General features: G+C 33.5%; 4 protein-coding genes, 2 long non-coding RNA genes and 1 pseudogene across 7 annotated transcripts; 4 read left to right on the top strand and 3 right to left on the bottom strand.

Annotated features, from left to right (window-relative positions):
• Positions 1 to 21,883: 21,883 nt before the first annotated feature.
• On the top strand, positions 21,884 to 25,545 carry LOC128185354 (uncharacterized). The gene is made up of 2 exons (XM_052854992.1): positions 21,884 to 24,089; positions 24,335 to 25,545. Exons 1-2 carry the CDS (start codon positions 23,857 to 23,859, stop codon positions 25,515 to 25,517), a joined length of 1,416 nt encoding a protein of 471 aa, XP_052710952.1. The 5' UTR covers positions 21,884 to 23,856; the 3' UTR covers positions 25,518 to 25,545.
• Positions 25,414 to 31,012, bottom strand: LOC128185455 (uncharacterized). Its single transcript, XR_008243824.1, has 3 exons — positions 30,916 to 31,012; positions 27,008 to 27,119; positions 25,414 to 25,547 (listed from the first exon to the last, which is right to left on the bottom strand). It is a non-coding gene; the product is annotated as an uncharacterized LOC128185455 (long non-coding RNA).
• A 12,724-nt stretch (positions 31,013 to 43,736) lies between these two features.
• On the bottom strand, positions 43,737 to 52,763 carry LOC128192579 (uncharacterized). Its single transcript, XM_052865400.1, has 4 exons — positions 52,697 to 52,763; positions 45,908 to 46,330; positions 45,540 to 45,752; positions 43,737 to 44,959 (listed from the first exon to the last, which is right to left on the bottom strand). Exons 1-4 carry the CDS (start codon positions 52,748 to 52,750, stop codon positions 44,471 to 44,473), a joined length of 1,179 nt encoding a protein of 392 aa, XP_052721360.1. The 5' UTR covers positions 52,751 to 52,763; the 3' UTR covers positions 43,737 to 44,470.
• A 3,490-nt stretch (positions 52,764 to 56,253) lies between these two features.
• LOC128157880 (uncharacterized) lies at positions 56,254 to 60,263 on the top strand. Of its 2 annotated transcripts, none has more exons than XR_008239874.1 (3): positions 56,254 to 56,318; positions 57,348 to 57,448; positions 58,409 to 60,263. It is a non-coding gene; the product is annotated as an uncharacterized LOC128157880 (long non-coding RNA). The 2 variants fall into 2 exon arrangements; XR_008239872.1 differs by having other exon boundaries at positions 56,259 to 56,517.
• Positions 60,264 to 68,424: 8,161 nt separating this feature from the next.
• On the top strand, positions 68,425 to 69,828 carry LOC128166197 (uncharacterized; annotated as a pseudogene).
• Positions 69,829 to 96,947: 27,119 nt separating this feature from the next.
• On the top strand, positions 96,948 to 120,072 carry LOC128183415 (cytoskeleton-associated protein 5-A-like). The gene is made up of 45 exons (XM_052852406.1): positions 96,948 to 97,077; positions 97,443 to 97,530; positions 97,673 to 97,866; positions 98,079 to 98,205; positions 98,679 to 98,758; positions 99,114 to 99,285; positions 99,497 to 99,638; positions 99,947 to 100,035; positions 100,174 to 100,287; positions 100,601 to 100,705; positions 100,995 to 101,084; positions 101,533 to 101,697; positions 103,209 to 103,337; positions 103,481 to 103,618; positions 103,837 to 103,881; positions 104,059 to 104,157; positions 105,173 to 105,283; positions 106,023 to 106,115; positions 106,243 to 106,428; positions 106,772 to 106,863; positions 107,206 to 107,263; positions 107,385 to 107,510; positions 107,834 to 107,973; positions 109,439 to 109,613; positions 110,823 to 110,936; positions 111,269 to 111,397; positions 111,525 to 111,719; positions 111,979 to 112,221; positions 112,331 to 112,435; positions 112,563 to 112,712; positions 113,066 to 113,269; positions 113,515 to 113,650; positions 113,850 to 114,046; positions 114,377 to 114,510; positions 114,806 to 114,976; positions 115,084 to 115,207; positions 115,346 to 115,525; positions 115,843 to 116,106; positions 116,391 to 116,579; positions 116,874 to 117,008; positions 117,130 to 117,222; positions 117,317 to 117,479; positions 118,060 to 118,187; positions 118,333 to 118,413; positions 119,012 to 120,072. Exons 2-45 carry the CDS (start codon positions 97,474 to 97,476, stop codon positions 119,144 to 119,146), a joined length of 5,997 nt encoding a protein of 1,998 aa, XP_052708366.1. The 5' UTR covers positions 96,948 to 97,077; positions 97,443 to 97,473; the 3' UTR covers positions 119,147 to 120,072.
• A 19,593-nt stretch (positions 120,073 to 139,665) lies between these two features.
• LOC128159359 (uncharacterized) lies at positions 139,666 to 142,841 on the bottom strand. The gene is made up of 3 exons (XM_052822426.1): positions 142,226 to 142,841; positions 141,993 to 142,134; positions 139,666 to 140,090 (listed from the first exon to the last, which is right to left on the bottom strand). Exons 1-3 carry the CDS (start codon positions 142,808 to 142,810, stop codon positions 139,690 to 139,692), a joined length of 1,128 nt encoding a protein of 375 aa, XP_052678386.1. The 5' UTR covers positions 142,811 to 142,841; the 3' UTR covers positions 139,666 to 139,689.
• Between the last annotated feature and the right edge of the window lie 1,338 nt (positions 142,842 to 144,179).

Genomic DNA, 144,179 nt, shown 5'->3' with positions numbered 1-144,179 from the left:
GAGTTGTGCGGTTATATTTCGAAATGTCTCAAGAAGTTCAACTACATCCATGATAAAGATTTTCTGTACCACCCTAAAAACTTAAATAAAGGATTTTCAAAAGACCTTGACCTTTGACCTTTATGTCATTTTAATCGGCCAAGGTAGACGCTTCAATCTCAAGTGGTCCAAAGTCTCTATGACAAATAATAAAAAGTTGGAAGTGATTTTATAGAAATTTAAATACTTTCAGGGACAATAACCACTAGTAGGGGGCCTCGGATCCTTTAGGTATGAATAGATTGAATAACCCTCTAAGTGTACTGAAGACATTAGTAAAAGTACCAAGTTTCTATCTCTTTCGGTTTCAGGGGCTCGTTTCATAAAGGGTCGTGGCGCTGCGCAGGTGTAAATAAGGGACTACTAGTTCGAATATTTGCGTTTCATAAACGAGCGCATATTAACGTCCGATTAAAGTTAAGCAAAAAATTTTACGTCCACTCATAAGTAGGCGTAAGTTCGGACGTCCAAATGAAGCCCAAACAGAAGTTTCTTTTCTGTTCATTAAATGGTTGCACCTTATGCTCTAGACCGTTAAAGAAAACAATAACACGTTGGGAGGGGGGCGTTTATTTCATTTAAATACATTGTCCATCCTCACCTTTTTAACGGCAGATGAGGAACATCAACTAAAATAATTACCAGGTATATAAAAATCATCGATATAAACCTATACAATTTATATTCAGCTGGTTTTATTGCATGAACAATGGTTAAAATTTTATTTTGTCTAACTACAATTGGCGTTCCAATATATATTCTTCCCAACATATTCTAATGTCTTAAATCCAGCCGAGTTGTGTTTAAGAAAAGTTAAAATTTTATTAAAAACAGAAAAATTCACCGCACTTTAGTTTTAGCCCAGAATATAAAGGTTGCATTGTATAGCCCATTTAGCGAAGTTAATGTTCCCGACACGTTGTCATAATTTCGAGCAACAGACTACTAGTATATAGATGTTTGATTTTTAGATGATTTATCAAACGATAGTTGTAGATGTTTTTCTGACTTTGGTTCTTAATCATTCTGACAATTGTATATTGTTATGAATAATTAAGGCAAACTGGAGTTAAGACTGGCCACGTGTTGATATCTACAAAAACAAGATGTAGTAAACAAAGAATATCATTCACCCCTGCGAATGTGTTCGGAATGTTTTTTTATCGTTGTTAAGTATGTAATAAATCCAGAGGTGCTCGAATGAAAGTTCAAAAGACTTCACTGAGATTTGTTCAGTTTCTGTGAAATTTCGAGCGGAAGTATAAGTGTTCGGATAATATTCTCAAAATACGTAAGTACTGGTCGATTTTCATATCATTTTCTACTTTGATTTATGTTAAAACAACAACATCTTTTAAGATGTATGTCTTATTTCACCATCTGGCGGTTTTTTAAATTAAACGATGATATTCAGAACAGAGTTATCGTTCGTGTTCAACAACGTGTAGAGTGGTTGATAATATAAACATTGGGTTGCTTAATAAAATCATAGCCATGCTTGATGCTTTTGGTGTGCAATACCATGTTTTTAAAAAATTAATGGGTGAATGTTTTGCATAAAGTGTAGTGTATCGAGCCATTTTCAAGGAACATTCTGCATAAAATAGTACAGTCTGTTTCACTATTGTTGTTATTACTAGGTCAGGCACGGATCGAAAATTAATTCTTAGAGGTGATCTCTACTACGCATGTTAATTGTCGCAACAGCAGAAAAAAAAACTATTTTCTGTACTGTCTCGTTTATTTCTAGAAAACATTGTATCCACCATTCAATGAAAAGAGGCAACAACGGGTGAAAAAAATGAACGTTCGGAATCTTCTGAGCCGGATGATGAAATAGTCATCAAAGGGAAGACGAAAAGAAAGAAAAAAGTAAAGAAAGGAAAGGCTAGAAAGAATAAATAAAGTGGATACACTTATTTTCATTTTAATTTATACCTGTGTTAAGTTAGTTACTTCGTGGAACTGCAATGGTTTATCTGTGTTTATAAAATGAAAATTTTATTTAGTTTGTTTGTAGAAAAAAAGTATGACATTATTGGATTGCAAGAAACACACTGGAAAAATGAATTTATACAAAGATACCAACATTTATGGAATGGTGAAATAATTTATAACAATTATGATCAATCTGCTAGAGGTGTTGCTTTTTGGGAGTTGATTTTAATCACCTCTCCTATGCAGTTACTCTGGCAAACCGAAAGTGAAACAATGTTTGGACCTAAGCACACAAGACTGACAAGACTAAGTTCTTGAAAATAATAGAAAAAAATTCGATGTTATGTATGCTGAAGCATTGTGTTCAAGGAAACTTATCTATAAACACTTTGAAAATAGTCAATTTTTTTTACTACGAACAATTTAGATATTTCTGTATTCTCATGTATTCCTACGCCAGAGTTAATATAGTCTCGTTCAACAAGACTTTCTGCTGTCTCATTAAATCTGCGACAAGCAGAGCGGGGCTCTCTTGCTTATCGGATATTAACGGAGACAGCCGATCGTCTAGTAAAACGACACTAGAGTTCGATATCAATAGTGCTTTGATCCATACAATTTTTAGAATTCTTTCGATAACTAATACATACTAGTCGTTGAAATCTATCTTTAAAAATTACAAAACATATGATTCATATGAGGTTTCTCAAAATTCTTGTTGGAAAAGTCTAAAAATTCATATTATAAAAAAGTGCGTAATTCAAATACAAACTAGAAACTAATTGCCATGCAAGATAAATTGATTTTTAAAAAAATGATAATCGATAAAATCAACCCCCGTCAGTACTTTAGTACTTTGATTTGATAAGGAAGGATTTTAAAGAAAATGTAAATTTGGTAAAGGTTTGGATGGAAGATTTTATACATATCAGATATAAAGAAAATGAAGATGTAATTGATATCATTAATATATATGTACCCAACAAGGTAGCAGAGAGATCGTCGTTTTTTGATGTTATATCAGAAAAAAATACCAAGGTCAAATAATCTTATGATATTGGGAGATTCTAATAATACACTAGGTGAAATTGATCGGTGTGGGAAAAAAGTTCACATGTCTGATAAAAGTTATAAAGCTTTGTTTGAATTAATGAACAAACACTGTGTTGTTGATATATGGAGGAATAGAAATGCGACGACAATGTTTTCTAGAAAAATGGTTGTTGAAAATACCCTTGTTCAAAGTAAAATAGATTATACAGGTGACACTCGATGGCTCGAACTTCGATCTCTCGGAGTTCTTGATCTCTCGAAGTGAACTCACGGTCCCAATTTTTTTCTCTATATAGCTAAGCAAATTTACTCTTGATCTCTCGAACTCCGATCTCTCGAAGTTCTTGATCTCTCGAAGTAACACCTGGGTCCCGTTACACATATTTCATTGTTTTTCACTCTTGATAACTCGAAGTGGTTGCTGTGTACACACGCGGCCGATCAAGCGTATAATTATAGCTACGCGTGGACCTTACCTGGATGGTTGAGTGAACTCATGGGGGCTAGCGTGGTAGTGTTAATTGGTTGATAAGTGACACTACCCCTTGCTTTCTTCAAAGGGTAGATAGGTAATTTGTAAGTGATCTATTAACTTTAACAACTTGTGAAAGTTACGGTAAATGCTCTTTATTTAAAATATTCTAACGTAATGATTAAGAGAACATAAGATGCTTAAAAGATTTTTAACATGAAAAAATACACTTAATAACCACACAAGTAAGTTCTATATTGTTTAAATTGAAGTAATGTAGCAGAAAATACGATTGAAATCATGTCAGACTATCCTTCCATGTTATAAATATAAATTTCCAGCTACTATAATTTTAGAACCAAAATGACCGGAACAAAAATTTCCGGATTTTTTTAAACTTTCGATCTCTCGAACTCTTGATCTCTCGAAGTTTAATCATGGTCCCCTGAAGTTCGAGTTATCGAGATTCACCTGTATATTGATATCTCAGGAACTTAGCAAGTTTGTACGAAATATATATTATGTTGAAACTACCCTGAGTGGTCAATCAATGGTTGTACTTTAGTTTGATAACGAAAATGTAGAAAGAGGTCCTGGCTTATGGATTCTCAATAATGAACTATTATATGATGAAAAATAAAAGGAAAAAATTATACGGTTGATAGAAAAAAACAAAAAGATTGTATGTTATATAACACATGTTTTTTTAGTATGGTGGGATAATTTTAAGTACAATATTAAGACATTTTCGCAGTATTAAAGTAGAAATAGAATTAAGGAACGTAACAAAGAATATTTTGCTCTACAAAACAAAATAAAAAGGTTATCAGAGAGAATTGTAAATGGTGAAAAAATAGATATTGATAGATAAGAAGCATTAAAAAGTGAACTTTTAAGAGTTTGAAATGGAAAAATGTAGAGATGCATTTCTTCGATCAAAGGCTCAATGGACAAATGAGTCAGATAAATGTACAAAATATTTTTTGAATTTGGAAAAAAATAAGACAAAAATCAAACTCAATCAAAGAATTAATAGATGAAAATGAAGTGGTAAGAAATAGTACAGAAGACTTATTAGAAATTCAATACAATTTTTATTCAAAATCATATTTATCTGTTAGAATTGAAGAAGAAAGTAAAAAAGAATTTTGATCATTTCTTAAGAAAGGTTTAGATGAGAGTGACGTTGAAATGTGTGATAGAAGTATTTATAACGAGGAAATTGTAAAATCTGTTAAAGAAATGGAAAAAAATAATAAGAGTCCAGGCTCTGATGGATTAACTGTTGAATTTTACAAAATATTTTTACCATATTTAGGAGATGTATTATTTAAATTGTTTAAAGAAATAGAGACAAAAGAAACACTTTTTTTGTAAAATTGGATCAAAAATGGGAAGGGATATGAAAACTGATTGAGGAAATTCTTTTTTTTTTAATTGTTGCTGAAATCTTAATGCTTTGTACTTATTAAGTGTCACTACCATTTATTAACTGTATCTTATTTTTCAAAGTGTTTTATTATTTGTAATAATTTTATAATTAAGAAATTTCAATCGTAGTGTAAAATTTTATGGGATTTTTCTTGAATTTTCAATAAATATCCAATGGCCATTAACTCAAAAAGTAGGTCATTGACCTACTTTTGTGAAAGTAAAAAATAACACTACAAGCAAAGGTCTATAACACACAATAGATTGTTTGTCATTATCATCAGTGGATTTTTTTTTTTCATTCAGAGTAAACGTCATCCTTCATGTGCAGAGCCATATTTTTGGTTCATTTTAGAATATACTGTGTCCGCAAATTTTCTTATTTTCTGCTTTCGTATTCTTTAAAATTTAAAAAACTGCATGACTGTAAATTAAGATGTTTATACATGTTTAAGGCCACATTTTTCTTTGTTGTCGCTGACTGGGGAAAAAAGCAAACTATCTTTTTTTAATTTCAAACCATTAAATGAGTATTTATTCTAAATTTCTTTATTCTAAAAAACTGCGAACGCTAACGCCCGTTTCCCACCTACATTTTACATCCAAATATTTCGGAATTTGTCAGATATTCAAAAACTAAGTTTTCCACTTAAAAGTATAATCGAATCCTAATCAATTTATATCAAAATAAAATTTGTAATCAAATTATTAATTTTTAAACAAAAGTTTTGCTAACGCGGGGTCTTAAAATTTCATTGAAATCGGTCTTTATGAGTGAGGAAAATATTATTTAGTGGCCGATATGTTCATACAATTTTAATAATCACATGTTTACCTTGGATATTAAAGTAAATTTTCATTTTAATTCATATTTGTTAATTTTATTTTGAAACGTCACAAAGCAAAATGCTTTGTCTGAATATATTTTTTCGTCGGTAGACATATCCCCCCCCCCATTATGAAATGAACTATTTTAACCTAAAATACATAGTTATCTCTCTTTGTTAAAACAATTCATTTATATTTTAATGAAAATATACATAATTATAAAAAAAATAAATTTAATTAGAAAATTATCAAAAAATGATTTTTAGTTAGGCGGCTAGACAATGCTATCGTTAGCAGTCCTTTTGTTGTTTAGGACAAATTTCACAATAAATTTATGATTGTTCCACAAAAGAATTTTATTTAAACGATTGTTTGACCAAAAAAAAACCCTACCCTTACTCTCCAATTCAACTTCAACGTTTTACGCATACATCATTTATTAATATAGACATAGAACACATCCTGTTGATTGTTTGCAAATTAATGCATAAGGTTAACTACCAATCTAAATCTTGTTTACTTGGTCTTACAAAGGCTAAATTGGAGAAAATAAATCATAACCTGAACGAAGTATGGATTAAAGCTGAAGCCAGAAATTGTTATTTATGCAAGCGAGTGTTAATCATAAGTTATGTTGTATCAAAAGACGAAGTCTTGCCGAGTGCGGAAAATGTCACCAAATTATTCTTCAACGGCGTTGTCCTGAACATTTGACTGGAGGCAAGCACTTTCTCGGAATGGTTGATTACGACAGCCGCTTAATAAATACTTTCTATGGATAGCTAGCCCTAGTGAACCTCACAATGAAAGAATCATATTTTGTATAGGACACTCAGTGTGCGAAGTCCTTTAAACATATGGACAGACCATAAGAGGAGTGCTTAGCCAAATCCAAGTTGGAAGAGAGAGAGAGAGAGGGCCATTAGTTAAGGAATCTGCACACTGACAGATCATAAAGCATTGGTTTGGCTTTTTAAATTAAAGGAACCAAAAGATCACATAGCAAGATGGTTTGAAATACTATCTGCGTATAACTTTGAGATACAACAGATCTGGTCAGAAGCATGGGAATGCCGATGATCTGAGCAGATGGTCTAATCCTTCAAAATGTAAATAAGTTAATAACTGTCAAAAAGACTTCTGGTAAACCTTAGGTTTGGGCATGGTAAAAAATACTAACAAAGAGTGACTTGAATGATGATGAATGAGGAAACTCAGCTTCCTATAAGAGCAGTGCAAACCAGGCTCCGGGGCCATCAAAGGTAAGATTTTCTCAAATCTGAGATTTCTCAGAAAATTTTAGTTTTTCTCACCAAACTGTGCTACAAGTAAAAGTTTTCTCAAACTCAGACTTGTTTTTGAGCTTTTTCTCAAACGTGCGTGCCACCAATGTTTTTTCCGACTCAAATGAGAAAAAATTTTGAGATTTCTTAGAAAAATCTTGAGATTGGTATAGAGTAACCTCAAATAAAATCTCACGTGAATTCACTCATCCAAAATGGCTGTCAGACGACGTCATCAACGTCGCCGTCGTAACAGAGTTCCTAGACGTTTTAACGATTGTTCGAATCCCCTAAAGACCCTCAATGAAGCTGAGGAATTCGAAAGGTACCGATTTGTCCCGGAGACTATAATGTTCTTTGTCAGTTTAATTCAAGACCAGTTAACATACCAAGTTTTAGTAGCGCTCCGCAATTTCGCTACGGGGTCATTTTATATCACCATTGGGGACACGCTGTTAGTATCAAAAAGTTCTGCTGGGAGAGCCTTTACGTCGGGTGACCAACCTTCTCTGTCATCATGTGAAGGAATTTATTCGACTGCCTGGGAGAGATGAGTTTTCTAGCACCAAAAACAACTTCCATAAACTTGCAGGTAAATACAGCGTCTGCATTTTGTTGACCTTCACCCCAAAAATAAAGAATCCTTAACCCTATCACACATAGACCTACATTATTTCAAATATTTTACCGGTATATTACATTACTTGTTTACTTACAGTACACATTTGTATAACACTGCTCATGCAAAAAAAATATTCAATAAAAATCTCTACATACAACAGCATTACATTATGAATGGCTGAAGCAAATCAATGTTACAGCAACGTATGCGCGGATCTAGAGTTTTATCTACATTAATATCGAAAGGTACCCCATACCACTTTAAATTCACGACATGAAGTGCTCCATTAATAAGCCTCCTGGTCCCCACTGCAAACAAGTTTATCCCTATGACCCCAATGGGAAAAAATTATGAATCCGCGCATGTAGTATAAGGATCTTGATAAGAACAATAGTGGTCGATCAAACGACTTGTCAAAATTTACCGTGTTTCATTACATTTGTTTCTTAAATATTCAGTGTTTTTAAAATTTTTAATTAATTAAGTCAAATGTTTCTTATTTAAAATTTTCGGTATCACAAGAGCAGATAAAAAGATCTAAAGAAAGTGCAAAATTGAGGAATAACCCCCCTCCCCCAATCTTAAAATAACACGTGCATACAAGTAGATGTTCATGCAATTTAATAATAATATTTTAGGCCAAATAAAAAAATATCTGAATGAACACTTTCATATGACTGAAAGTGTTCATTACTTTCATCTAACATTGGATTTGGTAACCAGTTCAAATGTTCACTGTCCATTTTTTAAGGCAGGCAACAACTTTCATCCGAACATTTCTTAATCTGGAATGTATACGTTGTTTCTAGACAGTGCTTATTTTTCCATTCATTGTATTCTTTGCATTTCTTTGTATGGATTTTTTGCAGCTTTGTCAGATCAAGGTTAGGAAATAACTCTCGTGCACGTCTATTTCCTCATCATTAGCTGGATCAACACCTGTCATCGGTTCATCTTTTAACGAGAGTTTTTGAAACCGGTTTCTTATTACTGATTGAACTGGTTCAATAGATTCAGTCCATTTTCCCTCAATTCAGGATGTTTCCTTAGCTCTGCCATAGAGTTAATTTTCTCTAACTTTTCTTCAGTTTTTTCATCTTAAATCTTCCTTTCTGTTTGCGCAGTTCTGGAGACCATAGTTAAGTACAGACATTACACGCTCTGCAGGATTTCTATAGCTATGCCCAGGTGTACATCTAGCTGTAATGAGCAGGTCCAAGTCAAACTCTTTGAAAAGACAAATAATTGCTATTTTAACAGATGCCAATGTGTTACGTTGGTCTGTGCCACCATCAGTATACTTAAAAAGAACACTACGTATCTTCTCTTTATACTTTCCATCGATAATTTTCTTCAGCATTGTTGCATGTCTAAATAGAGATGAAGCTTGAAATACTGAATCATTTACTGCAATATATGCCTGCCCTCGAACAAATGATGTTTCTGTGTCGTCAGGAATAGAACAGTGTAATACAACACTTGGTGTAAATGATGCAGAAGTCATGTCAAGATCCAATGCTACACGTTCAGTTGTCACAGGGATTATACTCCCTCTGACTCCAGTTGATTCAGGACTTCCTGGATTCCCCACAGGTACTTTCGCTTTGTCGTGAAAAAAGAAAAGCATAACATCATCTTTCATTTCAACTGATTTGCATTTTAAGTATTTCAAAATCGCAGCAAAGTAGTGATCATCTGATGTTGAATTCTCAACTGTCTTCTCTGAATTTTATGTTGACATTAACATTGAGGCGAGAAGTAAAGTTCATTGCAGTTTTGGTATATGGGTTTGTAAGTGAAAATTGGAGTCGCACGAGACTTTTGGATGGAATCAAGGTGTCTGAGGGACAGTTGTCTGTTGCTTGTTTTATCATATCTGATAATGATATCCATTGTGCCATATGAGCAAATCCATGTCTCCTATCATACGCAACTGTGACTTCTCCCACCATTTTTCCCAACACTTCAAAACAAATGTCAAATTCATAAGAGGGACAACCTGGGTTTAAATGACGCAAATCTGGTATAAGTCCTTGTTCTCCTAAGAAAATCAATCTGAGTCTTTGTTGCATATCAGGGTGATTAGCACTTGACCGATCAAGTGCTAATTCATTAAATATAAAGTCAACAATGTTGGGTTGTATTTTGGCAATGTTCTTTAGTTTCATTTTGAATGCATTTTTCTGGCCTCTTGTGTGATATTCCCTTAGATGGGGCTTCAATTTTTGAACCATCCTGGCTCCTTGTGTTAAAAGTTGAGCTTCTGTTCGGTTGGGTGCCACCTGCACTAAGGAAACTGTTGTTATTATTGATCCACCAGGACAGTATCTGATGATATCCACTGGGAAAGATAACTGGAGTTCACTGAAAAAACGGTTTCTCTGCATGTTGTTTTCAAATGGATTCTCCACATGCTTGCTTTCATCAATACTGGATTCATCTCACCTGCCTCTTTAACTTCTTTTTCAATGATTGAGTATTTGGATTTCACAAACAATGCTTCTTTTCTGTGTTCAACTGGGGCATGTTTATCTACTGTTCTTACTGGATGATCACTGTTCCTGTTTTCCTCCGACTCCTTATCTTTTCCATCTAAATACGTTTTATATCCTAAAAAAAATTCAGCCAACAGTTCTAATTGTTTAGCTATTTCCTTCCATGCAGGCGAAGGCTTTATAACTGGTCCTTTTAGTAAACTGAAAAGTGCTTCAGCATGAGATTTTAAAAGCCCACTTGATAGGGGCTGACTTTTAATCTTTTTCCTTTTTGTATCATTATAACCTGTATACTGATCAAATGGTGGTGGGACTGATGAAACCTGGTTGTAGCGAAGTGCTGCATCATTTATAGTTGTCTGTTTGTCTGTTATATACCGTAGGCGTTACTCATGACCTGAAATAAAAACAAAAGTTTGTGAGTTTCTGAGGGAGACTAATGCAACTGGCATTTACATATACATGTATATTCTGCTTTTGTTTCTATTGAATATATATATATATATATATATATATATATATATATATATATATATATATATATATATATATATATATATATATATCTTGGTGCACATTTACTAACCTCAGAAAGAGTTATATGCAGGATGATGACAGTGATATGAAACAATGGCTAGTGATATTTGTCCTGCTACATAGGGGATATAGTGTAAAGGGTTGAAAAAAACCTCTATTATTATAAATAGAGCAGTGGTATAAATAAGAATTACAACTCTATAGTGAAAATAATTCTTTTATATTTTAGCAATGCAAATTTATTCTCAGTATGAATTCAAAGAACACCTGCAAATGCATTTTCACTGAAATCCTTTTAGACTAATACACATTCAGTCATAGAGCATTTATTTTGCTTTTTGATATTATAATTATTAGGGCAATAGTTTCCATACTGTTTAAAATTAACCATGTCATTTTCTATAAACATGTAAAAATACCTGAATGAAGTATGTCCCCTCACTGTCAGCTATCGTTTTTGGAAAGTCAAGTTTTCTTGACTTGAACTCTTTAACTGGATCATTAAAAAGTTAATCTTTTCTTGATAAGCCATCCTCCACTCCAAGATTATAGTTTTTAAAGAAAGAATGCAAATACAATTATCTATGTACAATCTCAAACTTGTATACTCAACATACCTAGAACATCCTGAAAACTTTTTAAATGCTTTTCTTTTATTTTTATATAACAGGTACAATATCCATTTTCATATTGCTTTCTCCAGTAAAATTTTTATCTTCCCATATCTTGCAAAAATATTTCATGTAAAACCAAGTGTTTCAAAGAGGGGTACTGGACATATTCTACACACTTTAAATACCAGTAGACAAATTTTTCCACTTTAAATTTTCATTTTCCCCTAATTAGGTCTTACTAATTAAATGCAGAAAATAGTGTTTTAATAGCAATACTGATTTAATTGGTATTGCTATTAAAACACTATTTTCTGCATTAAATTTATCCAATAATTGGTTTTCTAGGAAAATTTCCGACAGCCGATAAAAATTAAAGGCCGGAACGGCCACAAAGGCGTCTTTTATTTGGATTTGATATCAATAAATTGAATTTATGTACTAATATATATAGTCGTTTATCAAATACTATTAGAAAAAAAGGAAATAAATTACGTTTTGTGCTGTTTCAAAAACAATAATCAGTATATTTCGTTATAAAAAAGGGTAGTGATGAGTTTGTAATACAATAACTCATCATGGTTACAAAAATCGAAGAAATTTCAAAGTTCAAAAAAATTTATTATTTTCTTTCTGCTTTTAAAAATTCTTTGCACATTTCACAGGTTCATAATTTGAATACATTAACAGTGTGTCCCTAATTATAATAATAAAACATACTTTTATTTATTTCAATTCCCGTTTGAAACATGATTACCTATGCTATGGTTGTTTACAAACAAATCCACAACACGTGCTATCTAAAATCCTCGACCAAACCGAAGAGGCAGAGAAACACAAACTTTGTAAATAAATTGAAAATTTACAAAATTCAATTTCAGACACACCTGTTATTTTCTAAAATTAGCCACAAGGCGTGCGTGTGTAAAATTATTGCTACCGATATAAGGCATATACATGTAGTATTAGATGTGCAATATAGTGGAATATGCTAGTTAAGTGACACTGCATTTCACTTTAAAAACCTGATTTATTGCTGCATGTAAGTTCTTCAATAATATTTCAGAGGCACGATTGAGCAAACATTTGGCATTTTGAAAAAGAGGATCCATGCCCTCCACAGTGGCCTTTGGACCAAGCCAGAAAGATCATGCCGAGTAGTGACGGCCTGTGCTATTCTCCACAATATAGGGATTTAACGGAGGGACATTCTAAAAGACACTGCAGACTTGACAAATGCAGTTGAGCTAAAAATAACTCGGAGGAAGAACATGAACAGAACCCGACACACAAAAATAAAAATGAGGAAAGAGAACAACTCAAGAATCCTGTGTGGCGACAGATTATGAGTAAGTGGAAAATGGACGGAGACTTGATAATTAAGCTTTCGGAATTATGTCACCAGCCATCAGACATTACTGGCACATTTGTCATCAGTTGAAGATATCCAATTGAGTACTTAAATAAGTTAATAACAAATCAAGTTATACATTCAGATCCTACCTCCTAATTTATTACAATCAGAGGCACGAAACCAGAGGCCCAGGGGCCACATCGCTCACCTGAGCAACATTTGCCTAAACTCTGAACAAATTAGCATTAAAGTATCAGAATATCGTGATAACTAAGTACAATAGATCTTGCTCAAATCTTTTAAAAATCTGCCGAGTTTTATCCACATATCTCTTTGGTAAATATCAAGCCCCTTTTGTTGTTGTACCTGTAAGACGATTTTTCTCTATACCTATATACCCCCATCCCTCTTTATGGCCCTACTATTCTCTAGGGAATCATTGTTTGATCACATTTTATTGTGCACGACTCGTGCTTTCACACAGTTAATGCTTTTTGACTGAAAACTTTCAAAGAATAATTTTAAAAGATTTTCTCTATATATTTCTATGTGAAAATTCATCCCCCATTGTGGCCCCGCCCTACCCACGGGGACCATGATTTAAACAAACTTGAAACTTCCCAATCTGAGGATGCTTCCACTCCAATTTGAGCTTTTCTGGCCTTATAGTTTCTGAGAGGAAGATTTTTAAAGATATTCTCTATATATTTTTACAGTACCGATAAGATTCCACCTAACAGAAAGTAAACCCCAACAAAACCTTGGTTTACTAGAGTGGACCCAGAGTAAATCCAAAGTAAACCCAGAGTGGACACAGAGAGTAAACCCGGTCAGAAGTATGATACCATACCTGTGAATTAGGAATATACAAGTGTCAGGAATTACAGGCATTGGGATGGTAAGATAGAAGACAGGTCTGCTTCACACTTCAATGCATAAATTTGACTTCAATAGCAATTTCCAAGTAAACCCAAGTGAACTCCGAGTGGACCCAAATTTTCAAAAAGTAAACCCCAAGAGTAAACCCAGGGTATAGTTGGGGTTTACTCTGGTGTTAGGTTGGGTCTAATCGGTAACGTATGTAAAAATTCATCCCCCCCCCCCCCCATTGTGGCACGTCCTACCCCCAAGGATAACATTTTAAACAAACTTGAATCTACACTATCTGAGAATTCTTCCACTCCAATTTTAGCTTTTCTGGTCTAAGGACTTCAGTTTAAGCTTTTCTGCCCTAATAGTTTTAAAAGAAGATTTTTAGAGATTTTCTCTATATAATCCCATGTAAAACTTGAAACACCCCCCCCCCCCCCGGCCCATTGTGGTCCCACCCTAACCCCGGGGACCATGATTTGAATAAAATTGAATCAACACTACCTGTGGATGCCTTACACGAAGTTTAAGCTTTTATGGCCAAAAATGTTTTAAGAGGATTTTTGAAGATTTTCTCAATACATTCCTATGTAAAAATAAACCCCCCATTGTGGCCCGCCCTACCCCAAGGGACCATGATTTGAACAAACTTAAATCTACACTACCTGAGGATACTTCCATTCAAGTTACAGTTTTTCTGCCCTAATATTTTATGAGAAGATTTTCTAAAAATGCCAACAAAATTTCAATAATTCTGAATTATCTCCCCTTAAAAGAGGGTGTGGCTATTCATTTAAACAAACTTGAATTCCCTTCACCAAGTGATGCTTTGTGCCAAGTTTGGTTGAAATCTGCCCAGTGGTTCTAGAGAAGAAGATGAAAATGTAAAAAGTTTACAACAACGACAACAGACAACGGACAAATTTTGATCAGAAAAGCTCGCTTGAGCTTTTAGCTCAGATGAGCTAAAACCAATGGGACGCCGCTTGGAAGACGCTTTGGTCTTCACAAGACAAACTTAAAAGAAAAATATTTTGGCATGGCACGAAATAATGCATAAATATCCACACAGTAAGGTGCAAGAAATGCCTAGAGAAAAAACGCTAAGGAAATCATTCATGTATGTTTGAGCACCAATGGACAGACTCTCCACAGATATCAATGGCCTTTACCACTGACTGCCAAGAATAGATACATACTGACCATTTTACTAATTAAAGCTGCTTGGTCCGATTTTTTGTTATTACAGTATCATTTTTTTTTCTATACAAACCATTTATCTTAGAAAGTTATGGACTTTCTCCTATTTAAAACAGCAGAATCAGTCTCCTTTCAAAGTTAGAAATATTCAAAGTAAATAAAAATCATTTCTTTTTGGGCAAACGAAAAAACAAACCAAAATGCATCACGGGAATGTTTAGAAAAGGAAACCGTTTGGTTTCGTCCCCCGAATAATTGGGGTTATTCAACCCGCATGCTATGCATCGATTGTAAAGAAAGCAAACTTCAGAAATATTAGCGAACAAAACGTACACATGTTTATTTGTAATTTGTCTGATCATATCGATCTTTACTGAAACCGATGTCACAGTCGTAATGCAACCATATCCGTCTCGTCGTCAGGGGTGAACTTTAACATGAGGCGAAATAACGCGGTACCCTTATATGTCGTTTGTTTTGTTAGCAAGCTTTGTACGTATTTTCCTTCATTGAAATTTGGCTTGATTGACTTGGAAAACTACTGCAATGTCTATTATTATAGAGATACTTAGCATAACAATCGTTTAAAAGTGTGCATAAAATTTGATATAAAATCGGACCAAGCAGCTTTAAAGAGAAGTCTTTGACATAACAGACCAAACATAATTTACTGTTCAACGGGGTACTGAGTGGAGAAGGCTGTCCAACGAGTATACACTTTTATACAGTATATACTTGCTTCAATTCCCATGTATTTCAAGAAATGTGTTAGCTTTTCCAAATTAAAAACACCCGCACCAGTCAAAGGCATCCAACTGGCAATAGAAAAACAAGGTGCTTCGACAGGATCCTCACATCTATGATCAAGTGTTTTATTAAAGATGAAGAAATGTGATGGGACAGGCATATACATCAAGTGTGCACGAAGCCACATAAATGACACCGAACCTTCTAATGCTAGGACGGGGGCCAAGGATGCCACTGAACATAGTCAATGAGGCTTTATTTTAGAGCTAAAAGAAAACGGAGAAAACTCATGACATTGCTCGTCAGAAACTAGGAAAAAAATTCATAGACATTAAGATCATAATCATGTCCATCTACTCATTTCCAAGGCAGAAACAAAGTTTTATATTTACAGGAACGCATGAGGGAGGGGAAGTTTACGATCACTTTTAATGAACCTCATGAAGTCATAAAGAAACTTTTAGATTTTACTTTATTCGTGTGAAGGCAAAAAAAATTATAGGATCGTGCATCACAACAAATGATTAAAGCAGTCTTATATAAATATATGATGCATTTGATATAAAGTTCAACCTTCGTGATCCCTCTCACTCCTATACTGTAGAATCATTTAAATTCGTGGGGGCCAATTTTCGTGGATTGACTTTTTTGCTGATTCGTGGGAATGTAATTTCGTGGATGAGTCGGTTACTGTTTCGGCAACAAAGGTTACTCTACCTAAAATTGTTTTCGTTGAGGATTTAAATTCGTGGGGTAGGGCTACCCACGAATACCACGAAAATTGAGCCACCACGAATTCTTATGATTCCACAGTATATATTTGGCCATACTTCAAGAAAATATTTTATAAAAGTTTTTGGCAACGATTTAAAAAAAATCGAATTTAATCAAAATTATTACAGATTTTGAGATGTTCGCTAACCGGTACCAGGACTGTCAGGAATATGAGGGTGAAAAGCGCTATGTTGAGGCCCACTACCACAAATATCATCCCGCATTGAATACAGTACCTTTCTAATGTAGTCTGTGTCTTTTAATTGGCAACAAAGGAGAATACTCCGGCACATCAAAGTCTACCGCCACCACAAGCTGGCTGAAGAGAATCTCATCTTTCAAGGGAAAAAAGAGAGGATTTTTTCGTTAACTTGGGAAGAGAGCCAACAGAAATGAACAAGAGGAACGAAGTAATCTATATAAGAATGAGGTTCTACAGCCAGCGAACATCAAGAGGTCCAAACTGATTTTACGGTACCTGACGCGTTGACACTTCCTCCAGAGCCGTTGGAGAAGACGAGCCTTTGGTGCCAGTACCAACCCTTTGAAAATCCCCATACCAATAAACCTAGACGATGGGAAGAGATGCAACGTTCTAAACGAGATTCTCCAACAGAAATGCATCGATCAAACTGAGGTGGAAAGCTATACTCTGTCCCGAGGTTTTGCTTTCACCATTTTTTCCTATATATTTCGATAATCATAAATACATCTACCTTTGTGCTCAAACTACGTTCATCCACTAATGTGAAAAATGTCCAGGTTATCTATTTTGAAACGCCCCCTCTACCGCTTCAGGTTTCAATACACATCCGAAACTAGATAGTCTACGGGGCTTTTGCACTCTATAAGACATTAATAAGCACAGATGATAACGTTAAAAAATTGCGCAGGCATCCCGAGTACTTCCGAATGAAGAAAAGATGTAAACATTTCCCCATTATAAGTCTCCGTAAGTTATTTGTTTTCGTTACTATGAACTTTTATGAGTGAAAAATGATAATTGTTCAATGAAAATATTTTGGATATATTTCTTTTACAGGTATGTGTTGTTTTTTTAATTAAAAATCATCAAAAAGTGATGGAAGCAATAACTTGGGACAGACTAAAATAAGAAGGGTTGGAGTTAATGGGAGACAGAGTGGTGAGAGATCTTAGAAACAACAACAAGAGGCAAATTGGCCTTAACGGTCACCTGAGTAGCATATAACCCATACAAAAACTTGTCGAGGAGTCTCATATATGCATTTAATTAATTAGGTTTCATTCTGGGGTAGAAAAATTATAAATTTGTAATGACGACCACCTCCCTGTCTGAAATCTTTCAAAAAGAACTATGAAACCTATAATTTTTGCAAAAAACTTAGAGATCTGGCCTACAAAATCATGAATTCACTTTTCCTTTCAGGTGTGTGGGAGTAAAGAAGATAATTTTTTAACATTATATGCATTAACACCTATGCATCCATTTTGGCCCTGCCCTAGAGTCAAAATCCATACTCCAGGGAAAATTAAAATTTCAGTAGAGGACTTCCTGGTAAACATAATAATAAGTCAGTTTTTAATACAGATGTGTGAGAATAGAGAAGAACATTTTTAAACATAATATGCATTAACACTATATTGCCATATCCCCCCCCCCCACCTCATGTCCTGAACCCCTGACCCGTAGGCCATGAATTTTACAATTTAGGTAAAGGAGTTAGTGGACATCATAACAATTTATTCAGTTTTTTGCCCACATGTCTGGGAGTAGAGAAGAACATTTTTTAAGATTTAAAACAGTTTTACAATAGGACCATATTGGCCCCACCCTAGAGCCTGAACCCCTAACAAAGGGGTCAAAAATTTTACAATTTTGGTAGAGGGCTTCATGGACATTATAACCAGCATTTAGTTTTTAACAAATGTATATGGAATTAAAGAAGATTTTTTAAGATTTAATACATTTTTACTATACGGCCATATTGGCCCCACCCTAGAGCCTGAACCTCTGACCCAGGGGTCATGAATTTCACAATTTTGGTAGAGGGCCTCATGGACATCATAATCATGCATTTAGTTTGTAACAAATATATATGGGAGTAGAGAAAAAGATTTTCTAAGATTTAAAACATTTTTACAATATGACCATATTGGCCCCACCCTAGAGCCTTAACCCCTAACAAAGGGGTAAAGAATTTTACAATTTTGGTAGAGGGCTTCATGGACATTATAACCAGCATTTAGTTTTTAACAAATATATATGGAATTAGAAAAGATTTTCTAAGATTTAATACATTTTTACTATACGGCCATATTGGCCCCACCTTAGAGCCTGAACCTCTGACCCGGGGGTCATGAATTTCACAATTTTGGTAGAGGGCCTCGTGGACATCATCATCATGGGAGTAGAGAAGAAGACTTTTTAAGATATTATACATTTTTACTATATGGCCATATTGGCCCCACCCTAGAGTCTGAACCCCTGAACCAGAGGCCATGAATTTCACAAATTTGGTAGAAGGCTTCATGGACATTATAACCATGCATTCAGTTTTTTCCTCACATGTGTGGAAGTAGAGAAGATTTTTGAATTTTTTTTTAGCATATTTGGCCCCGCCCATGGCACCCCAGGGGTGGTAGAGCCATGAATTTCACAATTTAGATTCTTTTTACCATAGAGATGCTTCACGCCAAAAATGGTAACGATTGGCGCGGTAGTTTTCAAAAAGAAGTTAAAAATGTAAAATTGTCATCGCACGACGCACGAAGACGGACGAAGACCAATTGCAATGGTCAGCTTTTAACAATGTTAAACACAGGAGTACGGAAGAAAACTATGGTGCTAGGAGAATTAGCAGGGAACACAAGAGAACGGAGAAGAGAAACCTAATTCACCAGAATAACCACTCCAAGACCACCCCTTTTAAGATCCATAGTGCAGAAAATTGTCCGAAATTATTGCGACATCGTGTATAAGTATGTAATTTGGTTATATTGGTTTTATATATGTTTTAATGTGTTTAGGTATACAGTGATGTGTGATCAAATTTCTTATTTATATTGAAAATCTTGTCTCGGTCAGATTTACACCTGAATATAAAGTTTAATGCTAACTCTTTTTATTCTGATCATTACCATAAGCTTTGGTGAGGAAACCAAAGATTTTTACCGAAGAAAATTCTTAATTGTGATGTGTTCATTATATGCATTTGTTTTGCTGTGAGTTAGAGCACTTATGAGTATAGTAACATTGAAATTCTCATACGCATTTTGCCGAAAACGAATCTGACTTCACACCACAAAATTTTAACAGGAAAGAGACTTTCATACAAAATGTCCCTCGTTGTTGAACGAAAATTAGGTCCGGAGCTATGAACCCTAACGTTAACATTACTGCTTATGGAAAATGCATTAGTGGACTATATCCACTTTGTGTGACTTTAAGCATTCTGAAACTATTTATGATTTTTAGGAGTAAAAATTCCAAATGCCCTGCTGATGGCAGGCTTAAAACTTTTGTGAAAGCTGCTTCAAGAAATCTTCGGGTGCAGTAGCATTTCGAAGAGATGCATTGTTAATAAATCAACAGGTGAATTCAATGGAGCGCACCAAAAGACTCCCTAAAACACCTTTATCTGCATTAAAGAAAAATGTGGCAGAAAATCTTCTAGACTCGGTGGAAAAACTAAAAAGATAAAAGATTAGCAAAGATAATGTTAAATCCAAAGAATCTAAAGCTCGCAGATGTTTGACGGCAGTCATCAGTGAGCCTGAAGATAGAACTTTACATTCTCTAAGCATTCCAGACCGTTTATTTGACTATGGTCCAAATTGTTACATATGTTCATAATATAAAATTCAAATATTTACGCTTCTTAGCTGAAACCAATTGTGCAAATATTATGTTGTTTACAGTACTGTTATTCTAGAATAAGTTTGATATTTATAAATACAATAAGTTTAATAATTATAAATACATGTTCATGTAATATTGTAATACAGACCCTTTTCACCATCAAAAAGTTATTATTGATATTATTATACTCTGTCCCCGGTTTTTGCTTCCACCACTTTTTGCCAAATATTTCGATAATCATAAATATCTCTTTACCTAAAAGTGTTTCATTCACTAGAAGGTAAAATGCCTAGATTATCTGCCATAAAATTGCTTCTCAATGTCCACCTAGTTTATGATACGAGCGAAAATTGAAACTTTACGGGAATTTAACATTGCAGAAAATGGCTGCCACTTCGGAAGGGGCCTGTAATTATTTGAGGATATTCGTGAAGAATCGTAACGTTACGTCGATGACGTATGCTGACGTCGAGCACGTTGCCGTTGTTCGCGCAGACTTTCGGGATGCTTCGGTATTTGTCCAAGTTTAAAACATACAACTTCCGAGGATAACCAAACATATCCTATAGTCTGCTTTTTGACTATAAACTATAAACCATATAATTCTAAAACATATATACCTATCGTATACATATATCATCACACAAAACAAGATGCCAAGTTCCAAGAAGGCGAAGTCAGTGAAGTCTATGGAGGTATACAATAATTCGTTGTGTCAGTCATATCATTTCAGATTCTTTACGATGACTGCAATATATTTGACTTCACTTTTTCTTTGTATGAACCCTAACGTTAAAATCCTATGCCTCATACATATGCAATCCTGTATAAGTTTAAATGATAACTCTACTGTACCTGATATTAAAAATGTAAACGTCCTGTAATTTCCAAATGGTGCACAATACATTTTCACAAAATTACAACACAAGGATCCATGATCAACACACATATCATAGTCAGTTTGAAATAATGTCCCGAATTTATGAATGCTAAGAATCCAATTTTTCATTCAAATCAAACCTTTCCACTGCTGTCTGCTTCGTATGATGTCACTATAAAATATTTGACCTTGCCCTTAAAATACAAATGGGTGCCACGTCATTTTGCACCCCGTTCAATTACATCCATATGTTTATTATATATTTAGGCTAGCACTGATTTTGTCTTAGGCCAGTTTTACACTACATGATAAAGTGACGTCAAAAATTTCAAGTCTATAATAATATATCATTAGCCATTCACAACTTGCAATATGAATATAGGTGTGAAAATTAAAATGGGAAGATATATTTCCAAGAACATTTTCTCTATTTTTAAGGAGGAGGGGCAAAAGGGGTGTGAAAAAAAATGTAAATTGTGAATGGACGTTTATGTGCAATATAGTTTAAATGTGAGCCTTTTACAATTTTCATATCCCAGAAAGTTGTGAATGGACAAATTTATGGGTGTGAATATCATATGCAAGTATTACACTATATTGTAGGCCATTTAAAGGGGGTGTGCAGCAATCTTGTTCATTTAAGGAGGATAAGAATTATGAAGTCCTACGTCATTTTGTTTGAAAAGTATGCATACAAGAACAGGACAATGTCTTTTAAATCACTTGGAACGACTGTCAAACTGCGCAGTTACAGACTTATTTTGAAGATTTAAAAATCTGGAAAAATATGAACGGGGTTCATTGGTATCCCTTACACAGTTTGAAAGCTGTTTTAAGTGATTATATAAGGAATTATCCTGTTCTCGTACGCATACTTTTCAAACAAAATGACATGTTGAACTTCATATTTAATGCTTTTGTATCTGTTGGCAATAGTTTTGGGCAGAAACAAGCCAGTTCAAAAAATGTTAACATTCTTATCTTCAAAGGAATAAGATGGCCCCACATTCCCCTTAATACAGAAATACAGTCAAACCTCGTTATCTCGAACTAGATGGGACTGGTTAAAAACCTCGAGATATCCGAGTATTCGAGATATCAAGGTAAATCACTTAAAATTTAATTGGTTGGGACTTAAAAATTACTTCGACATATCCATTGTATTCAAGATATTGGTGTTCGAGATACCGAAGTTTAACTGTATATACAGTATACACATACAAGTCATGCACTGAGAAGTTGGGTTTGCATAATCAGATTAATAAAGTACAGGTAAATAAGAGTTTTACAATTTATTTCCCAAATAATATGTAGGTAACAGCTATACCTTTGTAGCCATTTAAAGCAATTCTGCAAAATAATGTATTGCTGTTATCCTTTTCATTGCGAAAACATTGAAAAAAAGCACCCCAAATCAGTATTCAACATTCAAATATGACTCTCGGGTCAATTTTAAAGCCAGATCAATATTCTTTGTTCCATCCTATTCTGGCAAAATAAGATTTTTAAAAAATTACTCTCTATTCCTCTGTAAAAGTTTAACCAAGGAATAATGAAATTTGCAATTAAGAAAAATTAATATTGATGTGAGATCTTGACAACCTTTCAACTGAAAATGATTAGTGGAAAAGTTGGGCTAAAATTAGTGCTCCTGGTAGAGTCTGAAGTTAACCCTATACCTAGGTACAAACATTATACCAGTATACTAAATGTTACCGGTAATTATGAAAGCTTGTATCAGCTTACATAGTATATTACACATGTGCAATATCAATTTTCTTCCTCAGGCAACAGACATTTTAAAGATGATTTACATCCAATTTCAAAAAGAAAAAGAAGGCCATGTGAGAAATATTGACGACCCCATGAAGAGATTATCTTCAGCAACAGGTAACAGAAATAAATTTGCATAAAATGGCTACATTTATAGCTATGGGAAAATAGTGTGTTGAAAATCAGACTTTCATTATTTTTTAATCATGGTACAAAATGTATCAAGTGATATATTTCAATACTGGTATTTCTGTCATACCGTAATGTTAAATTTGAATATTCTGGGTGGGTGTAAACACAAAATTTACAACATGACAACTGTTGAAATTACTGTGTTTTACCTTAAGTGATTGTAAAATCAGCATTTACATATTGGTTGACAATACTCACCAGAACAATACTGTTACCAGTATGTTCTGGTGAGTATTTTGCTGCATGTTGTAATATATAGCTTATTACAAAGCTCATCGAGACGAGGCATCAGCTTTATGAGACCACCTATATCATATTATATGAAAATCATAGTTAATCTTGGATATCAGAAACGGTAGTATGGTTTGATACAATATTGAAAATCGTATGATACATTATCATGGGATACAATAATATATTATGTAATACAATATCATATTATACAATAATATCTCATATGATACAATATACAAGTAATACATTATAATATTATATAATACAATATAAAAACATATAATATCCAAGTCTTACAAGTCCCTAAGTAGTAGCATCCGTGCAAGTTTGGGGAAGATACATGTAGTAATAACTTAGATACAGGACCTAGTGCACCAGAAACTTGAACTAGGTCTGGACGCTGACGCCAACGCCGGGGTATAGCATAAGCTCCCCCAGACTTTGCCTCGGTGAGCTAAATACACTTGCCCATGATATTATTTGAAAACTGTTTCTATAGATGATTTTTGAAGGATAGTGCACAACAATAGACAAAAATCAACATCAAAAAATAACATGTGAGGCTGAGTGACTCAGGTACATGTAGCTTAATAAATACAAATGGGTAGTAGAATATTTTTTAACATCATTAGGGATAAGTGTTAAAACACTGAAAAAGAAGGTTGTTGTCGACCCTGTGGAGATGATGGTGGAGGATCTTCAGGCAGCTCCTACTGTCCCTGTTCCTAAGAAGAAACGTGGTCCCTGTAGAAAGCTTGATGACTTCGATGCAGATTTTGTGAAGAGGACCATTCATGATATGCAGTTGAAGGGCCAGTACGTTTCACTTCGTCGACTGTCAGATGTACTAGTAGAAAAGGGAGTCAGGATCACCAAGTCTCCATTGGGGAGACTTGTGAAGGATCTTGGGTTCAGGTAAGCACATAGAGATGAATCTCATTTTCCTACTGCAATACTGCCAAGTCACCTTCAATCAGTCTAATAAATGTGTAAATCATTTGAGAAGATGCCATGTTCATGAAAAAATGTTTCCCAAATTCAATCAATCAATTAACATCATATAAAAACAGATCATACCATCAATAATTCGCTTTCATGTGATATTAATGAAAAGTGGTACTAGTATGTGTATTAAAAATATCATGTTTATTTTTTTCCAGATTCTACAAAACTCGTTCCAACCAACGCTACATTGGAGACAGGAACGATATCGTAAGTATGCGACATACTTACCTGAGGTCCATTAGGAAGTTTAGAGAGGAGGGTCGTCCTATTGTGTATTTGGATGAGACTTGGTTGAACACCAATCATGTAGCGAGGGGAGATTGGGTGGACTGTCCTAGGACATCTACCTCTGCCTTTGAGTCGCATCGTGGAGGTCATGGGCGTTTTGTCCCATCTGGGAAAGGCTCTCGTCTGATAATTGTGGATGCAGGTTCTTCGGCTGTGGGTATGATCCCGGGATCTGCTCTCATTTTTGAGTCGAAAACAGGCAACCAGGATTATCATGACGAGATGAACTCAGAAAACTTCACGAAGTGGTTCACAGAGCAGTTGCTCCCTAACCTACCGACCAATTCAGTCGTAGTGATGGAAAATGCTTCCTATCACAGTCATCTGGATCCTGAGTCTAAGTGTCCGACTTCGTCGGCATCGAAGGCCGAGATCCAGTCTTGGCTTGATAGAAAGGGTATTCATTACACTCCGGGAATGATCAAGGCTGAATTGATCACATTGGTGAAGCAACATAAGCCTCGTCCTAAATATGTAATAGACGATTTGGCTTCGAGGGCAGGTCACACAGTTTTGCGTCTACCTCCCTATCACTGTGAGCTTAATCCTATTGAGTTGGTCTGGGCTGAATTAAAAAGTTTCGTCGCCAGGAGCAATGTCACATTTAAGAAAGAGAAAGTGAAGGAACTCTTTAATCAGGCTAGATCAACTTATGGGGTTGAGAAGTGGCGTAACGTGGAGAGTCACGTGATAAGACAGGTCGAAGAAAAACTGTGGAAACTCGACGGAGTCCAGGATGAGGAGGTTGCTCCTGTGGTCATAGACTTGACGGACTCGGAAGACAGTGACAGTGACATGGACACAGATTCTGGTGATGACGAAAATGACTCTGACGAATCCATGGGCTTCGTTGAGGAGTCTGACGACGAAGTCACTTGTTGCAGATGTGGTGATTACAATGCTCCTGGAAAGTCTCGAAAGATTGTATGGGTTGAGTGTGAAGTGTGTAAGAGGTGGAGTCACCGCATATGTAGCAAGCCCTCTCTAAAGTCAGGTAAGTGTGTCCAATGTTGGAACGCTTTGTATGGTCTGAATCCAGCTCCTTCATGAGTATTCCCATGGTGTCTGGAGAACGGCTCCCTTTTAAAGGTAAAAGAAAGAAAATTAATCACTGATTTACACATAACTTCATAAATTATTATCAATTTTCTAAAATGGCAAAACAGTATTCTACACATGTAGTCCGATATAAATTTTGGGGAAAACACGTTTGAAAATGTATATTCATTAATGTTTTACTTAATGCATCATACCTTTTATCATTCTGACAACAAGACAACATTAAAGATAAGACGCAACACATCTTCAATCATTTTGTAAAAAGTTTAACACTTTCTTACCCTTGCAATGTGAAGATATCCACTTCACAATTCCAAAATCATTTTTCTTCCATGACATTTTCTATTTCAATATATTGTTTGAATGGAAAATATTTTCTATAACTTAATCTATAATCGTCCATTTGTATTTTGCATACTATTATATAATAATGAAAATGAAACTCAAAAAATAGCAAGGTAATGTGCCTTGAAATTTTGGGCAATAACAGGTTTCAATGCAAATACCGGTACACAGAAATTCTTTGAATTCATGAAAAATTATTTAAAATTGAGGAACATCTCGTGTGCCCTTTATTTAATCAAGATATCAATAAACTCTACAGGTATTTACAGGAATATATGTATTATTTAATAAGTTGGTAATTGAAAACTTGTTTGAATATTTTGTATCAGTGATTAGTTTCATTTCTTTATACTTGGGACAGCTTTATATAACTAAGCATTTTGTTTTTAATTCCCTGTGGGTTTATTACTTGTTGTAAACTTGACAGATACAATGACTTGCTCTTATAACGAAGCAAAAATGTCCGTCCCTGGCACTTAGTTATAAGCATGTTTTACTGTAATTAGTTATATGATATTTGACAGGTATATTTTACCTCTCTTTCAAACTATATTTTAATGAATAAAATGATGCACAAAATATGTTCACAAAACAAACGAAGAGGTACTGCGTTATTTCGCTGTAAAACAAAATTTGACCCCAATGTCGAGGTGACTATGATTTTATTACGACTTGGACATCACTATATATAAAGGTTATAATGTTTTGGCAAACCAGATATAAACGGTTACCTGTGTACATTTTATTCACTTATAGTCTACTTCTAGAATCAATGCATAACATGTGGGTTGAATAAACCCAATTATTCCGCAGACAAAACCAAACGAATAAAAGATGATAGATGCATTCGAGGCCTATTAATAAACTTACATTTTCCAGGGGGTATGGAATCCCCCTTCCCAATCAGTCTGTTGCATGATGACTACAAATGTATGACTAATTCAATTTGCTAAGAATGCACGCTTGTTTAAGGTGACTGAACCTAGTACAACTCCCAAATAAATCTTAAAATGATTTCTACTTGTAAATATGATATTTTCCATTCATTGTTAATTCCTTTTCATTGATCTTCAATGATTATATATATATTAAGATGGTAAGTTATAAAAAGCAGTCCCAATACTGAACTAGTATACCTGACTTTTGAGAAGTGAAACTTGAACTATTCTTCTTCTGCATGTTATGAATGGCTTTGTCAGCAGATTGTCATCTATAGTATCAATCTTTCTACTGTGATCATCTTTCTCTCTGGAATAGGGAATTCAATTGTTACTAATATTCATGTTTTAAATCAATTTGAAATTTAAAGAAAATTTTTTTTATTCACAAGCAGTGTTCAAATATAGTTTTCAATCCATCCATTTTCTCACAATGTGTACATAATAATTTGTTGTTAAATATGAATAATAATGCAGGTGACTTGTATAATACTTTTGAATTCATTAATTTCAAATGAATCACATGTGATAACTGTAATGTTGCCTATCTGTGATTTGTGGCATATTTTACAAATGTAAATATTACATGTATAATACTTTTGGATTCATTAATTTCAAATGAATCACATTTGATAACTGTGATATTGCCTATCTGTGATTTGTTGCATATTTTACAAATGCAAATATTACATGTATAATACTTTTGAATTCATTATTTTCAAATGAATTACATTTGATAACTGTGATATTGCCCATCTGTGATTTGTTGCATATTTTACAAATGTAAATATTACATGTATAATACTTTTGGATTCATTAATTTCAAATGAATCACATTTGATAACTGTGATATTGCCTATCTGTGATTTGTTGCATATTTTACAAATGTAAATATTACATGTATAATACTTTTGGATTCATTATTTTCAATTGAATCACATTTGATAACTGTGATATTGCCCATCTGTGATTTGTTGCATATTTTACAAATGTAAATATTACATGTATAATACTTTTGAATTCATTAATTTCAATTAAATAACATGTGATAACTGTGGTATTGCCTATCTGTGATTTGTTGCATATTTTACAAATGCAGGTAACATGTACAATACTTTTGAATTCATTAATTTAAATTTTATCACATGTACTGACTGTGATAGTGCATATTTTGGATTTGTTGTATATCGTACTTAAATATTATATTTCATTTTTGAATGGAGATTGCCTACAAATGATTGCATATAATTCTTATTATGATCATGAGAAATACAATTGTGGGATCTATCTATTTCAAATTAGTGTATTATACACTAAAACTTTTAAAAAACTGCTAATTTGAGAAACAGTTTATCAGTGCCTGTGTAGATGTGTTCATTTTGGAGAAATTATGTATCACTAGTAAAATGTTTGTTATTGATTTTTTTCCTGGAAAATGAGCTGTAATTTGATATCATGAAACTGTGATTATATCAACATCTGCAATTAAAAATAACAAACATCTTATAATTATCAAAAAACTATTAAAAATGATAAATAATAATGATTATCTGTCATGTTATGAGATCCATGAATGAACTTTTGTGCAAAATAAACATTATAAAATTATAATTACATTTTTTTAATTTAAAAATACCATCATGATGCTAAAATCAGATCAATATGGATATAAAAGGGGCTGTAAATTGCAAGCTGAGCAAGAATACATGAAGGACCCATATACAGTTCTATCCATATACTATTACTGTTCTATTTATCAATATTCTCGAACACCGATATCTCAAACACAATGAATAAATAAGTGATTTATAAGTCCCAATTACTTATCTTTTAAGTATTTTACCCTCAATATCTTGAATACTTATATATCTAAAAGTTTTCAAACAGTCCCATCTATTGTTTGAGATAACGAAGATTGACTGTATTTCAACACCAATCTTTACTTTGAGAAGTGAAGAGAATTTAACCTACTTATGACTTCTACAAAATATTTTTATTGATGAATGAATATTGGAACTCTCCAAAAAAGCCGATATAGTGATTATTCTATTAGCATACCAGGTAGTTTATATTTGATAAACTATACTAAATTCAGTAAAAAGCATAGAGTGGTTTCATGGAGCTTTATTATGATATACATTTCTGATAATATGGACTTTAAAATTGAGCATATTTGGTTTTCTGAAAATATTTTACTCGTATGATGTCACAGTAAATTTAAAGCTGCTTGGTCCGATTTTTTTGTAATTACAGTATCAAAATTTTGTCCACACAAATCATTTATATTAGAAAGTTATGGACTTTCTCCTATTTACACCAGCAGAATCAGTCTCCTTTCAAAGTTAGAAATATTAAAAGTAATCAAAAATAATTTCTCTTTGGGCAAACGAAAAAATAAACCAAAATGCATCACGGGAATGTATAGAAAAGGAAACCGCTTGGTTTCGTCCCCCGAATGATTGCGGTTATTCAACCCGGCCTGCTATGCATCGATTGTAAAGAAAGCAGACTTTGGAAATATTAGCGAACAAAACGTACACATGTTATTTGTAATTTGTCTGATCATTTCGACCTTTATTTAAAGCGATGTCAAAGTCGTAATACAACCATACCCGTCTCGTCGTCAGGGGTGAAATTTAACATGAGGCGAAATAACGCAGTACCTTCTAATGTCGTTTGTTTTGTTAGCAAATTTTGTACGCATTTTTCTTCATTGAAATTTGGCATAATTGATGGGTAAAACTACTAAAATGTCTATTATTATACATATACTAAGCATAGCCATTGTTTAAAAGCGTGCATAAAATTTGATGTAAAATCGGACCAAGCAGCTTTAACCTCCTGAATGGACTTTATAATTGAGCATATTTGGTTTTCTGGAAATATTTTACTTGTATGATGTCACAATATATTTAACCTCCTGAATGGACTTTAAAATTGAGCTGTTTGGTTTTCTGGAAATTACTCGTATGATGTCACAGTAAACTTAACCTCCTAAATAGACGGTTTTGAAATAATCATTTCATGCATGTAAATTATATAAAATAAATTCATGCACTTGGCCATGCAACCAAAAGTCAAGTTCAAGGACATCATATGAAGATATTAAGGTGGACTAACACACCTGGAAAAAGTCACTCAAATTAACAGGAATTTTCTTTATAATGAAAGATATAATGATAAATAAACTGTACAAATGTAAAATAAGCGAAAAAATTGCATGCAGTTTAGGGATAAAAAATCAATATCTAAAATAATTTCTCCAGTAAGTAACAACAAAAGCTCCTGCGAGATTCGAACTCGTGATGTACGGATCATTAGTCCGACATGTTATCCACTAGGCTATGAAGTATGTTACATGTTACTGTCCATAAAATCCACTTAATAAAACGAAATGTCGTTTCGATCAGCGGTCAGCCATTTTGTGATGATGTGTTAATTATTCCACCTTACTTTGATTATAATTATCATGGACATAATCGAACACTGCTAATATCATATCGTGAATTATTGTCTGATACTTGGTTATTCACGGGACATATCCTAGTAATGCACATAAGTGTATGTCTGGTTAACCTTTTTGAAATAAATGAAAACAATAACGTTACACAAATAATAATACATCTTTTTAATCAAAATTATATAAAATTGTACCAATTGATTAACGAATAATTCAAAAACATTTCTAAGCGGGAATTACAGATGAGTACATCTCAAAACTGGAATGATTATAGATATTCCTTTCTAATAACATTTTGGGTTAATCTCAATGTTCTCCACCACTTCCATGGCCCCACCAGAGACATAAATATGTCTCTGGCCCCACCAACCACCCATTAAATAACTACAGCAAACACAATTTATTTTTCATTACTAGGTGTCACATTAAATATGAGGGTGTTACCAGAAACGTTTTTATTTGGCTGTCACAGATCAAGTTGTCGTGTGTTGATGTTTTATATATTCTGCGGTTTCACAATGAGTCCTACTTTCGCTTTACAGATTCATAAAGATACTCATAAAGATCTATTAAGTACTGATATTATGAACTGCTATTATATATGTTAAATGTCCCAAATACTATAGAATAATTACAGTTTACATACCTTTATTCCAGATGCGCTGATATTTCGACGAGAGTATATTTGTAAACTTTAGACACGTCAGTTCGAGGCAAGCCATGTGCATCGTTGGTTGTACCGCGTCACACTCGGCTTGAATTTTATATTTTCCTGACTTTAAATTGTCTTATGATAGTTTACAACATTACCAAACAGCTGAGTTATCAATTACATATGCAATGTTGAAATTAAATATTTTATTTTATTTTTGCGCTTTATTTCGATGCGCAACAAAAAAATAATAACCACTCCCTGGTACGCTTGACTGCAATGGCCGAAATTAACATTGAAAAATCCCGTAGACTTCAGAAATCGTCTCATAACATAACAGCAGAAAATATTTAAGCGGTTCGGTAACGGTAATTTTGTCTGGAAATTTTATAACCTTAGAAATATCTACATTTTAATGAAATATTATCTTATTTTCACTGATAATATTGTCAAAATATCGTGGAAGCGAAAACCCGGGACAGACTATAATAAGCAATATCAGATTGCCGTTTATTAAAATTACTGGTATATTCCACATTTTATTATCTGTTAAAATGAAAATCCTTAGGCCTTATGGCCTTCATGCATTTTTCACAAGATATATAAATAAGTCAAGGCGGGGCCACTAAGCAATTTACCCACTTTGCAACCAGCAACATGTATTTTGAAGCTTAGGAAAGGAATCGAACCTTCGAATCCGAGTCATCTTCATCCTGTATACTGTAATTGGTTTGCTTTTTCAGTTTTAGTAAGTCAATGATATGGGGCTTACAAGTTTCTTTAATACTCAATAATAAAGGACAGCCAGAAATACATCAGCTTTTGAAAATGATAGTCTGCATGTATTTACTATGACCAATCTTTGAACAAAGCAAATAACTAAAATTTTGAAGTTAAAAACATGAAGTGTTGTGTTTATTTCAGTTAAACCTCCAAACCAAAAAATATAATGAATAGATAAACTGACTTCAAATATTTCTTAAGGGTAACCTCTTGCGTTAGATTTTTTTCATGCACATATTAAAGGAAAAATAAATCCATCATAGAGCATGTTAGGTCCTGTTCAATCACTAGATTTACCTACATAGCTTTATTTAGCTACCTTTATGCAGCTTTGCTTTTTATGTAACAGAGAATAAGTCACAATGAACTGTCAACCTATATTAGTGTAGTGTAGATTTATAAAAGCAACCCAGAGCAAAAAAAAACACTGCTTTTGAGCAGTTTTAAAGAAAAACAGTCATTTCTATTGTTTCTATTTTATTGAGTAACTGTATGGCAGCTTGTGTGCAATGAGGATGAAAAGTGTGATTACTTCATATTATGCCGAATTATCACTAATTAATTATTATGTTAACCAAAACTGTTCTTCTTTGTCATTCCATTTAAGAAGTAGCTCTTTGGTAATACATAAACAGTTAAACTTAGCCCTAAAACATTTTAATTGAACTTTGACTGTATTTGCGCAAAAAGAGCAACATTTTAACTCCTAGCTTTCAGATCTGTTCCGAGTTGAAAAATATTGCTTCACTCGAGTGCGACTTTACCCAATTAAAACAAAAGTATGATTGAGTAGCTAAAAAAACTACTTTCGGTAGGTAAATAAAGCTATGGAGGTATATCAAGCTATGCGGCTAAATGTTGTGATTGTTCCGGACCTGCATATATTTGTGTTAACTTATAAAAACTATGAATAAATAAATATCTTTTATGCATGATGGTATTAAGGGCGAATAGTATCGAAAGATAGATATTTCTGTAGATCGTCTCAGGTATAATAACTTTTGATATATGAAATTTATTATGCTAAAGTAAACTTGAGAACTTTTGTTCATTGTACAACCAGTCTCTGGTACAAGTCAACACATACCTTTTGACCGCATCGAAGGTTTAAACACCTGTTCCTTCAATATTAATATAACAGGCATTTATACCAAGGTTTGATAGCGATCGAACTTGATCCTGCATGATCGAATTTAGAGGCGTGACTATCAAAGCTTATCATGGGTTGCTGTGGATCGAGTTTCCTCTGAAACAGGAAGGGAAGGAGTTGATATATTTTACTTTTACCATGTTTACCAAAGCCAGTGGGTAAAACTGCCATTGTATCATGTCCTTCGTATAATGATTTTAATGTCTGGATCCGTTTCTTTAGCAAATTGCAACGCTTCATCAAAATTACATTGTTCACTGAAGGCAGCCATCTTTACGCGTAAAACCACTGAGTAAGAAGGCAGTTTCCGGCGGAGAAATGCATCGATTTGATGCATATTCCTACACCAATCACATCCGAGGTTTGTATGGAGCATAGCTGAATCAGCCGAGGATCGCCGATTGAGCTAAACAGGGAAAGGGGGGGGGGGTCACCAGATTCAGTGGATTCGTGGTTTTGCTTTCAGATAAAAGGGTTTTTTCTTTATAACATTGACTATTCTATTTAGAATTTAGCAGATTCTGAATAACTATTTTTTATTTCATCGTGTTATTACCGGTTAATCTCGTTTACATGAAAGAGAATTTCAGACTACATGTTTATACAGACAACACAATTCAATTTTAACGGTAAGACTAAAGGATAATATCTTAAGTCTTATATTACATTAAATAATTAGCAAACGTTAATACTTGTTAGAAATTTTATTTTTCTAAATCATCGATATTTGATAAAAATTGTTAGAGTTGAGATAATATATACATATATTCTAATTTATCATAGTAAATAATTGGTATAGTTATGGTTAAACAGTGAAGTGAGATATTGTTTGGTAATTCAAGATTCTTTTATCGTTTTTTATTTGTACACAAACGGGTCATTCTCGTTTAGTGCCTCCCCCTCCTCCATTTAATTGAATGACTAGACACATGGAGGTTGTGCTCACTTTGTGATAAGTGTAATTTCGAGTTATCAGTGAATTTCATTGTAATAGCACTTGTTAATATTGATCATTAATACGTCTCGCTTTTTTATTGTTGAATAATAAAATTACATAAATGTTGATTGCATTTGAGCAAAAACCTTTAAAAAATAAATAGTCATTCAGTTTCCTTCCTCTACTGCGGATGTAGAGAAGACTTAAATACATTATCGCAATATGGCCATATTGGCCCTGCCGAAGGGCGTATATCCCTGACCCAGGAGTCGAGAATTTAACAATTTCGACGGGCGGGTTTATGAACATCAGATTCATGCAGTCAGTATATCTCCTACTACTGTTGAATTTGGGAAGAAGATTTTCTAAGAGATTATATTTTTCATTTGGCTATCTGGCCAAATTTGCTCCTGATTTCCTGACACAAGTTTGGTTATGAAGAACTTTAAAACCATTTTAACGTGTATGCGAGTTGGGAAAAGGGGTTTTATGTGACTAAATACATATTCACGTTATGGCCTTATTCGCCCCATCCTTTTGCGTGAACCCCTGAGGACTTCATGGACATCATGCATTTGTAGTCTGTTCCAAGATATTTATGCAGCACATTTGGACGATTGTTAATAAAAATACACATACTTGTGAAAGAAGTGCAATTGAAATAGTTGAAAGGGATAATTTTCAAGATAATTTCATTGACAAATTATTATCTTTCACTCTGAAAAATTCACAGGAACGAAAACAGATTCCTTACGGAGATTTAAAATGAAGAATGTTTACATCTTTTCTCCATTCAAAATACACTCGGAATCGCGCAAGTTTTAACGTTATCATCCGGGCTTGCTGCAATACAAAATCCCCGTAGACATAACATTTTTTAGCATTATATTGAAACCTGATAAGCTAACAGGGGCGTTTCGACTGAGAAATCTTGGAAATTTTTCATACTTTTGAATGAACATCGTTTGAACCCTGTGGTATTTATAAATATCAAGCAATTAAGGCAAATGTGAATCCAGGATATCTTGGGACAGTGTATAGTTCATCAAAATTGTACTGAACAATTTGCCCGTTTGCTTCTGTGGCCCTGGGGTGGTATGATCATAAATGTGACTATGTCACAACGCACATCCTTCTTATCCTTGAAATACTTGAAACCAAAAATGAGAACTATTGACTCGGGTGACCTAAACAAAATCCACACATTTTTTAACATTAATCAAGCAAAGTCGCTAGCATCACTATCCTCGCACCGATGATTTTCTCTTAGATTGATGCCCCCATTTCGTTTCTAAAATTAAAGCAAAATTAACATCCAGTGCTTTGTAGATGTCAACTTGAATATATAAAAACATATTTTAATGGGAGGGGGCTAGACTTTAAAAAATAAGAGGGTCTTTGGTTATGTTTATGTATTATGTTATGTCATGTATCAATTATTCTAAGGAAACGTTAAACGGATATAATAATTATATTATATAAACACTGTACATGCTGTTATTGTAAACGTATAATAATGTTCCTGTATATTCATTGGGCATTTGCCAATCATTGTACTTGTGTTTGAGCCAATTAAATATTTGTATGTGTATAAGTTTGCAAAAAGTACACCAGTTCCGACGCGTATGCTAATAATAATAACGAATTTAAATTTGCACAGTATAGCACTTTTTTAAAATTTTCACCAACTTTACTAGCACTAGTTCTAAATCACTTACGTCAAAAACACAGTACCGTAAACCACTATAAATATAATAAGCATATTTTCTTCAGTATTTTTAGGTCACCTGAGTCACTCAGGTGAACTATTGCAATTGGTCTTCGTCCGTAGTCGTGCGTTAACAAAGAATGTGGGCGCTTAAGATGTAGATTCGGCAGGAATCTGGGCGCACAAGGAGAGTGAAAATTTCATCAATTAATTTTGAATATTTTTCGAATTATAACCGTTATTTGGTTTCTGTTGGATGTGGAATGAGTGGAAAAATATTTGAAATGCTAAAGGTTTTATCATAATATGGGTCTAAATATAGCAACACGATGCAATTCATGCAAAATCCTACTTATTTACAACTGTTTTTAAATGATTTTGTTGTCTCTGGGTCTTCTCTCCACAAATTTAAAACGTGTAAAGGTAACATATTTCAACATTAAAAATGTCGCATTTTAAAAAAAGATGGAGAGATGACCCAGAGATGACTAATTATGTACTTTTCAAATTATTTTTTGAAGGATAAAAAACAAAGTCCATTGATATGACAGTGGTGTTTCAAACAGTACTTTATAGAGCATATATTGACAAGTCTCCGTGGCTCAGTGGTTTCGTCCTGGATTTAGTGAATAAACACATTCAGTGTTTTGGGTTCAAATCCAACTGGTGGTCTTTTTAAAAAAAATTAAACTTTTTTGTTTTAAATGTATGTTATTATAACATGATGTTGAATTATAATATACCGGTATATTTTAATTTGTTTTTATTGATTTCTAGATCTGCTGTATGAACACTATAAAAAAATGCTTTTCTTATTACTAGTTTTTTAGGATAACACAATATAACTTCATTAAATAATGTTTTCATTAACATTTCCAACTAGTTATCGGTTTACCTCTCATTGCCATTTTTTGAAAGCTTTGTGAGTTTTTCAATAACCGGAATAGCCATGTACTTCGACTCTCAACATAATATATTTTTGTTGAAACCTGTACATAGCCTTTCGAGGTTATAGACATTTAAATCCCAATTGATTCGTGTCGAGGATTCCTGCAAACTTACAATCTTGTGCGCTCACTTTCTTTACATTTTTAACTTCTTGAAAACTACATGGCCAATTGTAACCAATTTTGGCGTGAAGCATCTCTATGATTAGGGAAATCTAATTGGGATATTCATGGCTCTACCTCTTCCCTTGGGCCTCAGACGGGGCAAAGTATGCAAAAAAAGGCCAAATTTCAAAAGTCTTCTTCTTTACTCCCACACATGTGAGGAAAAAATTGAATATATGGTTGTGATGTCCATGAAGCCCAATATCAAAATTGTGAAATTCATGGCCCCTGGGTCAAGGGTTCAGGCTCTATGATGGGGCCACTTTGGCCATATTGTGAAAATGTATTTAGAAATGTATTATTAAATGTATATCTAACATCTGAAAGATAATCCTTTAACGTGCTCATGTTCTTCACCCTACAACTATTGTCCTGCCAGGCACGTCATTACTGGTGATGTTAAATTAGTTAACAACGAAGACCTAAAATCACTTATTATGATAGAACAATTAGGGAGTCTAGATCCTTCATATTGCGTCGAAATTTTATACATATCATGAATTCTGTTGAAGATTACGTCAAGCGATGGGCAAAATCTGAAAAAAGAAGAGCTTGATACCTTGTCAGAGTGGGTTAAAAGCATCAGATGTATATTTAAATCTCATATTAAACGACTGCGAGGTCAAATGAAAACCATCTATCCTTCTAGTGAGAAAAGAACTAGACAGATTGCACGAACGGTATGTACTGGTCCTTGCTGGATAAGGCAAGTGACAATATTGTCATTGTTTGTAAAGCATATGATATTAATTGCATTTTCAAAGAATTTGGTTTTGATTCTACACATGGTAATCCTACTTACACCCATAGCAGCCTTTCCAAGCAGTAAATACTTCAAAATCATAAATCGGTTATGGATATCTATAATATCCCTAATCAACAAACTAAATTTGATTAACCTTATTTGTACAAACGTTCTTACAAACAGAGACATATAGCAGGTTCCAGTAAATATTCTACCAAACTTAAAGGTCACAAAATCTTACCAAAATCAATAGCATCAAAACGTACAATTTTTCAACGCTTTATACAACCATTCCCCATGACAAATTAAAATCTAGGCTCTTTAGGGCACCTGAGTCACTCGGGTGACCTATTGCAAGTGCGTTTACAATTTTACATTTTTAACTTCTTGAAAACTACCAGGCCAATCGTTACCATTTTTGGTGTGAAGCATCTCTATGGTAAGAAGAATCTAAATTGTGAAATTCATGGCTCTACCACCCCTGGGGTGCCACGGGCGGGGCCAAATATGCAAAAAAAAGCCAAATTTTTAAAAATCTTCTTCTCTACTCCCACGCATGTGAGGAAAAAACTGGTGGCATGGATATGATGTCCATAAAGCCCTCTACCAAAATTGTAAAATTTATGGCCCCTGGGTCAAGTTCTGGCTCTAGGGTGGGGACAATATGGCCATATAGTAAAAATGTATTAAATCTTAGAAAATCTTCTTCTCTATTCCCATATATATTTTTAAAAACTAAATGCATGGTTATGATATCCATAAAGCCCTCTACTAAAATTGTGAAATTCATGACCCCTCGGTCAGGGGTTCAGGCTCTAAGGCGGGGCCATTATGGCCATATAGTAAAAATGTTTTAAATCTTAAAAAATCTTCTTATCTACTCCCACACATGTGAGCAAAAAACTGAATACATGGTTATGATATCTACAGGGGCCTCCACTAAAATTGTGAAATTCATGACCCCTTTGTTAGATGTTCAGGCTCTAGGGTGGGGCCAATATGGCCATATAGTAAAAATGTTTTAAATCTTAAAAAATCTTCTTCTCTACTCCCACACATGTGGGCTAAAAACTGAATACATGGTTATGATATCCACAATCTCCTTTACCTAAATTGTGAAATTCATGGCCCCTGGGTCAGGGGTTCAGGACATGAGGGGGGGGGGGGATATAGTGTTAATGCATATAATGTTTAAAAATCTTCTTCTCTATTCTCACACATCTGTATAAAAAAAAACCGACTAATTATGTTTACCAGGAAGTTCTCTACTGAAATTTGAATTTTCATGTCCCCTCAAGGATGGGTTTTGACTCTAGGGCAGGGCCAAAATGGATGTGTAGATGTTAATGCATAGAACGTTAAAAATTATCTTCTTTACTCCCACACACCTGAAAGGAAAACTGAATTCATGATTTTGTAGACCAGATCTTTTAGTTTTTCACCAAAATTATAGGTTTAACAGTTCTTTTTGAAATGTGGTCGTTATTACATATTTTTAATTTTTCTACTCCAGTATGAAACCTAATTAATTAGATGCATATATGAGACTCCATGACAAGTTTGTGTATGGGATATATGCTACTCAGGTGACCGTTAAGGCCAACTGGCCTCTTGTTGATATCATCGACAGCTGTTACTTCAATACAATTGGAAGTTGCAAAAATGCTCACCTTTTCATCGGAAATCTAAAAATTTATTTTGTTAAAACCATTCTGATTGCAGACACAAGTACTCTGAAGTTGACGTTATAAGGGCGCTTGAGTTTCTGATAGTTGTAATAAATGATTGACGAAAAAGAAAAGTGAAAGAAGTAAAATTGTTAACGAACGACGCACGATGACAAACGACGACAAATTGCAATAGATCAAGTGGGTGACCTCAAAAGACAAGAAAAAAAGATGAAAAGAAGTCATGTTTGATAAGTGATGTTCTATGTTTGTTGGAAGAAATGATTTCAGGAAAGACACTCAGATCGCTCATTGGAAAAGTTAAGCACACACAAAATGTGCATAAAAATACGCTTTAATATTCTCTCCTTTTGTGTTTGTTGTATTAGTCTTGATCACAAAAACACTGTTTCAATGAGGCAAATATTCTAATAGACTTTAATAATACTATACTGTGCATTTTAAATGAAAAAAATTTACTCATAACATTATTCATAAAAATCGTAAAGTTGAAATTCGTAATAGATATTCCATACATTTTTTACTGATTTATGGTGTTGTGTAAATTATACCATGGTTTGGGGTTCACGACCCTTGGTTTAACCTAACGAGACGAAGTCGAGTGAGGTTACCCAGGGTTGTGATCCCCAAACCATCGGTATAATTTACACAACACCATACATCAGTTAAATTATGTATGTAATATCTGTTTTAACCTATGATTTACCAAAAAAATTTCATTCAATGTTATGGTGTTTTCTTTTATGAACATCGCAAAAAAAGTTTAAAAATGCAATAAAAATATTCCATTGAGAGCCAATTTTGACGTGACCGTTCTTGGATCATTTTCGAAAAGTGCGGCAAAAATTGTCACATGCACCGTCCACTCCTAATCATTTCGAGACATGCGGTAGGAGTGTCAGGATGGAGGTTAGCGATTTAGATTTTTTATCGGATATTGCGCCTTTTGACATTTTAAGCAATGAAGAGGAAAACATTCAGCTTAGTCAGATTGCAGACAAGATAGAACAGGATAACATTAAAGAAGAGACGATGGTTTCCGATTTTAGCGAACTGAATTTCAGTCTTGATTACGAGTATTCAGATATGCATATGGACATAGCTGTCGAGCAAACCCCGGGAGAAGTTAAAACTGATTTGGTCAAAAACCCCGCCAGATTTGGAAAACCCGTTGATGACGGTGATTTGAATAAACTTATTTTAGACGCTATTCCAGTAAACACAAAGAAGAGCACATCATGGGCCATGAAGGTGTTCGACGAGTGGCGAAAATCCCGAAAAAAAAATGGCGAAGTTATCCCTGAGCTTGCAGTGTTTACCGTGGAAGATGTTAACCCACTGGCTTACACGATTCATTGTGGAAGTTAGGAAGTTTAACGCGGATTTTATCCCACAAAGTCTCTGTATTTGCTTATTACTGGGATTCTACGAGGCATGCGTGAGCAAGGGAACACCAACAACTTTATGAGTGAGACGGACGCCCGTTTCCTCATAGTTAGGAAGACGCTAGATGCACAGATGAAACTGCTGACTGCTAAAGGTAAGTGATCATTTTTATCCATAGGTTTCATTACGGACGTGCCATTATCTGATTATTAGGATAAACTTAAATTATCACCCCCCCCCCCCCCACACACACACACACACACTTTTATCTTTAGCAATGCATAACGTTAATAATTCGGTCGCGGATCCATAATTTTTGCGGGGGGGGGGGGGGGGGGGGGGGGAGTCAAGGTATCGGTAATATAACTGTGAATATAAGAAACTTGGAATTTTTTCTGGAGAGGTCCTGAATATCCCCCCCCCCCTTTTATAAGACTGTCTCTATATCCGCGCATGTAAATCCAACGTATCCTCTTTAGAGCTCTTAATAATAAATAATGTGTTGTGCAGCTGTTTTAGTCCCTTACCTTTCTTTGCCTTTGCTAGGTGTCTGTTTTTTAAAGCAGCCATATAAATAATTTTTGTTCTACTATAAAATGAACTCATTTATTTTACTTTATTTCTAGGTTATGGATCAGAAATTCGTCAGGCGGATCCCATTAGAAGGGAACAGGAGGAAAAGCTATGGACGTCTGAAGTTATTGGGTATTCTACAAGCGAATCTCTACTCCATGGGGTTTTCTTTTACGACTGTAAGCTTTTGGCCTGTGAGGACGAGATGAACACATGACTTGGAAGTCTCTCAATTTACCATGGGTGAGGATGAAGTTGGTCCCTTCGTTCAGTTTATTGGTCGTTCGAACAAAACATTCAAAGGCGGTCTCAAACATCGCAAAGTAGAACACAAGAACATAAAGCATTACTTCACAGATGAAGACATTGACCGGAGCCTGCAACGCTTATACTCTACTTACCTGAGGATGATTGGTGAGGGGAAATTTTACAAGCGACCTATAGCAGGAGTTCGCAAATTTTCGAAACAGAATGTTGGTATGGACAAGCTTGAGAATGTGATGAAGAATATGTGTGAAAAAGCTGGATTGGAAGGCAATTTTATAAACTAATCACGAAAACGCACGTGTGCCACTAGTTTATATCAAAGTGGATTAGATGAGCTAATGATTATGCACAGAAAAGGTTTCCGAAGCATAAATGGAGTCATTAAATACAAGAGAGAATCCAAAGAGCAACTGAAGGACGTGAGCAACATTTCAAATCCTCCATCGAAAAAAATGAAAACTGAAACCGATAGCAATTTATTTAACCTTGCAACAGTTACTCCTTCATGCGACAGTGTGCCCATTCCTTCTTTCAACAAAGAAAATGTTTCTGTTCCTTCATCAAGTTCAGGCAACAAATCTTACTCAAATTGCAACTTTACTTTTAAATTTACCCTGTAGGGCCCTCAACTCTTGCATCCCTGATGGCAAATGAGTTTATCAACTCCAAAAGATGTGTGTTATTTATTTATTTTTTTGTATGTGTACTAGTTGTACTTGAATCTTCTTTCAAAACGAAATAAAGGTTTGTTCATTTTCTGTGTTTTTTATTTTGATGGTATGCAGTTATCCCATATGGGATAACTGCAATTTGTAAAGGTTTTACTGATTTATCCACAAGTGCCTTTAACATAGGGGCAATGGAAGCATCATAGGTTAAGTACAAGTAAGTATCATAACAAGTTGCTGTCCTTTAAAAAAGGACTACAATACGTGGACCATTGGCATGTTTTTAATATAAGAAACTAATTAAGAATTTTTTGTGAAACACTTATGCCCCCTGCCTTACAATATCTGCGAAGAAAGTGAAAAGCTGTCAATGTGACAGCAAACCGGGTTTTTTCTATCCATAAACCATGTCAACTCTCAATTAATAAACACTAATCTACCTACCGTATCCAATGAAATGGAGTACGATAAATGCAATATTTTGCCAAAAGAAGACTAAGTTAAGAAGCTGGTATTTTTTCATAAATTATCAGAAATCAAAATCCTAGCAATAAGCAAACCTCTGATATATATATATATATATATATATATATATATATATATATATATATATATATATATATATATATATATATATATATATATATATATATATATATATATATATATGTACAATTGATCTGCAAAAGAACAACTCCTTATTTTGAAAACTGTAAGAGTAGTTGTTGCATTGTACAATGAGGCTACCCTATATGCAATATTTTGCCAAAAAATGAATAAGTTGACTGTTCAAAAGGCGGTATTTTTCATAAATAATCAGAAATTAAATCCTAGCAATATGCACACCTCTGATATATGTGCAATTAATCTGCAAAGAACAACAATATTCTTTTGGCAGCCGCCCGCCCGCCATTTTCATAATTTCAATAACCCGATTTTATGTTGGAAAATCCGACTAAAAATGAACAGAAACTGCAAATCATTTGAATTTGTCCAAGTCCAAAGCACATTACTCTATCAAAAATTGTTAGATTGTACCCAAAATAAAACTTGACCTATATACTATTACATGCAAGATAAATCTGTCTACCAAATTATATTTCAATACGTGCAACGTCTGTGAAGATGAACGGATACTGCAAACCAATTGGAATGTTTCTTTGTCCAAGGGGTATATAACTCTGTCGAAAAACATATAACTTAATTAAGGTGGAATAACACATCGTCACAAAATGGCTGACCGCTGATCGAAACGACATTTCGTTTTATGAAAACGATTTTATGGACTAAAACATGTTGCTTACTCTATAGCCCAGTGGATAAAGTGTTGGACTTGTGATCCGTACATCCGGAGTTCGAATCCCGCAGGGCCTTTTGTTGTTACTTACTGGAATAATTATTTTAGATGTTCATTTTTTACACCTTAACTGCAAATTGCTCACTTATTTGACATTTGTACAGCTTATATATCATTATATCTTTCATTATCAAAATATTTCCTGTTAATTTGAGGGAATTTTTCCAGGTGCGTTATTCCACCTTAATCAAATCCATAATCGAATTTGACGTAGATATTATTATGGTAAATCTGTATACCAAATTTTATTTCAATATGCACAACCGCTGCAAAGAAAAGGAACGGAAATTGTTGGGTGACCAACCGACCGAGAAACAGATAGACAGCAGCAAAGCAATACATGTATGCCATTCTTTCTTCAAAGGAGGGGGGGGGGGTATAATGATAATCCCCCTCCCAGTTGTTGTGCAATATATTAATTTGAAAATTGCACATATTTCTTGTTTATTTTAATAATTTTCTAATTTTTCATACACAATATTATAAACCATAATAATGAACATCAAAGGAATAGCAATGTTCATTCTCATTTTTGTGAATTGAGTGACATTTCTGTTAATTTTCAATTAACTTGCTGATGTTCTGATATGAACCTGAAGAACAGACTTCTTTCATGTTGCTATTCATTTCAATATCTCCTGATAATGATATTATACTGCATAATAGAGGAAAAAAATTAAATAAAACTAATTGTACTTTATTAAGAAAACTTAAAAACTTGATTGTGAACTACACACAATAAGAAAAAAAACATTTGTTATAGTTTGCATATCAATCATATTAGATAATAAACAGCGATTACTACACTGAAAAAAAAAGTACACTCAGTACATGTACATCAATTGTAATCAAGTTGAATGTTGATACAACTCTTTTGCGTGTTTGTGAACAAAAAACAAAACAATAATGATATTTTTCCAAAGTTCATAGTGGTATAATATCAACTGAATATAAAAAAAGAACTGTGCAAGTCACTGAACAAATTTGATACTTGTTACAGCAGTTGCAGTGCAGTTGAATGTTTATGCAACTCTTTCGCAAGTTTGTCAACAATAAACAAAACAATAATGATACTCTTCCAAGTGCATACTCGCCATACTGGTATAAAATCGATCAAATAAAAAAAGAACTGTGCAAGTCACTGAACAAGTTTGATACTTGTTGCAGTTGAATGTTTATGCAACTCTTTTGCAGGTTAATTGTTTGATAGTGTTATTTATCATGTGAAACTTGATGTCAACTGGAATTATTTCAAAGAATTTGAGGAGAAGCTCAGTTTGGTCATTGCTGGAAGGAAGTGTGAAACCCCTTGAAGTGAACAGCTTTTCAATCTGAGGCTTAAATATTGCTACTTTCTGGGGAGGTTTGTTAGAATCTTCTACTTCAATCATAACAGTAGCACGTATGTAGTTATTGCAAGCGCTCTCCCCATAGTTTCTCCCGCAGTTTTTGCATTTCATGCATTGGATGGATTCAGCTGGGGCAAGTTTCGTGTTATTGCATGATGTAGTGGGACACGCTAGGTATGGATCGACATCGAACACTGCGGTGATGGTTCCACTCTTGAAATCAGAAATGGGGGTGTTACTCCAATTTCCATTATTGTCCACATCATCATCTTCATCGTCAGACACCAGCAGAAGAGTTTCATCATATGAAAGTTTCTATAATTTAATAAAAGTAGTGAGAAATATTAAATTTCCTGATGATTACTGTTACTTATATTTACTGGTATGTTATATTTCCTTTTCTTTCTATGCATCCTCATAAGATTACATTTCGAAGTTTCAGATTAAACAATGAGCCTAGGGGCCACATTGCTCACTTCAGCACACATGACCCACTAACATGAGTGATTGAAGTAGGTTTATGATGTCAAACACAAAAAATTCAAGTAGGTAAATAATGTCTTATACTAAAGTATTAGAACAATATTGCAGAATACACTGTTTTGGCAATTTTCTAAACCAATTTTTGGGCTTTAGTGATGTTACAGTGATCATTATTTTAATAACTGAAAATAAAATTTTATGAGGAATCTTTTATTAGAATATCACTTCATGACAGAGAATTTCTTCCAAGATTTCATTTTACAAAACATGGTAAATTTGTAATTGTAATTAAAAAACTATACTATTGACTATATGTGTACAACAATATAATTTCATTTTACAAAACATGGTACATTTGTAATTGCATGTAATTAAAAACTATACCATTGACTATATATGTGCAACAACGAACCTCACATTGGGATGATCTTGTAGTGGTAAGGCGTTTCTGCTCATTAAACAAACGGACCCTGCACTTTGTAATGGTCACACATTCTCCCTTTTGTAGTGTATTCACCATCTTGTCCCACACTGCAACTGTTGCGTGACTGTCTGTATCTTTCAACATGACCTCTTGGAAATCTACCTCGTTTTGTTCTACCCTTTTCTTGCTTGCTGGTGACAGCTGTATGAAAATTAGAATACATAATTATAGAAAATGAAAGAATTTTTAACAAGTATTTTTTATTTTATGCTTTAATGATTCATATTTATGTGATGATTAAAAAAGATCAATTTAAATTCTAAATAATATATTTCACTCTTTAAATATGAGAGTACCTTAACAACTTTTCCCTTTACGGTAAGCAGCGTTTTTACAGGTGAAGCAAGTGCATTCTTTAAGGTCATTGTTTGTCCAGCAAGGGTTGGAGCATGAAGCCTGATATCATCAGGAATAGTAAATGGTCTGCAAATGCCTACATCTGTTTTGCTTGTAACAGCTATAAAATTTTGCTTCGTAAGAATGTTCATCAGAACTACAGCCATTCCCTTAATAAATTTGTTTTGTTTCTGTACATCATAGATTGTTACTGATATCGCTGCGGTTTCATCAGCAATAATTGCATAGAATTTATCTTTGTATTGTGAATTTTCTGCTTTTTCAATGTCACTGACTTCAAGCACTACCCCTCGCACTGAAGGGGATGGTGGCAGAATGAGATCTTTCACTTCTTTGTCTTTAATGTCTTTTATTTTCAGCATCTGCAATTTTCACAATATTGCATCATAATTACATATCATACATTTTGCAACTATTTCTTTGTGAATATAAATGAAATGTGAAGCTTACTTGCAGTAAGAGGACAACTGATCTTACATGTAACAGTCACCAAGCATTTTGGCCTCGCCCTAGAGTCAAACCCCAGGAGACATGACATTTACAATTTTGGTAAAAGGCTTTTGTACAGAAGAATATTTTCATTACCATTGTTGCCCTGCCCCTAGGACCGTTATGGGACAATAGTTATGAAATTTACATTTTTTGTTCCTCTAACACCTAAGATGCATTTAACAAACTTTAAAAAGAATTAAGCAGTTAGTTTTAAAGAAGAAGTTAAAAATGTTCAATTGTTAACACACGACAGACATATTATATCAATTGCAATTGGTCATCTGAGTGACTCAGGTGACTTAAATATTAGACAATTATTTGTACATGTATTCATATTTTGAAAAAATAATTGTCAAATCATCATCTGATTTATGATATAAAATAGTCATTTCAATTTCCAAGTAAATTCAAACTGTTGTGTTGAATTATCAATACTGTTGCAGTGTTCATTTAGTGCTGCTTGTAGCCATTTTTGCTTTTAATATAGGCTAAGAATATATACCAAACAATACCCTAATATTGTCACGTTATGAAATAATGTAAATTTCTATGTTATTTGAAAAGAAATTCAGCACGCTCACACGAGTTATAAAGAGTTAAAATTCTGGTATTGGTGATTAAAGATAGGTCTAGTAACATCTTTAAATTCTATATAATTATGCATGTTTAAAAATTGAACTGGGATAAATTAATTAAATGTCTGTTTTTTATTGAGAAGTTTTCAGCACGCAGGGAGACAACTTGCCAATAGACACAAGTGCAAATACAGGCTAACAGCATTTAACTTAAAGATTAATTATTCTGTTAAAGAACGAAGTCTTGTATACTCTTCCAAAGCTTTGACAGGGGGTGTAACTTTCTGATAATTAAATGCCAGCAAATATAAACCTGACAATTTTTTGATTCTGCTTAAGGCAACATAAGCCATTCCATTTTCAAACACATTGTTACCAATTGAAATGACTGCTTGTGATAAAGATGCACCCTGGACTTTATGGATTGTCGTTGCCCATGCTTGAATGAGAGGAAATTGCTCCCTAACAAGTATTCTTCCATTGTAATAAAATTCTTGACACAAGGGCTCAATAGCTATTGCATTATTATGCTCAACCCTTTTAAGAATACCTCCAATATGTGGGTCATCAAATTTAACATATATTAAGTTAACTTCTCCTGTCATTTCTTGGTGCATTTCTATTGACTCTACAAACCCAAGAGCTCCATTTACTAGTCCTTTTGATGTATATATATTTTTTATTAACATAACCCTTGTCCCAATTGATATTTGTAACTGGCATGGTAACCCACCTGCATTTCTATCATCTACAGGGATATCATCATTAGAAAGAAGCCCCTTTTTTTCTATGTCATCTTGAGAAAAATAATGTTTAGCTTTGACCTCAATGCATTCTCGGCTTAACAACACTTGCATCTTGTTGTTATGTTGTTGAACTTCTTTAAGTGTGGGAAATAAATGAAGAAGGGAAGAAATATCTCTTTGTGGGGGCTTAATTAACCTCGACTGTAGAATTTTGAGATCATCTTCATTCAGTAAGCCAACTCTAGCTCTATTTAATATTGCAGCATATGTAACATTTTCAGATTGCCGTACATTTTCTTTGAGAATAAAAGGCTTAAAATTTGACCATAGAATTGCATTTTCAAAGGCATATTTGCCTTTAACAGGTTTCAATTGAAGGAAATCCCCTATGACAATAACATTTACATTTCCGAATGGTTTATCATTATCTTTAATTGAAGTTAGCCTTCTATGAATGTATTCAAGAGTTTGTGCACTAACCATTGAAATTTCATCAATGATCAGTGTATGAACATATGAATAAGTGGATCTTAATTTCTTCAAACTTTTCCCAGATAATTCATGAAATTTGGGTTCATTTCCATGTTGCACTGGTAAATATAGTGCACTATGGATTGTAATTCCCAAGATATTTCTAGCTGCTGTTCCAGTTGAAGCACATACCATTACTGGAGATTTTCCACAAACAATTGAGCAACAGCAGTTTAACCAGTCAATAATCAGTCTTGTGAGGTAACTTTTTCCAACTCCTGCCCCACCACTAATAAACATGCAAAGTTGCTGAGAATTATCTTTGTTTTTATAATGATTAAAAATGTAATGCATAACAGTTTTTTGACACCTTGTTAACCTTGCTATTCTGCTTTTTATCTCGTCAAAAGATATAGATGATGTACTAATTTCATTGATGTGCAGCTCATCACTATTTTCACAACTAAGTTCATTTCCTACTTCTCTACTCAAATGAACATCAACATCATCCAAGTTATGAGGGTGTGATATTGATAATGAGGGATCTTCCAAAAGACAGTTATCATCAACATATACATGTTCAGAAGTAGATGGGGCAATAAAAGCCTCCATCTCTTTTACAGAACACCGAATAAATCGAACTGCATTTTCAATTTCATCTACTAGTGTTGCTGATTCTAAAAAGTCTAATTGCATGTTCTGTCTTTTAGCAATAAATGCATCTCTTGCTGTGCTATATTTTGAGGTTTGATTTTTTTGTATAAGTTCTTCTTCATTTTGATGGGGTAAAAAGCACATCAAGAGACTGTAAAAGTAATCATCAGATGACAATGGCAACTTTGGGAGGCGAATTATCAAAAATTTTAATCTCTTTCGCATTATGACATGTTGAAACGGAGGCCTTAATCTTATACGTGGTTGCCTACTTGAAGAAGCGACAGATATATCAACATCTTTGTCTGCACACTTAACATACCATTGAGAAAATTCAAATAAGCATAGATTGAATAGTTCAATTGGACGTGCATGATAATAATCTATCATATTGTTGTAAAATATATCTGTACTTGTATTATCTAGTTCCTCTCGTTCTTGTTTTGATTTAAGTACGCGGAACCTCTTTTCTGGTGGTTTTGTATTTAGTGTCAGAACTGACCTTGAGGAAATTATCAAATTCAAATCAGGGAGAAGCCTATAAGCTGCTTCTTGTGCACTTAATTTTCTTGACTTTAAAACACAATATCCAATTTTTAGCATTCTAGAAGACTGAGACAAAACAGGCATTTGATTCAAGTTGTTAATGACTTTTGACAATTCAAATTTTAAATTTTCAGGCTCTGCTTTACATAAGTAAGCACATACATAATAAGCAGCAGATTCACAATTACCTATCACTTGTATGTCCATGTTTGCTTGCCAATGATTCAAAATAACTGGGTTAAAAGCATTTATATAACAATCATCTGTAGTGCGTTCAGTTTCATAAAACTTGCCTTTGATAATGTTTGACTGTAAATCCACATTACTCAAAATGCATGTTTCCTTCATTTCTCTAAATGGAAAACCAAAGCGACAGCGGCCAGTTTTTCTCAAACAGTAGTCAGAATGACGATGAGTTTGAAATTTTGAAGCAAACTGACTTGTGCTGTGTTTTGTGCTTATAACATCATTGATATACTTTACAAGTTTTTTGTGGTCACTAAATATTTCTGAAAAATTTTCAATCCAAAAGAAGATATGAAAATGTGGGCTTCCGCGATTTTGGAATTCTACACGCACGAAGTAATCAACTACTTTTCCTAAAGGCATTAAGGGTCCGAGAATAACATCTTTCAGTAGGATCCTAAACCGCCGTTGAAAATGAAGTGCTGTCAAAACTGGGTCATTTTTCACCAACTGTAAACAGTTTGTCATGTTACATGCTTTTTCGTAGCTACAACAGTCCAGGGACATTATTAGATCGGGCCAATGCATGTCATTAGCTGATAACGTCACAAATAAGCTAGGAGGTCCCAGACATTTAAACATTGCTAATAAATTTAATAAATTGTTTTTCCAGTAGGCAGCTGTACCTTTCATGAATTTCATAAACATGTAAGAGTTCTGCAACAAGTCAGGATTACTTGAAATGTTATTTACATCTGATGCTGTTAGCAATCCAGTGCTTTTTCTCATTCTCATGTGAATACTGACAGCATTTAATAATCTCTCTTTTTCGTAATAGTTAACTGCATGCAGTAAATAGGAAATATCTTTTCTAAATCTACCATCTTTATAATACATTCTACACTTAAAATATTTGGAAGGAGTTAATCTTGCAGGTCTCTCATGACCAAATCAATTAACACCTTGTGGAAACAAATGAGGGAATGCCATTTCCTCACCTTTTGGAGTGTCATATGCATTTAATGGAGTAGACCTGCATCTTTTCAATGACAAATGAGGGATATCACTATTCAACAAAGTTTGAATATCAATGTGTGGCATTACATAATCTGATGGAATAACAGCATACTCTTCATAAGTATTATCAATGACAGCTAGTTCATTTTCTATGTTTATACCCTCTGGGATATGGTCAAAATTTAAAGAAATGTTGTCATATATTTGATTATGTGCCTTTAACCACAACAAGGCTTTTAAGAGTTTTTCCTTTCTGACTAGGTGAGTTGGTTTTAAAATGTTGTTATTCTCATATGACACGGTGATGACATTTGAATTTTTAAAGGTTTGAGGAAGTACTGAGACTTGATTTTGTAATTCTATTGGAAAATCAATAGCTAGTCCCTTTTCTGCTAATTGTCCACCTGGTAAAATCACCACTGTCATGAACACTTGAATTTTGCAAAGAAGTCTTTTTTCCATGTAAGTTAGGTTTTTGAGATAAAAAGGGATATTTCCTGGATCTAAAGCATTTAGTATACTATTGAATGGAGGCATTTCATTTTTTTTAATATGACTATGACAAAATGAACAAACAATGCTGCTAGCATTTATTTTATAAGCTTGTGTAAGTTGAAAATCATCTTTAAGTCTGTGGACCTGGTCATGATATAAAATTCTATCACAACTTGAACAAACAAAGGAAGGAGTCTGTTTAATTTCTCTGAAAAAATTTTCCGAAATTGAATTTTTTGACAGATTTGAAATTTGTTCAGAACTAATTTCTTTTTCTATTGTGTTAACCTCCACACTCTCAGAAACTAGTGTGTAGTTTTCATCAAAGTTTGAATTTAGTACAACAAATCTTGGTGAATTTGCAAGCAAACTGGAATTAACAGATGCAAAATTATTGCAAATTCTTTTATTTTTCGTGTATCTCCCCTTCTGCTTCCTACGTTTACATTCAGCAGAACAACAATAACTATGTTCCAATAAAGATCTATTCAAATGATTTTTTAATTGTTTTTCTTCATCAATCCTTTCTTGCTCTAAAGTTACAGCTGTTGTTAAATTCACATTTTGTATGAAATGTTGCAATATTTTTTCACTTTTAAAATAACTTTCAACAAAAAATTCTTCACTGGTATATTTTTGCTTTACACTAGAACAATTCAATGTACTTTCACTTTGTGAATAATTTTTGTAGGAATTTAATGAAATGGTATCTTCTGTACTGACATTACTTGTACTATAAGTATGTATTGGTGTCTGGTCCATGGTTTCCCCATGACTTCCCACGATTTCTGACTGGTTGTGCTCTAATAATGATGGTCTTTGATGGTTGAACAAAACAGGAGAAATGTTATAAACAGATCCTGTGTATTCACTTGTTAAATATGCCAGTAAAGTATGTATATCAGTAAACTCTAATAAAACAGCAGTTCCAAACGGATTGTGTTGACCAACGATATTTCTGCTATGAGAATCAAACACAAAATAATGCTCAGTTGTTCTGTTAAAATTAATTGCAATACTCAGCTGTTGGAATGTTGCCAGTAAATGATCTGAAACGTAAAACCCTGTCTCTAAAGCATCCATTAAGTTAGTTGCACCTACATCATGTGCCAGATTATTTTCACCTACAACACCAAATAGTATGTCAGGATGTGTTATAGCATCCAATGCGACCCCATCTACTACAACAGTGTTTGGCATTTCATAGTGTGCAAGATAAGCATTATCCCTCTGTCCCAAATCTCTAATTATACTGCCGTAAAGGGCGTCTCCTCGAAATAAAATATTGTCGATATCCACAGAAGAGAAATTGCATGTGAAATCGTAAGAGAAAAACAATGCTAATGCAAAGAATGCTATTGCAGTGCATTGTGAGCCACCATTAACAAATACAGAACTACCTTGATGCAATGATCCCTGTATTGTTCTTATGAGAGACATTCTAAATAATTTTCTTAAATATTGCTTAGTCTTTTGACAAAAATAAGACTTTTTTTTTTTTTAAATGCACTCCCCTAAAATTGAATTTTTACAAGTTCCTACTTACCGTTGACATCTTGATCTTCACTTCGTCGCAGTTCGCGCCTTTCAGCTCTAGCATGTGCTTCTACTAAGTTCTAGAAATTGTAACGGGTGGTTTCGCTCCCATCACGTGTTCGCACTGAGAGGTTTCGGGCCGAATGGTTTCGCCCCGTTTTAAAACATGATCATATAATTAAATGTACAGCTATATATGATCTTACAAATAAACGATCAAAGATTAAGCCGTTGTTTGACCAGTTGTAGTTTATACTACGCATTGGGACGAAATTGCTTGTGACAAAACATGTACACGGGGCGAAGCTAGCCGTGACCTCAAATTGAATCCCAATCCCGATCAACATTATACGGAGCCAATCGCAACTTCTCGGGCCTTTTCCGCAGGTTTTTCCGAGTCTGCCGAAAAGGGCCGAGAAGTTGCGCGTGCCTTCTGGTTGCATCACATCGTAGCTGGTTGCATCATAGCCACCGGGCATGCGCAAACTAAATTTTCCCCAGTGCATCCGCTTTAACCTCGCTTATATATTTTCTGCGTGGACCTCAGGGTCCACGCAATAACGGAATATCCATTGAAAGACGAAACAAAATAAATTGAAATCTCTGAACAGGTATTTCAGAAATTTTCGATCATCGTGAAAAATTCTCCTGTGTCTCGCTGTAACATCACACATACGCAAACAACACATTATAGCCGATCGTGCAGTGACAGTATGTACTAAAGAAAACGGGGTGTTTTTTAGAAACTGATATAAGCGATGTTACCATGTTTATATATTTCTGGATTTAATCTCACTTATCTAATGTATTGGATTTAGTGCGACCGTGGTCAACAATAGGACGCAGAAACTGTGAGGCCTCTCTTCGCTGGTGATTCCAATGATTCCTCTACCAACGACATTTGAGGAACATCCTTGTCCGCAGTTGAGCTGGTCCTACCGTAAAAAATTAACATGCCAGCCAGGGTTGATGAAGGATCTATTCGGCCGAGTATTCTCTGACTCTTGGAAAAAAATGCTTCCAACTAGTCCATTGGCAGTGTTTGAAACACGGAGAAGATGAACCTTCATATCGTACCTTTGACGGCAATCTATTTTGCAGAGATATACCGGACAAGAGTAAGAGACAACTTCAGGGAGGTGGTTTTCTGACCAATGTCGTTGGTACTTCGCCTTAGTGGGAAAGACGAGAGCTGGGGGACATACGTCTGTCGAACAAGACGTGCCTGAGTAGAAGAAAAACGCTGGGGGTTTTAATATCCATAGATGAACTTAGGACACGTGCCCACTTGTGCCCACTTAAGCTTGTAGCTGGTGGTCGGAAAACAGGAGTGTCTTCGTGGAAATCCATCTCTTGATCATCAACTACATTTAGAAGATCTAGGGCAAAGTCCTTAAAATCTATACTGTAATAAAACAATAGTAAACATTAATTATTAACATTTGAAATAATCAAGTTTAAATACACCCCTCTCTTCCTAAAACAGAAAAGGAATCTGATGCATATATTAATGTCATTATTTTTTTATTTTTAGGAACATCATAATGTTCCTCCCTCTCCTCTGTACTAACTTCTATTTAATGGTCTACATGATCAATTTTCCTCAAGCTTTATTTAATATGTAATTTCTGAAAAATCACTAATAATCTTCCTCTTCAAGCTTTATTTAACATGAAATTTCTGAAAACTCACTAGTAATATAATGTTGACTATTCCTGCCTAACCAATAACTCTTCTTTTGCCGGAAGGAGGTACCAACGAAGATCGGGGGAACTAAATTCAATCGCTTCAATCTCTTGACATTTGTATCGTAAAAACGTTTTGTTTTTTAAAACTTAAATGTCCATGAACAAAATAAATAAAAAGAAGATTGCATGGCAAGCGGGTTTATTTATACTGATTAGTGATTCTGCGACCATTACATCAACTGGTAACGGAGTTTCCCTTTCCAACATTATGCAGTTTGGAGTGCACTTCTTACCGTCTTGGGCGGACGTTCAATAGGCTGATGTTCAATAGGGAAGATGATCATCCCAATCATCCTGATTTTGGTTGAAAATCCTGATTTTCGTTTACAAACATTGCTAGCATTTGTTGTAAGATTCGGTTAAACCTCTCCATCATGTAATCCACTTGAGGTTTGTAAAGTGTAGTTCTTCATTTTTCAATTTCTTATAAGCGGCATAATTGAAAAATAAACGCGATTTAAATTCGAGTCTTTGGTCTGTATGTATACGCGTAGGTGTATCGTATCAACATTTAAATTCCGTTTCAAGTTTAATAGTGACAATTTTAAGCAGAATGCATAAGCAATCCGTATGCCTCAGTCCATTTACTAAATTAATCACCAAACGACCATAATGTACAGGTTCCCGTTTTCTGTAACTTGCAAAGGACCAATGAAGTCAAAAGCATTAGTATCTTACGGCGCTGAGACGTCGACCTGTCTTATTGTGGGATTTTCCGATTCCTGGACCTGGTTTCCGTTTCTGGCAAAACATTCAGTTTTGACACCATGTACGAACATCCGTAGACTTACAAGGCCAGTGAAATCGCGACTGGATTTTCTTAAAGGCTTTCTACTATTATGTATTTGATTTATGGTCTCTTTTCTAGTTGATTTTGAACGGTTAATTGTAAAGGGGTGTACTTATCATCGTTTTTGCACAGTAAAGGAGGTTTTTTTTTAACTTTAAGTAAAGTCCATTGTTTCAAAAGAATATCCATTCTTATAATATATGAATCTTATAATGATTCTTATAATAAAGAATATATATTCTTTGTCTGAAGTAACTACTGTAGGACAATCTCCGGAAGTAAGCATGATGTATTGCCTTAATTGCTCTATCCTCCGATTGTAAAATATCAATATCTACATTACTACCCAACCAATTTGAACTTACCAGTTTAAGATCGCTTTTGGTTTCCTGTTTCTGTTTTTCTTTTGTAACTGCAGATACTGTTTCGCTGGTATTGCTGTAGGCACTGTTTTGCCTGTCTGACTTCTCTGTTATTGCCTTTCTCATTTGGCATCGTATCGCAGCACTGGGTACAATCCATCCTTTTACATCGACGCAAAGGCCGTCTAGACAACCCATCTGTATTTCCATGCAGAGTACCTTTCCGATCTTTAAAGTCAAAATCGTATGTCTCTAGAGGAAAAAAGCCATCAAGCTAGCATACCCTCCGGTTCTCTGAAGTGTATTTTAACAAAGGCAGAGACGATTGATCGGTGCCAAGAGGAAATGTCACCCATCTAAGCAATGTTCGAAAATCTTAATAAAGAGGACAACAGCAAGATGTTCGCGATATGTTTTACAATATTTGGGTTGAGGTTTTGACAACGTTTCGCTTTCGTAAGCTATCACTGTCTTTCGATCGTTTTGTATCAGTGACAATACTGCGCCTACACCTAACGCGCTAGCATCGGTGTCTTTTGTGTCAGGGTATGATAATACCGGTCAGGATACTCTCACACCTCACAGCCTTATTAGCATAATCGGAACCTTTCTGGTTTTTATATTCACGAAAGAATGAAAAAACCCGAGAAGTCAAAACTTCGTATATCTCGGGATTTTAACGAGACCAGTCTCATACTCGTGAAAATCGAGAGAGGAGTTTAAATGGAAAAAGTAATTAAAAGTTTTTGTTTCTTATATCGGCAAGCTTTTAAATTATTTAAAGTTGCTGAACAATTGTTTATTAATGTGAAGTCGAAGTTTGGGGTGATTAGCCTTATCTCGTATAATATTGTTCAGCATGAAACAGTCTGAACAGCAATCCTCGATTTAGTCAACAATCTAAAACGTGCTAAGGAGTAGTCATTCGTCGGTAAGAACATGCTTACTTACATTGTTAAACTACCCAAAAACTATTTTAAAAGCCTACAATGCATTAAGTTAGTACACATGCTACAAAAATGTCGATAATTAATGGTCGTTGTGAAATGTGACTTGAAAGACATGTTTTAGTATGAAATATGTATGCAGGTGTATTATAGTCAGTTTTTACACATATTGTTACGCATCATACGTTAAAAAAATATTGTATGTTTTTCCTAGAATATTGAGTTTGTGTCAATCATGCTTTCAGTCATTTCCATACAGAATTTCCTCGACACGTACAATGTACACTGTACATGTGGTTTTGATATCTGTATCTCATTCAAACTGTTAACTTGATGTCTTATTTATCTTTTAACGATGAGAGTGTTTATGATTCAAGGGTCTGCATTTTTTATGTAAATATAACATTATACAATTGAGAGTATGAGAGAGAGAGATAGACTCAGAGAGAGAGAGAGTGTGTGTGTGTGTGTGTAATTACAGTGTACATGTAATTGTTATTGATTGCCTTGCTTCCATGAACCATATATATATTTCAATAATGCCACATTGCACTAGAAATATTGCTGACAAAGATGTTGAGAGAGATCATGGAGAGAGAGAGAGTATGAAAAGCCATAACAAATTTTATAATTATATGTCATTTCCCACTTAATGCGTTGTTATAGCTGTTATCATGGTAATGTTTTGACCATGTCTCAGATACTGCATGTGCCCATAAAAAAGTGTAATCTAGGACACACCCTTTTGTTTTGATAAAGACAGCATTTAGCTTTGTAATGATAGCTAGTGTATCTTTTTTCTTCTAATCTATAGATTTACCTGCGGCTTCCAGATGATCTGAAGATCGTGAATATAGAAAATATTGTCAATTTGATATTGCTAATGACCCAGTCATGTCTGCTGAAGCCCAGAAGGTACTTCTTTGTCATGTAATAAACTTACAACTTGTCTTCCATCTGTAGATATGTTTGGTTTAAGCTGATTGAAAGCCAAGCAAGGTCATCTAAATAGCTACAATGTCTTGTGTAAAAGGGAAAGGTTTATATGGGCATCTTGTTGCAAATCTGCTTGATTATCTGTATTTTAAGGGGTGGGAACCTCTGAAAGGAATACCAGGAGTTTGAAAATATTATAAACTTTAAAAGATGTTTAACACTCTCTGAGAAAATGGGATTTGCAGAAATGCCCTGAATTTCTTATGCTGGAAATATGTTTTTCAGATTAGTTTTTGTTATTGACACAATCATATTTTGGTGTACATAGAATGTTGATAGTTGAAACTCATACAGACAATCATATGTTACATAAGTGTTTATGACTTTGATCTTTGTTCAATATATCTAATATCTTTCTGTCCACTGGATATCTAAATATCTTTGAAGTTACACCATTGAAGTTACACATTCATTACATTTATCATGTGTGTGCAGAATTGATTGAGCCAGGTTTCCTGAAGTTGTCATATAAGGGAAGTGATACATTGTACTGCTTTAAAAAGTATATATCACTTGTGACTTACTGGCATATTAGTACATACCGTATTTCATTTGTAAAATTATTTGACAAATTTAAAGTGTTTTGTAGTACTGAAATGTTTTTATGGCTTTTAAAATTACTGAAAGTACATGCACATGATGCAACTATCTTTTGACGCTGTATATATATAACAAAAAGAAACTGTCAGATGGGTTTTAAATTAGTGGCAAAATGATGTAATACGTGTTTGTACAGTATTAGAAAAGATTACATTGTTAATAATTGCACATTCCATAAATAACTTCATTGAATATATACATGTAAGTATTTGATGAGTGCACAATGTTTGCAAAAATTACATGTAATTCTCTTAACACTTTATGTTTATTCTATTTTAGTTTCCAGACCATGACATTAATGAATATTTCTTGAATGGAATGCATGAGGATTAGAATGGAACCTTATTCTGCCTTTTTACCAACTCATACCATCTTTTCAAGATTTATGGAGCCAACCACAGAAGAATTTGTTCTATACACATCATTCATAACATTCTTATTTATGTTGCATAACTTTAAATGTTACTGGATGAATTGTGTTCACATAATGAATACCAGCAAACTTTTTATCGAGTGCACTTAATTTGTATTTTTCCTACCCATCCATCTAACATATGTTTTTATATAACATATTCATATACATGTAACATTTTTGGAAACAGCCATTTTTTTTAAAATTGGAATTTAGCCTTACTATTTTATACAAATTTTTTTAATATACTCTTTTGTATACAAACAGAACAAAAATACTTTGTTACAATGGGAAATGGACATAATATATATAAAAGTGTCTGATAAAAGTATAGATCTTGTTCATGAACAGAAGAAATCGACAGAAAAATATTCAGTTTCAGCCATGAAATACAAATATTAATATTTTTTAAGAATATTATTTAATCTAAATAAGTTATAAAAGTTTTTTTTTCCCTTTATTCCAATGTTTGGAAACAAATCCAATATATAATTAAAATTGCTGTACAGTATATCCTATTGATACTTTTAATATATCATTTTAGTTTCTTTAACTGCATGTTTATTACTTATTTTCTTAAAATGATGTATACAAGGTCATTAATTTATTTTCATTATATTCAACTAGATACAAATAGGCCTTCTGCAACCTTTTCATTGTTAAAATGGTATGGAGTTTTAATTACCTTTCATATGAAAAATGACATCTAAATCTTAAATTGCTGTACATTATATCCTATCCATCTAATGTATCACTTTATTTATGTTGAACTATGTGACTATTAGTATTATGATTTTTTTTTTTAGAATGATATATGCAATTTCATTAATTTATTTTTCATTTTAAGAAAATTCATTTTAAAAAAGATCTCTTGCGACCTGTGTATTTTTTTCAGTTTACATAACACAGTGTATTAATTGAATGTAGTTGTGTAGATTTATACATGTACCTACAAGCAATATACAGTTAATATTCACCAGGTACATGTACCAGCCTACTATATTTGATAAATAAATGTACTTCTTTCATGTCATGCCTTTTTCATGCCTTTTACTCATTGTTATATGTATTATTTATAATTAAAATACTTTGAAAACTTTTTTCAATTTATTTATTTTAATAAGATTAAGAAACGGACTATAGTTAATGCACGTTTTCAAGAGTTGTCTCTCTTGGGGACAATAATGAATGCTCCCCAGGGTTCATGACCCTGAATATTGAGTAGGCTGTGAGGTGTGACTCTGTCAACAGTCTTTTTAGGGTATTGAAGGCATTTTTCTTTTTTCTCTGTCCATTCAAAATGTCTGTTCGTTTGGGTCAATCTTGTCAAAGGGTAAGCAATTTGCAAGAAATTGTATATTAATTTAGGATAATACAGAGCGAGTCCTACAAAACTTTAAACACCCGAAATATTTTCGTGTACTGGCCATTCGATTCCTTGATCGGGATGTAATTCTTTGTTCGCATAGGATGAATTTGCAGAGACAGCGTACCTAAAAATATGGCAGTTTGTCTATGAAACAGAAAACATTTCTTAGGTTTAAGTTTTAATTTTGTCCATTTAAATTGCTCAAAAACTGATCTTAGATTCGTTGGAGTTTCTGAAAATGTTTTCCGTAAACTATAACATCGTCGAAATAGACAAAGCATCAGAGGGTAGAACATTGCAGTTTTTTTTCGTAAAGCGGGGATTAAAATAATAGTAAAAATCACAGGGGCCAAGCCCGTTTTAACATTAATTTCAATGTAACCATAAATAAAGAAAGGGGTCGAACTCTGACCCAGATAAAAAACTACCAGCTCGCTTCAAAGCCTAATAAATCAATTATTTTTTAAAATACTTGCAATATGCATGTATTTTTCAGAAAAGTAATGTCTAAGATACACTCATCCCGAATTTCAAGTTGATGGGTCTTAAAATAGCGGAGATATACGTCATTATTCTCTCGAAGTCGGCAGTTTATTTTTACTCGGACATTTATCGGTCCAGGGCTCACGATGGGATTTTGCCTATGACAACAGCAGTATTGCAACAAGTCGAGAAACATTCGCACTAATCTTTTAAAATCTCACATCAAACGCACGCTACTTACATCCTTAAATTCCGATAATATTCCTTAAATACTCTCCAACTGAACTTTTATTCTGCAGCCACATCAACTTCTGGCCAGACCGGCCATTGTGATAGAAAATGTTCAACTCAATTTCAGTGGTTGATATTCCTGATGGTCGAATCAGAATCAGTCTTTCTCGAAGACGTCAAAATGGCCGGTAAAAATGTATTTTTAAAAATGTAAAATGTAAATGTAATATAAAAAATGTATTATTAAATAAAGGGAAGTTTTTATGTGAATTTTTATAAACTAATTTTTTAACCTGTTTGAAGTGCATTTTTAAAGACACTCGTTCAATGGATCGCTAGTCTTCCGTAGAATAGTATACAAACGAAAAAGCGCGTATATCTCGCGAGAGCGTACGAGAGGTAAACAAAAGATAAACACTGTCGAAATTCGGGGTAGCAAGACTTTTAGGCCTCAAGATGTTTAGGCCCTTCATTGATAAGACGCTTAGGCCCCAAGATGTTTAGGCACCAGCTTACATTTTTCTAAGTTAATTATAATTTTCATTTTATCTTTCAAATGAATAATGGTTTAGGCACCAGCATACATTTGTCTAAGTTAATTATAATTTACATTTTATTATTTAAAACTTCATTTACTTTAAAAATTTTAAGGAGTATAATCTGCATCTTATGCATAATTTGTTATTTTTTAAATATCAAATTATTTTGTCACATATTATTTTCTATATTTAATTTTCTAATTGCAGATCACAGAAACGGTAAAAACTTTCATTTACTTTGTGTATGACATGATTTAAATTGTTAAAACAACACCCCCTCCGTATCCTGCTCCCTCTCTAGATAGGTGCTAATTAGGAGAAGATAATGAAGAGATCCTCTAGTAATACAATGAGGGTTTCACACCTCACTTTGGAAGTAAACCATGAAGAGACGGGTCTCCAAAGGAAGACAGGACATGTCAGGTTAGTAAAAAATATAAAACATTAAGTCAAAGTTACTGATTACATGAAATAAAAGAGTGTTCAGTATCTTCAATCTTATGAATTACCACAATACATGGTCTAGTAAGATGCGACTTCATTTCAGAAATCTTCGTATAAGTGCATGCATTTAAGTCACTGAAATTGCTTAGATACATTTCTCTTTGGAAAATTTCTGTTAAGCTTTAATTTAAATGAGGCAACTGAATAACAGTTATCTCTATAGTGTCTTGTGGTAATTCACTCCAAGCTTTGGTTTAGTTAAGTTTAGTTTAAGAAAGTATTTTATACATGAGTGTTACTATACATCTTTAAAGGGGCATGGTCACGATTTTGGTCAAATTTTATTTTTTTGTTTTTATTATTTACAATGCTTTAGGAATGCATTTCTAATGATCAAATGAGTTTTGAGAGTCAATCGTAGAATTATAAGCAAGATACAGGGCTCACAACTCTTTGTCATGTAAACAAGGCTCGTGCCCTGTTTTTGTTTACACATGTTAAATATACCAGTAAAAATCTTTTTCAAACTGATTTGTCTATCTTCTTAATATTCATTTTAAGCATAAATAAACAGTTCCTAACGTTTAACAGATTATTTTGGGTCTAAATATGTAATTTTCACTTCATCATTCAAAATGTTGTATACATAGCAAAGAATTGTAAGCTCTGTAACTCGCTTATAACTCAACAAATGACACTCAAATTTTGGCTGTATATTAAATACGCCTTACTTAAGCATTGTAAACCTTAAAGTTGGAGAAATAATTTTTGACCAAAATCATGACCATGCCCCTTTAAGGTCAAGATCTAGTAAATGATTGGTGCTTACAGGTTAATTGAATTTAAAAATTAAAACAGAGTATTATTTGAATTTGGAATTATTTTATTATTGTGTCAGAGTCTACAAATACAAAAAGAGATGTGTACATGTACATGTATATTACAACATCACAATGGATCTTTAGCACCAAAAAGACTCTGAAATCAATTAACTAGATCTTGACCTTAAAACTGTTGAAATTTTGTGTTTAAAAAAATCTTTCATTGGAAAAATATTTCTGTCTCTTACATTTCTTAATAATTCAAACAGGAAGACAATAAATGCATTTGTTATTTTTATCTTTTATCATCATAAAAAAGATATCAATAAATTTCATTATGAAAAAATCACCAATGATTTAAAAGATCTCATGTTTTTTCTTTCAATTTAACGAATCATTTTTTTTTCATATCTGAATCTATTCTTTTTTTATACAAAGATATACTCTTGTACTTTCCATTAATTGGATTGATTGTATTCGTCATATTTTTTACTCATGACTGGTTAATATCAAATGTTTGGCATAGTCAGTTTTTAAATATTGTTAACCAAAAATGGTTTTCAAAGGCATTAAAACAGAGATTACAAGATCAATTTATTTAAAAGCGGCATGCTGATATAAATAATTCATCAGAAGGAGTTATGATTTATATAAGTATTTCACCGGTCATTTAGATCTCAAAGTATTCTGTCTTTTTTGAAAGCCCTCCCCTTACAGAAAAGAATGCCATTGAACCACAGGGGCCAAGCCCATTTTAACATTAATTTCAATGTAACCATAAATAAAGAAAGGGGTCGAACTCTGACCCAGATAAAAAACTACCAGCTCGCTTCAAAAGCCTAATAAATCAATTATTTTTTACAACACTTGCAATATGCGTGTATTTTTCAGAAAAAATAATGTCTAAGATACACTCATGCCGAATTTCAAGTTGATGGGTCTTAAAATAGCGAAGATATACGTCATTATTCTCTCGAATTCGCCAGTTTATTTTTACTAGGACATTTACCGGTCCAGGGCTCACGATGGGATTTTGCCTCTGACAACAGCAGTATTGCAACAAGTCGAGAAACATTCGCACTAATCTTTTAAAATCTCACATCAAATGCACTCTACTTATATCATTAAATTCCGATAAATTCCGTAAATACTCTCCAAACTGAACTTTTATTCTGCAGCCCCATTGACTTCTGACAGGGCCAGCCATTTTGACGTCTTCGAGAAATACTGATTCTGATTGGACCATCAGGAATATTAACCAATGAAATTGAGTTTAACATTTTCTATCACAATGGCCGGTCTGGTCAGAAATTGATGTGGCTGCAGAATAAAAGTTCAGTTTGGAGAGTATTTACGGAATTTTATCGGAATTTAAGGATGTAAGTAGCGTGCATTTGATGTGAGATTTTAAAAGATTAGTGCGAATGTTTCTCGACTTGTTGCAATACTGCTGTTGTCAGAGGCAAAATCCCATCGTGAGCCCTGGACCGGTAAATGTCCTAGTAAAAATAAACTGGCGAATTCGAGGGAATAATGACGTATATCTTCGCTATTTTAAGACCCATCAACTTGAAATTCGGCATGAGTGTATCTTAGACATTATTTTTCTGAAAAATACACGCATATTGCAAGTGTTGTAAAAAATAATTAATTTATTAGGCTTTTGAAGCGAGCTGGCAGTTTTTTATCTGGGTCAGAGTTCGACCCCTTTCTTTATTTATGGTTACATTGAAATTAACGTTAAAACGGGCTTGGCCCCTGTGCATTGAACTTCCATTATTTCTGCAGTTTATTTCTGACCATTGAAACCCCATTGCTTTTCCAGTTACCAAGATGTCACATAAAATGGCATTATATATTGTCTACCAAGTAAAACCATTGAATTTCCAGTTTACAGTTAAAACACAGTGAAAACTCAGTGAAAGTCAATTGAAACACCATTGAAAATGAATACTTATGCAAATTAGTTTGCACCGAGTTAAATGATGTCATCTTTAAATGCTAAATTAATGGAAAACAACATTTTCTGTGGTGAATATTACATGTACTCTTAACTGCTCCTCATGGCACTGATACATTCAAAATTTTCAACCAAACTTCCTGTTATCTCTAATCTTGATTCTGAGTGGTCAGGTAAGCTGAATTCAATTTAACATATATATATATATATATATATATATATATATATATATATATATATATATATATATATATATATATATATATATATACGTTAAATTATAAAAATAAATAGTTGTGGTAGTAAATAATCCAAAAATAACTAGTAGACTAATTGTTCTCGAACAATTAGAGGTCTTTCCACCTCATTGTTTTTTATGTTTGAAATAAGATTGCTTCAATAGAATAAAGTATTTTTTCTGCGTTACTTCATAAAAAAAGTGTCAAACGATTAAGTTTGCAGTTTTTTATTGCTTGAACTTGACCTTTGCCCTTTATGTCATTTTCATCTGACAAGATAGACACTTCAATACCAAGTGGTCCGATGTATTTATGATTATTGATTCAGAAGTTAATATTTGTGTTTTTTATTGAATGTTCGAAACTTTCAGGGGCAATAACTGCTAGAAAGGGACTTTGAACCCTGTCGGTATGAATAGATTGAAGAAGCGTTTAAGTATACTGAATACATTAGTAAAAGTTTCAAGTCTCTATCTCTAACGGTTAACGAAGAGTAGCGATAAACATGTTGTTCAATAGGGGCAATAACTCTATAATTGTAATATGGAAAGGGTCAAAGGGTGATATTTTGAAATGACTTAAGATGTCCTACTACATCCATGAAAAAGTTTTTTCTCTACCATCCTAAACAAAAGAGATACAACAACTCATTAATTAAGAGATTTCCAAATGACCTTGACTTTTGACATTTATGTCATTTTGTTCGGCCAAGGTAGACGCTTCCATCCAAAGTGGTCCGAAGTCTCTATGATAAGTAATGAAAAAGTTGGAAGTGATTTTATAGAAATGTAAATACTTTCAGGGGCAATAACTACTAGAAGGGGGCTCAGATCCTTTTGGTATGAATAGATTGAAGAACCCTCTAAGTGTACTGAGGACATTGGTAAAAGTATCAAGTTTCTATCTCTTATGGTTTCAGAGGAGTTGCGATAACAAACTTTTCGTACAAAAGGGGCAATAACTTTGTAACTATTTAAAAGAAGGAGCCAAGGGGATATATTTTGAAATGACTAAGGATGTCCTATTACATCCATGAAAAAGTTTTTTCACTACACTAAACAAAAGAGATCTAAAAACTCATTAATTAAGAGAGTTTTAGATGACCTTGACCTTTGACCTTTACGTCATTTTGTTCGGCCAAGGTAGACGCTTCCATCCCAAGAGGTCCGAAGTCTCTACGTCAAATAATAAAAAAGTTGGAAGTGATTTTATGGAAATTCAAATACTTTCAGGGGCAATAACTGATAGAAGGGGGTCTCGGATCCTTTCGGTATTCGTAGATTGAAGAACCCTCTAAGTGTACTGAAGACATTGGTAAAAGTTCCAAGTCTCTATTTCTTATGGTTTCAGAGGAGTAGCGATAACAAGCATTGCGTACAAAAGGTGCAATAACTCACTAACTATTACAAAATGGGAGCTGAAGGGCTACATTTTGAAATGTCTTAAGACGTCCTACTGCATCCTTGATCAAATTTCTCTATATCACCCTAAACAAAAGAGATACAAAAACTCATGAATACACAGATTTTCAGATGACCTTGACCTTTGACCTTTACGTCATTTTGTTCGGCCAAGGAAGACGCTTTCATCCCAAGTGGTCCGAAGTCTCTATGACAAATAGTAAAAAAGTTGGAAGTGATTTTATGGAAATTGAAATACTTGCAGGGGCAATAACTGATAGAAGGGGGTCTCGGAACCTTTCGGTATGAATAGATTGAAAGAACATCTACGTAAACTACTGACGTTAGTAAAAGTTTCAAGCCTCTATCTCTTATGGTTTCAGAGGAGTAGCGATAACAATCACTTTGTACACAAAGGGCAATAACTTTGTAAGTTCTGGGAGTGATCAAGCAAAGGGTCATTTGGTACCATAACTTTTAATGGTCAATCACATAAAGAAAATATTGCTTCAATATCTCTTAAAACAAAAAAGCTGTCCCTTGGAAAATAGAGAAGAAAAAAAATAAGAACTAGTAGACTAATTGTTCTCGAACAATTAGAGGTCTTTCCACCTCATTGTTTTTTATGTTTGAAATAAGATTGCTTCAATACAATAAATTATTTTTTCTGCGTTACTTCATAAAAAAGTGTTAAAAGATTAAGTTTGCAATTTTTTATTGCTTAACCTGGACCTTTGACCTTTATGTCATTTTCATCGGACAAGGTAGACGCTTCAATACCAAGTGGTCCAATGTATCTATGATTATTGATTCAAAAGTTATTTGTGTTTTTTATTGAATGTTCGAAACTTTCAGGGGCAATAACTGCTAGAAAGGGACTTTGGACCTTGTCGGTAAGAATAGATTGAAGAAGCGTCTCAATATACTGAATACATTAGTAAAAGTTTCAAGTCTCTATCTCCAACGGTTAATTAGGAGTAGCGATAACAAGCATTTTGTATAATAGGGGCAATAACTCTATAATTGTTACATGGTAAGGCTCAAAGGGTTATATTTTGAAATGTCTTAAGATGTCCTACTACATCCATGAAAAAGTTTTTCTCTACCATCCTAAACATTAGAGATCTAAAAACTCATTAATTAAAAGATTTTCAAATGACCTTGACCTTTGACCTTTATATCATTTTGTTCATCCAAGGTAGACGCTTCCATCCCAAGTGGTCCGAAGTCTGTATAATAAGTAATAAAAAAGTTGGAAGTGATTTTATAGAAATGTAAATACTTTCAGGGGCAATAACTACTAGAAGGGGGGCTCAGATCATTTCGGTATGAATAGATTGAAAAACCCTCTAAGTTTACTGAAGACATTGGTAAAAGTTCCAAGTTTCTATCTCTAATGGTTTCAGAGGAGTAGCGATAACAAGCTTTTCGTACAAAAGGGGCAATAACTCTGTAACTATTTAAAAGAAAGAGCCAAGGGGATATATTTTAAAATGTCTGAAGATGTCCTATTACATCCATGAAAAAGTTTTTCTTTACTACACTAAACAAAAGAGATCTAAAAACTCATTAATTAAGAGATTTTCAGATGACCTTGACCTTTGACCTTTATGTCATTTTGTTCGGCCAAGGAAGACGCTTCCATCCCAAGTGGTCCGAAGTCTCTATGATAAATAATAAAAAAGTTGAATGGGATTTTATGGAAATTCAAATACTTTCAGGGGCAATAACTACTAGAAGGGGGTCTCGGATCCTTTCGGTGTTAGTAGATTGAAGAACCCTCTAAGTGTACTGAAGACATTGGTAAAAGTTCCAAGTCTCTATCTCTAATGGTTTCAGAGGAGTAGCGATAACAAGCTTTTCGTACACAAGGGCAATAACTTTGTAAGTTCTGGGAGTTATCAAGCAAAGGGTCATTTGGTACCATAACTTTTAATGGCCAATCACATAAAGAAAAAATTGTTTCAATATCTCTTGAAATAAAAAAGCTGTCCCTGGAAAAAAAGAGAAGAAAAAAAATAAGAATAATAATAATAATAAAAAACATAAGAAAAACAAAAGGTCTTTCACCTGAAAGGTGGAAAGACCTAATAAAAAACATAAGAAAAACAAAAGGTCTTTCACCTGAAAGGTGGAAAGACCTAAATAGTTGTGGTAAATAATCCATTAATATCATTATTAATAATGCACCACCAGCCAGTCTACCAAAGCCGGCCAACTATGATCAATTAATCAATTAAAACATAATATTTATTTTATATATATATATATATATATATATATATATATATATATATATATATATATATATATATATATATATATATTATCTTTCATTGTGTTATTGTCTGTTATTGTGGAATATTTATTAACAAAGACATTTATATTCTACTTCAGCTTGACAACAGCTTCTTGCAAGAAAACATGCCCGAATTTAACTCCATCGATGTGGATGCCTCTGGACATCGACATCTTCTGTTATACACAGATCACCAGTTGGAGCTGCTGGGAAACGCAAAGACTTGGTATATGGATGCCACATTTAGAGTAGTGAACCGTCCCTGGGTTCAACTATTTACCATCAACTCCTTTATCAGAAGTGGGACTCACATGAAGCAAGTCCCCCTAATGCAGCAAGAGAAAGGCTGATTATTATGAGGTATAATCATTGATGTAATTGATAAAAGTGATTGCTTAAAAAAAAAATTGGAGGTTTTAATTTTTTTCTAACAATGAAATTATATACTGATCATTGTAAATTTTAGGTTTTGAGGACAGTTGACCACCTGCTTCCAGACAAATCAAACTTCAGTCATTTGTAGTGGATTTCGAAGCTGCTCTGTGGAGGGCCCTGCAGGACCGCTTCCCCGCCTATACTATCCAAGGATGCGTTTTCCATTGGACACAAGCAGTGTATCGAAAGGTCCAGGAATTGGGTTTGGAGGTAATTAAATCCTACTGCATTAAATTTATCAAAACTTTTGTTTGCAGTATATAAAGAAAGAAAACACTTCAATATCTTTGATATTTGCAGGTTTATGTAGAAAGATATAAAGTATAATGAAAAATCCTCACTAAATTATCTTTGACATTTGCATGTTTATGTACAGAAAAATTTTACATCATGAAAAATCCTCACTTATATATCTTCAATATTTGTTTCAGAGAGCGTACAATGAACGAGGAGTTGTCTTTTTATTCATCAGACAGGTCCTTGCCTTGCCTTTCCTGCCACCGGAGCATGTCGAGGAAACATTTCACCACCTTGACAGAAAAGCTAACAACGACCAGCTAGATTCCTTATTGGAGTATGTGTGGCGTCAGTGGATCCGTAACCCAACCTTCCCCGTCAAGAATTGGTCTGTGTTCATGCTTTCAGTCCGTACAAACAACGCCTTGAAGGGTGGCACAACCGGATCAATAGCAGAGTTAATCGCTCGGGTAAAGTTCCGTTCTACCTTCTCCTTGTGGAACTTTACGGTGAAGTAAAGAACATTCCATTGATTGCCAGACTACTGTCAGAAGGAAAGATGGAGAGGATCAACAGGAAGAGGTACAGCAAGCTAACTGGCAAGTTATCCAAGGCGTGGGAAGACTAGAACAACAGAGTGATATCTCTGATGCTCTGCGAGCATGTGCTTCTCTGTATGGGCCTACCACCGAGTGAATGGACGCGATTGTTCTCAATTAAGTCTGTGCATGTTTATCAATTTATGTGATAGTGAGACAACTTAGTGCTGTGCAAACTTATAGTGGTATGACTTTTTATAAGATGGTTTATGTGTATTTTTACTGCATATATATATATATATATATATATATATATATATATATACTTAACATGATATGCTTAACATGATTGCTTGTTTATTCAATGATTTTGTTTTTCATTGATGATAATAAAAGAATATAAATGAACTCAATGTGTTTTTGTTTTGCCTGCCAAAGAAATACCAGAGAATAATGTTAATAATTTATTTGTTAAAATATACATCTACATACCCAAATACAAGTTCAGCTTCATTGGCAGAAAAATCACATAATTTTGGGAGATATCCTTTAATTGTACAAATATGATCACAGAAATAATATTTCACTTGTATTTGGGTAAAAAGTAGGTGAATTCTTTTGGGATATATAAGGGCTCTTAAAAATATTATGTAAACCAGTTGCCAAATAAGCTTACTGAACAATTTTATGACATTCAAGTGTTGTATAATTCCAATAATAGAAAAAAATACAATAATTTGTTTTCTTTTCTTGAAATATCAATAATGAAATACTTCCCCTTATATAACATTTGTTCGTTTCTTTGTGATGATAGTATGATTTGATCACGGTATTAACTGATTTAAAGCACGGACACATAACCATGCTGGATGATACTATCATTGATAGCGTGTGCATGCAAGTTTATAGCATAATGTTTTTCGTGATTAAAGTTTTTCAAGAATTTGTATATAGGGTAAACAACGCCATGTTAGCGTAACGATTGTTAGTTTACTACAAATTAAAGTAAATTGCATTTATTGGCTCAAAATAGCTTAAAAGCCATGTTCTTTCAACTATCAGTTATTAATATAAACAACAGGTGCCTAAACATCTTGGGGCCTAAACATCTTGGGGACTAAACATCTTACCTAGGGCCTAACCGTCTTGGGGCCTAAACATGTTGGGGCCTAAACATCTGCAATTCAAATTCGGACCCTGTTGAAATTAGGACCCCCGGCCAAACATTTGCTTGGTTTCCATTATCAGTTACGGGAATTCCGTCTTTTCTGGCGATAGTAACTTGAAGTTCACTGGTATGGTGTGACTTTAAAAGTCTTTAAAGATTTCACACGAAAGAATTTGCATTCGTTGAAATCAAATGAACGGAATTCCTGCAAATTTTGCAGTACATCATGCTACTGTAATCGAAATATTGTACCAAAGGCCACATTTCTCCCACGTTTTGACGTTACATCTTTTCTTTTTGTCTTTTGGGTTTTTTCCGTATTTAGCATGTTTTCTATCGTGTTTTATACTTTTCCTCTTCGTTTTTAATAAACTTCTCCATTGTCAAGCTCTACTAGACATAATTGCGCCACATATCATAAATACACGGTTATTTTTATTTAGTTATTTGTTAACTGCGCCTGACCTTTTTTTTTTTTAGAAACTTGAAAACGTTTTTGTGAATGAATTAGAAGTAATTGAATGTTAATTCGTACGAAAAGTAACGGGGTTTTTTTTAGTGTTGTCGATGGTTATGTACAAAAATACTACCTGCCCTCGGCAAGTCACTACTTATTTACTTGCAACGGCGCAAATAGCACTCGCCCTGCACTTCAGAAGGATATACCGAATACTCGTAGTGTCGAGGCTCTGTCAGGATCCAACAGAGCACTACCAATATGAGCCTAGCAAAAGACCGGAAAAAGGAAAAGGGCCAACAGAAAAACTAAATGTATCAGATCAAAAAAAAACACCTGATTATGTTCCCCTGCCCTAGACAAGACTTTCACCAATCTCAAACTTATTTTATGCTACCAGAAATGTTAAAGCGAATTAGTACGCAAGGTAGAACTGATGAACCGGAAGCGTGCACTTCCGCGATAACTACGGAAAAGGTAGAGGATATTTTCCGTTTTCTGATGATTTAGACTGTATGGACCAGAATGATCTTTTTCTTTTATAGGCAATGACCCATAGGTCATATTTGATGACGAAAGTAGTGAATTTTCAATGCCCAAAGTTTTTAAAGGTGAGACAAAAAATTTTCCCCTAGTGTCGGATAATTTAGGAGTTCGTAAAAATAGGCAGCACTCAGAGAGCAGGTTTAACGAAAGATCTTGACGAAATAAAAGTTCCAAAAAACTGCAAAAATAACTAACGCCACTTATAAATTCAAAAATATGGAACTATTTATATGTTAATGTTCATGATCAGCAGAGAGATCAAACAATTCAAGAAGCAAAAAAAACCAATTCTGGGTTTAGCTATAGTTTCTATGACTAATTTGGCTAAAATATTTAAGAAAAACAAATTGTTTTGAATTGAAGCAGGCAAAAATATATTTTTCTGCTACTATAACGCTTGCGTGCAATGCAATGTATGAGACAGTTAAAGGGGCATGGTCACTATTTTGGTCAAAAATTATTTAATTTAATGTTTATAATGCTTCAGTAAGGCATTTTTATTAAGCAACCAAAATTTAAGTGTCATTTGTTGAGTTATAAGCGAGTTACAGAGCTTCCAATTCTTTGCTATGTAAACAAAGCTTTTGTTTACATTTTGAATGTTGAAGTGAAAACTCCAGTTTTAGACCGAAAATGAATGTGGTAAATGTAAACATCTGTTTATTTATGCTTAAAATGAACAAGAAGACGGAAAAATCAGCTAGAAAAAGAACTTTTACCGGTAATGTAAACAAAAACAGGGCACGAACCTTGTTTACATGACAAATAATTGCGAGCCCTGTATCTTGCTTATAACTTCACTACTGACTCTCCAATTTCATTCGGTCATTGGAAATGCATTTCTAAAGCATTGTAAATAATAAAAACAGAAAAATAGAATTTGACTAAAATCGTGACCATGCCCCTTTAAGTGTAGGACGCAAATACTTTCAGCGCTCATATGTTCATAAAAAAATTCAACAACTCTGATTGAGGAGAAAACATTATTTCCGTTGTTGACATTAAACAGTTAAAATGTTGACATTAAAAAGTTGACATTAAAAAGATGCTTGAGTTTCTGATAGATACATATAAGATCTATGGAAAGCAAGTCTTCCAACAATCTGTTTGAATTCCCATGGGTATAAATTGTGCCTCGTTGTTAGCAGATCTATTTCTGTATTCTTATGAAACAGACTATTCAAAAAATTGTACGTGAAAAATGTAAACGACGTATTATCAATAACAATTGTTATTTCCATACTTACGTCGACTCGATATATCCCAGTGAACTTGAAATAAAAGATACCACAGAGTCGGCGTCATGTTTCATATTTGGATATTTTACTGTAAATGGACTTTGATGTAACCTAACAATAAAACTTTATGATAAACGCGATGGCTTTCATTTTTCTATGGTCAACTTTCCTTTTTAGCTCACCTGAGCCAGAGGCTCAAGTGAGCTTTTCTGATCACAATTTGTCCGTTGTCTGTCGTCGTTGTCGTTGTCGTCGTCGTCGTCGTCGTAAACTTTTCACATTTTCATCTTCTTCTAAAGAACCACTGGGCAGATTTCAACCAAATTTGGCACTAAGCATCACTAGGTGAAGGGGATTCAAGTTTGTTCAAATGAAGTGCCACGCCCTCTTTAAAGGGGAGATAATTGAGAATTATTGAAAATTTGTTGGTATTTTTCAAAAATCTTTTTCTCAAAAACTATTCGACCGGAAAAGCTCAAACTTGTGTGGAGGCATTATCAGGTAGGGTAGATTCAAGTTTGTTCAAATCATGGTCCCCGGGGGTAGGGTGGGGCCACAATTGGGGGATCAAGTTTTACATAGGAATATATAGAGAAAATCTTTAAAAATCTTTTTCTCAAAAAATATCAGGCCAGAAAAGCTCAAATTAAAATGGGAGCATCCTCAGGTAGTATTGATTCAAGTTTGTTCAAATCATGGTCCCCGGGGGTAGGGTGGGGCCACAATTGGGGGATCAAGTTTTACATAGGAATATATAGAGAAAATCTTTAAAAATCTCCTTCTCAAAAACTATTTGGCCAGAGAAGCTCAAATTAAAATTGAAGCATCCTCAGGAAGTGTAGATGCAAGTTTATTCAAGTCATGGTCCCTGGGGGTAGGTGGGGCCACAAGAGGGGGATCAAGTTTTACATAGGAATATATAGAGAAAATCTTTAAAAATCTTCTTCTCAAAAACTCTTAGGCCAAGAAAGCTCAAATTAAAATGGAAGCATCCTCAGGAAGTGTAGATTCAAGTTTGTTCAAATCATGGTCCCCAGAGGTAGGGAGGGGCCACAAGAGGGGGATCAAGTTTTACATAGGAATATATAGAGAAAATCTTTAAAAATCTTCTTCTCAAAAACTATTAGGCCAGAAAGCTCAAACTTGATTGGAGGTATCCTCAGATAGAGTAGATTCAAGTTTATTCAAATCATGGTCCCCGGGGGGAGGGTGGGGCCACAAGAGGGGGATCAAGTTTTACATAGGAATATATAGAGAAAATCTTTAAAAATCTTCTTCTCAAAAACTCTTAGGCCAAGAAAGCTCAAATTTGAGTGGAAGCATCCTCAGATAGTGTAGATTCAAGTTTGTTCAAATCATGGTCACGGGGGTTAGGGTGGGGCCACAATTGGGGGACCAATTTTTACATAGGAAGATATAGAGAAAATCTTTAAAAATATTCTGGGAAAGTTTTCGGTCCAAAACTCAGTACTTAGTGTGAAAGCACAGGTTATGCAGATTTATGTTTGATGAAACCATGATTCCCTAGAGAAAAGTGGGGCCACGAAATGGGAAAGGGGGGGGGGGTATATAGGAATAGAGAAAAATCTTCTTACAGTTACAACAACAAAAGGGACTTGGTATTTACCAATAAATAAGAGGTGGATAAAATTGGCAGATTTTTAATTTTTTTTAGCAAGATCTACGTTACTCAATTGTCAGGATATTTTGATACTGTAATGCTAATTTGATCAGAATTAATGCAATTGTTCCTCAGGTGAGCGATGTGGCCCCTGGGCCTCTTGTTAATGTAGCAATATACCTTCATCACCTGCATTGGTGTTTTTGTCTCTCATTTGATTCGATACGCAAGGGCATGCTCTTCGTGTGAACAGTTTCTAAGGCGGAGCAAGCTCCTGACAATTAAGTTGATAAAACAGGACTATCAACAGTCTCGTTTGACATCATCTTTTCTTGAGTTATATGGTCGATATAACGACCTTGTCAGCAAATACAATCTTCCACCGGGTCGCATGCTGACTGACGTTTTTCATACTAATTGTTGGACCATAATTAATCACCTAATTGTCTACGGACTTTTCCGGGATTTTTTTCCCCGATTACGACAAAGAGTTCACGGCGGGTGTGACCGGTCATCAGAGGATACTCACTCCTTCTAGGCACCCGATCCTACCTCTATTTGGAGGTCCGTGTTGCTCTGCTTTGAATTTGTATTTTGTTTATGGATTTTTGAGATGGTTCACAGTTTGTTATTGTCGTTTTTTCATTCCATCAGATGTTACTAAAAGAATGAAAGAAACAACTAATGCATCAAAAATTAACAAACAACTACTTTCCGGTTATAGTTCATCTTTCAGTGCTCCAAAAATCTTCCGAGGAAGGTTCAGAAAAAGGGCCAGTTCCTACAGGGACCGAGGACGTTCAAGCCGCTCAAAAGGCTTCAGGGTAGCAGCCTTAAGAAAAATGCTTCCAGGGGTACTAAATGTTAGTAGATTTAAGCACCCTTCCTTTACTACATGTGGTTTGGCAAATGTATGTGATGGGATATAGCATAGAATATGAGAGTAAGCCATTTTAAAGAATATGTATCAACGCCAATAAATTTTTAATTATTTAAAAAACAAATTGAGATTATTAATACTGAGGTATATTTGATTTGTTGTCTAAAAACCAATTTGTGTTTAAAGTTTTCAATCAGGACAATTATTGTAAACTTATTTATTGCAGTACTTCGCCTACAATTGTACAATTTCCTATTGATGTTCTGGAAAGGCAAACCCAGCAGATTTTGCTTGGCATGATTTTTTTATGCATCGCACCTGTCTCGGGGGACAAAGAGTGAATGACTATTGTCCCTGAACAAAGCGTGCTTATACTAAGTTATAGTTCAGGTTAATTGCGCTTACATGTAGTGAAGTATATATCTTTATAATCGAGATCTTTATTCTTTTATTCAAAGAGCAAATGTTGCTTTTACATGTAGTGAAGTATATACCTTTATAATCGAGATCTTTTATTCAAAGAGCAAATGTGCATTTCAGGAAGAAATTTAATTTCACTCACAGGGAGGATAGTTATGCGTAACGAAGTATTTGGAGACAGATACTCAGACCCAGAGGGCCACTACAACGGAGTCTTTCCTGCCCAGGGACCTGGTTGGTAATCTATTGCATATGTTTAAGTCGAAGGTGACTGCTCGTGATATGTTGAGAAAAGTTTCCCGTTTAACATTGCAAGTCAGGTTATCTTTTTCGCAAACAGTTCAGAACAGATCACAAAGTTTGCTTTTTTATTCTTGACTTTTTACTCGATCTCTACAAGTTCTAATGTTTTCTTGCGGTTCAACGGGATCATTTGTTGGGGCAATATGCCCAAGGTTATTCTTCGACATGATTACCTCAGAGCGAGAGGAGGGGGGGGGGGGGGTTCCTAGCAAATGAAACACTAGTTATTTATGATGTCCATCTGTAATTCAGGTACCTAGGAGTATTACTGGGGGACTTTCAATACATTGGAAGTCCAGTTGTTTAAACTTGTAGGAAATTTCCTCCTTTACTTCAAAAAAATAATGCACCAATTCCTGTAACATGCTTCATTTAAATAAAATATATTTACTATAGTAAATCCCTTATTAAAAATAAAAACCTGCTTTTGCTTTAGAAAAAAGCTGTGTATATAGATATAGAAAAAATAGTAATTTAAAGTTTAAAATATTTGGAAATTTGGCTTTACTTATTGTTTATTTTTTCAAATTTGTGGGAAATTTGATAGACATCCAGCCTCCTTTCATACTCTCTGACAAACCTGATATTCCCCATTTTGTCTCTAGTAGTTTTTCTTTTCATATGCTTCTTATAATCAATGCTTAAAGGCACATGCACTTGTAAGCCTCAAAACTAGGATATAAAGAAACAATATACTGTTCTCTAAATTTTATAATTTTGGGCATTATCTCTATACTTGGCACGGTAACGTAGGAGTTGTGTACGACTTTCAAGTACATCATACTGGTTTAAAATATATATTATAATATATATATTCCAGAAAGCATTCTTATGAGATACCAGAAATGAGAAAGCTTATCTCTTTGGTGCATCTATCAATATGTGGTTGTTGAAGCCCTCTTACTTTGATGGTGCCCTGAGGATAACGGTATTCTTTATTAGCAGATTTATACCTTCTTTTATTTAAAGTGGTGCGTTTAATAATTGAAGTAAATATATATAGTTCTGCTTTTTCATAAATGTTACATGAATGAAAGTGCAAGTACATACTGACAAGTGATGTAATAAAAAATATTTTGATAATCTCGGCCCCATAAGAACTGGCTACGTGATGAAACCATGCTTTAATTTTCATCAGCATCATCTATTGGGCCATGCTAACAGTCTCCAAGTATCAGTTATGCTTGTTGTCAATGTTATATTAAACTGATGGTTACTTTAGATATAACAAGCATTCTGAGAGTATTGCATAAGCAATACACGTCCCCTACCGGTTTGTAGAAATTTGTGAAAACATCGACTGTTATGCGGAATATCGAATATCATTTCTTCTGTACCCCGAATCAACAGACCAACCCGATAACGAACCCGATTGTAATTATACAAAAAACCCTTTCTATTAAATTTACAACACAATGCTTGAAACCATTTTATAGAACTTATTTGTTTGTTAGAAACGATAAAAGGAATGGTCCAAGTAATACACGATATTATTACTGACTTCATACTTTCCTCGTTTAATCAATACACACCGAACCCGATAACGAACCCGAGCATTAAAAAATTGGAATATAAAAAATTAATTTTCTCGAAAATATGTCAACCAGACGCTACAAAAATGTGAACTAGATCTGTAGTTTGACATTTTGAAGCTGTTCAGCAAATTTCATAATATTCCTCAACCGCATAAAGAAAAAAAGTGTGGAAAACTGAAGTGGGACAGACAGACGGACGGACTGACGGACGCGGAGGAAAGTCATAGTCCCCTCCGGTGAAAACCGGTAGGGGACTACTAGTAGCTTGGAACACAAACCTTAAATTAAATGCATCAAATTTTCCACAATTACGTCATAATATTTTTTCGATTTTCGCTTTATAAACTAATGTAATTGTTCAGATCTCGAGGGCCTAGGGTTTTTTCGCTGTCTAAACTTCCACTTGTTAGTCTCTTCGACATTTCTGTATGTTACCATTATTACTTAAAACAATCTAATTTCGTTGTCTTGGATATGAAACAAAAATCTCTCTCTCTCTCTCTCTCTCTCTCTCTCTCTCTCTCTCTCTCTCTCTCTCTCTCTCTCTCTCTCTGAAGTGGAACATTCTATTTTCTGTCTTTCTTTCATTTCCTTCTGTACAGAATCTCTGAAGTGGAACATTCTATTTTCTGTATTTCTTTCATTTCCTTCTGTACAGAATCTTAACAACTCTACCGACTGAAGACTCCCTTTTCTGGCAATATATAACATATTTGAAATATAGCAATCAAAGGCGTATCATGATATGTATATTCGATAAATTCATTTTGCATAGGTTTGTTCTATGAGAAGCTGTCGTCCGTCGATATGTCAAAATTATAATCGTCCAATTTTCTATGATAAGTTTTTTTTTAAAGAAAATTATAGAATCAAGAACATATACTGGTAATGCATTAACTTACATATGAATATTCACAAAAATGACCCGTAAAGAGCTTCCATCATTGATTTACGAATTAATGAGTCGATACAATGGTGAAAAACCCCATTTTTCAAAGTTTTCTCGAGTGTAGTGTATGTAATTAAAAGTTCTTCCTTTCTTTGGATGGTAATTCTTCCGAAAGTGGAGTTTAGCACTACCGTCTTCGTCAATTTTGACTACATGTACCTCATCTCTTTGATTTGTATTGCACTCTTCCTCCAGTAAAACGTTCCTCCTGTTTCTCTTTTACTTCAATTTCTCTTTTTTTTCTCTGCCAATTTTCTCGCTTCCATTGATTTTTTGGGTTGAGTTATAAATTATAGGCAGATGGGTATCGGTTTCCCCAGGAGAATGGAAGAGCTTGTTTGGTACTTTGATGACTGAAGCCTTCGCTGCCATTTCTTTGTTCATAGCCAATTGTAAATGATGTTCGCTCTGAAGAAATCTTGCAAAGTTCTGTTAAATCTCTCTACCATACCATTAGATTTGGGTCGATAGGGTGTAGTTCTAGTCTTTTCTAAGATTTTTACAAAAAGACGTAAAATGCAAAGATTCGATTTCCCGGCCTTTTAATCTACGATTATATACGCAGTGTGATTTGGCAAAGCAAAATACTCTTTCCACTCAGTGAAATAATCGCCAATAACCATTATAATTCATTGGCATTTGGGGTTGCTGGAGAGGGACCCAAAATATCTATAGCAATTTTCACTATTGGAAAACCGATTTTGCTAAATTGAAGTTCAGATGCACCAATACCAGGACTTGGTTTTCGTCCTGAGCATTGATCGCACTGTAAGCACCATCGTTGGGCATAAGGATTCAAACCAACGCAGTATTATCTTTTTGTTGCGGATGGTCACGATTTTGGTCAAATTCTTTTTTTATGTTTTTATTATTTACAATGCTTTAGATATACATTTCTAATGTTGAAATGAAATTTGAGAGTCATTCATTATGATAGATTTATTCTTTTTTCAGCTTATTTGTCTATTTTTTTTTTATTATTTTAAGCATAGATAAAGAGTTCCTAACGTTTAACACATTCGCTTTAGGTTTAAAACTAAAATTGTTACTTCAACGTTTAAAATGTAAACAAACGCTTTGTTTACATAGCGAAGAATATCATGCTTTGTAACTGTTTATAACTCAACAAAAGACACTCACATTTTGGTTGCCTTATTAAAATGCCTTTTTGAAGCATTGTATATATTAAAATCAGATCAATAATTTTTGACCAAAATCGTGACTATGCCCCTTTAAGTCAATGATTGGCTTTAAAAATTGATTTTGTTTTTGCAAGAAATTTATCTCGGCTGTTGTTACGCGGGGGTGTTAAGAAAGCATATGGTCAATTTCGCGTCTTATTATGATTGTTTTATTCAAAATCTTGAGATTGTAAAACCGATTTGAATCAGATCAAAATTGTAGTATCATCCTTTAAGATAGATGTCAATGCAGTAAAATCGGTAATACATTACTGGCACATTGGATAATTTTCACGTGACAAATATAAATAGCTTATAATATATATTCCTTAACATAAAATGAGACAAAACAACACTACCCCGCGGTTTCCAAAATACAATAAACATACCAAGTGAATGAAAAAACATCTCAGCTTGACCAAACCGCTGCTAGAATTCTATGTTCTTCTTAATTAAGTATTTATTTTAATTTATTTAACAATTTTTTTATGCATCTGAGTACATAATAGGATTCGACCTATCAGGCTATGCTTATTTTCGTCTTTTCCCCAAGGATCAAAGTAACACCTAATATTTCAGTTGCATTTGAATAATTTAAACAATAAAATGCTTTCTATGAAGGTAGCGACATTGCAGAAAAAATACTTAATCCGCTACCGCATTTTTCTTTAATTTTATTACTTAATTAATCATAAAAAGTAATTAAACTTAGTTAAATCATTGTTAATATACATTAGTACGTCAGTCTAAAGAAACAGCCAATGTTCTATGTATTGTAGAATGAGTCTGGCGTTACTTCGTGCAGTCCGTGGTGCTTTTTTAATGTTGCTGATATTTCGATCGATAAAAAAGTAATCCCTATATACTAAATCTGAAAAGTACAAAATTACAAGTCACTACTCAATTTAAACTTTTTAATCAGTGAATATGAATTAACGTTGAACAATAAACAACAATACAAACTTTTAATACAACATTTTTAACAGTTTGTCTGCGGCGGAGTTGTCACTTTTTCAATGGAAGTGATTAGGCTCAATGGACCAGTCTTCTTGTGAAAGTGAATGTGGCAGTTTGAGAACGAATTTTGGAAAACGGACGGTCTTTGGTTCGATAGGTTATTTGAAATATCCTCTATAATTTCACTGCATACAAGTTGTCCCCAAAACTCATCATCAATTGTATCAAACTCGTTGTCCATTATTGGAATTAAGAGAAAGTCCTTTTGTAACTTAAAATTCCCCTACTCAGTCTCATCTGCCATTTTAGTGAAATATACAACCTTTATGCAGACGGTGTGTGTATATTTGATATAAATAAGCAAACAAAACATAAATGAATAGTTATTTCTCAAATTTTATTAAAATGTTGTTTTCCGTGTCTCTAAATACTTTGCACATTGCTAAATATAATTTTAGATGGGTTTTAAAAAGTAGTCATAGGATGTGTATATTCATACGCGGATGTGATCGTTTCAAACTGGTTAGTACTAGATTGTGACATCATTATGCAAATATATAGCCATGTAGGTATCTATACAGCTGTGAAGTTAAATGAATTTTCTTAATAAATAGAGGAAAGAATACTCTCTGAATGTAAATATATAAGAATAATAGTATGAGAATATGAAAAGTTCATAATATAATATGAAACATGTTACTGCAGCATTAAAGAAGTTGGAATTCATGTAGGATTAAGAAAAGAGAAAGGAAAATAAAAAACAAAAACAACAAAAAGGACAAAACTAATAACAAAAATTGAGTTAATATAAACAATTGAAAATGAGAAAAATTATAATGATAGTGAATATTTTATATGAAGAATATGATAAAAATGAGCTATAAGATATTAAGTGCATGTATACTGAGATAAAGTTAAGGTTGGTATCGTGCAAGAATGTTAATACCAGGTATTATTTAAAATCTTTTTGTTGACTTGATATATTGTTGAACTGCTTGAAAAATTGAGTTGTCTATCGCCAAAAAGTAAGACCTGTAAACAGTGTCCATGATATTTATCTGGCAAAGAAGTTCTGTACCCCCAACTCCTGGCTGTTTATTCATTTGAGCCAGGATGTACTGCATCTACAAGTTATAAAGCATTTTTAATAAAAGAAAAATGATAACAGTTTTAAAGTTTTTTTTTAATTATATCAAGACCATACCTATTTCCTCCGGAATTTAAGCTTTGTGGTCTGGATTATTACCATGACCCATTTTACTGTCAAGTCCTTTTAACCATGCCTCCATGATTCTACTATTCATCCAGGAGAGTAGTACGAAACTGGTATAGTCTCTGTTTTTATTTTCTTAAAACATCTTGGATTTCTGGATTTTGCAATTAATAAAGGTTTGACCTTTTCCCCGCACATAAAGGCGCATAAAGCAACAGTTATTCTGTCCTTTGAATTTTTTTCCCACCAGCACAATCATCCTCCTTTAAAAACAACGATTTTCGTTTAGTTTCTCTTAAATAGGCCCGTTTAATCCATGTTATATAATTAAATATGTTTTAAGGTTCATTTCCTTTACATTTTAATTTCAGTTTCTCTTTCCAGTCATTTACTGTGTCTGTGTTTACACCCCTCCCCCCTCCCCACTCATCAAACCAAAAGAAATACTGTGTCTTTTTCTAAAGGATTCTTACTATCCATTAGATGCTTTGAATGAATCATTGTTCAGCCGAGAAGAAAATTTCCTGGCCTGTTCTTGTATGAGGGGTCTGGTAACACATATCTTACGCTTTGTGGCATCCTGAAACAACTTTCATTGATTTCCTGATTCCCCGTGATATGACGCCGTCTTTTTCTACCAGGGTTAACATTACACTCCAAAATTAATCTTCCAAGACTTCTTTTTTACGTTTTAACACATACAGTACCGATCAGACCCAACCTAACAGAAAGTAAACCCAACTAAACCCTGGCTTTACTTTCTGGGTTGACTAGAGTGGACCAAGAGTAAACCCAAAGTAAACCCAGAGTGGACACAGAGAGCAAACCCCGATCAGAAGTATACCCGGAAAGCAGACGCTTCATGTGTATTCGGAATATACAAATGTCAGGAATCACAGGCACGAGGATGATAAGATTAATCAAAGTACTGAAGAACTGACGGGAGTTGATTTTGTCGATATTTATTTATTTTAAAATCAATGATATGTTATTTTGCATGACAAGTACATGTAGTTTCTAATTTGAATTACGCACATTTTTATAATATGAGTTTTTATACTTTTTCGACAAGACTGTCGAAAAAAAAACCATATGAATCATGTTAAATAATATTTAAAGATAAAATTAATTCAATTCAACTATGTATCAGTAATAAATATATTTCTCGAAAATTGTATGGATCCAAGCAATATTGAACTCTAGTCTCGTTCAACCAAACGTTCGGCTAACACCGTAAATCTCAGACAAGGATTTACGGAGACAGCCGAGCGTCAAAGTTGAACGAGACTATATTGAACTCTGGCGTAGGAATACAGACGACTACAAAAAATATTTAAATTGTTCGTACCATGTAAAATCTGACTATTTTCAAAGTATTTATAAATTAGTTTCCTTGAAAAACAATGCTTTAGCACACATTACATCGAATTCATCAATTATTTTCAAGAACTAAGTCTTGTCAGCAGCAATGATTTGTGCTGAGGTCCAAACACTGTTTCACTTTCGGTTTGTCTGAGTAACTGCATAGGAGAGTTGATTAAAATCAACTCCCAAAAACGGATCTGCTTCACACTTCAGTGGGTATAGTTGACTCCAAACGCAATTCTCGAATAAACACAACGTAAACCCCGAGTGGACCCAAATTTTTAAAAAGTAAACCCAAAGTAAACACGGGGTTTAGTTGGGGTTTACTCTGGTGTTAGGTTGGGTTGATCGGTACTGTAAGTAATTTTCGTTTTACCATATTTAAAAATCTCCGAAATTTTCCGAGAAGACAGGCCTTTCTCGCTGAGTTCAATAGATTTGGCCTTATCTGGAATAGAGAGGACTGTCCTCTTCCTGCTTTCATTTGCATTTAATTTCATTTATTTCTAGTATAGCACTAAATGCTCGAGTTCTACTCAGATTACTTCATTAAACAGGTTTGTGTTTATTTGTTTTAAAACTAGGGCTAGCGCAAGCCGATTACCTTGGGGAAATTGTTATTGAATAGTATAGCATGTCAAACGTTGCAATATTTGTTCATTTCCATTTGTATTGTATAAAAATTCATATGTATTGTACAATTATCCTTTTGTATCGTATCATTTTCATTTGTATTGTATAATTTTCCATTTGTATTATATGATTTTCATTTGTATTGTGTAATTTTCTATTTGTGTTGTATGATTTTCATTTGTATTCTATAATTTTCCATTGTATTCTATAATTTTTCTTTTGTATTCTATAATTGTCCATTTGTATTGTATGATTTTCATTTGTATTGTTTAATTTTCCATTTGTCTTGTATAAATTTCTGTTTTGTAATGTATAATTTTCAAACTGTTTTGTTTAATTTTCAAATTATATTGTTTAATTTTCAATTTTCATTGTAAAATTTTCATTTGTATTCTATAATTTTCAATTTGTAATGTATAAATATTCATTTCTATTGTATGACTTTCTATTTGTATAGTATAATTTTCCATTTGTATTCTATAATTTTTCATTTGTATTATATAATTTTCTATTTGTATTGTATAAATATTCATTTGTATTGTATGACTTTCTATTTGTATTCTATAATTTTCCATTTGTATTCTATATTTTCAATTTGAGAACTTTCCAGAACGGGGTAACTAAGAACGCGGATTGACTAATTACGAAAAGCGTTTGACGAGTTCATCATGCATCGCAAGCAGATACTTAGATCGGACTTCTATTATTAAATACCAAAAGTTAATAAATGAAATGGAACAATTATTGCGATTTTAGTATTAACGGAAAGAACTTTCCAGAACGGGATGCTCAGAAACGGGTTGACTAATTGACATCATGGCGGAAAGAGGAGGGCGAGTTAAACATCGGCCAGAAACTTTGAATCTGACAACTTTTGTTAAAAAAAATGCATAAAAATGGATAGTTATGCATTACCTAGCGTATTTTAGTTTCATACTTTTTTTAATACCACGACAGATTGGTTTTAACCCCTTAAACAATAATTTGTTAACATTAATGAACAGATTATTGTATTCTACGTCTGTTAGTTACATGTAATTGGAACCCCCCCCCCCCCCTCCTGCAGATTGTTTTTCAAAACAGTCTTTTATATTCTTATTTGGGGGAGTGAGATACACTGGGTTTTAGATTCATTAATAATACTAACATTGAAACCAAAGTGAACAGGAAGATGTTTATTTGACCTCTTGAAAAATAGTATTATAAGTCTTGTTACTGTTAGTGTTGAATCCACAGCCAATGTGGAAGCCCATGTATTAATTTTATCTAGATCAGCTGATAATGAAAATGCTGTTGTGCTAACATCATTATCTACAGTTGTTAACAAAGAGGTATCATCCGCAAACAATCTTGTATTATTATATAAAGGAGAAATAAAAAAGGATCTATTTAAACAGAGCCTTGTGGGACTCCTGCAGTAATAGGTCTAAAATCTAAATGAAACCCATCAAGTATTACTCTTTGGACTCTATCACATAAATAGTTATATTTACATTTTTTAGTGTCTTTGCCTGTGATAACACTACGTATCGATTTTGTACAATAAAACCCATAATACAAATGACGCCAAATTGAGGCGCCAGCGGGGTTTGCTTATTTAAATTTAAATATTTAATCGTATGATGGCTAAAAATTATATAAAATTAATATAAGTAAAGAATGATTCCTTATTCCTTATATCAATCCATTACAACATACTAGCATTTATCCCACAAGACTCTAGCTTAAAGAGCAGGCCTTTTTGTCATACTTTATCAAAGGCCTTTGAAATATCACAAAAGATAATCCTGACATATTTACTTTTATCTACGTTATATATCATGGTATTATAAATGTCCACTAACTGATTGACAGTTAAATCATTAGGTTGAAATCCTGATTGATATTTTGTTAGGATATCATTTTCTAAGATAAAGTTGTATTATTATTTTAAAATGATTTTTTCCATAATTTGCAAACTGAACTGATCAGGGTTAATGGTCTATAGTTATTGACTAGATCTAGACTATATTTGACTTTGTAAACCGTTGTAACATTGGTCTGTTTCCATATGTTTGGTAGGCATTTTAATTTAAGTGATTTATTAAAAATTTCTACAAGTGGTTTGCATGTCGAAAAGGATGGAACTTTAAGGATTTTTGGTGTTATACCATCTGGACTAGGGGTTTTGGTAACATTTGAATTTCTCAACCATTCTAACACGTCTTGTTCTGTAATATATTCCCCATGGTATTTAGAGAGGGGCCAGACCCATGTTCAGGTAAAGTTTTATCCTCATTGATACTAGAGATATTTGAGTAGAAGTTGTTTAATGCTTGAACAGCTTTTTCTAAAGGGTGAAGTAAAATTTGGCCGTGTGATTTTAAAGGGGATACAGGTTTATGTGTATTAGAAAGTTTGGAGATTTTGTTATACGCCACCATTCACCTGGTGGGATGTCTTTATCAAGTATTTGGGATGTGATTTTTTGTTTGTAGTGTTCTTTAACTATAGCATTTCTGACCATTGAAATTGGGCAGTTTCTATGTCTTGCTTTTCTATGTAAGCGGTTTCTTTTCCTCATTTTCTGTGGTATACATTTATTCATAAATGGTTTATCTCTAGGCCTTATAGTGATAACTTTTCTTGGAATATGTTTATCTAAGATTTTGTGATAAGTTTATAAGAAATTATCATAAATTTCATTAATGTTTTCTGTATTGAAAACTTCAGTGTCCCAGTCTACCATGTTTAAGTCACTTTCTGCATCTTTAAAATTAGTACAGTGTAATTTCTTCCATTGCGCTTATATGCGCATTGCTTAAAAAATTTATACTTAACTATGCCCCTTGGTTGCAATTTTTTTTCTATCAAATATGTCGACATGCAAGATAAGTATGTTGACATGCAAGATAGTTATTTCAACATGCAACATAACTATGTTGACATTCAAAAAAAAAGCAATCAGATAAGAATACAATGAAAATCTTTAAAAATCTCAAATATCACCTACATGTGCCATCCAAGATGCTAGATGCTACTTATTTATGTCGATGTCCAACTTATTTATGCCAACATGCTACTTAGTTATGTTCACATGCTTCTTATTTATGTCGACATGCAACTTAACCATCTTCACATGCTACTAATTTATGCCAATATGCAACTTAGTTATGTTGACATGCGAGATAAATATATTAACATGCAACTTTGGTAAATTCAAATGCGAGATAAACATGTTGACATGCAACTTATAAGATGCATGTCGACATAAATATCTTGCATGTTAACATTCTAAGTTGCAAGTCGATAGAAGTTTCGTGTTAACATAAATAAGTTGCATGTCGACATATATAAGTTGCATGTCAAAATATTTTTCTTGCATGTTAACATAAATAAGTTGCATATCGACATAAATAAGTAGCACCCATTATCAATGATGTCACATGTTGGCGATATTTGAGATTTTTAGGTCACCTAAGTTACAGTTTTGCAATTGGTCTCCGTCCGTCGTCGTGCGTTAACAATTTTTAACTTCTTCTTGAAAACTACAAGGCCAATTGTAACCATTTTGAAGCGTCTCTATGGTAAGAGGAATCTAAATTGTGAAATTAATGGCTCTACCTCCCCCCCACCCCCACCCCGGGGGGGGGGGGGGGGGCACAAGCGGGGCAAAATTTTCAAAAATCTTCTTTCATGTATTAACTCCCACACATGTGAGGAAAAAACCTGAATGCATGGTAATGATGTTCATGAAGCCCTCTACCAAAATTGTGAAATTTTGGGTATGGGGTTCAAGCTCTAGTGTGGGGCCACTTTGGCCATATAGTGAAAATGTAATAAATCTTAGATAATCTTCTTCCCTACTCCCATACTGTACCGATAAGATCCAACCTAACACCAGAGTAAACCCGAACTAAACCCCCGGTTTACTTTCCGGGTTTACTTTGGGTTTACTTTTTGAAAATGTGGGTCCACTTGGGGTTTACTCGGGAAGTACTTTTGGGTGCAACTGTACGCACTGAAGTATGTAGCAGACCTGGCTCCGGGATCATGAAACTGTCTTAAATTTTAAGTCAGACTTAAGTCAATAAATTTGCACTTAAATTTTAAGATTGTTCTTAAAGTGGATCACAAAAAATTACTTAGGGTTAAGTCTGCAATATTGTCTTAAATCTTAAGACTGCTATTAGGCAGACTTAAGTTTATAGATTGTTACTAAGTAAGTTCAAAATGGCGACACTCGTTGGATTTTTAAGAAGAAATGATCAGCAAAAGAAGGTTGCTCCCTCGCCCTCGGGTTTTCTATTTATAGTCTAGCACTCTAGGTTTTTCCCCTTTGTGGACTTGCTATTGAAGTTATTTCCCTTTGTTAAAGTGAAAGTGTGTAAACACGTCTTTATAATGACTGATGTGTTATCCAGTAAGAAACTATGCTAATATTTGTGTGAAGCATCTTTTAAATATAATTTTTTAAACTTTGTGATATATGATAATGTTTACGATGCAGCCGATAGGAATCTTCAAACGAAGAAGAGTTCCACTTTTAACAAATTCTGTCGAAAAATCTCGCGAGTTACTATGGAGTTTAGCTAAGACAAATCTTAGCTAAGTTTTTTCTTAGATCGTTTTGTGATCCACTTAAGTAAGCAATCTTAACTAAGTCTAAATCTTAGATTTAAGACAAAATTCTAACTTAAATTTAAGACAGTTTCATGATCCCGGAGCCAGTATTTAATCTTATCATCTTACTGCCTGTAAATCCTGCCGAATATTCCGAATACACAGTTAGCGGCTGCTTTCAGGGGTATTCTTCTGTTAGGGTTTACTCTATGTGTCCATCCTGGGTTTACTTTGGGTTTACTCTGGGTCCATTTTAGTTATTGACTCAGGGGGATCGGTGGGACCACAATAGGGGGTCGACTCCAGACAGTGTAGATTCAAATTTGTTCAAATCACAAACTTTAGGAGTGGTATGGGGCCACATTGGGGATTCAGTTGTACAAAGGAAAACATTTTCACTATTTACAAAAACTAAAATGTTTTATGCTTTTCTTTATATGCAAGCATTTTTGTATATTGCTGATTCTTTTAAATTGTTTAAACTTTGGCCCTGGACGATTATTGGGCCTCAAAAAGGGTTTAGAGATTGATGTAGGTTTATATCCTGTATATAAACAATTGGTATGGGTCTTTTTGAGAACTGCAATGCTGAAAAGACCCATACCAATTGTTTATATACAGGATATAAACCTACATTACCATTACTTTATGAATTAGGGCATTAAATTACCATTACCATTACTTAATTTTCTTGAAGTAATGCATTACATTATTTTTACCTATTAATTTTGCATGAATCGCAAATGAAGAAAATCGTGTCAGATAAATCGGTCTTTAAAATCAAAATGGAGACCGTGACAAATCTTTTTATTGTCAAAGTTCTTGGAATCTTATTGTAAAAAAATATTTTTAACGTGAGATGCCTGTTTTTGTTATTGGTATACAAATGTTCAATTTGTTTGTTCATTCAGCAGTTTTAGAGTTTTCGGGGTTTTCATAAAACTTTATTACGGATACCGTCCGACTTGTAGATTTTCCCTTGGATCACAAAATTGAAAAATCTAATGATTAAGGTTATCTACTTTGATATAGTTGTTTGATTTTCCCGGTTAATAGTAATTTTTAAAATTTTTCCTTAGGGTCTTATTTTACATAATATACCGTTTTGTCAATTTTCTACAATTATAAAGGCCGGGATTGAGTGAAATTTAGACAAAGTATCAGACAATTGCAAAAAAGCCGAATTAAAATAGATTGTAACAACTAATTCAAGCTCATAAATTTTGGAAGCATATTCGAGGAAATCCAAGACAATTACAAATTCAAACTTTCAAGACCCCGTCTTTCAGTACTCTCAGTACTTTGATTATAGTATGATATTGTTCTATACGACTAAAACTTTCTACGATTTCATTTTCAATCTTACCCTATAGCAACAGTTTTGATTTTGCTTAAAAGAACTAAAAGTAGCGAATAAAAACTTATCGTGCTTGGCTGACAGAGTATATCTCTCGATAAAGATGTATTGAACAGAATACATTTAATTCTACGGAACACCAAAGCAGGAGCAGAAGCGACAAAATATTCGTGCGACCGAAAAAAAAATAGATATATGAATCGTAAACTGTTGCCGAAATAATCGCATTTGGAAAAGTATTCGTATGAAATTTGCACGATCTAAGCGAGCGTTGTGCGATGTAAACGCATGAAATCTTGCAATATATCTTGCGCCTATATGCGACTGTTGTACAATAGAAGCGACTGTTGAAAGATAATGCGATAGGATCGCCCGTTTCCGAAGCTCTTTAGTAGACATGGTTGAAAGCGAGAGAACATGCCGCCCAAGAAGAAACAGAGATGCAGCGGCATTTATTATTACACAGTACCGATCAGCCCAACCTAACACCAGAGTAAACCTCAACTAAACACTGGGTTTACTTTTGGGGTTTACTTTGGGTTTACTTTTAGAAAATTTGGGTCCACTCGGGGTTTACTTTGGGTTTACTTGGGGTTTACTTGGAAATTGCTTTTTTGGTCAACTGTACGCACTGAAGTGTGAAACAGGCCCGTAATTTATCTTACAATCCTACTGTCTGTAATTCCTGCCCCTTGTGTATTCCGAATTCACAGTTAGCGTCTGTTTTCAGTGGTGTACATGTACTTCTGTTCGGGGTTTACTCTCTGTGTCCACTCTGGGTTTACTTTGGGTTTACTCCTGGTTTACCCTGGGTCCACTCTAGTAAACCCGAAGTAAACCCAGGGTTTAGTTGGGGTTTCTTTCTGTTAGGTTGGGTCTGATCGGTACTGTACCTCTAATATATCCGATTTGTCTAGAAAGTCACGTGACATGGCGATTTCATACATGTAGGAATAAAAGCCGATATGAGCATATGATGTAGACAAATATGATAAAATGGAAATGCGAAATATTTAATCATTATGATTCTCTTCATATCACAAAGCCAACTAACTATATCTATGATTCGAAAATATGAAAGAAAAGTGAGACAGTAACAGAGGAAATCAAACAACCACGACGTTATTGCTGTTGAAAAGTCAAACAATTTTTAGAAATCAACGTATTTTGTATAATCATATATTATTCGGTATAATAAAACTTTAATTGCATTAATGTTCAGGGAATATGAAGATTTGTTCCCCCAGAAAACCAAATTTTCCTTGGGCGATGATTTTTCTTGGAGAAAAAAATCTACACATTTCCCTCATCATCATGCAAAAAATGTATTTATAATAATTGTTGAATTGTGGTCTATATACAGGGTATATATACTAGTGGAAAGGCAATGATTATTGAGGCTGACAAGTCGTCCAATGATAGTAAAACGTTGCAAGATTACACGAGACATGTTGATCAACAGTCACATGGTCGCAAAACATACGCATATACAGCAGAGATTCATCTTACGACCTTTAAAAATCGTGCATCACTCATGCGAATACACAAAACGTTGTAAAACGTTCGTACTAATGTTTGTGCATTTTGCACTGCGATGATTTGGATTGCATTTGGTCGCTTCTGAATAGTGTACAAGTCCACTATTTTGAGGAGACTTGATGCAAGCAACGGATGCAAGAGCTCGTGCAACGTATGAAAACGCTCATGCGAATCTAAATATTCCGATTGCAAAGTGTTGTAAAGTGCTCGTGCACCAATTGTGAAAGGGGCTTAAAAAACATGAAATAACTTTGTTCCTAACCAAGTTATCAACCTTAGAATTTTGGGCCATTTTGGGGCATCGTCATGTATAATGGCGGTAACTGCAGTAACGATCAGTCGCTTACAATGTAATACCAGTGACTGATGTAAATAGCCCACTCCTACTTTTAAATGTTTTGCAAAACAATATTGTAGTGATACATTTACTTACCACAAAATAAGCATATCAAAAAATAGGTTGGATGGATGATTTATTTGTTCCCGCAAGCTGTCCCAGTTACTGGGAGGGTCGGGGGCAAAATTAAAGGGGTTGGAAGGGCTAGACTTGTCAAACTTTTAAAAATAACAAAAAAACAAACAAAAAACCTCAGTTCTGACGCCTATTTATTACTTTTATATTTCAATTTTCAATTTCTTTATTTACCAATTAAGGGCCCTCAAGGGGCAACATGAAGATTGTACATACAACATCTAATGTACATAAAACATTCAATGAACATATACAAGAGGGAGAGAGTTTGATGATTGAAAGAGCTAGGACAGACATGAACATTTATTTAATATATATATATATATATATATATATATATATATATATATATATATATATATACTCAGTACAATGTCTTCTGTACATTTATGCTAAACACCATACATAAATATGTCAAAATACAAATGTACATACATATGTTATCATATAATTGAAAAGTTAAAAACCAATATTTGACTAGGAAATACAAACTAGTAAAATGTTTTACTTTAGATGAAATTAAAACTAATAGTATGCAGGTTGGCTTTCTGTATTCAGGTATTAATATTGCTAAATACTTTACCAGTCTGAAGTTAGTTTTCAAAAATATAAAAGTAACAAGTTTGCCATCTTTAAGTGTTTCATTTGGTATATCTAAAATGACAAAGTGACAAAGGACACAGTAGGCTAACAGTCCTCTTAAGTTAAGCTCTTGTGAAGGGGTAGTTATAGTTCAACGTCAAGAGTGTGTATATGTAGATACAACTCAAACTGAATTAGGCTATATGTGACGGTGCACATTTTGATTTTTATATATTTTACGTAATAATTACTTATAGTCTATAATATCTCGTAAATGTTTTAATTATTTTATATTTTACAATTTAAGATTTAAGTTAAATGAAAGTTAAGAATTTGTGGGCTAAATAAATATTAAGAAGAAAGCGTCGCGCTACATAAATAATGTACATGGGTTCGGATTAACGTTTACACGTTTCCTTTTTGTTCGGATCTAGAAAGTTAGTAACAATTTATTTAGGAATAAATCATTCTCACATATCGGCAATTATCAAATGTTCAAGTTAAGAAGTAATGCAAACAAAAGTCGGTCTATCTATTCAACTGTCAGTACGTAGGTATTTGAGTTAATTTTACTATCACTTTAGGATTAACGCATAACAATAGATGCCAGGGATAGTGAGAAACTCTTCCGCTAATTGAATAAAAATTAAGGTAAAAGGGGACGCTAACCTCGCGAGGCTCCCCAAAGGAAATTCAATAAAGTCATTATAATAATTTGTTAATTACACTGTAATTACCCCCTTTGAGTGACCTCACTGAGGACAGGTCGAGGATTAAGTTTATTCCCCCGTCTCCCTCTCGTCACTTACGCTTGGGACACAGAGGAATAAACATCATATGTACATTGTATCCTCGACCTTGTCTTTATTCAGGTCAGTATTTTTATGTTTTATAAGTTAGATTGTTTATATGAATTATAGGTATTTTTATTATTTAATCAAGTTATTAAAAATTAAGTTAAAGTGATAGCTTTAATTTAACATTAAGAAATTAGTAAAAGTTCCATAACATTTTTAACTTGGGTGTTAAGATAATTTTAAACATAATTTTGTACAGTAAATCCGATTCATATTCACTTACTTTAATGATAATTTAATACTAAATTGGATATTGGGTTCAGTATTTGAAAATTTGTTTAGTCAATATTTTTACTTTAAAATTGTAATACTGTCAATCAACGGCCGGGAATTGATACCGGAAGTTGATTTTAAATATGGCCGCCACTCTTTAAATGGCGGACCAGTGATGTTATATAAATGTCTATTTTAATCATGTTCTTTAATAATGTTCAATTTAAATTTAATTGTCAATATGTTGTAATTAATATTCATTTTTATACTGTGTCCCAAGCGTAAGTGACACAGTATAAAAATGAATATTAATTACAACATATTGACAATTAAATTTAAATTGAACATTATTAAAGAACATGATTAAAATAGACATTTATATAACATCACTGGTCCGCCATTTAAAGAGTGGCGGCCATATTTAAAATCAACTTCCGGTATCAATTCCCGGCCGTTGATTGACAGTATTACAATTTTAAAGTAAAAATATTGACTAAACAAATTTTCAAATACTGAACCCAATATCCAATTTAGTATTAAATTATCATTAAAGTAAGTGAATATGAATCGGATTTACTGTACAAAATTATGTTTAAAATTATCTTAACACCCAAGTTAAAAATGTTATGGAACTTTTACTAATTTCTTAATGTTAAATTAAAGCTATCACTTTAACTTAATTTTTAATAACTTGATTAAATAATAAAAATACCTATAATTCATATAAACAATCTAACTTATAAAACATAAAAATACTGACCTGAATAAAGACAAGGTCGAGGATACAATGTACATATGATGTTTATTCCTCTGTGTCCCAAGCGTAAGTGACGAGAGGGAGACGGGGGAATAAACTTAATCCTCGACCTGTCCTCAGTGAGGTCACTCAAAGGGGGTAATTACAGTGTAATTAACAAATTATTATAATGACTTTATTGAATTTCCTTTGGGGAGCCTCGCGAGGTTAGCGTCCCCTTTTACCTTAATTTTTATTCAATTAGCGGAAGAGTTTCTCACTATCCCTGGCATCTATTGTTATGCGTTAATCCTAAAGTGATAGTAAAATTAACTCAAATACCTACGTACTGACAGTTGAATAGATAGACCGACTTTTGTTTGCATTACTTCTTAACTTGAACATTTGATAATTGCCGATATGTGAGAATGATTTATTCCTAAATAAATTGTTACTAACTTTCTAGATCCGAACAAAAAGGAAACGTGTAAACGTTAATCCGAACCCATGTACATTATTTATGTAGCGCGACGCTTTCTTCTTAATATTTATTTAGCCCACAAATTCTTAACTTTCATTTAACTTAAATCTTAAATTGTAAAATATAAAATAATTAAAACATTTACGAGATATTATAGACTATAAGTAATTATTACGTAAAATATATAAAAATCAAAATGAAGGGGGTAGTGTGACGGTGCACATTTTGATTTTTATATATTTTACGTAATAATTACTTATAGTCTATAATATCTCGTAAATGTTTTAATTATTTTATATTTTACAATTTAAGATTTAAGTTAAATGAAAGTTAAGAATTTGTGGGCTAAATAAATATTAAGAAGAAAGCGTCGCGCTACATAAATAATGTACATGGGTTCGGATTAACGTTTACACGTTTCCTTTTTGTTCGGATCTAGAAAGTTAGTAACAATTTATTTAGGAATAAATCATTCTCACATATCGGCAATTATCAAATGTTCAAGTTAAGAAGTAATGCAAACAAAAGTCGGTCTATCTATTCAACTGTCAGTACGTAGGTATTTGAGTTAATTTTACTATCACTTTAGGATTAACGCATAACAATAGATGCCAGGGATAGTGAGAAACTCTTCCGCTAATTGAATAAAAATTAAGGTAAAAGGGGACGCTAACCTCGCGAGGCTCCCCAAAGGAAATTCAATAAAGTCATTATAATAATTTGTTAATTACACTGTAATTACCCCCTTTGAGTGACCTCACTGAGGACAGGTCGAGGATTAAGTTTATTCCCCCGTCTCCCTCTCGTCACTTACGCTTGGGACACAGAGGAATAAACATCATATGTACATTGTATCCTCGACCTTGTCTTTATTCAGGTCAGTATTTTTATGTTTTATAAGTTAGATTGTTTATATGAATTATAGGTATTTTTATTATTTAATCAAGTTATTAAAAATTAAGTTAAAGTGATAGCTTTAATTTAACATTAAGAAATTAGTAAAAGTTCCATAACATTTTTAACTTGGGTGTTAAGATAATTTTAAACATAATTTTGTACAGTAAATCCGATTCATATTCACTTACTTTAATGATAATTTAATACTAAATTGGATATTGGGTTCAGTATTTGAAAATTTGTTTAGTCAATATTTTTACTTTAAAATTGTAATACTGTCAATCAACGGCCGGGAATTGATACCGGAAGTTGATTTTAAATATGGCCGCCACTCTTTAAATGGCGGACCAGTGATGTTATATAAATGTCTATTTTAATCATGTTCTTTAATAATGTTCAATTTAAATTTAATTGTCAATATGTTGTAATTAATATTCATTTTTATACTGTGTCACTTACGCTTGGGACACAGAGGAATAAACATCATATGTACATTGTATCCTCGACCTTGTCTTTATTCAGGTTAATAAGGTTTCTAACCATATACGTCCGGGCGTAAGGCTAATTACAACAGCGAGTTCCCCTTTACGAGAAGAACTTCGTAAAATATATACAAGGTACATCCATTCCGTCTAAATCCAGGCACATAGCATCGGTGGGGTGGTGGAGGGGCAGCCCCCCCCCCCCACACACACACACACTTTTTCTCGCAGCAAACATTCGTTTTTATATTTACCTATAAAAAAGTAAATTATTATGGAGTCTCCCCCCCCCTTTTTTTTTGGGGAGTATGTAAAAATGAAAATTGAATGGGAGAATAATAACGGTGTCGGAAATTGATGTTATATGAAGTTAAAGGAACGCGATATGCATTTGCTTCCGACGCCAATGATGTATATGATACTACACAATTAGTTTTTAAACATACGCTTTACATGCAATCAACAAAATGTATTTGTATCAATATAAAATAATATATGTAGACATTTTAAATGAATTCATACTCGTCTGATAAAAAGTATGAATTAAATTTCATTCCACAAATTGCAATATGATATCTATTTCCTGATAAATTTAAGTAACATGGTCCGATTTTTAAAAATAATTTACAGTTAATAAATAATACGTTCCTGTTGATATTATCCATTCACCTGTACGATTCTTTTTAATGCATGGAAAGGGGCGTAATCCAACAAATATGTTGTAATCCCGCGTGGTGGCGCTGTATTTTGTAATAATCGTCCAATCCAATGGAGGAAAATGTAGTTTTCAAAACTTGGACTGTGTATTCATATGTGATTGAAGTTTGATTTTTATTGAATATTTGATTCCATTAAGGTGATAGTTTTAATATACTGTAACGTTTAAACCCATGTAACCGTTAACTCTTAAATACGCTTGGATAAATAATCTGCTCTGAATAAGCGGCAAATGAAATTCAAAACATGTCAATGTCTGTTTTGAACGTCTTGTCATTCTGAAAAGTCTATGAGATGTGGTATTTCCCAACTAATATTTATAATGTTGTTACAGAAATTGTTCTTATATTAATACTGTGGACGATTTTTCAGCTTGATGTCTGTCTATAAAAGCACAGAGTAGATATCTCGAATTTCCTCGATGTTGAATTATTTACTTATTATCGTACAGAAGAATGTTACTGCCATTTTATGCAAATTGAAACTTTGAATTATTTTTATCAGGACTGGGTGTGACTACAAATATTGATTCAAAATGGGTGATGATAGTGAATGGATGAAATTGCCAACGGATGAAAAAGTCCAACATAAGGTAGGCAATTCTATTATAATAATTACCAGATTCATGAAGATATTTTCTGTTGATTAAGATGTGAAGATGTTAAAAGAGTTATTGATGCATATCATTGTGGAAAAAATAATGAACTGAAATTATATTGCACAAATTTTTGCAGGTGTGGAAAGCTCGTCTGGCTGGGTATGAGGAAGCTTGTAAATTGTTCAGTTCTATAACAGACGAAAAGTCACCTGAATTTAACAAGTATGCTGGTTTAATGAAGAAATTTGTCACTGACACTAATGCTTTCGCACAAGAAAAAGGATTGGATGCAGTAATGGCATTTATAGAAAATGCTAATGTAGCAGGAAGGTGAGGAAAATGTACTTGTAGCTGTTGCTGAAACATTTCATGTATTGAAGTAGATTAAAAATTCAGCTTTTAGAATTGTTATTATGGTGGATAAGTATCACTTTACAGATGATTATAGCCTCATATTACTATGTATAATTTTCTGATAAGAAATTGCAAATTTTATTGAATATAAGCTATATTTTGTATGTCTTTCATTTTCTGTTATATAGGGTGTGTCAGGATGTCTTACAAGGTGTCATTACAAAGTGTTTCAATAGCAGCAAACAGAAAACAAAGGAGAAAGCCATGGAGGTTTTTATGTTGTACATAGAAGCAGAAAAACAGGACATAGTTCAGGTCAGTACGACAATATCAAACAGGTTCTATTATTGAATCAGATAACAATTTAACAGATCTAAATGAAATACATGTATTACAAATGAAGTACTGATCATTGTTCTGCCTCAGATGAGAAAAAAGTCTGTCATTAGATGAAACATGTCATTGTTACAGTCTATATTTAGTTAATGAGTAATAAATCATTGACAACAAGCATTCGCCTCTTCTATGAAGTCTTTTACCAACCAGATATATATCCACTGTGACAGTCAGTCAGTTACAAACCTTAAAAGTAATACTGCACAGTCAATTCTATTCTTAACCTTTTGTCAGAATTAAAACATTTACTTCTATTCAGAGTAAATGTTTTAATTTTGACAAAAGGTTAAGAATTCAAATTCTTGCAATAACTGTATGTATGTATAATCAATATTTTAATGATATCTTGAGAGACATGAAATCTTCAATAAGAACAATGATTATTGTTACAGGAATGCTTACTTGCTGGTTTAGACAACAAACAGCCCAAAATAGTGATCACCACAGTCCAGACAATCACATTGGCTCTAAGGTTTGATCATTTCTTAAAATAAGACTTCCAGATCAAAATTAATTTTTTTAATCAGAGGCTAATTTTAGCCTATACATATAAATTCACAGGTTAAATTGAAAATCTACGAGCTTAAATTAAAAGAATGATTAAATGCCTTTTTCATGCTTTATTTAAATTAATTACAATACTGGGCCAACATCAAACACCAAAATCAGCTTGCATTTTGCAAGCATTTCCCGCTAATTTTAATCCCTGAAGACTTGCAGTGTTTTTTCCACAAATGCTGATTTGTTATGCCAACAGATTTCTTTCATGATACCAAATTATCTGTATTGATATATAATATATATAAGAATTTTTTGTTTTCTAATAGGAATTTTGGAAATAAAATCATGCCTATTAAACCTCTTGTTCCCAAACTGCCCAAACTTTTGGAAGATCGTGACAAGACTGTGAGAGAGGAGTCCAAGACGTTGATTATAGAAATTTATCGATGGATTAAACAAGCCATCAAGCCGCAGATGACTAACTTCAATCCTATACAGGTTAAGAAATATGTCTATTGAGTGCTCATTGTGCTTAAATGGTTCATTAGTTTAAAATATTTCATACATATATGCACATCTTTACTAAGTATGATATAGAAATGGCATAGAATGATTTACTAGTATAAGATTTTAATGTCTTTAACTGCAGAGCTTTTAAAAAATATTTGATCCTATTTGTAAATCTTGAAATTTCATTGACACTATACAGGTCGCTGAACTTGAAGCTGAGTTTGAAAAAGTTGGAAATGAGAAGCCACAACAACAGAGGTTTCTCCGCTCACAGCAAGATTTAAAGGCTAAAATGGAAGAGCAGGCAGCCGCTGGAGGGGGAACAGCAAATGAAGGGGAAGGTAGGGGTATAAAATGAGACGTGAGGGGGAAAGGGGACAGAAGAAAGAGTTTTAAGGAGAAAAGGAAATTGTTGGGGGAAGCGGACACTGAACCTAATTAAAGGGGTATCTGAACAATATATGTCTTGTGAAAGTAGCTTTGAAGTAGTGTAGAAACATTTGAAATGCAGCGGCAATATGGTTACTTTGATGTAATATGCATGGAGTTCAATTTATTTCAGTTAAATACATTGAAGTTTTAAGTATTAAGTACAATTATTTTTGCATAAAAGATACTTTTTTAAATGTTACAAATGCAATTTTTTCAGAAGAGGTCGAGGATGAAGTAGATGCTTATGAACTCCTGCAGGCTGTGGATATTCTGGCTATGCTACCCAAAGATTTCTATGATAAAATTGTATGGGGTCCTTTAAATTAATCTCAATAGCATCTACATTAATTAAAAAAATATCAAGACTTCAAAGAAACATGGGAGTTTTGAGTTTTTTCACTCAAATTTTGGCATATTGACAGAAGTTTTGAATTGTTTCTGCAGGAAGCAAAGAAATGGCAGGAGAGGAAAGAAGCATTAGAGGCCCTAGAAAAGCTTGCCAGCAATCCTAAACTAGAAGGTGGAGATTATGGACAGCTTGTCAGAGCTCTACAGAAGGTAAGACACTAACTGACAATTCTAAACTACTGGTAGACACTGCATTTTGGTGAGAAAGCTCTGTTTAGTTTAAAAAGGGGTTTGTTTCAATTTCATTGCCATTAAATGTTATAAAAGAATTCTTCCTAACCAATAATCTTAGGAATTTTATAATTCTTGTTAAATTAAACTCTCATTACCCCAAGTTTTTTCTCTGAGATATTTATTGGAAAATTTAATATTATTTGAGATGTCTACTATACAAATTGCCAAGCATAAAATAAATTCAGCATTGTCCCCCTTATAAGGCACAAAATGTTGCATTTAATTCCAGGTTATCAGCAAAGATACAAATGTGATGTTGGTAGCTTTGGGGGGAAAGTGTATGGCAGGAATCGCCAATGGCCTACGTAAAAAGTTCACCCCTTATGCAGTCAGTGTAAGTAACTTTCAACTTGGTTCAACACTTTTTCATTCTGGATCATTTTTTGTCTGCTGATGTTATTTTATTAATTTAATGATGTTTTATTATTTTGCCAGTGCAAAGCATGAATATAGGTAGATTTAGAAATTGGTATTTGCATAACTGCAGTATCAAGTGTATTAACTTAATTACAAAAAAAGTCTATTTCAAAGAAATAGTCTGACATTATAGTGCTTTACAAGCAAACAAAAGTAGCTTAAACAATTTCAAAAATGATGATAGGTTTGTTGGCTTTGTTTTGTAGACAGTGCAATGTGTCCTGGAGAAATTTAAGGAGAAGAAACAGATGGTAGTGGTTGCCCTGAGAGAGTGTATTGATGCTGCCTTCCCTTGTGTAAGAACCAGATTTACAACCTCTCTACATTGTTTATTTATATTAATTCTAAAAAAAACTGAACTTTATTTATTTTACAACGATTGATAAACAAGTTCTACAACTTATATTAATATCTCTCGTTGGCATGGATGTTAGCGCGAGGGTGTGGGAAGAAGCCGGAGTACCCGGAGAGAACCCACGTGTCCAAGCGGGCGACCGCCATACCCTATCGCATACAACCACTGTCGATCACGGGGATCGAACTGTAGCTGTGATGTCATATGTAAAATAATGTGGGGATTATAATTTTAAACAATTGTTTACTTTAAATTTCACTGGTTTTAAGGAATGCTTCATTTATGTAAGGTTTTGAGCAGAAATATTTACATGTCTTAGAAGAAGTGTAGGTACAAGGTAATACATGTGATTTGATCTTGATTCTTAACAAAACTTGGACATGTTGTAGATAACGTTGGACTCAGTGCTAGAGGACATTGTAGCAGCCCTGGAGAACAAAAACCCATCCATCAAAGCTGAAACAGCTAGTTTCCTGGCCAGGTGCTTCGCCAAAAGCTCCATGAGCACGCTGCCAAAGAAACTACTCAAGTCATTTTGTACAAGTTTAATAAAGGTAAACCTTTATATTAACTTGGCTGCTTACTTGGATACATGTTATGAAAGAATTATAGCGCACTTGATATACAATTTGGCCTCAAATATAGGACTTTTGCAAATATCAGACATTTTTAATATTATACAATATTTAGTTTAAATACATTCAAAGAAACGCAAATACGACAATTTCCATACAAGAAGAGTCTTAATTATCTTACACGACAGAATTAAAATATTCAGGTTTTGTTAGAGATGTATAGGAAAGTTGTTAGTATACGATAAAAAATTGGATATTTGACTATTTGAACCACTCTAAACCAAATACATCCGATTGAAATTATGTTCTACAGGTATTGTAGTGCATGTTTACATTGAATTAGTTTCGGTTTAATGTGGTCTTCGTACTGAAAATTAGACAAATATTTCAATTAGTGTCTTTTCTCATACAAACATGTATATAGCCATACATAATGAAAATACATCTTTAGAAAATGTTAGATGGGTGACCTAGTGGGTAACACGGAGGTCTTTTTGATTTTTTGGTTGCTGGATTGAATCCACCAAGTAGTAAATAATTTTTTTTAATTTAATTGAAACATGAAAATATTTGAGAGATTAAGTAACATGTATGTAATCTTCTGATTTTTTAAAAATTATCTTAACTGTTAAGTTCAGTCTGAGTATGAGCACACATGAGTTTAACAGATCTCTTCATTAAAACTGTGCATGTTCTCTATTTACACATAGATCCATTGCAATTTTTTTTTACTTATCACGGTTCAAAATATCAATAAACATTATACACAGAGTTTCCTGAATTTATGACAAATCAGTTGATACAGTTACCATAATAAAACCAGTATCTAGGTTTCGAAAAATCATATTGCGACAGCTAGGTACCTGAAGCTATTCTTAGTAACAGGTACTTTCTGTTCAAACAGGTGTAGGCGAAATAAATGGAAAAGGCGCTATACCTCATTTGCTGCTGTTGTTTTTTTTTTTCATGCCAAATGTAAATAATACAGCATGCTTGTTCTTTAAAACATCTTACTACATTAAGACATATACTTTTTAAGACACTCTGTCACAAGATGGCAGTATAAATGTTTTGTAAAATTGCATCAATTGATTTGGTTTAATATCCATCATACATGTAGCTCAATGGTTAAAGTATCAGGCTTGTGATCCACAGATTAAGAGTTTGAATTGGCACAGGGCTTTTGTTCATATTTACTGAATTAAATATCTGCAAATCATTAGTTTTATATTAAATTGCTAATTTTTTTTGCTTATTTGACTTATGTATCTTCATATGCATCATGTTATCTTGTATTTAATCAAGTTATTTTCTTCTGATTTAAGAAACATTTTCAGCCATTGAGCCACCTTTATCTTATGCCATTATGTCAGATAGATACATTGTTTTACTGAAAAAGAAGTCAGTTTTTAGTTCAAGTTTATCTCCATCCAGCCCTAGCCTTGGTGTGATTATTTCAGATGTTGAAATGGATATTCTCTGTTGTTTAGACTGTTGCAGACACGGCCCCAGAAGTACGAGATGCCTCCTTCCTCGCCCTGGGCACAGCAATGAAAGTCGTGTCAGAGAAACACATCATGCCATTCTTAGTAGACGTGGACAATCTTAAGATGCAGAAGGTTCTATATTTGATATATTATTTAGTACCTAATATCAAAGAAATTTGTTGCTGCTGACATTAAAAGGAAAAAAGATATTCTAGAAATATAGCAAGTGTACTTCATACGTACATGTATTTAATAAATGTTCATTTTGGTCTCAGATTAAGGAGGCTTGTGATACTGCAGTTTTACTGAATATGAAAGGAGAGCCACGAGCTGGACAGACAGCCAGTAAGCCAGCTAACAACGAGCCCAAACCAGTTCAAAGGCCTGCCACTGCTGCCCCGTCAGCGGCCAAGGTAAGAAAGAGAGATAACTCTTAGAAACTTTCATACATATGTACATGTATCTACAACCAGATTAGGATTTAATGGGGTGATATGCTAAATATCAGAAAGAATAATTCTTAGTTTTTTCCTGAAAAATACAGAAATGTAAGAAAGGTAAAGATGAATTAGACATTTCATAACTTTAATGGTGTAAATTTTATTTTTTATTTTTCTTATTCATTTTTAAGGCCCCAGGTTCTCGTCCTTCTACAGCTCCCTCTGGTAAAAGCAAGGTAGGGTCATCTAAACAGCTCTTGATGCTACATGTTTTAGATATAAATTTCTGATATAGACAACACTAAATGAAAGTTTAGTTTGATAAATTTACTCATTGGTTAGTCTTTTTTTAATCACAATAGTGTATTTGTGACTTCGCTAACATGATTTTAGATAAATAACTGCATTTATAGAGTGGAGGTCCCCCAAGGAAAGCTCCAGCCAAAGGAAAAGGAGCAAAAAAGGGTCCTGCTGGGGCCAACAAAGAGGAGGTCACAGAGCCTTTGTTATCTGTAAGTGCAAAGTCTGCGTTTCTTATCTATGATATACCTGTATTATGGATCGTCATAATTTTTTTTTATGAATATGTATTTAAGGAGGCTGATTTGGGTTTTTTTGCGGAAAAACTACAATAGCAAAACTCTTTATTTTTTAACCATATGTAATTTAAACCAACTCTAGTTCATATGCGAAGGTTCATGAAAATCGACCGTCTGGTTCTTTTTAGGGACCATCTCAAAATAAAGGTACATTTACTATAGGAATGTATAGGAAACTGTCATTTTCCACACATCAAAGCAGTTTTAAAAAATACTACAATAGCTTTTTTTCTCAAATTGTTATATATGATAAGTAATATCATTTCCTACCTTATATGTAAAAAACACAAAATTCTACCGTCTGGTTTTTAGTGGGGGCCATCTCAAAATATTAAAATGCACCAAATTTTGCTATATATTTGGGTCATCACGAATGATGATTGGTATAATGGATTCATTCCAAAAATGAGGAAAATATCCTCGAGGATAGCTTCATTCTGTAGAAAAAATTTCAACAGCGTACAATTTTTACTTTTTCTTTTATGTTATTTCTTATAACGTACTCCTACAAAGCTTTTTTTTATCATAACGTCATAAAAGCGCAATGGCAATGCTCCCCTACCGCACACATAAAAATCGTGTTAAAAATAAAAATTTCCTTTAAAAATCTAAATATTTTTATCTGTATTTTGTTTATTGTGTTCAATTTTATAACTGATATCGAAAAAAATTCATAAGAAGTATAAAACAACTGTATTATATTAGAATGCGCAAAAACATGCGCAATGCAAACTAAAGTCGGCCTCCTTAAGTTTAAGATTTGCTGAGATAAAGATTTGAAAAAAATTTATTTTTAGTTCATCAGTTTTCGGAATTGTTGGTCAGTTTCTTTAAAGAATTTAATTTTGACAAATTTCAAATTAATAAACTCTTGGTTAGTCTGACAGAAATTTTGATTGTATATGTATGACTTGAGTGATGTTTGTAGGATGAAGCTGTGGATGAGAAGGCTGAGGCATTGTTTACTGCTGATATTCTCAAACAGTTGTCCAGCTCCAACTGGAAAGAGAGGCTAGAGGGAACTCAGAAAATGACTGATGTTAGTAAACCAACTCTTAAAATTATTTTACAATTACAAATTGTGGTACAATTTTGAGGTTTAGCAATTACTGTTATAAAGATTATGTGTACTGATAAATTGGTTTTGTACATGTTACTCAAGTCCAGAATGCCAGAAACTTTTGAAGTAATTGATTTTAGGATTGATTAGCTGTTTTTAAGTGGGTTTTCCAAGGGAAAAATCCAGGTACATTTATTGAAATGGTGAAAATGGTGGGCAAGCGGCTGTTAAAAGGGTATTCCTACCATTGTACTGGTAGCTCCTCCTACAGTTTAAGATAAGAAGCTGCTGTTTTGCAGGTCAATTATACATATACATGTATCAGAGATGTGCATATTACTTGGATTTTGATTTTTGTTGATTTATGAAAAAGTTACAATTATTGAACTAAATGTTTTTGTGGGGCAAAATATTGCATATAAAGTACCCGATTTCTCTAGATAGGTAGTGTTTCTCAATTCAGAGTTGACAAATGGATTATGGATACTGTTCACACAAAAGAAAACCTAGTTTGTTGTCACACTGACAGCTTTTCTCTTGTCCCAGAATAAGTTCAAAACTACTGGTTCAAAACAACAAATATAATTTGAATTTTAGAAGTTCACAAACTTAAAAAAAAAAAAATTATGAATTGAAGTTAAAAAAAAAAAAAAAATTCAGTAGTGTCATCATTGTAAGGAGAGATTTACGTAGATATAAACCAGGTAGATACTTGTAGATTGTGAAGGGGAAGAGCAAAGAGGAACTAAAGACACAGGTTGTGGTGAGAACTCTGGCCAAAAAACCAGGAATCAAGGACAATAACTTCCAGGTAAGACAATAATTGAAAAATTCTACGGACACTTTCAATAAAGACAAATTGATCAAGGATAAAAGTGTTCTTCATTGAGAAAAAATGTTTATTAGGAAGTAGACTCATATATTTTTTCTTTGAACAGGTGCTGAAGTTGAAGGTAGACCTACTGGCTTATCTTGGTAAGAACACAGTGTTCACCAAGGTGTCGGCCGGTTTTGTACTCAGTGACCTTGTGGATAAAGTGGGAGATGTGAAGAATGGGTCGGGCGTCCAGGAGGCCCTCAGCTGTATAGCTGAGTCCTGCTCACTGGAGTTTGTGGGGAAGGAGGTGAGTACAGAAACTATCAGTATGTGATCCCTATATCAGTGGGGTTCTTTTTCACTTGCTGTAAACATTGCAAAATTAAAGTAAATTTTATTTTGTGTTTTCCTTATGTTCAAATTGTATTCAGGTTTCAGTATTTTCTTAATTTTAAGATCTCTTTTATACAAAAGAATTGTTATATTTTATGCATGAATTACATGTACTAAATTTTTTGTAATATGGAAAGTTTCAAAAACAAACCCCAAAAATATAGATCATCTTAAAAGATGATATATCATAATGGTATTTAGTCCCTACACAGTGTGCAGTGATCTGACTGGTTATACACTTTGTCCCTTGTATGTAGGTCATCACCATGGCCTTTGAGCAGAAGAATCCCAAAAACCAATCGGAGGCGATCAACTGGCTGACAAATGCAATAAAGGAGTTTGGCTTGAAGTAAGTAAATTTAATTGAATGAAAAAAAAAGATTTCAGAGCAAATTCATGTAAAATTGCACACAGTGCATTAAATATATACCAAATTTTGCATTTTTGCTCATCTTATTTGGTAATCCTCTTTATGCATTTCTGCACATTAAGCTTCAAAAAGGGCTCTGCATTCACTTCTATCATTTGCAGTTTAGAGGCGTGTTTAGCAGAGCAAGCGCTTGCAAACGCTCGCTCTGTTGAACATGCCTTTGGTAATGCTTCCTTCCTCTCTGTTTCTACGGTACTCCTCCATGTGACTGAGCTGGCTCATTTATTCAGTATTCATATTCTGTGATGGGTTTATTTTCAGAGTGAATGTGAAGCTGCTGATTGAAAATATAAAGAAATCATTCGCCCATACAAACCCTGTAAGTTAAACATCAATACAATTATTTAAGTTTTAAGAATGAATCTTTCTAAAAACTTATTATGGATGAGAAAGAATGTACGGTACATGTAATATTGATTTTATTATAATTAATTTTGTAGGCCGTGAGATCAGCAGGAATTTCCTTGTGTGGGGTCATCTATATGTACATGGGTCAGAACTTTAGGGTCATGTTTGACAGCGAAAAACCAGCTCTACTCAAGGAACTGGACGCTGAAATAGAGAAAGTATGTCAATGAGCAAGTGCAAAAGAAAGAAGAAATATAGATTGCACTGAAAGAAGTACTGTGGAATCATTGGATTTTGTGGTGGCTTGATTTTCGTGGAATTCATGAGTACCTCTCATCCACGAATAACATCCTCTACAAATTAATAAATTTGGGTTGTATAATCTATTTCCTTTTGTAGGTAAAAAATAAAAGACGAAATTACGTCCCCACAAACCTCTAAATTTTAAGCAATCCACGAAAATTGGTCCCCACGAATTTTAATGATTCTACATTATTGATTTTTGGACACCATCTTTCACTACATGTGTTGTTCATTGAAGGTGAAGGGAGAGAAGCCCCCAGCACCGACCAGAGGATTAGCTTCTGGAGGTGGGGATGCTGACGATGATGAAGATGAAGTAGACGCTGATGACAAAGACGATGACAAGATTGATGACTCGTTGCCCAGGACAGATATTAGGTACCCACCATTATTGGAAATCATTTAATATTTATTCGTTTGACAAGATATCGGCGCTTCTGATTGGTCGAAAAATTTCTTTAATATCTGCAGCAATAAAATTTTGCCGGATCAACTTTTCTTAACTGTTGTGATCTAACATTATAATTTATAGAATGGGAGTTTCCAAAATAAACACTGACAACTAAATGTAAAGTTGTGTCAGTTTATTTTCAGCAAACAAAATACAACTTTATAAACACAAAAAATTGAAAGTTTTACCTTCAAAAATAAACAAAACACATTTTTAATTCACGAAATAGAAAGTTAGGCATCTTTTCACGATTTCGTCTGCTTGGGATTAACAATCAACATTTACGGCGAGGCTGTCTGTTCCAATTCCAGGAATAATTATAACGAATATATTGGTCTATCCACTTTCACTGCTGCTCAAATTTGTTAACGATGAGTTTTAAATTAACACACGCACATGATTAGTCATCAGAATAAGCATTGTAAAACAAAGCTATGAGAAGTGCATCAACTCCTTCGGCGTATTCCAAACGACTTATCATGTATGTACCTCATTGGCTAACTATAGTTACCACAACATTTACAAAAGGCGCAAATACATACTATCATTCAGAGTTGTCTCTAAGACCCGGGGAGCGGGGAATTTCCCCACCTAAAGCGACGTAATTACCCGGCTATTTTTGGATTTCAAACACAATCTAGCTATAAGATAGACCCCCAGACCCCCTTCTACTTTTTTATATCTTCCTTCTACTTCAATTTTTAGAGACAACCCTGATCATTTGTCAACATATCCAATATTTTGTCCATGATCGGGTCTCCATGCACGGTTATGCCAAGTTGCCTATTCCAGCGATCTTATACTCAAATTAAAGCCAGTTTTAACGAATCCTGCTGTACAGTGAATTATATTACATGTCATTGCATGTATTTCCCTTCAGCTTCCAATTCAGCTGGTTCAGATTTCAACTCTTTATTTGTGTTTAATCCATTAAATTCAGCTTGATAGCTCTGCATCAGCTGAAGGCGCATCCATTTTGAATATTGTTGCTGTTGTTGTTTTGTATTCATACGCTCTGCTTTTTTGTTTTAATTATTTACATTTTTGATCAATGAACAAACATTGCTACACGCATTGATGAAGTTTTCCGGTCAATTTCTCATTTGATCAATCAATAAAAAAATTATTAAATTTATTTCTTAAATCAAGCAATGTGATAGTTAAAATGGCTGTATTTTCCTTGAAATATAATAAACATCAGAAACAAAAATTCGGAATCCTTTAGGAAATGTATGTTACTATTTGAAGGCATCCATCTAAATAGATAATTTTTATGTGTTTTTTTTTTTTCCAGAAAGTTTTAGAGCATGATTAAGTTGAAGACTTGGTCCTTGTATTTTGTTTCATAGTTAATGTATTACATTCTTCTATACTTGTTTGAATGTTTTGCAGTGAGATGATAACACAAGATCTAGTCAATGAGATGGCAGACAAGAACTGGAAGATAAGAAAAGCGGCCTTAGAAAAGTTAGAGACTATTCTGAAAGAATCCCCCTTTGTGGCCCCTAACTTAGGTTTATTACCAGAAGCTTTGAAACTGAGACTGAATGACAACAACAAAATTTTGGTAAGAGTAATGTAACACATTTTTGTTTTATTCAAAGATAATCCATTTTTTAACTACCATATAAGTACTCTGTATAATGCCCTTTCTTTTTCTAAATTTTTCATATTTTTGAAAGCTTATTTTAGTCTTAAAGGCTAAACATTTTTACCAGGTGGTAAAGCTCAGGTGAGGGCAGGGCTTAATTATTAGAGGTGTGAAAGCCTCTGGGGTTTTCAGTCTAGCGGTCGTGAACGCTGCTAATCACTATGCACAGGAAGCCAATTAATACACAGGAAATAAAGAATTAGTCAGAATTAGTTCTAGTTTGAATATCCTATTGTTCTACTGTAGTGTTATGTGTCCGACGAGTTTTCTGTAAGCACACGTGTGTAAAGTACAATTTAAAAAATGCAGTAAATTCTGCTATAAAAATATAACTCAGTACATTATGTTAAGCACTTAATATTGTTTAAGTAGTTAATTTTAACACTTATAATTGTATAAGAAAACCATACGATCAATAAGAATGTGGAATGTAAAGGCAGCCATTATACGATGACAATTAATGGAGTTGTTTTCCATGGAGTGACGTTTTCAGGCACCAAGTTCCATTTGAGTGAATTACCAGTGCATATAGCTTTGGTAAAAAGAAAATTAATATGTTTTGGAGCTGCTCATGCATTTTTGCTGAATTTATTCGGTCAAATTCATTCAACATAATTCAAATATAAATTGTGCATATTTTCAATCACTGAATAATTATTTTTCTAAATCAATTTTACTACTGGTAATTTTAAAAATTCAATTTTTTATTCCCCTTTTAATACATGACTGAAGCTATCAAATAGAACGTTGTTAATTGCTAGTAAACAGAAATACCCGGACCCGGTCAGATCACGCTCGATTGATCACGTCAATCAAACTGGGTGTTATTGTTTTAAACTTGATTGAAAGCTGCATCATTTTGAAACTTGTACAGATAAAAAAGAGGGGTGGGGGGGGGGGGGGGGCGTTCGTAAAATGTTCAGCCTTTATGACAAAACTTAAAACCTCCATCCATGATATAATGCATGATTCCCATCAGAATTGATCCTTGAAATCTGTGAAATTTATTAGTATCAATTTATCAAATGAAGTCGAAAAATTGTTCTTATATTTTTGTCCATCTAACTTTCATCAATTTGTTAATGAGACTACTTTGCTGTAAGATTTCTTTGTATAATTTGACAGATTGCTACCACACTGGGAATTTGTTCCTCTCTGGGAACAAAACTGGGGCCCCATTGTAAGGCTCATATCAGAATAATAGGACCAGCTTTGATTGGCTGTTTTGGAGACAGTAAAGTAAGTAAAGGCTTTGCATTGACTCATGTGAACAAATTATTCACTATTTTATGGCTGCAACTTGCAAGCCAACAAAAATTTGTCATTTCTTGTCTTTTGGTCGCAGTTTCATGTTGTTTTTAAAATAAAAAAGAATTTTTCTTGATTTATTAGTTTGATTTTGGTCTGCTATTTTTTTCTTAGTTAGTCCACCTACATGTACATATGATTAAGTCAATTATGATTGTCAGAGAAGATGATTATTTTTTTCTTCATATTGATTTTATTTACTAAGTCACCCCTTTCACAAATTATGACAATAAATTCAAATATTTTCTTTTTACCAATCGTAGCCTAACCTGCGAGCTTCTGCAGTGTCTGCACTTAATGTGTGGATGGAGAATAGTAATTTGGTTCCATTGGTGGAGCAGGAAACATTAAGTGATGCACTCAAACTGGAGAACCCAAACCTTAGACAGGAGGTTAGTATACATTTATCTTCTACAGAGAAATTCATTTAGTTTATATTTCATTTTTTTTTTTTTTTTTTTTTTTTTTTTTTTTATGGCCATTGTTTTAATCGTAAGTTACATTGGTTCTGTTTTCCAGCTGCTAGGCTGGCTGAGTGAGAAGTTGCCTAGCCACAAACCTCTACCCTCAGAGTTCAAGCTGTGTATCCCCCACCTACTCACGTGCCTCGAGGATCGTAATGGAGATGTGAGAAAGAAGGCCCAGGATGCGGTTGTTCCCTTCATGATTCACACTGGATATGAGTCGGTCTTTAGAGCTTGCTCCAAGCTAAAGGTCAGTGCTTGATACCCGGTCAAGTATTCTATTGAAAACCTCTGTAATCACTGATTGAATTTTGAAATACATTGTACTAGTAAGCAAGATTAGTTTTTTCTTATTCCAATTTATTCTTGATTGATGTCTGCACTTGAAAAGGCTTAAGATATGATAGAGCATTGGTTGGTACAGGATGGGATAGTACATGTACATATACATTGTTCATTATTGGTTGTATAGACGGTATTCACGGAGCACTATTTTATGTTTGCTTCAGCCTGCATCAAAAGATCAAATAATGGCTATTATCGAGAAAGCTAAAGCAAATCTTCCTGCGAAACCAGCAAAGACCAAGAAAGGAGCCTCGGCTAAGGCAGCAGCTGCCCCTGTGTCCATGGATGACATGGACGATGAGCCTAAGGCAGCCCCCAGCAGGCCCCTGTCTACTGCTTCATCAGAGGGAGGGGCCGAGGGCAAGACAGAAACCAAGACCAGAACTGTCAGGGGAAAGGCTAAGGCTGTAAGTTGGCCCATTAAACAGCTGAATATTTGTAAAAAAGTAAATTATGTGGATAATATTTTTTCCCCACAAAGATGAACTATTACAATTTTGTTTGACTTTATTACAGGCTCCAGCACCAAGCAAGAAGAAGAAGACAGAGGAGGACACTAGTCCCCCGATGAATCTGACCGTGCCTAAAGAGAGAAGGTTCAAGGATGAGAAGAGTCTCAAGGTCACTTGTGTTTCCACCTTACTATACTTGTATTTACTATACTTGTATAAATTTATTAAATGGGATTGGTTCTAATGTTGGTTTGAATTGTTTGTTTTTGTTTAATATTATGAATATGTTTACTTAGATTCTGAAGTGGAACTTTCTCCAACTAACTGGGGAATATGTAGAACAACTTACCCTGCAGATGGAGAAAAATTTTAGTAAAGGCATGATGGACATGATGTTCAATGTGGACTTTAAGCAGCACATCAAGGCCATAGAGATTCTCATCAAGGTACATATGCTGTACAAAAGTAGGGTTGGAAAAAAATAGCACACTCTTACTGCTAAACTTGATTCAGCATCCAAGTAAAATCTCCTTTTGTTTTATGCAGTCTTTAAATTTAGTTTTAGTTTCCAAAGTCAATGTTATGAATCGTAGTCGTAGTAAAAAGTGTTTTCAAAGTTTTGTAATGCCTATCTTAATCCTTGATTTTAATTTCCAATAATTTTCAACAATTAAGTTTGTGAATTAAGAGCCTTTCAGTAAGGAGAAATGTACAATGTGAAAGTACCACAAAAATGAATGTGTGTAGATGCTACAATCTCAGATGATCCAGAGTTGTAACCCTGATTTTTTTTCCTCAGAGCCTGGAGACGCTGCCTGATGAGACGATTGGTAACCTTGACCTTATTTTGAAGTGGTTCACGGTGCGGTTTCTGGACACCAATCCAAGCATGCTCAACAAGGCACTCGAGTACCTGCGACTTGTCTTGAGCATGCTTGTTGAGATGGACTACAGTCTGCATGAGTACGAGGCTAGCTCATTCATCCCCTACTTGATCATCAAGGTCAGTGGACAGTAAACAAATTATATGTTTGTGTACCTCCACAGTTCATCTCTTAAAGACTTGATCGAATTGTCCATGTACTGAAGACTGTTCATTGGTAGCCATCTTTCTGTCAAATTTGGGAAGAACTCACTAAATCAATGATGCCTGTGCCTGATACATTCTTGATTTGTAAATTAATGATTATTATTTTGATGAGGAACATCGATTATTTCTCATCTGTGTTTTCGTCTTTTATTGTGCAGGTTGGAGATGCGAAGGACAATGTGAGAAAAGATGTGCGGGGTATTATAAAAATTCTGTACAAGTTGTATCCTGTCAGCAAGATGTTTACTTTCCTCATGGACGGAATTAAATCCAAAAATGCCAAACAGAGAATGGGTTAGAAATTAGATTTTTTGTCTTAAAAGTGATGATATGAGGCAATTTTTTTCATTTGCATGTATTATGAAGAGTTCTTAATAGTGCATAACGTGATATTAATGCTTACACTGCAGTGTTTTCAGCCATTAGATTTTGTAGAGTGTGAAAGAGAAGCAGATTAGAAATTAAATTGGATTGTTTGCATTGATTTTTACAGAATGCATTGAGGAGTTGGGTAACTTAATTGAGGCCTATGGTATTTCTGTGTGTCAGCCCAGTCCTAACGTGGCTGTCAAAAACATTGCCGGTCAGATCGGAGATCGGGATAACGGAGTACGAAACGCTGCCCTGAACGCCGCAGTGCAAGCTTACATGGACGTGGGCGAAAACCAGTTTTATAAGCTAACAGGAAATGTAAGTTTTAGAAAGAACAGAAATACCTAAGTTTATGATACATGCATTTTAGCAACATGCAAGTTAAGTACGCCTTTGACTTATTATTTATGGATGTAAATATTGTCGATGGTTGTTGTAGAAATTGCTGATAGTCTTTGAAAATCATAATTTTAGTTTTTAATATTTTGGCAGAGCATATTCAAAGTTTAAAAATATATTACAGTATTTGTTGTTAGGGTGTCTAAGGATTTCTTTATCTATCATAACATTCAAAACATTGTTGATTTTTATGGGACAACTGTTTACATGTATATTTACTCATATTACATGAATATTTATTGTTTGTAGCTAAATGACAAGGACCAGAGCCTGTTAGATGAAAGAATAAAGAGATCACTAAAAAATAAACCAGCACCAAAAGCAAAAGAGGAGGAGAGACCAAAAACAGCAGCACCGGCTCAGCCCCAGAGGTCTGCTTCACAGTAAGTACATGTACTCTTAAAGATAAATCGACCCTAATCCCAGCCCCAGAGGTCTGCTTCATGTAAGAACATGTAAAGATCATTCATCCCAAACCCAAATCCTAGAGATCAGCCTCCCATTATAAGAACTTGTATGTTCATCCATCCCAAGCCCCATTTCAAGTGTGGTCTTCTTCATAGAATGTACTCGTAAAGATCATTCATTCCTAACCTCTCTTCCCAAGATCTGCCACCTAGTTAGTACGTGTGCAGATCATCCATTCCCAACCCAGACTTACTTCATTCTCTATCACAGATCACAGATCCAGAGACCAGCCACAGCACTGCCGAAGTCTGCCTCTTCTAGCTCCATGAAAAAGACCTACCTCACAACATTTGAGTTTGAAAAAACTGAGATGGAAATGCCAAAGCTGAATCAGTTTGATCTGGATGAGCTCTTTAAACCAGTGGAGATGCCCAAGATCAAGTGAGTAACACAATGTACTGTATGTCATGTGGAAAATGTTTAGATTTTTGGATTACAGAAACCTCCTTGTTAAATGGATCTTAAGAGACATTTATTTTCATCAATAGCCGGGCCAGGGATCCTTCCCCAATGACACGGGTCAGTCCGGCCGATGCCTCGGCCACGATAGGTGTAGTGATAGCACAGATAACCAGCACTGATATCTTGACCTGTATACAGGCTCTAGCTCAGGTAGGAAACATTTGTACAGTAAGCCAGAAATGTATACAAAACATTCAATAAATACTGTTAAAGAGTTGATCGAACTGTATACAAACCTGTGTCTTTTATGAAGGAAAAGCAGTTAGTAACATAACTCTTTGTTTTTAGATTGATGAACTGTTGAAAGATGAGGAGCGAGCGCATCTGCTTGGTGGCCATGTTGATCAGTTGATGCTGCACATCTCCATGCAGTTCCGGATGACCCTGTCCACACACATGAACAACGATGACGTACCCAAAGAGGAAGTGGTCCGCCTCTACCGCTGCCTGCTGGGAACTCTCCTTGCTGTACGTGCCTATTGAAATCAACAAAGAGTTGTTTACTGTATTTGTGAAGTTTGGGGATTAACATGTACTTGAGTTTTGTTTGAAATTGGCACAGAGTTAGTTGTCTTGTAATTCAGGAATGAAGATAAGTTATCAAATAAAGTTATTGATTATCCATGATCGTTTTTACATTAGGTTGAGTTATTGTGGAAATTTTTTAGTATTTAAACTGTTTTTTACGCTGTTACATATGTATACATATTTATCCATTTATTCAATTACACTTAAAATCCTGTTCAGACCTATTCAAGTACAATCATTTTTGATGGCTTTTTCAGTTGACACAAAATCCATTTCTGGCCACAAAGACATCTAAGGATATCTTAAAGGATCTGTTTAACAGCCTGATTACAATCCTTCTTGACCAGCGCCTGAGTCTGCTACATGATGGCCCGCAAGTCGTGCGGTCCGTCAATGTGATGATCGTCAAAATCATGGAGAAGTCTGACTACACCAACAGTCTGTGTGCCTTGATTAAATCGCTGCAGGAGTGTGTGTCCAGTGAAGCCTGCTCACCCAAGTTCCTTGAACTCATCATGAAGGTAGACATCTAATGCACCTTTATTTAGGCTAGCAAATATTCTAGTCAATTACAAAATGATGAAATTTACACTGTCATGTTAACTAAGGTGTTATCAAAAGTTTTATACTGAAAAGGAATGCAAACAAATGTAATACATGTTACTTAATGTAATGCACAAAAAGTTTATTGCTTGTTATTCAGTTTCTTCCATCAGTAAATGTAAGGGGTGTATGTACAAATATTTGTTATAAAGCAGTCTTTTGTTCAATTTTTTGAAAGTTCTATTTATTATTTTTCTGACAGTGTATCTGGAAAATGATAAAGATGGTCCCTGAGATCATCAATGATTTGGCTGTAGACAGAATTCTACTGGAGACTCACTTGTTCCTGAGGAACTTCCCGACCAGCACGTGGAAGAACCGGACCAGCGATCTGCCGCTCCGAACTATTAAGACTGTGATACACACACTGGCAATGCTCAAGGGCTCCAAGGTCAGAAATTATATATAAATATTTATCAGGGTGAGGAATAATAATGAAAACCTTGAAAGTATCAAGGTAAAGAAAATACATATCCTCAAACTGGAAATTTTCAATTAGTTCTAGAAAATTATTCAGAAAGCATTGAGAGTATTTCATTTGTGTATTACAAACCTGCTATGCAATTGTTTTTTCTGATAAATGAAATACATGGATGTGACCTCTATGAATACAGCTTAATGTGTTAAAGACTCATTTGATGTCTTACAGATGGTCTTTGTATGTTTGGGTATTTTTCTCTTAAAGATTCTTGGTCAGCTGAATTTAATTGATGCGTCAGAGAATTCAGAAGTTAAGATGTTTTTACAAAAAAGTTTGAAGAAGGATCCAAACTCAAGAAATGAGATGAATGGTTCCTCTGATGACACAGATTCTGTCAAGGTAATTATGTCAATAGGCATTGTAGAATGAGGAAACAAGGAATTTGACAATTTGCAGATTTTCATAAGTAATGGTACATGAATGAAAATAAAGTGTAAATCTTGGCTGTTTATTCCTGCAGAGTCATCAAAAACCTAAGAAGTTAAACAAAAGTACACATGACATGTTAGCTGAAATATTCAAGAAGATTGGATCCAAAGAAAATACCATTGAGGTCAGTAAATGAAAATAGATTTCATGGACATTTTGCATGGAAATTTCACATGTACTAGCTGAAACATGATACATGTATTGTTTGTGTTACAAAGGGATTGAACAACCTGTACGACTTCAAGAAGAAGCACCCTGAGGCAGACCTTGACCCGTTCCTGAAGATGTCTTCCCAGTACTTCCAGAACTACATTGAGCGGGGCCTGAAGAACATAGAGAGGGAGCGGGAGGGGAGGGCTCCATCACAATCCGAACCCACAGGTACAGGGCCAAGCAAATATCCATCTCTGTTCAAACCCAACAGAATAAGCGTCAATCTAATAACCTTCTCAGTCCAAAACCACTTGTTCAGGGTAAATCAACAAACCATCTTGGTCCATACCCATGGGTTCTGAGGCAATCAAATAACCATCTCGGTCGAAATCCATGGGTAAAGGGGAATTCAAGTAACAATCACGGTATGGGGGAATCAATCATTTGAGTCTTTGATCATGGAAAGAAGAATTTAGTTGTTGACTAGAGAAATGGCTTGAAGAATTCACAATTCATGTATTACGGGGCAGTTTCTACACTTATAAAAGAATTGAACTGTCCATTATTTACATTCCAGGAATTTACAATGGATGTATTATTGGACGTTTTCCACAATCATAGAAAGTTCTAGCTGTTATTTATAAAGTGGCTAGAGGAATTTACAATTCATGTATACTGGAAAAGTTTCTACAATTACTGGAAAAAAAATGTGCTGTCCACAAAAGAAATGGCTGGAAGAATTGACAATAAATGCATTGGTTTTTTGTAAGATAAGTACCTTTTTTATGGTTTTTTGTTTGGATTCCAGGTTATGGTATGACTGAGAGGATGACAAAGCCCACACCTGCTCCCACATCAGCAGAAGAGTTGGACATCAATTTCTACATGAACAAGTTACGAACCATCAGAGCCAACTGTGGTCTGGAGAATGCAGATGTGAGTTTTTTTCTCTTAACCAGTCAAAATTTTCTGTGCTTTGAATTTCAGAATTGTTGTAGCAAACTATTTAAGTTCAGATTGCTGAATTACATTTACATTTATGTACTGAATTTAGATTACATTAGAATTTATCTGTTTACAGCCTTCCAAACAAGAAAATATGTCAAAAAAAGAAGACATGCCAGAAAAGGTAGAAAAAGAAAATAGAGAGATGGAAGAGGAGGTATGATATCAGATTATACAGATTATACAAACTAACAAATGATCAAAGTTTGATTAGTGATCAGTGTGATAACCTATTGGAAATATTAAATTCACTCAAAGAAATAGGAAATAATGTTACATCAGATTTAATAATCAATAATTTTGACAGACATATATGAAATTAACATCAGATACAGAAGATGTCTTTATCTGTAGGGTGTATAATGATCTTAACCAAATTTTATTTGGTCAAGGTCAAATAACTATTACATCAAAAACTTACACAAAATCACAGATATTAAATAATCATCATACAAAGTACCAACGCTTAGCTTCATGTGATTCTGTTGAATCATTTTTTTTTAATGACCGAGTTTCTTTAATAATTTTTGTTGTTGTTGAAATGTCATTAAGTCTTCAGAGACCAGAAATTGTAACATTCTCCCGTGTGCCTTTCTAAAGGATCTAAAATATGTATATGTACTTGCTACCACTTTATTGAACAAAAAAACTGACACTGAAATAATCTCTTATTGTATCATTTATGTTCAGTCATATTGTACATTCCATTTTGAATCACTACATTGTATGAATATTATCATTTTTTGTTATTTTAGATTTGTGTAAAGCCAGTGCTGTCCTCATCAGAGAATCGTGACAACAACCAAACAGCATCTAGTGGTTCCAAGTCAACCGATGTGTCAGAACTCAAAATGAGGCTAGAACGCATTAAAAGGCTAGCCAAAAGTTGAAAACCAGGTCACTCAAGTCTAAATGTGTTCTTTTGACAAAATAGTGATCTATGCTTTCTGTTGTGTACAGATAGAAGAAAAATGGAAGCAGGAGAACAGATTGAGGAGGATTTCTTCATTGTTGTTCTTGCATGATATTGATCCAGGGACTCTTCGTCTAGCATGCACGCTAGTGCTTTATTTATGCAATTGTTTTTAAAGACTATTTGCCATTTAATTAACAATGTGGCTTATTGTGCAGTTTCAGTGTGCTAGAACTAATATGAATGCTGGGAAAAAGGCATTGGTATGAATAATAAGCTATATATGAATATGTAGCCTACATAATTGTTTGCATTAGGAAATTTATTAAGGTATTTTCTTTTTTCAAAAACCAATGCCTCATTATTGTAAGGTGATTTGCTACATGAATACAACAGTTGTGTGCATTGTCTTGTTTTAGAGATATGTACATTTTCTTTTAATGATATTGCATTATTCCCTCTCTGAAGAAATTACAACTACATCATGTACATATATTTGTTATCATGTAGTATTTTAACTGCCAGCTCCGAGACCAGTATAAAAATGTTGCCCTTTTTGTATATATTGAGTAAATTTTTAGTATTTGAAAGATTACATCTCATATTGTGCAATTAAAAGCAAGTGGAACTCTTCACTGCTGAATGTCTATCCTATAAATCTTGCTTTTTCTATTGACCTCCCTATTTTCTCTGTCTGTTGTGGCCCAATTAACACACTGAAGTACTAACAGTGGAGTTGTCTTATTATCCTGTGCTACGAGTGATCCCATGTTGATGTTGTCCTTCAGTTTTTGATCTTTTTTGTCTGAGATACATCATTTTTTTTACTTTATGTAAAATTGGGATACTTAATATTTTGTGATCAGTGTAAGTGCAAACATAATAAAATGTCAAAAAATGAAAGTTTAATTTTTTTTTCTCCAGTTCTAACTGAAAAAATAGAAGTTATGGAGGAAATTTTTAGAGAAGTATTAGAATGAAGTCCAAACCTATGTAGAGTGGAACGGATAACAAACCCTTCACTTGGGAAAATGGCCCAAACCAGGGGGTTTGGTTCTCTTGTTTGTATTCTCAGACTTGACTAAAGTGTCCTTGATAGCAATAATTTTGATTATAAAATGTCTCCCTTGAAGCAAAGGTTTGGACAAAAATAATTCTTTTATTTGATACTGTTGAAGTCTGTTTTTATTTTTTTATTTTTTGAAATGGCTCTGTAAATTTATAGCAGCTCATTCTATTCAATCAATTTTACATACCATATAACAAAATCACTCTATAGCCAATGGCAAATAACAATGATTAATCAATAATTAAGTAAAAGAAAGGGTATGATACATTTCAATTTTTATAATGCAAAACTATAATTGCCAAAATAAGCATTTTGATGACTGATCAAATTATTCATATTCCTTTTTTAAATGAATTTTGATATACCGGATTTGACAAGAAATAGTTGACCATTTAATGTTACTATTCCTCAAACAAATAAATACTAGAACTGGTCACTTCTCGGTATTATGATTTGTGCATGAGCATAGGATTTTAAAAATTATATCTATATTACAATTTCATGAAGAAATTAAGATCCTATTTTTACGTACATTAATGTCATAAGATTAGATAAAGTTTCGTGCCATAAAGTGCCTTTAAACATATGTTTACTTTGATTTTACATGAAAAGATACTTTGAGGATGAGACGAGGCCACTATAATTGCTGTGATAATTTTTACCAATATGCTCGAATATAGCGATTTATATAATTAGTTAAATCAACATCCTTATTGGATTTAGATTGCATGAGGAAGTTTGAGTTCCTCTAAAAAATCTGTTTTAAGCATTTATCAAACACAACCCCAGTACACTGAACTACAGAGCAGAAAAACAACGGGCCTCTTTGAGGTAAGAACGGAGTATTTGACAGAAGAATGAAATGTCATCTACCAATAAAAAACGATACAACACCTTGAAGGTAAAAATGTAAGGGTAATCGCGTTTGAATAAAATAGTGTCATTTGTTGAATTATAAGCGAGTTACAGAGCTTACAATTCTTTGACATGGAAATAAAGTTTTTGTTTACATTTTGAATGTTGAAGTGAAAATTTCAAATTTAGACCTAAAATGAATGTGTTTAACGTTAGGAACTGTTTATCTATGCTGAAAATAAATAAGAAGATAGAAAAATCAGCTTGAAAAAGGTTTTTAATTGGTATATTGAACCTATGTAAACAAAAACAGAGCAAGAGCCATGTTCACATGACAAAGAATTGTGAGCCCTGTATCTTGCTTAAAACTTAAAAGACTGACTCTCAAATTTCATTATATTATAAGAAATGCATTTCCTAAGCATTGTAAATAACAAAAATAGAAAAATATTATTTGACGAAAATCGTGACCATGCCCCTTTAAGATGTAACTATTATTAAGGTGGCTCTAAACACCAATGTTTATGTGAGTGATCGATAAAGGATAATTTTTGAAAAACGATTTTACCAAAAATAAGACCATTATCGGCTTCCAATTAATTTGAATTAAAAAAAATCACATTTTAGAGCTAAAAAATTGAAATAAACTTCGCACACAACATTATAAATAAAAGTTTAAACATGACAAAGAAAATGTGTACGTGATTGCTTATTGTACATAGTGTTTGTGCATCAAGGACAATAACAAACTTTTAATGAAAAATGTATTAACATACATGTATAGACTATATGGTAGCTACATGTATACAAATCCGTGTTTAAATGTATCTTGTGTGAATAATTGATCAGTCTTCTTATTATTCTATATGTTGATAATTAATGTTGTATTCACATAAAATCAACTATTTGTACCATATTGCTAGAAAAGTCAAGATTTTACACATATATTAAATGACTTATAACAGTAAATTATTTTACTGTATGAGTTTTCAAGACAGTTTAATTAAATAGGGGATGGAAAGGTGTATTAGTTATAACAGGTTCTTTGTTTTATTACAGATAACTTAGTGAGTTGTAAACAGAAAATGTGTCACATGCAAGCCAAATGAATCAACTTAAATGAGGACGGACACTAAAATCTACCATGTCTACACAAAAATTAAAATATCCATACCGGACAGATCAGAGACAATGCTTGAAATATTTAAATTTTGCAAAAGAAGAGGGTGAAAGTGCACTTGAAAAAAAACCCAGACCAACAAATACTATAGTTGACAAGGGATGATTTTCTTTAGCAGAATTTCTTTCATCCTTGAAGATAAACAGCTATGTTAGCCACTTTGCTCCACAGAAAAGAAGAGCTGGCTTTCAACTAAAACTGAAAATCTTATCAAATAGAATTCAAAATTATATATAGGGATATTTGGGTTAAATACAATGGTACAAACAAAGTATTTTCTGAACTATTTCAAAGCAAATGTGTGCCTGACTTATACTCTGTCTATTTTTGAAAATAAGATGTGTTCATATGTCAGTGCTGATGCATAATGATTTATTACCACTTGATCATTTGAGTTGTTGAATTATTTTCAGTGAAAATTATTACAATTAATGATGGTAAAAATTAAAGTTGATATTCATAAGATTGTTTTATTTGTGTTTACTTTACATTGTTTAATAAAGAATAAAATCCATGTTAGATAGAGCATTCAGCAAGTTCTGCAGTAAAAGCAGTAATACAGGTTTATGTCAAGCTATTTGAACTGCCCTGATCACATTGACAAAACCAAGAGTAAATAAGAAATAAATTCATGCATAAGAATATAAACCAACAATTCACATATTGATATTAAGGCTACTGTACTATCTATATCAGCTGACTGTCAAAATATTTCTCTGATTTTTTGCAGACCAATTCAATTTTATGTAAAATAATTGATTATTAGATTTTGAAGAAAAAATATTTCCCCAACTTAATGACAAAAAGTTTAATTACTGATCGAGTAGGGAGATGGACAGAACACTTTTTAAAAGTGGCTTAGTAGATCAATTCTCAAAGTAAGCATATACATATATACATATATTGTTGAGACAATTTTTCTTATGTGAAATTCCTGCATGCATGGGTGCTGGGAGGGGGCGGATATGGCCAATTTAACTGAAATAATTATTGTCATTTATTTGTTATAGTTACATCCAAATACGATTTGGGCTGATATCAGTGAAAGAAAGAAACTATTGGTGACTGTGTTCAACTATAAAATAATATGATAATCAGATGAACATCTAAATTGGATATTTCGCCTTCTGAGGAATAAGTTACCTCCTTGATTTCTTTTTCTGACCTTCACTTTTTAAATAACATCTCTGCACATCCTTTTTCATGCAGCAATGTTTTTTCTTAAATATACATATTGAAAAAAGAATTATGATGGACTTCCACCCCCCCCCCCCCAATAATCTTATTGGTGTTTGATTTTATCAGAACAACTTGAAATCTCTTAGACATGTTAGAGTAGACTGGAGATTCAGTATTACATATATAGATGAAGAGCATATCTTTCTTCTAAGCTGAGGTCACTTGAAATAATTACGCGCCCTTCAGAGAGCTTTATAGGTGATAGACTTTTAGTGTAAACAGCTTCAAATACAAAGAAAAAACCTCGAATATTTTAAGCCATTTTTGTAAGAATTTTACATTTTTAAGCCCTCTTTCTTAACATTTATATATGATATCTTATTTATGAAATGGAAAACAAAAATATCCAGAAAACTGCATTGAAATCATAAGAAATCTAAACATTTAGAAAGCTTTTATTCCAAATCACACTTATTATTAAAAGTTGGCTAATTTTAAGTACAAAAAGGTCAGGAAAGATGCAACTTAAACAAAATATATATTATATATATATATATTTATTTTATATATTCATTCTGACCATCATTATAGTACTTATATAATGAAAAACAATATTGGTATATGATGTTATTGTTCACATTTTTTGTCAAGAATATCTACCGGTAAGTCAAATTTCATTATGTTGAGAATTGCACTCTAAGTACAAAAAGGTCAAATCAAATGAACTCAGATGGTAAAACCTGACCTTCTTCCCTTGTTTTTCTTGGTACATAATATTTTAAATGATCGTTTTGTATGCAGATTTTCACTAAATTATGATTCAACCACATTGAGGAGTAAAATACCTCATTTATAAATGAAATAAGTATTTTACCTTATGTTTGCCCTTAAGTCCGTGTGTACATGTTTTCTAATTTTAGATGAAAATGATTGATCTTTAAAATGTCATTTTAAAAAAAAACTTTATAAAATAGAAAATTTGACTTATTGTGCATCTTTAACAAGGGAATATTTTAAAAAATAAGGTACAATATGATCTATTCAATTTAATAATACTTGGTTTTTATGTTACCTTTACCCCTTTGTAAAAGCTTAAAATGCAAATTTGATATACTTTTAGACCTTGTACAACTTTTCCCCCTCAAAGTTGCCTATGGATTTTATTTTGCATATATATAGTACAGATGATCACTAACAGAAATACATAATTCATTTTTCCAGCAGTGGTTGTAGATTTTGCATATAAAGTGATAAAGATGTGCAATTTTTGAAAATTGATAAGCGTCTAAATGCATGTTCTCTTCCTGTTGTCATGGCAACAAATTACAATGACATATTTTAAAATTTTATTTTTTCCTAAAAATGGGAAAACTCAATCTTATAATAAATACAGAAAGCAAAATACTATACAATATCATGTAAAGGAATAATTTAGGTAGATGTTTAGCTAAAATCATTGTTTTATTTTCAAAGATTTGTGCACCCGTAACTAAGGAAATAAATTTCCTTGGATACCAGTCCCGTAGTATGACAAAAATCATTGTTTATCAGGGATTTTGTGTGAAGTAGATTAAAATCAATAATATACAAGCAGCTTTTCAAAAAATAATTTTTCCACTTTCCATGGAATGCTTGATGCTTGTTGATTTTTACTCTTTAAAATTTTCTATATAATTCCTTTAAAGCCGTAAATTACGGGAAAAGATTCATCAAATCAATTATGACGTCATAATGGTTCTAGCACCGAAAGAATCTCAACCTCTCTATTAAGGATGACGTTTACTCAGAATGAAAAAAAAATCCACTGATGATAATGAAAAACCATCTATTGTGTGTTATAGACCTTTGCTTGTATTGTTATTTTTCACTGACCTACTTTTTGAGTTAATGGCCATTGAATATTTATTGAAAATTCAAGAAAAATCCCATAAAATTTTATACTACGATTGAGATTTTCTTAATTATAAAAATATTACAAATAATTAAACACTTTAAAAAATAAGATACAGTTTAAGAATGGTAGTGGCACTAAATAAGTACACAACAATAATATTTCAGCATCAATTTTAAAAAATAATTCAGTCCGAATTTCCTCTATCAGTTTTCAAATCCCTACCCATTTTTGATTCAATTTTACAAAAAATTGAATGATGATAATACAAAAACATTTATGATAATGAACTACTTATATTGACCTTATTCTGTTGGCATAAAATTTATATGAGGTCATGATCAAAATTTTGAGATATGATGTCTTTTATCGTTTTTAAGCATTTTTCAATATTATTATTATTCGTGCCATAAGATTATTTTAATGAATAAGTGATGTAAAACTAACGGAAAATATGCAAAATTACGAAGACTTACATTGTAAATATAAAATCCTAACTTTTAATATTAGACTACTGCCAAAAAACTTTTAGCAGAAAACAAAATCTGCAAAATTTAGTCCGAATTTCCTCTGTTTGGCTAAAAGTCAATTTTTGTTTGAGCATTATTCCATAATAAAGTAAAACTATTGAATGTTTTGTCAATAATAATTCATTTCATAAATACTTTTTGTGTTTAGAACAAATTTTACTCATTACATTGAACTTTTTAACAATCAGAATTTGAGAACTCAAACAATGAGTAAATAACAACCTTAACTAGATCTTGCCTACATATACGTCACAATACGACGCGCATGCAATTCAATTTTATTTACTTTGACGTTATACATGTATTAATTAATTGTAACTTGTTGGATACACGAAGAATTATGTTAACTTGAACTTTTTATGATTGATTGTATCGGTATAATTAAACAGTTAAAGGATACCATCGGGGGAGTCAGTAAGATTCCAGTTCCCCTCAAGCTAGCCTACTTCCCCCGGTTTCACCTCGGGAAATACACTTGCGCTCTCGGGGAACTGGAATCTTACTGATTCTCTCAATGGTATTCTTTAATTGTATACTGTCCTTTTCAAATAAACAGTGATAAAGTAATGCTACCGTCGCATACGTCGTGTGTTTACATCTGGTGATGTGGGACATGCATATGTAAATATTAATGTACGTAAAAGTACATGATAATAAAAATACTTTCATCGGTTTAGAATTTTAAAATTGATATACCGTGAAATCATTTTTATTCATGGAAGTCAGTGTTCATGTGAAGCCAATTTTTTTTCTGGTTCATGGGGACGTAATTTCGTTTGTAGCAATTCGATGGGAAGTACTCACAATATGGAGGTGCCCCTATCACTTTAAAGGTCAGTGGTCATAAACACAAATGGACTATATACATTTATTTGAAAAAATACGAAGACTTATAATTTGTAACCAGAAAAAATTAGCAATGATTTCAATCGATTTGAATTGAAAAATAATTCATAAACTCCAGTTTATCTAAGAAAAATTAAAAACTGCAAAAATGCGATAGATTTTGTGTTACGTAAACCATCAAATATTGGAGGTAATTTTTCTAAAAATGGGACATATCTGTTTATAATAACGTACAATAAACCACCGCCCTGTATCATGTATCGTTATTTAGACCACCACCCTTGCAACAGCTACCGTACTATAGATCACCGCCCTGCAACAGGTACCGTACTATAGATCACCTCCCTGCAACAGCTACCGTACTATAGATCACCGCCCTGCAATAGGTACCGTACTATAGATCACCTCCCTGCAACAGGTACCGTACTATAGATCACCTCCCTGCAACAGCTACCGTACTATAGATCACTTCCCTGCAACAGGTACCATCATATTTTAGACCATCTCCTTACAACACGTTCCGTGCTGTAGATCACCGCCCTGTTGCTTTTAATGTAACATTAATACCAAAATGAGCATTATATTTTGAATCATCAATGTATTCATTCTAGTACTTCTATTTTAAATTATGCAGATAATAGTTGTTGATATACACATGTATTGACATTAAAGATAATTCACCATTTGATATTTCCATTCCTAAAATAAATGAATCTGTAATAAAAACAGTAGAACTATTTTTAATAAGCTGTCAACAGAAATCAAAGATTCAGTGAAGAGAACGTTGACACGAAATCAGTTTTCTCTCCGAAAAATTGGGCCTTGTGGGTATACCACTTCAGAGTGTTGCTGGTCACTTCTGTGTATTAATTTTGAATTATAAACGTATCTCAGAAGGGGAATTCTTAACTAAGAGGTATTTCTTTAGGTAATATAGATACTAGTTATGTGTATATTTACGCAAGAAAATTAAGATAAAAGCAGGCCTACTCTTACTCTCAGGTCATTCCGTGCTTTCAAAGTCTGTCCATAGTCAATTAGACTTGCGACCTTGTACTCAAAGTAGTTAACGTCAATCATTTTATACTTTTCCTATAAAACGATTTTGTTCAAATTGTATGTTCCATTTTAATTGTTTAATGCTTGATTAATGCATTTCTAATGATAGTCCATAATTTGAGTGTCATGCTAGTGTTATAAGCAAAATAAAGAGCCCACAGCTAATTCTTTGTTCTCTAAACAAGGCTCGTTCCATGTATTTGTTTACATTGGTTTAATATTCAAGTGAAAGTTCTTTCTCAAACTTATTTTTCTATCTGCTGACTTATTTAAATTTTAAAAAACAGTTCCTATCGTTTTCCACATTTATTTTTAGTTCTAAACCTGGAATTTTCTTTTCAACATTAAAAATGTAAACAAAATATGACCTGAGCTTTCTTTTCATAACAAAAAATTGTGTGCACTTCATTTTGCATATAACTCGACGACTGTCACTCAAATTTAATTTGACTATTTGAACTACCCTATTTAAGTTTTGTAAACATTAAAAATGGAAAATAAATTTTGGTCAAGACGGTGACCATGTTTCTTTAACAAAATTTACATTTTATTTTAAGATTTTTCACGTACTTCTACATCTTTACTGGTCATGAGCCAATTTTTTGATTTTGGTTATTTTAAAGGATTAGACCTATGTTATGACTCTTATATTTCACCTAATTAGATTAGAGTTTGATTGCATCAATTTTAACCTGTGCACGAGCAGGTTCATCGAAAAAAATGAACAGAATAAAAAAAAGGATTAATTAAAATATTGTCGATACTATGAAGTTTCTACCACTACCATCCTTTCTCTGCGAACAGCTCTTAGTTGGATGGTCTTTATCCCTCATTTTTGGTTTTCTTTCCATATGGTTAAAAATGATGAATTTTGTGCGTATATGAGATATCTTTTCCTTTTTTGATCGCTTGAAGTTCTAGTACAAAACTCATTTTTGAAACGAAAATATGATTTTTTTTCATAGAATTGCTATGTGTCATTTTATGTTTGCATGCGAATTTTAGTTGTGCCCCCTTCAACAATATTAAAAAAAAACCCAACATCTTAACACTTTTCATGTGTGAGACTATACCTCACTAAAAATACATGTAGTATCTCAAAGAGCGAATGAGCTGTGCAGATATTAACTTCTTGTTTTGAATGTAAATTTCACTATTTACTAGTAATTAGATTATTAAAAACATCTTCTTTCCATGTAATGGCTCTAATTCCACCCCTGCCTATCTACGTACCTAAAGCTTATACGTGTATTTGATACACGCTGGTGTTCTGTCTTAGCTTTATTCCTAATCTTTATGTGTTTGAGTCTTTGTGTGTTTTATGATAACTCATTTATTCTACATCGGTGGACGATAAAATCATTTAGTATCTGGCAATTATATTCCTAATCTTTATGTGTTTGAGTCTTTGTGTGTTTTATGATAACTCATTTATTCTACATCGGTGGACGATAAAATCATTTAGTATCTGGCAATTACAAAGTTCACATTTATTCCGGATCAAATTTCGGAATTTTTTGCACACAATTAATTTATTAACGCTAATAGAAAAATGTTATGATTAGAAGCATTAAGTCAGGTAAAGTTAGGTACAAAGTTTATAATATCGTAAACAGAAGACAGTCTCTCCCAAATTACCGATCTTAAAGCACAGGCAATTGAGTCTAGATTAGGACCCTTGATAGTCTTTCAAGTACAATCACAAAGACGTTAAACTACGACGCTTTAAACAATGGGCAGTATTTTGCCGAAAGATGAAAAGTTTGCCACTAATAGAAGTCCACAAAATACCCCTGTTGGTAAAAAAGTAAGTGTAAATTGGGTTTGATTAATATGCTATAATTAATATCATTTGAAATTTCCTTACTTGATGATCCAAGCACGTAGCATCAGGGGGCCGGGGGCTGCCCCCTTTTCTGGCATGCAGCAAACATTTTTCTTTAATTCACTTATAAAATATTTGGATGCGAGATACTACCTCCGCAGAGGTTCTCTAGATATACACCACCTGGGGTGCCAGGCGCCCCCTGGATCAGTAATGCTATTCAGCGGTATAAATAAATAATACATCTATATATATATAATGTACAAAGTATCTGTTTTCTTCAGTATTTATAATTGTATTTTTTTAACGAGGCCGGGTCTAATTAGTTCTACCCTAGATTTTTTAATGAATTTTTTTACCTGAATTTCTACTGATATAATTATTATTTTAAGATTAAAAAATAAGACATTTACCACACCGTTTGTTTAGGGGGTCATCTCAAAGTTTGTTAATCTTTAACATAGGACCTATGGGATTTCACTTGAAATGTATCAATTTTGCACATTTTTTTAAACTTCTGCCCTAGGGATTTCTTTTTCTGTTCTACATATTAAAGTTATTGTTAACAGGCATCAAATGGTCAAATAAAAAAAACCTTTTACCTCCTGGTTTGTTCCAGGGGTCTTATCAAAGTTGATTTTTGTATGCCCAATTTCCCAGATTTGTCAGATAATGGCTATTGTTTATTTGACAAAGGCGGAAAAGGTGATCTTTATAGTATTATTAAAGCATTCAGACATATTTAAGTAATGAAAAAATATATAACATCACATATTAAGGGTCATTAATATAAAATACATGGTTACTGTCTTGAAATATATGAATTAAGCTGTATTTAGGCGGGTTAAGAAAACGTGACAGAGGGTTAGGCCTGCTGAACCCTCTTTACGTTTTCGACCCGAGCCCAAATATAGCTTATACTTCGAAACAGTTATGTTTATTCCACAATATAACATTAATTTTACGCATCAAACGAGACATTTTCAACAAATTTCGCTGAATATCTGCAGTTGAAACTATCACGCCATGGCGTCAACCAAGCAAAAAGATGACGTCACAATACAAATGAAACGCTGCGCGAAAGCGTGCGTACTCGTTCTGTACACGGCCTCGTTAAGCGTAAATAGACGTAAATATGAATTAACACATTGCAATACAAGTAATAGTAAAATAAAATAAGAGTACTATTTGGTATCATTCAGTCAATTGATATAATATTCGTATCAATATTGTACATATATTTGTAGAACATCTATATATAATGTACAAAGTATATGTTTTCTTCAGTATTTATAATTATGATAGATTTATAATATAATACGGAAGAACTGTATTGCATAGGCATCAGTTCATCTTATGTAAATAATTATATTTAAGTATCTTTGTAAGTATAATCATCATTTAAACCGGTATTTTTTATACTTTTACTTTCTCGAGTAAATTAATTGTTTCTATGAAACATTCATTATATATGCTGTTTATTACAGAAAAATGGACATCGCATATCAAAAATCCACAGAAATCAAGAAAAGATCTGCATAGATGAATTTAAACTTCCCACTGAGACGCTGTATGCTGAAACTATGGATAATGTATTACATGTATCAATAGAATCTCAGGCATCTACCATTTATGTCAAAGGAAACTGTCCTAGTCCTACTGTGGTAAAGTTACCCCCTCCACCACCACCGCCGCCGCCGGTTGTGCCCACGTGACGCAGTGTTTCTGTTTTAATTTTGTTGAAAAATAATACCACCACTTAGGAACGTTGTGACAGGGGCGTTTATAAAGTATACTCCCTGCGTGAAGGATTATGTCAATATGCTAAATGCTAAAAAAAATCAACAACACGTATCACAACTTATAGAAAGTATTTTGAAGCCGACTATTATACTTGTATTTGTCTTGATTTCGTTTTAGCAAATAAAGTTCATCAGATAACTTTTATTGGTTTTAGTATTCTTGGAATGAAAAACAATCAATGAAAGTAGCTACCTTTTTGAACTTAAACAGAAAAATACACGTTTGTTGGGTTTTTTTCAGGATTTTTACCCTGGTTTTGCCCACAAATCATATCTTGAAGGAAAAGTCATTTTCATCCTTTTACTGGAGATAATGAAACTTACCTGCTAGGAAATGTTATATTGATGTTGGATTATCACTTACGTTTATAGAAATGTTTAGTATACAGGAAAAGGGCATTTCAAAAGTTTACAGAACGGGTCTTGGAAAATACCAATTAAAGATATATTTAGGAGCTCTCATGCTCAATGCATTCACTGAATGATTTTTGTTTACTTTTTTGCATATAAGCAAAAGTAACTAACACTAAGTCATGCAAAGGGAAGAAAGGATATATTTGATGTGGTCCAAATTATTACCGTCCTCCTTGGAAGACGGTATAAAGAGTTGAAATAATTTACAGTCTCCGGGTTGTGCACTTCCTCTCCTTTGTGATTGGTAGAAAATACATGATGTGAAAATTTACATTTATTTCATTGGTTGAAATACTGTTCGGCACAAGGGACATAATTTTCTGATGATCTCTTTCATGTACGACTTAACAAATTTCGTAGATATTAAATCTTAAAAAGTGCGAAAACGAAAAAGCAATACCAATGCTATGAATGAAATTCAGCCTTTTGATTTTCAGGTCCAACTAGTTGAAAGCAATATTCAATAATATCTACTTAAATTATTTCCTTTTCTTTCATTACTTTGTTTTTCAAATACAAAAATAAAAAAAAAGGATGCGGTATGGCTTAAATATCGATAAAGTTGTTTGCACCTTAGATAGGTAAAACTACGTGTAATGATTTGTAAACAAAATACTAAATGCAGCGGTATAACTTTTTATCAAAATAATACGAGTCTACGACCCTTCCTAAGATCTCTTTTACCCTACTGTAGTCGTTATCAACTTACAAGCTCGGGTAGGAATTTCTCAATCTTAGACACGCAGGCTTAAAAGACACATGATAACATAAAAATGTTCCAAACGCCATGGTATGTAGAGGAAGGTGACATTTATATAAAAAAGAATTAAATTGTCTGTGATAACTAATTGCTGTTTAGTGTTCGCTCTTAAGACGGTAAGCTTTTTTAAAAAAGCTAAACTTGTACCGTCCTTACTATTGTAATAGAATAGATAACAAATACTGTCAATTACAACAACCTATTAGCTTATTAACATCAACCATTCCATGTGCCTCTATGAAGTCTCTAAATGGGCCATTTATTCATCATTTAAAACGGGGCGGGAAACTTTTTCTGCATATAAGGATGAATATATAAACGCTAGATTTCTCCAGTACCATTTGCAAATATATACATATGTTTGTTGTCTTTCCTATGTCTTCCCTATGAACATATAGAATTGATACAACTTGATGGGATAACAGTTTTAGCAAACATTTAGAGGTCTATTAAGTGTGGTATTAACGAACTTTATCAAACACAGAGTCTAAAAGTATAATTACATAGACTTCACTGCGCAGCTCAGCCATTAGTCGATGGAAGGGATCATAATGCAACCGTCTGCCAAAGCCAAACTACTGCCATACTCAGATTCTATTATATCTTGCAATATATCTCCACATTTGTCTTAAAATAAGATATATAATTCACCATTATAAAGGAGATGGGTGGATAAGGCGTGTAAAATGCCCATACACGGTCGGACAAGCTACTTAGAAATTAAAATATCAATAAATCTGATTTTTTTTTTAAAAATCATTTAAAACAATACCCATTTTACATATCATTGATACCGCAAACATTTCTGAAAATATTTTTTCTTATCTTTTGTTAAATATATTAAAAACTGAATATAGTTAGAAATTGTGTTTTTGTAATCTCGTATCATAATATATTTGAGTAGATTTAATTGGGAAAAAATAAATTCAAAATTGTATTTCACTTCTAAACCAAATGGGCATTTGCGCCATCTTATTCCCCCATCTTCTTTCTATTAAACTGTACTGAGTACAAATAGGGTGGAGAATGTAGAACTCGTATGAAACTACCAATACCTAGGATTTTTTAATAATTCAAACTAGGATTTAGGTCAATCCTAAATATTTCTTGATAATCCACTGCAAAGATTTCGATAGCACTGAAATAACTGTTACAAACAGCATTAGCTTTAAAAGAGGACAAATTCAGAAAGAAAACGAAAGCATATATGAAAACCAAGATGGAATGTGCACCATCTTCTGAAGCAAGCCAAAAGAAAATCTCTAGTTAAATTGTAAAAAAAAAAGAGAAAAGAACCAAAGATAGAATTGGACTTTCCCAACGTTTTTAGTGACGAACGGCAATAAGTAAGGGTTATCTACTCTTCATAACACTTTACCGTGTATATTTTTCCTTATATGGACTGAATGACTTAAGAAACGAAAGGAACGAGTGGTATTTGATATCACTAGCTTTAAATAATGAAAACCAAGACGTCTTTAGTTAAGAAAACTAACTTTTGTAATATTCTTACTAATGTATGTATGTTAAATGTATGTAGAATATAAGATATGCATGCTTTCTAATTTAATATTAGGTTAACTTGAAAGTTAATATCAGGTTGTAAAGGACACAGCCATATTGTGACGTAATTTCTAATAGCATAATAAAAACAAGTATAATTCTAAAAATGTTTTCTTTTCTGTAATTGTTACCTAACAGTGAAGTGCATTGGGTTATGGCGTTAGATACGAATCTATAAGTCATGTCTATGAATATCGCTTTTATAATTTTTACCTTTCAAAATTTTGAAAACCTATTTTTGGTCAAATATTGTAAAATCTAAAAATTCTAAACCAGTGAAAGTATGTTGAATATAATGAACCTTTATCTACAGTATTTTGGACAGGTGTCCAAACCACCTTACTGTACCTCACTACACCTACTAGGCTTATACTACTACGTCAAATGTTTGGTAAATTGTTTGTATCAATCGTTTTGTTTATCATCATTGCTCAGTGGTTAAATTATCGGGCTTGTGAACCGTAGATCATGAGTTCGAATCCGCCTTGGGCTTTTGCTCATGTTTACTGAATCATTTTTATGAAATTCACTATATTTTATTCAACAATACAATTTTTCGCTTGTTTGACTTCTATCCTTCTTAATCATCATACGATCTTCTAAAATTTAAGTAATTTTAAGAAACTACCCGGTATTTTAATGTGCAGTGGGCCACCTTAAAAGGCTTGGTCAAAATCTATATTTCCGTTTTTCAATGTTCACGAGTGCCAATGGTCGAGTTATAAGCAAGATACAGAGTTCACAATGCTTTTGTATATGAACAAAGATAATGCCATGTTTTTGTTTACATTTTGAATGTTTAAAGAAAATTCCAGGTTTAGATCTAAAATAAATATGACAAACGCTTGAAACTGTTTATTTATGTTCAAAAATAATTAGCAGATGGATAAATCGGCTTGAGAAGAATTTCTACCAGTATTTTAAACCAATGTAAACAAAAACATGGTCCCAGCCTTATTTCCATAACAAAGAATTGTGTGCTCTGTATCTTGCCAATAACTCCACGATTTGGATGATCATTAGAAATGCATATTACTAAAGTACTGTAAACAATAAAAATAAGAAAATGAAATTTGACTAACATCGCGACCATGCCCCTTTAATGGAATCGCCACATTTTCAATTTCCTCCTGTTTTAAACATTTTTTGTTTTCTAAAACCGCCTCCACCATGGGTGTTTTATTTTGATTATCTTCCTAAAAAATTGTTCCATGGTGCGCTGGGTATTAAATTCCATTATGTAAATGACTGCTGCAAAGGCACAAAGAACACAGACACCCACCTATTCTTTTTATCAGCATCTTCGTCAGAACTTGTCTTCCTTCGCCGAGCAGTTTCTTTTGTTGAGTAAAGGAATATATAATTCCTCATCATTATCATTTTGGGGGGGGGGGGGGGTTAAAAAATTCTTGATTCCTCTACAGGATTTAAATACCAATTAATGTAATTTAGTACCGAATTGGAAGATAGATGAATGTGCCCCCTTGTAGTGTTTTCTTTGTTATGGTCTCTGTTAAAGTTTCATTAAAATTAGCTAGTATCTGTCTAAATAAATTGTTGCTGAAAGTATTCACAGCATGTAGCCTGCATTCATGTCAAATAATCAATAATGAATATCTGTTCAATGCCAAATATATTTATCTTTTTTCTGCCCTCTTTATTATCCATTATTGTTGTTGCCCAATAAACACACTGATGTTCAATTACTAGTACAGTGTTCAAGCATCCTTTGCTAGGAATGATTCAATGTTGATGTCCTTCAGGGTTTCAGGGTCTATGTAAGCGCTAACATTATATAATTAATAGTGCCTGTTTGGTAGGGTAACAGTTGAAATTGACACCCCGAAAAAACCATTGTCAACCGACGCAAAGCGGAGGTTGACAATGGTTTTCTCGGGGTGTCAATTTCAACTGTTATCCTCCCAAACAGGCACTATTTATTTTGTTATACTGAATGTCTTAATTTTTAAGAATATTTTACTACTTTTATATAGGAATAACGTGAATTCTACAGCGAACCGTACGCGCATAATTTTCGCACATGTAACAATTTGTAATGTTACCCGTTGCTAAGTGCGTTGCTAACGCCGAGGATAATAGAACGGATTATGAACTGCGTCTTAACCAATCAGATTTCAGTATTTAACATGAAAGTATAACAATATGAATTATCAAAAAAAAAATGTTGAATTTTTTTTTATTTCTCTAGTTCTCGCATGATTATCTCAGATTACTCAAAAAATGATAACTCATTCCTTAAATAAAAAAACAGAAATCCCAATATATTGCTAGATTTCCATGAGGGAAAATCTCTGCTATATAACCTTTTTATTCGGGAGGAAAACTGCTATATAGCCATTTTTCCGGGGGAAAGATGGCTACGGGGTAAGAAACTATCTAAGGTGTTTCGAAAAGGAAGTGAGTAACAAAAGGATATCAGGAAGAAAAATAAAATGTCGTCTTCAAATAAAGGTCTACAAAACGTCTCTGGTGGTAAAAATGTAACTGTTAGTATAAGTTTTGACTAGCAATACTTGTACTTAAGATAAATATTGTTTGAACTTTCCCCACTTTCCATGCATTCGTTACGCATGTGTATGTTGACTCACCTGCAGTACATGTGCTACTTTATATATAGGCAACGCGCATTCTGATTGATTTTTTGTTATAAGTATTATGCCATTAAATTTCAATCGATTGGTTCAAGGATTTTGCTTTCTTGATAAAAATTCATTATTTTGTGTGCATAGATACATTTAAACTTGTCCCTGAGATGCAAAATGCTGGAACTGGATATTACACATGTAGAATGTATCAACATTTTGAAACCACCAGTGAATTTGTTTTCGATTCTTTAAAAGTACGTCGTAATCTCCCTGTGGTAAAGTTACCCCCTCCACCACCCCCACCGCCGCCGGTGTAACGAAGAATATTGACCGGCCGGGTTGAAAATTGACCCGGGGGTCATTTTTTAACGTTTAAAATTGAGATTAAAAATCTTGAAATTTATACCCGGGGTCATTCAACGGTATGAGAAAGATTTTTCTAAACTCTGATGACCTCGACACGTTGTAAATTTATCCTGTTGAGAATTGACCCCAACTTCAGAGATTTGATCTGAACTGGAACTTACTCTACGCGGTTTGTATGCACAATCATGCACATATTTGAAAGTTTCAGTTTTAAAATTTTTATACTGTCCGATACATATGCGGATTTGGCTGATTTATTTTAGGTTGGTGTGCCCGGTTACTATTAATCATTTAATTTTGAGACTAAAAAAATTGAGATATTCATTTATTATTATAATACTATGTAAAAAAAAAAAAAAAAGCTAAGAAGTTGACCGTTTGCTTCTGAGTGGAACGGGCGAGTCGTGGTAGCAATTGTTTTGGTGGTTTTTTGTTTTTTGTTTGTTTTTTTGTTTTTACATAGAATTGATTATTTTCATTCCCTCTTGTGATCGAATTTAAAGTTTAAACTTGTCATAATTAATCTCTGATAATAAAATACTTTACTGACCGTTATCGTTATTTTTCAGACAATTCGACACAGCTTTATTCGACAGACACCTGACTTTGTACATGTATATGTTTCTAGTAATCAAAAATATATACTGTGTAACCTCTATACTGTTTTATTAGGTAGAGAGTATATTTATTTTTATAACGACAATTTAATGGCTACAAAACCTTTTCTTATTTCGACAACCGCTTTAAAACGTTCTAAATTCCGCACCGCCTTAATCCCACCTAAGGCACAGTCAGAGATGGACAGCTTTTTAATTGACTTCTTTTGATGTTTATTGGTACTTCATCTTTCATCTGATTAATCCTTTTATGTACATGCTGCTCAAATGTCTTGATTACCCAATAGCTGTTTGATAAATAATTTCTTTACATCTGTACTTCTTTTATTCATCCATCATTGTTTTATTCCATTGTTCACTATATTTGATTTCAAAATTGTACACTACCTTCAGATAGAATCAGACCTTCGATGCTGATGCATCCCAAGCTCATATTAAAGTATATTCAATGCAAAGTCTAGATAAAAAAACGAAAATTGAAACGTGTGTTGAGATGAATTAACCTTGTACGGGAGAGAGCGACCCGTATTTGAGAAGAGAATATCTGGAAAAGAATTATTCCGTCGTTTTATTAAATACTAGAACATGTAGACACAATCAGTGCCATTAGACAGGAATTTCTGCATGAAACTGTTAGGTTTCTGAAAGACTTATTTGCGCTCGCACAAAGTTTTTCAGTTTATTAACAATATGTCATAATTTATAAGTATATATGTTTATAAGATGAACATACGGTGACTGAGAAGTTTCGAAGGGCTCCAATGGCATGTGTCGAGAACACCAGACACACTAGAGAACACACAACACCATAGGATTACATTTAATTTGGACCAAATTTTACCGTCTAATTTGTTTTAAAAAAATGCAAAACAAATGATTCCAATTAGTATATATACATGTAGTACAACACCATTTTAAATGGTCCATTCTCCATAAAGAAAGTGAGCGCACAAGATGGTAAGTTTGCAGGAATCCTCGACACGAATCAATTGGGATTTAAATGTCTATAACCTCGAAAGGCTTGGTACAGGTTTCAACAGAAATATATTATGTTGAGTGTCGAAGTACATGGCTATTCCGGTTCTTAAAAAAACTCACAAGCTTTCAAAAAATGGCAATGAGAGGTAAACCGATAACTAGTTGGAAATGTTAATGCAAACATATTTTGATGAAGTTATATTGTGTATATCCTAAAAAACTAGTAATAAGAAAAGAAAATAGTGTTCATACAGCAGATCTAAAAATCAATAACAACAAATTAAAATATACCGGTATACTATAATTCAACATCATGTTATGATAACAAACATTTAAAACAAAAAAGTTTATTTTTTATTTTTTAAAAAAGACCACCAATTGGATTTGAACCCAAAACACTGAATGTTTGTATTCACTAATCCAGGACAAAACCACTGAGCCATGCGAGACTTGTCAATATGCTGTATAAAGTACTGTTTGAAACAACATTGTCATATCAATGGACTTTGTTTTTATCCTTCAAAAAATAATTTGAAAGAGTACATAATTAGTCATCTCTGGGTCATTTCTCTATCTTTTTTTAAAAAGCGTCATTTTTAATGTTGAAATATGTTATCTTTACACGTTTCAAATTTGTGGAGAGAAGACCCAGAGACAACAAAATCATTTAAAAACAGTTGTTAATAAGTAGGATTTTGCATGAATTGCACCGTGTTGCTATATTTAGACCTATATTATGATAAAACCTTTTGCATTTCAAATATTTTCCCACTCATTCCACATCCAACAGACACCAAATAACGGTTATAATTCAATATATATTCAAAATTAATTGATGAAATTTTCACTCTCCTTGTGCGCCCAGATTCCTGCCGAATGTACATCTTAAGCGCCCACATTCTTTACAAAGGAGCGAAAAAAATTTTTTCAACATATTAGGATGTACCAGGTATTTACAAATCATAGTGCTTTTGGGCTTTCTATGAAAATCCTCTACGATCTTTTAATCTGATGATCTTTCTCAACAAAATTGTGCCATGGTGCGTTAGGGTATTAAAATCCATGATAAAGATGACCGCTGCGAAAGTACAGAGTACACATACACCCAACATTCCAATTCCTTTTGAAGACAACCTATCGTCATTAGCACTTGTCCTCTTCCGCCGATACGAAGAAAGGCTTCGTTTGTCGAGTAGAAGATCTTCTCTCAGTGTCTTCATTTTTTCTTGAAGATTAATTGTTAGAAGGTCGTCCTCCTCTTTGGGATTCGAATTACAAGTGCAGTTCAAAAATGAACTGGAAGACGAACTAATCACCGTTGTAGGTTTTTCATTTGTCAAGATCTCTGTTTTTGTTGTGGTTTTCTTCTCATTGAAGATTTCTGTGAAAATACAATTTAAGTTCTCTTTCTTTTATTTTCACGCATTGTGGTGTGAAATCATACAACAAGAGTTAGAGTATCGGTCAACAACAACAAAACATTTTATGGTTTGAAATGATTTGTTTAGCTATGAGCTGTTATTTTGTCTAGAAAACCTCCATATTTTTAGAATCGAATATGAATTCTTTCTACAGGTCTTCTTCTTTTAAAAAAATATTAATTTTACATAGTCTAAAACGGCCACAACCATCCAGTCCTTTGAATACAAAGCACATATAAACAGTATTTTGGACAAAAATACATATTAAAATTAAGAACGCAATGGTTTACTATATTAACAATTAATTTTTTTTTAAATAAAATAAATTGTGCAAGTTTTATTTGATATTGAACCAATAGGCGGATCGTGGGAGGAGGGGTGTCTTGAGGTAAGAATGTCCCACCATCACCCCCATTTTTCTTGGACATATGACTTTTTTAACTTAAAAAGAAATGCTTGTTTAAGGCGATTGTCTCATCTTTAATCTGAATACCATAATGATCCAAAAATGCTTTAACAATCGCTTGTATTTATAAAAGAATTCGAATCAACAAACCGTGATTTATTTCTTATAAACAAAGCACTGGCAATAATTTATCGAAGTGAAGTACTCTAAGATCCCTTCAGCATCCGGTGTTTATTACACTATATTTACATTATCCAGTGTCTTTGTCTGTGATAACACTACGTATCGATTTTGTACTATATAACCAATAATACAAATGCCGCCAAATTGAGGCGCCGGCGGGGTTTGCTTATTTATATTTAAAGATTTAATCGTACGATGGCCTAAAATTATATAAATATAAGTAATAAGGAATCATTCGGTCGGGGCGTGATCAAATCTATCATAAAGCCCTTCGGGCTTTATTGGATTTGATCACGCCCCGACCAAAATTATCACCTCATAATACTCAAAGAATGATTCCTTATTCCTTATGAATATACATGTGAAAAGTTTAAAATTTACACAAAACATTATCACTAAAATCAGTGATTTATATTAGGTTCCACTATTTATTCTCCCTCTCTATTTCTTAAGAAAATTGATTGTGGTCCATCCCGTTTTGATCAGACAAATCAGAAATTTATATGATCGCGTAAAACGTCATTCGTGCATAAGTACACACATTCGTTTTACTTTTTAAAGATGTTTTCAAATGTATTGTTTAGTTTAATAAATGTCAGCTGTAATTTAAGTAGCTGTTATAGTAATAATCGTATGATGACTTTACATGGATTGATCGGTCAAAATTATACTACTCAGAGAGCGCGAACGGCCTTCAATAAACGGACCGACCATACAGTCAAACTACAGTCAAACTACCATGTAGTTCTAGTTACACGTACCCTAGATTGACAGATGAAAATACTTATAAACAGTAAATATGTTTTTATTGTTTTTTTTATATGCAGGCTGTTAAGGTGGCAGCATTGCATAACCCGGAGGTATTTCAGATTTAAAACTTCAAAACAAATGTAAAAAAAAAAAAACCCCAAAAATCCACTACTAAAGTAGCTTTTTGTAATTAGTCTCAATATTGTTTGTTGCTAGGGTGACCTTTTCTGTTACTAGTATTCTCATCGATATCTAGAAATGATGAAAATCATCCTTACCAAAATCCAAACGCTCAATAATGGGTAAGCAAGGATTGGCAGGACTTGTCACTTGAGTTAAATGTTTGTTGAATATTATCATCGAAAAATGTTTTAAAAACATGGGGGGGGGGGGGTGGCGAATAAGAGGTTTAAAGAACACTGAACATTACACTATTGATTTTGCTTGATCCGTCTATGGAATCTATTTAGATTTTTCTTAATCATAAACTAGTACAAGTAGTTTATGTAAATTAAATATGTACCAGGAGAGTTTGTAGTCCTGGGTCCATCCTCCAACTTTGATTCGCCAGTGGTGGTAGGATAAGCATCTTTTGTGTATAACGTTGTTGGTAGATTGGTGTCATCATTGCCGCAGGAGGGTCCATCGTAATGGCTTGTTTGGTTCTGCATTATATAGAATCATATAGAACATGGCATATAAAGTCTAGAGAGAATATACAATCCTAACTAAAATTGTGTTCCCAATTGTGTTTACCTCATCAGACAAAAACTGGAAGCCAGCGACGTTGATCGACCCTCCTCGTTCTGAACTTTTACGATTAACATATATTCCAAAACCATTTTCACAATTGCCGCACGAATCTTGTTTAACATTCATTACCAGTGGATTATTATTTTCTAAGGGTTGAAAAAACGTTGGGCTTATAACTAGCCTTTGAATAGTCGTGTTTCTCAACATAGTATAATAGCATGTTTTATAATTGATACTAATATACATTAATACAGGTCCTTTTGGCGTGTCTTCTTTGCGCTTTGGAATGACCGCTGTCGAAAAATACTGCTTAATTGCTGGTACCACTAATAATCCTTCCCCTGGTAATTCAACTGACTCAGAAAATATTTGCAGAACAGCAATTGGTTTTGAAGAATTAATGACATGAGCTCTGTTAATAAAGAAATCTTCATATTCCCCGGAGTTTAGTGTATAATTATTTAAACCCATTTCGATTACTGTGCAGTTATAATGAGAGATTAATCGCAGTCTGTATTCATGTAAATTAGGAACATGAAAATGTCTAAAAGAGAGACCAAACTGTGTCACGGGTAACACCTGTTCCATTGACACTGTATACCCCTGCCTCGAAGTTCCACAAAACACAGCAACATTCTGATCGGCATGCACCAGTAGCCCCGTAAAGTCGGTGTTGCTTTCAAGTGACATGTAACTGAACGAATTGTTAAGGAAGAAGCGTTTAGCGGTTCGAGGAAGCGACCAGTCGGTCCTATGGTCCACCTTGTCAACAGACATGACTACGGATACATTGCCGTGATTGTCATTTAGCAGTGTTACGAACGTGTTTTCCGCCAGGTTTACGATAATGCAGACACACAAGTCCCTTTTAGACGAATCGCAAACTGGCATCATTCTGTACTCTGTCCCAGCAATGTCGGATGGTATTGCAAGATAGGAAGCCGACAAGCCGGGACCATCGACAAATGCGGTGACGCTCACAGGATGTGAAGCTTTGATGCTAAAAACTGGATAAGTTATATTCGTTGTCCCAGATTTCATGACGTACTGAACATTAAACTCTTCGGCCATTCCTGGGTGCTGGGTAAAACTAGAGGATAAGTTCTCTTTTGGCATTGGGTAAAAAACGCTGGTTGTGACATCTGCATCACCAACACCAGTCACCAATAAATAAACATCCATTTTTATCAGATCTAAGTTCCTAAAGAAAGCAACCACAAAATTTTTTCCAGTGTGGTTTCTGTTTTGTGCTGAAAAAAGTTTCAAACAATCATTATATCGTCAATATAACTTATTCACAAATGGTTACTGCATTTTTATAATTTATGTAAAAAAAATCTTTTTAAAGAATTAAACCTTTACATTTTTAAAACTTTCAAAAATTATCTTCTATAGCTCCATCCCTCCCGACAACTGTGTAGTAAAACACTCACCTGAAATTTTGAATATACAAAAAAGCACTATCTGTAACGTATGAAAAAAGTCCATGCTCATGCTACTTAAACCGAGTATTACTCAGAGTAAAGTATCTTCTAGCTTTGAACGTTTGAAACATCCCTTAAATGTTTGATCGTACCTAGATTAATTTGCAGGTGAATTAATATGATATGAAAATGGATTACTGCAAATTGGTTTTTTCCTTTTATTATTAATGATGATGACAAAGAAGAAACGCATACAATTATCAATCAAAACGTAAAGTACATCCGACATTACCCATGATTAGCCATATGAACATGCAATCTGTACTGCTTTTTTTTCGTAGCTTGATTCGTATATTTTATTTACAAGTTATCCTATATTCTGTGTAATGTGGTGTTTTATTTTATGAATACTTAAATCGGAGGGTAACCAGTTTATATTCATAGAAAAATTATTTGTTTGTACGTGTAACTTGCACATGCATTTGGCTCCAGAAGTTTTACTTTTTAAAATTGTCATTATGATTTCAGTAGGG

The sequence above is a fragment of the Crassostrea angulata genome, chromosome 1, assembly GCF_025612915.1.
Source record: "Crassostrea angulata isolate pt1a10 chromosome 1, ASM2561291v2, whole genome shotgun sequence".
In the NCBI taxonomy this organism is placed as follows: Eukaryota; Metazoa; Mollusca; class Bivalvia; order Ostreida; family Ostreidae; genus Magallana; species Magallana angulata.
The sequence above is the reverse complement of the archived record's forward strand: the minus strand, read 5'-3'. Positions and strand labels throughout refer to the sequence as shown.

Excerpts from the sequence above, each read along its gene's own strand:
- LOC128185354 (XM_052854992.1), top strand. The coding sequence starts at position 23,857 with ATGATGGTGGAGGATCTTCAGGCAGCTCCTACTGTCCCTGTTCCTAAG. Across the intron at positions 24,090-24,334 it reads GTGAAGGATCTTGGGTTCAG|ATTCTACAAAACTCGTTCCA; the intron begins GTAAGCACATAG and ends ATTTTTTTCCAG.
- LOC128192579 (XM_052865400.1), bottom strand. The coding sequence starts at position 52,750 with ATGCTAGAGCTGAAAGGCGCGAACTGCGACGAAGTGAAGATCAAGATG. Across the intron at positions 46,331-52,696 it reads TGAAGATCAAGATGTCAACG|ATGCTGAAAATAAAAGACAT; the intron begins GTAAGTAGGAAC and ends TGAAAATTGCAG. Across the intron at positions 45,753-45,907 it reads TAAAGGGAAAAGTTGTTAAG|CTGTCACCAGCAAGCAAGAA; the intron begins GTACTCTCATAT and ends ATTTTCATACAG.
- LOC128183415 (XM_052852406.1), top strand. The coding sequence starts at position 97,474 with ATGGGTGATGATAGTGAATGGATGAAATTGCCAACGGATGAAAAAGTC. Across the intron at positions 100,288-100,600 it reads TTGTCAGAGCTCTACAGAAG|GTTATCAGCAAAGATACAAA; the intron begins GTAAGACACTAA and ends ATTTAATTCCAG. Across the intron at positions 100,706-100,994 it reads TCACCCCTTATGCAGTCAGT|ACAGTGCAATGTGTCCTGGA; the intron begins GTAAGTAACTTT and ends TTTGTTTTGTAG.
- LOC128159359 (XM_052822426.1), bottom strand. The coding sequence starts at position 142,810 with ATGGAACAGGTGTTACCCGTGACACAGTTTGGTCTCTCTTTTAGACAT. Across the intron at positions 142,135-142,225 it reads TCCAGTTTTTGTCTGATGAG|AACCAAACAAGCCATTACGA; the intron begins GTAAACACAATT and ends TATATAATGCAG. Across the intron at positions 140,091-141,992 it reads CAGGACTACAAACTCTCCTG|AAATCTTCAATGAGAAGAAA; the intron begins GTACATATTTAA and ends GTATTTTCACAG.